The sequence below is a fragment of the Eschscholzia californica genome, unplaced genomic scaffold (assembly GCF_041429995.1).
Source record: "Eschscholzia californica isolate CP2 unplaced genomic scaffold, dmEscCali1.0.p SCAF_2, whole genome shotgun sequence".
In the NCBI taxonomy this organism is placed as follows: domain Eukaryota; kingdom Viridiplantae; phylum Streptophyta; class Magnoliopsida; order Ranunculales; family Papaveraceae; genus Eschscholzia; species Eschscholzia californica.
Window position 1 is genome coordinate 47597571 of NW_028238309.1, and position 104610 is coordinate 47702180.

At 35.5% G+C, this 104610-nt stretch overlaps 11 protein-coding genes, 1 non-coding gene and 1 pseudogene across 18 annotated transcripts; 7 read left to right on the plus strand and 6 right to left on the minus strand.

Moving 5' to 3' along the window:
• The first annotated feature begins 4441 nt into the window (after positions 1-4441).
• Positions 4442-6924, plus strand: LOC147558515 (putative purple acid phosphatase 20). The gene is made up of 4 exons (XM_086657528.1): positions 4442-4576; positions 4816-5113; positions 5970-6544; positions 6646-6924. The coding sequence occupies exons 1-4, from the start codon at positions 4442-4444 to the stop codon at positions 6922-6924; spliced, it is 1287 nt and encodes a 428-aa protein (XP_086513654.1).
• A 704-nt stretch (positions 6925-7628) lies between these two features.
• On the plus strand, positions 7629-10068 carry LOC147558516 (uncharacterized). The gene is made up of 2 exons (XM_086660216.1): positions 7629-8049; positions 9692-10068. Exons 1-2 carry the CDS (start codon positions 7840-7842, stop codon positions 9866-9868), a joined length of 387 nt encoding a protein of 128 aa, XP_086516342.1. The 5' UTR covers positions 7629-7839; the 3' UTR covers positions 9869-10068.
• Positions 10069-17307: 7239 nt separating this feature from the next.
• LOC147558517 (uncharacterized) lies at positions 17308-20992 on the plus strand. Its single transcript, XM_086660217.1, has 2 exons — positions 17308-18412; positions 20555-20992. The coding sequence occupies exon 1, from the start codon at positions 17583-17585 to the stop codon at positions 18333-18335; it is 753 nt and encodes a 250-aa protein (XP_086516343.1). The 5' UTR covers positions 17308-17582; the 3' UTR covers positions 18336-18412; positions 20555-20992.
• A 2415-nt stretch (positions 20993-23407) lies between these two features.
• On the minus strand, positions 23408-23929 carry LOC147558518 (uncharacterized). Its single transcript, XM_086659027.1, has one exon. It carries the CDS (start codon positions 23927-23929, stop codon positions 23408-23410), a length of 522 nt encoding a protein of 173 aa, XP_086515153.1.
• A 1000-nt stretch (positions 23930-24929) lies between these two features.
• LOC147558519 (CEN-like protein 2) lies at positions 24930-27405 on the minus strand. Its single transcript, XM_086657529.1, has 4 exons — positions 27123-27405; positions 26908-26969; positions 26742-26782; positions 24930-25384 (listed from the first exon to the last, which is right to left on the minus strand). The coding sequence occupies exons 1-4, from the start codon at positions 27390-27392 to the stop codon at positions 25134-25136; spliced, it is 624 nt and encodes a 207-aa protein (XP_086513655.1). The 5' UTR covers positions 27393-27405; the 3' UTR covers positions 24930-25133.
• A 6966-nt stretch (positions 27406-34371) lies between these two features.
• Positions 34372-40518, plus strand: LOC147558520 (uncharacterized). Of its 2 annotated transcripts, none has more exons than XM_086660211.1 (6): positions 34372-36767; positions 38047-38178; positions 38635-38888; positions 38977-39188; positions 39722-39986; positions 40070-40518. In XM_086660211.1, exons 2-6 carry the CDS (start codon positions 38085-38087, stop codon positions 40364-40366), a joined length of 1122 nt encoding a protein of 373 aa, XP_086516337.1. In that variant the 5' UTR covers positions 34372-36767; positions 38047-38084; the 3' UTR covers positions 40367-40518. The 2 variants fall into 2 exon arrangements, with proteins under 2 accessions (XP_086516337.1, XP_086516336.1); XM_086660210.1 differs by having other exon boundaries at positions 34541-36767; positions 37999-38178.
• LOC147558521 (pentatricopeptide repeat-containing protein At5g66520 pseudogene) lies at positions 34666-36860 on the plus strand (annotated as a pseudogene). Its single transcript, XR_015234404.1, has one exon. The product of XR_015234404.1 is annotated as a pentatricopeptide repeat-containing protein At5g66520 pseudogene (transcript).
• Positions 40519-41726: 1208 nt separating the features above from the next.
• On the minus strand, positions 41727-42613 carry LOC147558522 (RmlC-like cupins superfamily protein). The gene is made up of 2 exons (XM_086660213.1): positions 41912-42613; positions 41727-41839 (listed from the first exon to the last, which is right to left on the minus strand). The coding sequence occupies exon 1, from the start codon at positions 42588-42590 to the stop codon at positions 41931-41933; it is 660 nt and encodes a 219-aa protein (XP_086516339.1). The 5' UTR covers positions 42591-42613; the 3' UTR covers positions 41727-41839; positions 41912-41930.
• Positions 42614-49551: 6938 nt separating this feature from the next.
• Positions 49552-54063, plus strand: LOC147558523 (uncharacterized). Its single transcript, XM_086660214.1, has 5 exons — positions 49552-49779; positions 51080-52541; positions 53053-53124; positions 53239-53268; positions 53660-54063. The coding sequence occupies exons 2-5, from the start codon at positions 51147-51149 to the stop codon at positions 53753-53755; spliced, it is 1593 nt and encodes a 530-aa protein (XP_086516340.1). The 5' UTR covers positions 49552-49779; positions 51080-51146; the 3' UTR covers positions 53756-54063.
• Positions 52603-52676, minus strand: TRNAE-UUC (transfer RNA glutamic acid (anticodon UUC)). Its single transcript has one exon. It is a non-coding gene; the product is annotated as a tRNA-Glu (tRNA).
• Positions 54064-54472: 409 nt separating the features above from the next.
• On the minus strand, positions 54473-60037 carry ACR12 (ACT domain-containing protein). Its single transcript, XM_086660215.1, has 10 exons — positions 59668-60037; positions 59309-59354; positions 58485-58607; positions 57827-57921; positions 57112-57190; positions 56946-57005; positions 56613-56668; positions 55635-55740; positions 55448-55516; positions 54473-54690 (listed from the first exon to the last, which is right to left on the minus strand). Exons 1-10 carry the CDS (start codon positions 59835-59837, stop codon positions 54628-54630), a joined length of 867 nt encoding a protein of 288 aa, XP_086516341.1. The 5' UTR covers positions 59838-60037; the 3' UTR covers positions 54473-54627.
• Positions 60038-80397: 20360 nt separating this feature from the next.
• Positions 80398-90515, plus strand: LOC147558526 (uncharacterized). 3 transcript variants are annotated; one of them, XM_086660227.1, is made up of 17 exons: positions 80470-80703; positions 81305-81761; positions 82885-83104; positions 83439-83716; positions 84404-84583; positions 84735-85505; positions 85629-85717; positions 86104-86166; positions 86286-86374; positions 86475-86534; positions 87001-87564; positions 87797-87868; positions 88086-88156; positions 88241-88298; positions 88902-89013; positions 89104-89160; positions 89420-90515. In XM_086660227.1, the coding sequence occupies exons 2-17, from the start codon at positions 81346-81348 to the stop codon at positions 90115-90117; spliced, it is 3798 nt and encodes a 1265-aa protein (XP_086516353.1). In that variant the 5' UTR covers positions 80470-80703; positions 81305-81345; the 3' UTR covers positions 90118-90515. The 3 variants fall into 3 exon arrangements, with proteins under 3 accessions (XP_086516352.1, XP_086516353.1, XP_086516354.1); XM_086660226.1 differs by having other exon boundaries at positions 80398-80703; positions 88902-89160; XM_086660228.1 differs by lacking the exons at positions 80470-80703; positions 81305-81761 and having other exon boundaries at positions 83007-83104; positions 83443-83716; positions 88902-89160.
• Positions 90516-93068: 2553 nt separating this feature from the next.
• On the minus strand, positions 93069-98331 carry LOC147558527 (transcription factor TGA9-like). Of its 3 annotated transcripts, none has more exons than XM_086660230.1 (11): positions 98149-98331; positions 97876-97964; positions 97289-97440; positions 95808-95855; positions 95648-95707; positions 95453-95530; positions 95298-95346; positions 94764-95035; positions 94302-94541; positions 93421-93563; positions 93069-93340 (listed from the first exon to the last, which is right to left on the minus strand). In XM_086660230.1, the coding sequence occupies exons 3-11, from the start codon at positions 97340-97342 to the stop codon at positions 93253-93255; spliced, it is 1032 nt and encodes a 343-aa protein (XP_086516356.1). In that variant the 5' UTR covers positions 97343-97440; positions 97876-97964; positions 98149-98331; the 3' UTR covers positions 93069-93252. The 3 variants fall into 3 exon arrangements, with proteins under 3 accessions (XP_086516356.1, XP_086516358.1, XP_086516357.1); XM_086660232.1 differs by having other exon boundaries at positions 97289-97394; positions 98149-98314; XM_086660231.1 differs by lacking the exon at positions 97876-97964 and having other exon boundaries at positions 98149-98314.
• Positions 98332-104610: the final 6279 nt, after the last annotated feature.

Here is a 104610-nt window from a genome sequence, read left to right on the forward strand (position 1 = left end):
CTTGCCAATTTTATTTTATTGTTGGTTGTCAATTTTGAAAGCAATTTTTTCTGAACTTAGTAATGAATCTAGGAGGAAAATGAGGATGAGTTTTAGCACAAATTTTAGTTAGTTTTATTATGGAAGTAATCTATCTATTATATTATTTATATTATGTCTATATATAATTTATATATGATATATTATATATATACTCCATATATTATGTATAATCTCTATTATATAATTTATAATATATACATAATTTACATATGATATATTATAGTATATATTATTTTATATTAACCGATTAAATCCGACTGGTCCCGTTGTAGTCCCGACTAGTAGCTAGGCCCGGGTCGACCGACTAGTCCCGATTTCCGATTTTTCAAGCTTAGGTATGATAGAAAACAAAGTAAAAGCAAGGAAGACTGAAGATTCAGATATCCCTACTTTACATCTATATCTACTCTATAAATATTCAAACACTAAAGATTCTTCTAGCTTTTGCATTTACTTTGACTTCGATTTTTTTGTTTTCTATAGCAAATGCTCTTTTTTTGTTGAAACTTTTCTATAGCAAATGCTCGTTCTTGTCTCTTGGGTGAATCAACTTCTAGGAAACCACCAAAAACCAACTAGTAAGTCTATATGTAGGTGCTAAGTTAATTCAGATAGCTATATTTCTTTGACTCACATTCTAAATTACTATGTAACAGGATCATTAGTTCGTGATGGTCACCTTTCGAACAATAAACTAGTTTGAGGTCGAAAATCCCATAGTATTTCATTTTGACATTTTATCAAACATTTATTGGGTGATAATTTTCCAGGCATTGCTCAGTCAAACAATAACTAAAATCATAGTATCAAACAAACTATGGAAGACATAAATCCAAACACCTCTTTCTCTGTGAAAAACATCCATTTCTACTAAACGGAAGAATAAAATTGCCACTCTAGCTTTGATTGAATCAAAATACAATATATCTTTTGTTGTAATAACAACCTAGAAGCCAAATCTTTCTGGAAGTATGATCCATAAATACTTCATCTTCTAGCAAGGGAACCCCTGAATAAAGTTTTCTTTGTTATCTTAGAAATTAAGTTATGATTTTGAAAACCCTAACTAGTTTTAGTGGATTGTTTCTCCTTAGTATGGTTAGAAAGAGAAAAAAGAAGATAAGGAAGAAACTTAATCAAAGTAATACCTATAATAGCAACCCATTTTTCTGATTTCTCCTACTCGATTTCTCCTAGCCAATTTCTTCAAGCCGATGTCACTGGAATCACTGAATCAATGCTCTGGAAAATAGTTGTAGTACTAGAAGAAGAGAAAGAAAAATATGAAGAAGAAGCTTCAAGATTAATCTAACCTGTGGTTGATGAAGATTTGAAGATGCAAACAAAACCCTCGAAGAAGTCGACCAAAACTCGCACGACTGGTTTGATTTGGTAGACACGCGAAATTCGCTAGGTTTCTTTGGAGATTTGGGAAGTAGAATGTTTGCTCTGAGAGATTGGGAAGCAAGATTTCCTAGGGAAGATGAAATGAAGAGGTAATTTTGCGTGAGAGAAATGGAATGGGGAGGATTCTAAAAACCGTCGTCGTCAGAGGACATAACTAGGGTTAACGAATGGACATTTTGCCCCAAAATAAGGACGTCAAAATTGCGGGAAATATTTTGCCCGAAATATTTGTGCAAAAATTGGGCGCCATTTTCTAAGACATCGTCCCTAAGATGTACTTGTTTGTCCCTATTATAAATTTTGTCAGGGACAAATGTAAAAAAACTGTCCCTGTTTTCATTGCATTAGGGACAGACATAAAAATGTGTGTCCCTATTGGCCACTTTTTTTGTAGTGTAACTTCTTAATTTGTATAATATCTTTTCTGGTTGTAGATGGTACAACAGCAACACAGGCCACTGCCAGAAAATCTTGATTACCAAGCAATGACCACTTTATCATTGGAAGCACGTGAAAAACTTTCGAAGGTGCGTGATTCCTAACTCTGGTTATCATTAATAGGTTAATCTGATAATGGGTATGAAAGATTCACTAAGTTATATTAGGAACCAAGGAACGTAAGGAGTAAAGATTCTAATAATGGGTATTTCTTTTGCTGCAAGAAGATCAAAATCGAAATCAGTTCCACGATTTTTCTTAAAGCATGTGAAGTTATTAACGGGTTTGCAGTCTAGGAAACTCTTTATATAGGGATTTCGATGATTTCTTATAAGAGGATACATGTTTGTTCTGTAATTTCATGAAAAAGTGATATATATATATATATATATATATATATATTGATAAGTTTTGTCAGGTTGATTTACACCAATCATTAGACACTTAATAACTTCATTTTGTATGTATGTGAATGCAGTTACCATGATATCTTGTATCGTTTGGGGTGTTAAAGGGAATATCAATTAGACTTTTGAATCTTACCTCGGTTTTAACTCGGTTGGTTTATTGTTTACATTAATATTGACTTCGTTATTTTACGGTGTACTCTTATGGAACCAATAATACTGTTTACATTGTCGGCTTTTGACTTTGTTAATGAAATATTCATTACTTTTAAATTGCTATTCTCGTGAATGTTTAGTTACAACGTTTTATTTTTATAGTGTCAGCAGGTTTCATGTTATTTTTTTAGCAGGTTTTATTTATTTCGTCAGCAAGTTTTATTTATTTTGTCAGAAAGTTTTATTTATTTTGTCAGAAGATTCGTATTGTGTAATTGATAATGCCAATAGCCGAAAAAAGGAAAAACAACTTTTTTTTTATATCCGACTATTTCCGACGGATTTAGTGAAAGAAGCCGTCGGAAAAAAGTGGCATTTCGGTTATTTTGAAAAGGCTTTTTGAGACGGCATTTTCACGTGTACTGTCAGAAGTGTTTCAACGAGAGAGCCGTTGAGAAAAGTATTTGCATCGCCACTGTTTACGACCACTTCACGACGGCTTCACCTCGACGTAAAAAACTTTTTCCGACGGATTATCTCGTATTTTCGACGGATTACGGCTGTCACAAAAGCTCCTGTGTTTTGTAGTGCCTATTTATGTTTATGAAAAAAATTTAATTTGAAATAAATTTCTATTTAGATTTACGAACAAAATTTTATTTTAGATAAATTTTTATTAAGACATTTATTTATTATCTTTAAATTATTCCAACCCTTTGATGTATCGTGTTATTATTTCATATCTACAAATTTGAAAAAATAATGTTGATTTTAATATATAACAAAGTTGATGTGTATGTTTTATGCAAAAAAAAAAAAGTTGATATGTATTTTATGTAGTTTAAGTAAGGGTAAAAGTGAACTTTTACAAATATTTACATTCCTATTCCTATACGAACCAAGCACCTAATTAGGAATATGTGAGGAATCAAATTCCCATTCCTGGTCAAACCAAACATCAAACTACAGTAATCTGATTCCCAGGGATCACGTTACGGGAATGTGATTCCTGGGAATCACATTCCATTCCCGCGCGCCAAACATGGCCTTAGTTCCTTAATTATTGTTCTTATTTCGAGCCTTTTAGTAGGAACCTAACTTGACCATCAAACTCCTTTGGTCGACACCACCAACGTGTCTAGAGACATCAGATCCTTACTTTTCTTTCTACTTTTTGTAAGTCTTGTCGTCACGTAGCCAGTTCTCGCCAATTGAGAACCACTTGTCGAAATTCTAACCTCTGACCCTTGACTTTTTTCTAACGGTTTACAACACCCCAACTCGCCTTAGTAGTTAATAATATTGTCTATGTTTTTGGCACTTAGTGCCCAAGCTCAAAGGACACATGATTTTTTTCCCTTGGTGAAGGCCCCGCAAGTCCCTAAAAAAGGCTTCTGTTCTTGCTAAATTTGAGACCGATAGCTCATGTTCTGGCCACCCTTCCAAGTAATGTAGGACTATTACATCGTTATGTAGATGACTTTGTAAAGACTATTTAACTTTAGATCGTATACGAGGATGATGTTTTTGGTAGAAAATATCTTAATCCATTGTTCACTAATATGAGAATCTAAGTGTGCACAGAAGGAAACTATTTAACGACTTAAAATATCACACACAATCTGGTTCATTAATCGCAAAGTAAAATGTCTAAGCTTGCTAAAATCACAACTCGAAATGATAATTGGATTTCTCCATCGTTTACAAATGGCAACAAAAGAATTAGGTATATACCCTAAAGATATCATTGTGAAGCTAAAATCTCCCCAATAAATGAACTTTTTAGGAAATCTACTCACACCAATACCCAAAAATCGAAAATAAGATTGGAATATATTCATTATCAAGATTTGAAATTCCATACTTCGAATCGTCTTGGTCTTTGTCCTAAAATCTTATCTGGTTTTCTTACTTTAAAACCTCTCTGCTAACTTAATCCAAATCCAACTTCTTGTGTTCTAAAAACCTCATTCATGGCTATATGTGAAGTTATGTTGATAACTAGGCTGGTTTGTCTCTTAGCTTTCACTGGTTTTCTTGGACTTGTTGTCTCTTATGATCGTCCACCACCTAGAGCCCTCTCTATTTCTTTACCTAATGATCTTCCTCCAAGTTCACCTCAACAGGTACATTGAGATATCTAGAGAGAATAGAAGGGGTTTTTTTTTTTGTAATAAGATGACTCTGTCTGAATTGATTTGAGTCACATTTCAGAATGTTTGTTTTTATCTGACTCATTTAAATATCTAATTTTGGTTGCTCTTAAGTTTATTTGATTGAGATGATTCAAATGCAAACAAGTCAAATTCAAATACTGAGTACAAAACCAAACTGCGTCTAATCTAATTCATTTATTTGATTACAGGTTCATGTATCCTTAGTAGGGCAAGATAAAATGAGAATTACGTGGATCACTAAGGATCATGACACACCATCAATCGTGGAATATGGAACTGTGAAGGGAGTTTATAATTTATCAGCTACGGGGACGGCTTCATTCTACGAATACACGAAGTTCTACAAATCTGGAGAAATACATGAAGTTGTCATTGGACCATTAAATCCAAACACTACATATCACTATCGTTGTGGGTCTGATTCAACTCGTGAATTCAACTTCAAAACTCCACCAACTCAGTTTCCCCTTAAGTTTGTTGTGATTGGTAAGAAATTTATCTTTCTTTTTAATTTCTTTTTATTTGAAATTTTCAACGGGTCAGCGGGCGGACCTTTTACAATGAATTCCGAAATAAAACCATAAAATCAAATAGCATCTAAAGCATTAAGACCACAAAAAGTTCGAAGCAAAATGCATCTAACAAGTACTATTTTTTGCTTCAAGTACTATTTTTGCTTATCAATTCCCTTTGTTGTAAATGACCAATGAACGAAGTTTTATTATTATTAAAACAAAATATACGAGTGTCACAATCACTTAAAATTTTACTCCAAGTCCTATCCAAAATACTTAATAGTAAAATTTATTACTTTATTTTAACTTTGAAGTTATTAAGATTTTCACAAAAGAAGTTGATTTTATGTTGTCGGAATGATGTCATATGATCTCATATCCATATTTACAGGAGATATGTTCATAAATTGAAGGATACTAAAATGTGTAAGAATAAATAATTTTATCGATGTAGGGGAATTAAATCACAATCTCTCTGATTAGGTTTGATACTTCCTTATTTAACGAGGAGATATGAAATGGATCATGGAAGGGAGGTAGTCTAAGGTTGTTCTTATGGACATGGAAGATTTTAAACGCCGATAATTATTTTAAAAGAAAGCAATAAAATTTCACATATACTTTTTAGCCCATTATATTATTTTTGACCGTGCTATTTTTCCCGGCCAAACAAAATTGAACGAAACTTCAGCAATCAATTTTAAGTGTTGCTTAGTCTGGTCATGTCATGAGGCCATTTCTTGTCAGGCCGAATAACATTTTCCTTTTACTTGTATTACTCATTAAATCTAGTTATGAGATTGTAAGAAGAAATTTATGAAATGTAGGTGATCTTGGGCAGACGGATTGGACAAAGTCAACCCTTGACCACATAGCTGCAGAAGATTACGATGTATTACTTTTACCAGGCGACTTATCTTATGCTGATATTTACCAACCATTGTGGGACAGTTTCGGACGACTCGTAGAACCAATTGCGAGTCAACGCCCATGGATGGTAACTCAAGGAAATCACGAGATCGAAAGTATCCCCGTGATCCATGGGGAATCATTTACAGCTTATAATAATAGATGGCATATGCCTTTCGAAGAAAGTGGTTCTAGTTCGAACTTGTACTACTCTTTTGAAGTTGTTGGAACTCATGTTATAATGTTAGGTTCTTATACAGATTTTGATTCTGGTTCAGATCAATATAAATGGTTACAAAATGATTTGAGTAAAGTTGATAGAAACAAAACTCCATGGTTAATTGTTCTTGTACATGCACCTTGGTATAATACTAATAAAGCTCATAGAGATGAATATGGATCATATGGTATGAAGTTAGCCATGGAAGATTTGTTATATGAAGCTCGTGTCGACATTGTTTTCAGTGGACATGTTCATGCATACGAACGCTTCGTAAGCTTTTCTTCTCCGCTCTTAATTTTTCAAAATTCTTTTTTTTTTTTTTTGTGTTAGTTCCAATGATTCTAATATTTGTAATTGTTTCGCAATTTCAGACTCGAGTTTTCAACGGCACGGAGAACGACTGTGGTCCAGTGTATATTACGATTGGAGATGGGGGAAATAGAGAAGGCTTAGCAAAGGAGTACGATGATCCCCAACCCGAAATTTCGTTGTTTAGAGAGCCGAGTTTCGGGCATGGCCGACTTGAAGTTTCAAATGCAACCCATGCTTTTTGGACCTGGCATAGAAATGATGACATTGAATCTGTTTCTTCTGACTATATTTGGTTAAAAAGTTTGTCAACTACTCCTGCTTGTAAGAAGAATGTGTAGACTTTCTTGAAATTTGTCTTCATTTTCACATAATTCAATGATTAATAAGAAATATGTAGGAATAATCTTTGAGTAATCGAGAAGAGATATTCAATACTTCTTTATAATAAATTTTGGTGTTGAAACCCAATTGTAGTTCTAACTTAAACAGAAGTGGTATAAGTACAATTCCAATAGCCAGATTTTAGCTACTTTTTCCAGCATTCAATCATTTTTGTGATTGAAGTGAACCTGTAAAACTGGGTCAAAATGATAGTCCCCAATCACAAAAGAAAACGTTGCAAAAACTTCCACACAAGCGTACCGAAAGCTCGCAGTAAGGTTGCTGACAATCCCGAAGTTTCGTCGCCGAAAAGGCGAAAACCCACAATGCTTCATCAAAAGCCCCACTGTAATGTCGCCGAAACCCCTACTCTTTATTGACATGAAACCCGAAATAACATATTTTCAGTACTTGGGGTCTTGGGGACGATTTATCGTTTAAAAACGTTTTCTCCTAAAAGGTCAGTTTTTTTTGTTCTTCTTGGAATTTAACTTCGATGTACGATAGTCATTACAATAGCGTTATACATCAAAGATGTGATAAGCTCGATAACTGTCAGATTGACAAGAACAGGCCTAAAGCCCATCTACATTATAATCTCAAATGCAATAATCTAGAGATTCCACCTACTCTAGGAATCGAGGGAGTCCGGGACCTCCAGGGAACTTTCCAGTATATGTCAGACACTTTAACTGCTCGGGCAAACAAGTGTTGACTCCTAAAAGGTCAGTTGATACTTGATATTGTCATCCGTCCCTGACTGACTGATACAACCCAAACTCGGACTCGGAGGAACAAAACAGGAGATCTGAAAAGTGTTGCTTAATCAACTGTTTAGGGTTTGATTTACAAGATTAGTAGTAGTACCAAAGATGCAGCAGACTTTGAGAACTGGAATTCAAACACTCCGATCTTCGGTTCTTTCCAATGGCTTTGGAAGATCTTCAGGGGTAATCGAAAGAGCTAGGGTTTTCTCTTCCCAATCATCTTCTGTTGCTGCTATTAGTTCTTTGGGGAAGGAAGAAGTTACGTCTCGAGTTGTTGATCTTCTCAAATCTATCCCCTTTGTTGATCCTGCCAAGGTATTAACATAATTTGTTATAACTTTTCCCCATTTCTCTTCTTATGAAAGTTTTGATTTTTTTTCATGTTCTTCTAATTGATAGGTAATTAATGAGATCTATTGTGTTTGATTTCATCTCTTTCATGTTTCAATTTCAATCAATTTAGTCCAAAAGTGATCGAAATGAGAAAGAGGAAAAGGAAGCTGCATTAGGGTTTCACAATTGAATTAGGTTTGGGAATTTGAATTTCCTTAGAACTGTCATTGTTCCCAAATTGCAAGGCAAATGATTTGACACCGATAGTTGAATTTGAAGAAATCCACTTCCAGAAAACTAATATGATATTTTTGTAGGCATTTTAGTAGATAAATGTTATAACCATATTATGATTAGAGATTGTTTGAGTCATTGAAAACTGAGAAGTGTATTTTGACTATTCTGTAAACTAGGTCTAGGTTAGTCTTCAACTACTCCAGTGGAGAACGATTTGATGATGGGGGGAAGAAGGGGATAAAGGCGAGACATGAGCAAAAGTGAAGCCCTAGGTTGTTATGGTGAAGATTTATCACTATAAAAATAGGAAGAAATAGGGATAGTTAGAAAGATTACTTTCCTAAATGTTATGCTTCACTCTTGACTAAGAGCATAGGAGTAATGCTCGTATGCAGGAGGCATCCTTAATCCGTTGTGTGCGTCAAAGTTTCATCAACAAGAGGTTAGTAAAGGCCTTCTAAAGAATTAGTGTACGCCTTCTTACGTGTCTGTATGCCTCTAGACGGAGTTTCACTTTTTCTGAGTAAACCGCCTTGAGGTCGAAAAACGTTTTTTGAACACTGGTGACAACCTATCTAAAAGAATGTAACTTGTAATTGATGACACATGAACACCACGTCTTTGCTTCTTATCTATCCCCTCCATTTTGGAAACGGCACCTTTTACATATACTTTTACCTCCATACAAGTTTTTTGTCTTCAAATAATTTGAAAAAGCTTTCGTTATGTAAATTTGTGGCGTTGTGGTAGTCTATGTGATGATGGTGTATTGGTTACTGTGTTGTTGTTGGAGGTGTTGTGTTGATGAAGATAGTGATGTTGTGTTGTTGATAAAGAATAGTGACATAGTGCTGATGGAGATAAGATAATGTGATGGACGATCATTGGAGTACAGGAGTAGTAGTCGTGGTAATGTTTACCAAACTGGTGCCTAAATCGTGACAGCTAGCTTTTTTGTTTGCCGAAGCTGTCAGTTCCTAATTAATTACTTCATTTTTTTTTATGTTTGTGCTTCTCAGTAACGCTCTTCTAGTACACTGAGAATTTAGCATCGACAAAAATAATAATAAACAATTTAGAACGAAACCTGTATATTAAGGCTAATTGGAAAGAAGAACACTTTATTTCGGTTTATCTTCATATCACTAAGAAAGGGTTGGTGTTAATATTCCATTTCAGCACAAATCACCACCGGAAGGTATTAGAAAGTTTTTCCTCTGGTCTTCTTTATCCTTGTTCTTGAAGCATGGAACATTTTCTTGCTGTAAATTCTAAGTTTCAGTTACGTAGGTTTTAAATTCTAATTTAGCTTCATGGTACGTACATGCTTGATTGTATTCAATTTAGAGTTGAAGATTTATATAAAAAATATTTGGCTATTTGCCAGGTGAACCCCACAGCAAATTTCAAGAGTGATTTACAGATGGATATGTTAGAAAATGTGGAGGTAATTTCTGCCGTTGAAGAAGAGTTTGCTATCAACATCTCTGATGACGAAGCCAACAAATTTTCAACGACTGCTCATCTCATTGACTATATCGCAACCCATCCACAAGCCAAATAAAAGAAAGAGAAGGGGAAGAAAATTTAAATCTTTTGCGGGGTGAACAAGTCTGATGAACAAAATTGTTGTGTTTTTTTCTGCCAAAACTGTAGTTTAATAAGGTCGATTGAATTGAATTTAATGCATTTCTCTACTTGCTTTTGAGCATCTTAAGCTTGAAATAATTGTCCTCTGGAGCTTATATCGAAGTATTATTTCCATGTTTCTAGCGTTCTGGATCGCCGTTATTCTATTTTTGCTCCTACTTAATTTGAAGTGGAAGGCAACTCTTTTCAGGTCGAGGTCACTTGATTGTTATACGCAGGATATTATTTTTTTGAATCTGGGAGATTTTATAGACCTAATGGCAAAGTTAACGTCGTTAGGTCAAAGTTATTCAACCCAACTATTTGACCGATCAACACAGAGACCCTCTTCTATATTCCTCATAACTCAACCTCTATTTGCCTTCATCTTCTTTCTATCTCTCTCTAAAATCCATCACCACCACGTCAAGCAATTTTCTTCTCATTCTCTCTCGTTCTCTCTTCCTCTCTCTCAGTCTCTACCTCGGTTTCTCTCTCTGTCTTTTTGTTGGTGAAAACCTAACACCCTAGGCTTAGTTTTTTTCAGTTTCTTGAAACAATATTGCTTGAATACTTAAATCTATTGGGCAGCAACACAAGGAAGAAGATTTGCAGACCTTATTTTATCTGGAAGTGGGTTAAAATCGAGAGAGTAAGAAACCCTCCAATTTTTTCAGATAAACCCTAAAATCTTACCCTTTTGTGATTTTATTTCGTTATTTTGTACTTTCTGTTGTGTTTTGTACTGATATGCATGATTTTTAATCAATTTATTGTTTGAATTTAAATTAGATGTTGAGTTTTTATTGTTTGAAGAACACCTTGCGGTCGCACCAGGCTGCAAGGGCTCTGCTACCAAGCTACGGTGGGTTCGAACAGTTGTGTGTACAATTTACGGTTCAACCCCACCGTAGCTTGGTATCAGAAGCTTTGACCCTCTACGGCGTCTTGGAGCCGTAAAGTGCACATTTTACGGCTCGTAGCCGCTGTTATACTCCATAGTAACTTCTTAATTTCATTTTTTTCAAATTGTTTGTCTTTATTTACATGTCCCATGGTTTGGAGTGCCCTTAGTCATGTCTGGACGTGTCCCACCAACTAGAAGTGAGAGAAAGAGGAGGGAGGAAGCTAGGAAGAAGCAAAGGTTCGACTACTTGACCGCTGAAGCGGTTGGGTCGTCTAATGCAGCATCTGAGAAGGCGACAATAGGTCCAAACGATCCTTTTTCAGAAGGGCCAACTGCCCGAATGTTTAATGTAATGATATGTTTTTACTTTAATTAAACGTAACTTTTATATGTTTATGTGATAGGATGGCTCCTTCCTGAAACTACATAATCATGCATCTAGGACCTTCAAAATGAAACTATACGAAAAAGGAAGAAGGACCATATTTGGGGCATATATAGAACTCGAGTGTCGAGCTGTTCGTGAGAAGGTGCAAGCATCCGAACTTTTGCAAATTGCTAACTACTCGTATCATAAACTTGATCGGATTCTTATCACGACGTTCACCGAGAAGTGGCACGAGAGTATTAAGTACTAACACCTTTCACATGCCCTTTGGCGAGATGACTATCACACTAGAGGATGTTCATCGTATTACCGGACTTCAGATTGAAGGTGACTCGGTTCATCTTGACGATGAACATTTCAATGAGTGTTTCAAACACTTGTTTAGTTCGAAAATACTCACTAACATCAATGCTGACAAAACCTTCATATGGTCTCCTTTCTTCGTGATTTTCTTATTTCTTATCTATAACTTCAAAGTTGGGTTCATCTTCTCCATATTCACGATCTCCAATTTTAAGACATCCAAATTTCGACGATACTTCGTTTCCTTCGGCTGCATCATGGCACCTTTATGTTTATTAGGACCTCCAAAATTCCAAGTGTCTATAGTCATTTGGGATGGAAATTGAGAAGTAGACACAACAGCGAAGTCCTATAGGAATATAAAAAAAACAGATTTTTAGTGTAAACGGTGGCTCAGAACCGAAATCTATGCATAATACGGCCCGAGGCCACCGTTACTTCGGCATACATAACGATATTGCCCCACCATAAATCTCTCCAGGAACATGGGGAAGCAGAGATGTTTTGAATTTCGGCAACCTAGTACCGAATTGGTAGACTAAGTTTCGGTTGGACCAGACAGAAAATACCTCCGTGTTGAACACAAAAAGATTCATAGAACCAACAAAGAGATCATAAAACATGTAAAAATGTGTTAGAAATGTTCATATACCTCTTGGGAGACTGAATCTCGTCCAGAAATTGATGTTTTTAGATCCTTCGCTATTTCTTCAAAAAATTTGGAAGTTGCTTCATCCATGATGGTTTGCATTATTGAAGATACTTCGTGGCTTCAGAGATGAGTGCACCAACAATGTGAGATGCGGCACAATTTCGATGAACTTGCCCCATTACCAATGGTCGTCGGTCGCCATAATAGAGGTGATTTAGTATTGATTTTGACCGATGTTATTCTAATTATCATTTCAGAAGTCACCACATAGTAAATCTCGTAAGCAATCGAAAGTTGTGATTCTAAACATTAATTCGTTTGAAAAACTTGAGACCAAAGTGCAATGTTTCCTGGTATAGCAGGTCAGAAGTCCCTTTTTCCAAAAGATGTTTTAAAATTTGACATAAAATTATCACTCCACTGCGGTGTTTGGACAACATCAATAAAACAAGGATCGTTTAATTTCGTTTTGGCCCCCCGGTTAGTGACCAACTAGCCGATTTGGTTCCCCATTGCTATCATGAGTTCGATTTGTCTAAATACTATAATAAGTAGTTTCTAATAATTTCTAAATATGTTACAAATACTTTAATAAGTAGTCTGTAATAATTTAAACGTATTCCAACAACCCTTAGTTGGAGTGGTAAGAGATATAATCTTTCACCTTAGAGGTCAAGGGTTCGATGCACACGCTGAATAATTCAAAAAATAATAATTTAAACATAAATAAAAGTTCCAAAAAACTTTTTTTTTCTTCAGTAAAACATAAGAGATAATCTAAAACATAAGAAGAAACATACTTTGAATAAATAAAATATAATAATTTAAAGCAAATAAAGAAATGAAATAAGGTAGTTAATGTCACTAGACTTACAAAAACTATTACTTTTAACTTATAAAAATTTCTTGTTTTATTTTATTAAAGTATATATACGACCCGTTATCACTGAAACAAATTAAAATTATTACAGTTTCTAAGATATAACAAAAGCAAATTATAAATAATTTGCAATAATTTAACAATAAATTAAAATTCTAAAAAGTTGTCATTTTTTATAAAAAAAAAACGAAAAAGATAATCTCTTAAAACTATAGAAAATTAATATTGGTAGGAAATACTTTATTAAATATTCGAATAAGTAAATTAATAAGAACTTTGTAATAATTTAAATATAAATAAAGAGATAGAAATATTCATTTTATTAAGTAAAACATAACTAATGTTAATCTCATAAAGCTACAGTAATCTCAACAACAAAAAAAAAAAGCTACAGTAAATACATATTTATGTATAAATAAATTTCTCGTATCATATATTTTCTTTAATAGTATATAATAACTATAACACAATCTAAATATTTATTTTTACAAATACGAAAGAAATTTTGTTTATGTTTTTTCCAAATTTGTTGCCACAACATTCTCTTAATTCAGGGCAGCTTCATCACACTTTTGATACAACTATAGACTTAAAGCTTTAGTATAAAAAAATGAATGAAATAGAATATTTTTTTGAATCCAACAGAATAAACAATTCACTAGTTCAGAAGTACCAAAAAATGAGAAGCGAGTTTTTTTTTAGTGAAGGAAAGCTTACCTGTAGCATGAAACAACTTAAAGTCCGGAGTTAAAACCCATGGACCAAGTGATGGGTACAAAATAGACATGGGAAGAAGGAAAACATATATTGTGGAGGATGGATATGAAATTTACCTAAATTTAACATTAAGTACATCCTTCACTCAGGGCGCACGAGAAGAATAAAAAATATGTTTGAATATATAAACTAAATCTTTAAAATCTAAAAATAAAAAGTGTTTAAAAAAATTTTAACTTGACTTCATAATAGTGATAATGTAAAAATAAATTAAAATATTAAAAAGTTTTCGTTTCTTATAAGTAAAATTGAAAAAGATAATCTCCTAACACTATAGAAGATGAAAATCTGTAATAAATAATTTAATAAATAGTTTATAAAATATAAATAAAAAAGACTTAAAAGTTTTTGTTTTTAATAAGTACAACATCAAAATAAATCTCCTAAAGCAGCCCAACTTGCATTGCATCGAGTGTCTCTCTACAACATAGAAATATAAGGTTTGACAAAATTTGGGGACTAAATCCAACTCCGGGACACCATTGGGAGCCAGATCGGATTCTTAGCCACAACCGTGGGCTAAATCGACCAGTTAGTCACAAATTAGGTCTCTAAAACGAAATTAACTCGAAACATTTTAAAAGAACTAATTCGTTAAACCTAAAGGTTATGTAAAAAAAGACCATTCAAACTAAAGGATTGCGCTTACAATAAGCCATTATCGTGGAATTTTTAAACTTTTAGTTTTCTTTGAAAGCTCGTCGGCTTTGCCATTAGTAGCTGAAGGAGATGTCCTTCGACCAAGATTGCAATGCGAACAATTTATCGGCTAGGACAATTGATGAAGAAGATCATCAAGTCCGATTGATTTAGGGGTCGTAGAGTTTATGCTAGGAACCAACTACGATCATCGAATTACGAAGTAATTCGCGGCTAACTTCGATCGGATCCTAAATCGGGTTACACATAAGAATGGGTATTTAATCGGATGATATGACTAGTGGGAGTGTGATATAACCATGGGAGTCCCATAAACATATCCCACAGGCCTAAAGAGAAATTAGGCAAAGATAGCACAAAAAGCCCAAAAACGGAGTTTTGGTCCTAAACCGATTCGGACACTTTTAGGGCTGAGGTGATGGTGAGTTGGAGAGAGAGAGAGGAGTGAATTGGAGAGAGAGAGGTGAGTTGGAAAGAGAGCTGAGGTGGAGAGAGATAAGTGGTGGAGAGGGAAAGTGAGGTGGAATTAATGTTTTATTTTTAATTTTGTTTTGAAAAAATGTTTAAAGGAATGGCCTTCAAAAAAAGGGGTCATATTTGAATTTACAGAAAATAGAGGGTCATAAAGGAAGCTGGTCACAAAGTAGGGGGCCAAATAGGAATTAACTTATTAATTTTATGGTCAAAATACAAGTTTTAGACTTTTCCTTGTCTGCTGCATTGTAAAAGGTTTTCTAATAGAGTATCTCTAAATGAACATGTAAAAGAGACAAATAGATATCCTCTTTTCACACTAAAACATAGGATTTTATAGTTTTTCTTGAGTCTTGCATTGGAAATTCTCTTTGAAAACCATCTCCAATGCAAAACTCAAATTGAATCTAGAAAACGATGTGGCAAAGATTTACTTTAGAGATCCTTAAGAGGATACTTAAGTGCCAGATAAGTAAATCAATTAATTTTACGGTCAAAATATAAGTTTAAGAGTTTTTCTTCCGTGTTCATTGTAAGTGTTGCATTGTAGAAGGTTTTCTAATAGAGTATATAATTTAGAGATTCCCTTTTTATACTTGGCACATAGGATTTTTAGTGTTTTTCTTGAGTCTTGCATTGGAGAGATGCTCTTAAGAGCATCTCCAATGCAAAACTAAAAAAAAAAATCTCAATTGATCCTATTTGTCAAATTCTAATTGAGATTCAAACTCTTAGGTGGCAAAAATTGAGATCCTTAATTCTTGTTTGTCTCCAATGCAATACTCTAACTTGTATTTTAACTTATGTGGTATAGTTATTTTTTGTAAAGAAATAATTAGTTGTTTTTAAAATATATGAAGACTTGATTTCTATTAGTTGAACCCCAAATGTTGTTGAGTTGGAAAATTAGAGATATCTCAAAAGGACACTATGAAATAGAGTGTTCTTATGAGATATCTCTATTCCACCCTCCAAACGTCATCTTTGAGACCTTAAAGCATCTCCAATGAGACACTCAAACTCTTAAATTTAGGGTGCCACTTAGGATCTTAGAGATTTTGTCAAAAAATCTTCTCCAATGGGACACTCTAATTGACACTCCATGATGATGTGCATGCATTTAATATATAGACTCCCAAGAGAGACACTCTAAAATTAGAGTGTCTTCTTGAGACTCTCTAAGTGTCACTAAAATCTTAACCAATAGAAAACTTTGTTCTTTTACTACAATTTTCCTATTGAATTCAAAAGCGACATGTGTACTGATTAGAGATGTTTTAGAGATCTCAATTGGAGACACAAAAATTTTAGAGTGTCACTATCTTGACACTTAGGAAAGAGACCCTTATTCACATTTGACAACTAGGATTTTAGAGTTTTTCTTAGAGTGTTCCATTGGTAGCTCTCTCTTAGTTGGGTTTTGCATTGGAGATGATTTTTAGAAGAAAAAAACTCCAAAAATCCTATATGAAACTCTGAGTTTTTAAGATTGAGTTTTGTATTGGAGCAGCTCTAAGAGGACATTCTAAATTTAGAGTTGTCTTCTTGAGAATCTCTAAGTGCCACATAATCAAATCAATTAGTGTTATAGTAGAAATAGAATCTTTAGAGTCTCTCTTGAGTATTGCATTGTATAATGCTTTTAAATAGAGTGTCTAAATTGACTAATAGGAAAGAGCCTATTTAGAGATCCACTTTTCACACTTGATTCTTAAGATATTTATCAAAGTTTTTATTGAGTGTTGCATTGGAGATAGGCTTGTAAACAATAGCTTATCGGATCGGATATAGGCATGTCCGTATCCGATAATTATCCGACGGATATTATAAATACCCGAAACCGAATCCGATAATATTAATGGATATCAGATAAATATCCGATGTCTAAAACTTTAACAAAACTTTAAATTTTTAACCATTAGATCTAAATAATAAATCTCAACCATACATTTTATATATATATTATTATGAATAAATTTATTTTTTATTTTATTTTTTATATTACTTATCGGATATGGATATTTATCGGATCAAATATTAGTGTATCTGTATCCAATATCCGATACGCAGATATCCGATAAGAAATATCCGAATTCGTATCCGATATCCGAAATTTCGGATATTTTTTTAAGATTCGAATACGGATGCGGATCGGATATCGAATATTCGGATATCCATTGACAGACTTAATTGGAGATGCTCTTACGGTGCTACTGGCGGACCTTTCTTTCCCAATCTCACTCTAAAACTTGCCTGGGCGTCAATAATACTTTCAGGAAGCGCCTTTAAAATACCCTCTCCATGTTAGTAAAGCGAAAGCACGTGACTCACATGTGCTTACCGCTTCGAAGTAAAACTTCAGTTCTCCGTCCCGTTACAGAGAAGGAATCTCTTTTCGTCTCTCTTGAATTTTATGTTCAGTAGTAGATTTCCTCTCTGAAATTAGGGTTTTTATCGATTAGGGATCTGGTATTGAAGTAGTTTTTCTTCAACTGATTGCCCTCGACACATATGATCTCAAAAACCCTAATTTTGAATTAGACCTCCGGATAGTTATCTGTTTGATTCCTTTTCTCCTTCTTCTTCTTCTTCCACTGAAATTTCCTTGATGGCGAAAGAATTCAATGTTCCACCAGTTGTTTTTCATAACACTGGTAACCCTAATGTATTTCCTCAACAACGGCGACAACCTAACGCCCCTACTTTTCAGCCATCACGTCCTCCTGCAAACCCTAATCTCCCTTTCATGTCGTTCGATGTTGGATCTGCTATTCCATCTACATCATTTTCTGCTCCTGTTTTTGGTGAAAATATAGGAGGAACAATCGGTTCTGGTTTTGATGAAGAACTTCCTCTACTTGAAGAACTAGGAATTGACATCCGTCAAATATGGAGAAGATCCATTTCGATCTTAAACCCTTTTAGGGTAAACGCAAATCTACATGAACATGCTGATTTATCAGGTCCATTTTTATTCCTAATGGCTTTTGGTCTCTTTCAATTACTCGCCGGAAAGCTTCATTTTGGGATCATATTAGGTTGGGTAACAGTTGCTTCTCTTTTCCTATACGTTGTGTTTAATATGTTAGCTGGTCGAAATGGGAATTTGGATCTATATCGTTGTTTGAGTCTAATTGGTTACTGTATTTTACCAATTGTGATCCTTTCTGCGTTTGCCCTATTTCTTCCACAAGGTTCAATGGTTATTTTTGTTATGGCTGGGGTTTTTGTGATTTGGTCAACTAGGGTTTGTACTCGTCTTCTTGTTGAGCTTGCTTCGTGTGGCGATGAACATCGAGGGTTGATTGCTTATGCTTGTTGCTTGATTTATGTGCTCTTCTCTTTGCTTGTGATATTTTGATGTCTGGGTATTGATGGCTGGTTCTTGAAGGTTGAGTTCTCTTTTGGGGAAGTTCTATTACTTTAGCTTCTAACTCTGTAAGTTTAACCCTTCCTCTCTCTAGTTTGAAATCTTATTTTCTCTTTGTAAAAAATTATGGAAATCCAACATGTTATTCATGAAGTAGTTTTGGGTGGTTTAGAAGTTCATCAATGTTTTGAATGTTTTGTTGAAACATGGAATAATTGACATACCCAAATGTGATAAATATATCTTGGTTGAAGATTATATCTTATTATTCTCTTTACTTGTTCATGTATTGTGATGATACGAAACCAGCATTTTTGTAGAGATGAGTTCCTCCTCTGGGAGTTACCCATATATTGCCGTGTAGTTTTCTCGTTTTTATCTTGCTCATTTTTGTTTCCGACTTTTCGTACGTCTAGTTCAATCTTACCAGATACGCAACTCCCCTTGCATACTGCATACCGGTTCCCCGTACCCTTTTGGGTGGGTTCGCAATCCAGTACTCAAACTTTGATGAAATGAAATCTTATCCTTAGTTAACACAATTTCTTTCTAAAAATCCCAAAAGCACAACTAATCGAGTAGTTAACTACAAAATCTTTTAGTTAACTAGTTACAATATTAAGTTTTGTGAAGATTCTAAGACTAGGTGTATTTATACTATGTGGTAATGTGTTATAGATATTATAACCTAGAAAAATAAAAACATTCTGCAACTGAAAATATCGTATCGAAGAGGTATACTTCTAAAATTTTAGATACTCATGGTAGCGTATTGCGTACTGGTCCGCGATTCAGGTAACATTGGTATAACTTGGATTGAGCATAGAATACATGACAAGCATGTCGAATTTACTTTGTGGGCTGTATTTTTCTTTTCCGCTAAGTTCATCTTATGATATTATGACTTAGTAGTTAGTAGTAGACAGCATAGAGTAAAAAGCAAAGATTTCAGGAGAAGAAGTATTAAAGTATAGATGTGGAGAAGATGAAATTTTACTGTGAACAGGAACTATATCGTTGAAAAATTTAAGAAATATGAGCAAATAGGTGTTCACATTGAAGAACAAAAATGTTAGATATTGAAGTTAGCCGCTATGTCTTATAAAACAGTCTGAAAAAGTGAGGCATATCGAGACTTAGAAGACGTAAATCAATTTTGACAAGAAAAAATTACACTAGAATACAAGATTTACATAAAAAATAAAATATCACATATTCTTTTGTGCTTTGCTACAATAGTATATAGTTTTAAGTGTCTAAGCAAACTAACACGTGAACACTCCAAAACAAAATCTAATGCTTCTACATTCTCGGTTACATTTTTTGCTTTAGTGATTTCTTAAGTTTTAGATGGAAAAAAATCACTATCACCCACTTTTCACAATTACCAATGTTTGAAAAAACGGATGAGTCGTACGCCTTGAGGCACTCGAGGCGTACGTATTTTAGGCCATGAGAAAAATGGATGTATAATACGCTAAGGGGACTTGTTATGCTGTGGTAATAGACTTTTCATTATTATCTTTGAGCTGTTTGGCAACACTTCTGACTTTATATAATGGTAGTAAAGTAGAAAAACTTGTTTTCCTATGCTTTTACATAATCGATGTCATTGTCTTTAACACTTTCTTTTTGAATTTTACACATCGAGGCGCGCCTTGAGGCACCGCCTCGCCCTGTGAGGACTGAGGACAATTCGCCTCGAAGCATAAAAACGTATTTTGAAACCTTGCCTCTTACAGGTTGAGGCAAAACGCCTCAGAACTGAAACACGTACGTATTGAGGCAAACAACTGAAATGCGTACATCTTGAGGCAAACCATTCAATTGAAATGTGTATGTATTATTTCAGCCTTCAGATGTGTAAAAAGCGACCTAATCGCCTTGCGGTACGCCATGTGGCACATGCTCTCAACCAAATTTTAAACATTGGTTAGCAGGGAATGCTTGCTTTTGCTAGGCAGTCTTATGCATCTGATATATCTTTATATATTAGTATTTGGTCCATGCTGACTTGAATTCTACTTGCACTATCTAAACGCATATAGCGTCATGTTCACACCTTTAACGCTCTCTCTTGTTGCCATGGTAGTGTTCTATCTCATGGCCCGTTTCCCACTTGGACCTCGTTAATGTAAGTTTAGGTTGTATGTTACTTATATTCACCTTTTGATCAATGGTAGTGACTGGGGTCATTTCCTCTTTGCTAGTTTCATACTTACTGGCATTTAGGGTTGGTCTTATTTGGTTCGACTTCCTATGCAAAGCTGGTTCTACACAGGATTCATAGGTTCAGACTGTCAGTACACCATCATAACAATCTACCAATTCACTGACCACCATGGTTTATAAACCAGAGCTTTTCTCCCAAATATGACAAGAAGATTCGTGGTTTACATTTTGAACTCCTCTCTACTACTACTATAATGTGTTCATATTAAGACCTGATCAGGGTAAGGTGAATGATCAGTTTTGAGTTTGGTTAGATGTAATTGGATCTTGGTATGTTCGGATTCGAATTGCTTTTACTTGTCTCCTCTAATAGGTTGGCTTGAATTTGTTTGTTTTTATCGTTTCTACTAGTAGAATTGTTATGAATAGTTGAAGAAGTTGGAAGTTCTTTTATGAATAAGGATATCATTTACAAATAGTTTGGGGCAAACCTAATGTGATGGAGTGGCACCAGGAGCCTGAGAATTTTTGGAGCTCTTGAATTTTGTAATTCCAATGTTGGTTCCCCAGATGAGGGTCTCCCAACCCAAATTTAACATGTGAAGTACGTTTACAGAATAAATGTTTGCTCGTCTTGACCGAGTTAGAAGGATAGAAGTCCATATGCAATTAAAGGCAGATCTTATAGATCACTTGTCGAAAACTAAAACTTGCAACGAATGATGTATCTATTTGGATTTTCAATTAAAAAGTTGGCTTCACCACTTAAAATATAGTATAAAATTGAAGAAAAAAAAAAAATCAAACAAAAAGATTTTTAAAAGAAATTAAAACAAATAACAAAAAGAAATTATAATTCTGTATAGCTGGCTTATAATTGTGGGTGGGAGCCCGAGGGGAGCCCAACCCCTGGCTCCCCGGTTGGGATCCCAACGCGAGGGGTTGGGCTTCCTAAATTTGAGTTTGCTCTTACACAGCAGAAGGCGTGAATGTGAACGGAGTTTCTTTAGTTAGTGAGAAGAGAAATATGGAACTCAAGATTTTTTTTTTTTGTTGTTGAAGAGAACTCAAGAATTTGATACTTCAAGTAACTTGGTAGTTGGATGAGTTTGAAAAGATGTGTACTTAGTTGGTAATTCTTGATGAGTAACATTGTCATGTTGTACTACCCATCTTCTCACTTAAACTTTTCTATGTTAGTGTTTGTGGCTTTAAATTTTTCATATTCGGATGTTTTTTTTTGTAAATCCGAGAGTTTGGTTCAATGGGTTCAATGAGATCAGAGGACTATTTAAGAAAAGAGATGCAAGTTAATATATGTTTTAAAGTCGAAAATATCATGAAAATAAGGGGTTCTTTTAATACTGGAATAGAAAGGAGGATTCAGTTCATTATTGGATTTATTTCTCTTTTAGAAGATGTCGCCGCTCGCGAACCTAGATGCTCTAGCACCTCTTAATTTTTTTTTTTCAAAGTTTCTATTTCAAACAACAAGTAAGGAGATTCAAACATCTTAAATTTCAAATTGCTTGATGATTTGATAGAAATATCATCGACAATTCAGCTCGAAAAAAAATCTGATAACATTTATTCTCTTTCATGTGTTGTCGAATTTTTTCAAAATAACTAAAACTTGTTTTTTCAAAGTTATAAGTAATTTCATAGGTAAAATAGTGGTATATCGTCATTGACATATAATCCAAATAAAATCCGCCTTGTAAATAAAATTAATTCTTTCCATTTGTAGATAGTCTAGGGGGGGGGGCCTAACAGTCCATGTGGAGACCTCAACCTGTTAAAGAACCCAAAAAAAGAGAATAAATCAAAGAGAAACAGCTAAATCGTCCTTGTAAATCCGACAGTCAATAATCATCAAAAACTGGAAATAAAGTGGTTGATTTGATTCAATTGACATGAATGAACAACCCACTGTAAATTTGTACGACCATGTCATTTCAACCTTTCCACTTCAATACAAAACGACCCAAAATTGGAAATTATCTTCAAAATCTAAATAGTTCAAAACCTCAATCACTCCATTATTGGAAAATGTATGAAGTAAAAAAAAAAAACAAGAAGAGAAATTAATGGACAAGTACTCTTTTCTTTAAGTCCAACTTTTAACAGTAAAAATCACTAGCTAGGTTTACATGGAACTGTTTTTTTTTTCCTTTTTAATTTTCAACTATTGGATAGTATGTTTACAATTTAAATAGCTCCATTGTATGAAGAGACAATCGGAAACTGGTATAGTATGACATAGTCTAATTTTCAATCTCTTCTCTACAATATTTACTTTTTTTTTTTTTTTTTTGTTGAAAACCATGTTTACCTTAATACAAAGTCTAATTTTCTTTATATAATAACTAAGTTGGTATAGTATGACAATATGTACATTGCAAACAAGCCATTAAGGCTCATAAATCCCGTATATCGTTCACTCTTTCTCCCTCTTGCAAATATGTGGCTCACCAAGTACTTTTTCCTCCCCCTCTCTTGCATGTACTTCATTTTTTTTCTTTTTGCGGCTTTGCTCCCTCTCTCTCGCAAATCTGCGCGTCTAATTTCTCTATCTGTATCAAATTTATCACTCTACATCCAAATTTTAGTTTTCTGATGAAACAAAAGTTAACTTTCTAATTTTGGACTTTGCGCACGGGAAAGCTAATAGTTGAATCTTTCCATTAAGTTTTTCGAACACCAACATTTGATTGTTTTGTAAAAAAAATTTGTTTTCTTCAATGAAAAATCAAATTTGCTCATCCATTTATTCTCATGCAAGCAAAAATAAAGCATCAAGTGTCGGGTCTTCATTTTTTTCTTTTTTTTGAAACAAGAAATAATAATATTTCATTTAAGCATTATCAGTATGGATACAAGATACAATACAATCAGGAATATTTAATCCTATTCCAAACACCATAGACATTGTTGTGTATAGCTAATGCTGCCAATTCATGTGCCGCCGTATTGCAAACCCTCAGACAGTAGCAGAACTGAACCGAATCGAAGGTGGCTTCCAGGTATTGGATATCACTGAATATTGGTCGAAGTTGCCAAGCGATTAGTGTGTCTTCTTGGATCAAGTCGTTTATGAGCGATTGCGAGTCACTTTCTATAATGATCTTCGAAAAATGCATGGTTTTTGCAAATTCCATGCCTAGTAGAATAGCATTCCCCTCTGCTTCAATAGGACTACGACTAGAAAGACAAGTTGATGCTCCTCCCTGGAAGATACTTCGACAATTTCTTGCGATAGTAGCACAACTTGCTTTGTTGTTTGAGAAAGCTCCATCGACGTTGAGTTTAATGAAAGATTCCATGGGTGGAACCCACTGCAGTTGGGGAGCATTCATGCCATGACTTGTGGAAGAGCTTTGAATCTGATCATTTGGTAGGTACGCCAAATCCATTTTGATTTTGTATATCACACGATCGACATTGAAATAAGTGGACAAAAAGTGAATTCCGTTTCTTTCTTTCCATACATTCCATAATATTAAGCAATATTTATTAAAACAAGAAAATTATCTTGCATATTAAGGTAGTTAGACAGTAATTGCTGAACCGACAGTTGATATTGGGCCTGAGTAATCTAAACATCAAATAGCTGCAATAGATGTCTAGTATGTCCACAATCTCTGAATAGGTGTTGGATCGTTTCTGATTGTAAGTTGCAGCATGGACAAAGGTTTGTTGGGATAGGATGAACCTTTTCTAGGTTAGCTCGAACTGGTAGACCATTATAGATTAATTTCCAAATAAAACATCTAACCTTTGGTGAGAGATTGTTGTTCTTATAAAACTTTAAAACAATATTTCTAAGAAATAAGGAAATAAAGTCTCAACAAATTAGACAATAAAAAAATATTATCGACTTTATAGCATTTTCATACGTTTAAGCTTGAATTTATCCACAATTTAATATCATTTTATAACTAAATATTTCAAATTTTCTTATTATAACTTCATGTAACAACAAGTTACATGGGTCCAATTAAAATTTCAATGATGACAGGGGGACTCCCGGGGCGTACTCCCTCTCACAGTGACAAGGTCATTTTGATCTTTCACAATTTTTGTCAGACTAAAAAGACCAAAATAGCCTTGCCCTGTGAGAGGGAGTACACTTGGGAGTATGTCCAGGGAGTCCTTCATTTTCCTTAAAATTTGGTCTTGAGTTCCTAAATTTTCATCCATGGTCTTTAGACGGGTCTAGAGTTAGTGTCGCTTTGTCATTGGTTGGCAGTAAAATTGCATGTTGTTTGTCTTAATTTTCTTGTTTGGTTTGTATTTTCTTTTATGCAGATGTTGGATGACCTTTTCTACCTCATCTATTCCAATACTCACAACTACATGTGTTATAACAACATGATTTTATTTTAAATTATATAATAGATTTAATAAAAATCATTTTGAAACACTAAAAATGTCATTTGTAAGCATAGGTTCATGAGCATTACATAAAAGTACAGATCATAAAGCTTATACATCAATAAGGGGCAACCCTTATTTTTTGTAGATCTTAATTCTTAACTAGGGTTTTCTTTTATTAAAAGTTAATTACAACTTCTTGTGGTTGGAACTCAAAACTTTCTCTTAACAAAAAAGAAAAAGTTAACGACGTCTTGGAGCAGTTTCCCTTTGAGCATTGAAGAAGACAGCAGCCACAGGGAGGCCTAGTTCATTTTCCTCTGCAAATTTTCGAACATTGAAATTATCTCTTGAAGAAAGTGGTTGATCAGGCTGAGTGAGTACTCCTGCTGATGAAGATGTTTGTGCTCTTTTTTTCTGTTTGAATAGCACAAATACATATCTATGTATTCCTATGAAGGGCGTTGGAACCTCATAAGTTATCATTTCCCTCCCTGCATTAATTCATTCATGAGTCATGACTATTCATTTATTAATTAATGGGTGATTTTATGTAAATTAATAAGCACATTTTAATATAACGAGTTTATTAGTAAGCCGGAGCGGGGAGCTCGTGTAGAACTAGAACCTCAGCTATGAGGTAGCATGATTTTCAAGAAATAATGTTTATAGTTAATCAGGGCCGTGCCTGAGAATTTGGGGGCCATGGCAAAAATTTAGTTTGGGCCCTTCGTATCATCAATATATAAAAAATTATACAAAAAATGATAACGAATTCAAAATAATATGACTATAAAGATAATTGATCATTTATTCATCAACTCCACAAACAAGTCACCTGCTTCAACATCAAAATGTTATTCTTTCTTCAAACTAGAGCAATGAATTATTGCTCTAGTAGCTGATATTAAGGCGTTTGCCTAGTTTCATCAAAAACAAATTATAACGACTAAATAACAACAAGAAGAGAAATAAAAATAGAAAAAAAATATATTACCTGGTGATATTGATGCAATTATTTCAACTTCAATATAATTTTATAGAATAATGCACTCATAAAGAACACACTACCAATACACTAGTAGTAATTTGGAGGAAGACTTTTTTTTGTTCAAAGGGTTTGAAAGAAGACTTGAATAGGTTAATTAAAAAATTATTCTCTTCATCAAAAAGAAATTAAAAAATTATTGAACCCACAATTTATAGAAAAAATTTAATTAAAAAAGTGATTTCCTTGTTCCACCCGGTGTATTGTTGCACCAATACACTACCATATTTTTTAGTATCAAGTAAATCACTTTCCTTGTAAAGAAAGAGAGAATAAAGGAAAAGTGAAGAAAAAGTCTAGAGAGAGAAAGATTAATAAGAATAGAAATTAGAGAGAGAAAGAGTAATGCATGCTGAGAGTGGGCCCTATTTACCTTCAATATATGTACCCTCAATTCCTTTTTTAATTTGACTTCTTCAAACTTGCTTTATTGTTTTTAATCGGAAACACTTTAGTATTTTAACAGCTAGAAAGTACTACAGTTGAAAATTTTTGGGCCCCACGTTGTGGTGGGTCCAGTGCGAGCAGGGCGCACGGGCCTGTAGTTAATGATATCAAATGACGTTGGATTTGCTTTGGATCTTAGTTGGTCTCTCCGCCCCAATAGAATAAACCTACCCAAGACTTAAATAAGAATCAATCGTCTATCGAGAGTGAAAAAATCAAAAAGAGAGAATGAAAGTTGCATGAAGCTAGAGACCGTTGATTTCGTGTAAGTCTGGAGCAGGCTATGACTTGTAGCCTCTTCTAACATTACTTAATTATATTTGCAAGATAGTAAGATAGTAAGTGATTATATATACCAAAGGTAACATCTGTTGTGCCTGGAATATCTGTAACAATCCTGTAAAATGACCATGCACATAGAATTGTAATTAGCTCATCCTCACTAATTACATATTATTAGAAGAAAAAAAACACTTTAATGAATTCTTAAAGTACTGCTTTAAATTGTTAATTCTACCATACCAATGAAGGTGCTCCCTCAAATATGGATCACTTGGACCAGGAACATCTGGATCTGTCATGACCTTAGGTTAAAAATAAAAATATGTAATTAACATCTCAATTAAACTAAGTTATAAAATAAATAAATAAGAAGTTAAAAATAGAAGAAAATTAATTTCCAACCAAATATTTGCAATCTTTTGTATATTGTTAAGAGAATAAGATATAATGAATACCAGGGTATAGAAAGACCTGAAGTCACCTCCTTGAACTTCAACTCTAGGTTTAGAAGTTAATGAAGAAGGGGAAAGCTCTTGCCCATTAAGGACTAGCTTGTTTGAGTAAGTTACAACCATCTTAACTGTTTGAGGGAAAGAATCAATAACATCTCCAACCACTTTACCAACCAATAGAGGATTGATTATTTTTGGCATGTCAATGATGAGAGAGAGAGAGAAGGAGATGAGAGAGATGTGTGTGAATGGGGATGGTTTGGAAATACTCATGGGTCATATTGCCCTATTATTTATAGAATGTAAGAATTTTTGGTGTATAACTTAAATTAATTGGGTAGAGATTCTCCAATCCAATCCTCATTTTTTTTTTTTTTTTTTTTTTGTTGAAAGTCATGTTCACTTTTTATGTATTTTTATCCAGGTTCATTGTTTTATGTATCAGAATGTCATGTTCACGTATATCATGCTCAGATCCATTTTAAATAGAAGAAAATATCTTGTTAGAATATAGCAGTTTTGCTATTATGTAAAGTTGTTAATTATTGTAATATTCATGAATAGGGAAGTTTCCCAATATTCATGAATAGGGAAGTTTCCCATTATTCCTAAATTACTTCTATATGTAAATCCCTTGTAAACCTATAAATACTTGTGTAAATCAATGAATAAAACACACGGAGAAATCTTCTCATATATCTCTCTCTCTTTCTTGTCTTCTCTCTCTGTGTTCAAGCTATTATTATTCAAGAGGTATTTCCCTCTTCACATGGTATAAGAGCCAATTCAGTTTTTTTTTAATAATCAATTTCTTCTATCATGACTACTAATGAAGTCGATTCTGGAGACTATACTCCTCATTCTCCACCTAATCCGGTGTTTGATGTTCATCACTCTGACTCACCAACTACTATTCTCATCACTCCATTATTAACCGGAGATAACTATGCCTCTTGGTCAAGAGCCATGAAGATGGCTCTTCGGGCAAAAGATAAATTCGGGTTTGTAGATGGTTCTATTCCCAAACCCACTTCTCCAAATCAATTACACTCATGGGGAAGGTGTAATGATCTTGTTAGTAGTTGGATTATCAATTCCATTGCTCCGGATGTTCGGTCTTCCGTTTTATACGATGAAAGTGCCACCGATATTTGGCGTAATCTTTATGAAAGGTTTTTTTCAAACCAATGCCCCCAAAATTTATCAATTGAAACGGGCAATTTCATCCTTCAAACAAGAAGGACATGATGTCTCCTCCTATTTTACTCAACTCAAAACTCTACAAGATGAGTTACAATCCCTCATGGTAATCGATCCATGTATTTGTGGTCAAGGGAAATTGTTACTTGATTGTACTAATCAAGAACGTGCTATGGAATTTCTTCAAGGGCTTCATGACCGTTTTTTGGCAATTCGAAGTCAAATTTTGTTAATGGATCCTTTTCCTTCAATCCTAAAGATTCATTCTCTTGTCAAACAAGAAGAAATCCAACAAAATATCATGGCCGCTACTTCTAATCCACCGGAAGCCGCCACCCTTGCAACATACAACAATGATCAACGAAATTTTCGAATGGAGAAACCAAACGCTCAACGTCCTAAACGAGCTCGTCCCTTTTGTGACTATTGTCAACAACATGGCCACGTCCGGGCTACATGTTATAGATTAAACGGTTATCCAAACCGTTCCAACTCGGGTGCTCGGCCAAATCGCCCACCACGACCGACCGGTCCACTTGCCGCCACCGTAACCGAGACGGTTGATCCTCCAACGGGAGCACCTCTAGCCACCTCATTAACTCAAGAGGAATATCAAGGTCTTCTTTCACTTCTCGATCACCAACGCCATTCTAACGGCACTTCCAATCCTACTCAAGGATCTACCGACGCAGGTATTAACTTTACAGGTATTCAATTCCTCTCTTCTCCTTGGGTTATTGATTCCGGTGCCGCCAACCATATATGTAGTTATTTATCTCGTTTCTCACATTATGTTGATGCTCCACCTCAATGTTTTGTCCGTTTACCGGACGGTAAACGTATTCAAGTACGTCACATTGGAACGATTGTTTTCAATTCAAATTTAATTCTCAAAAAACGTTTTACATGTTTCGGAATTTAAAATCAATTTAATTTTTGTCTCCCAACTCACCAATTCTCTTCGATGTTTAGTAACATTCGATTTTTCTTCATGTGTCTTTCAGGACCCAGTGACGAAAACGAGGATTGGACTTGGTGATCTCCACGAAGGACTATACTTTCTCCGCACGGATATTAGGATTTGTTCCTTTTCAATTTCTAGTAATAGTCTATATAATAAAGATGTTTCCGATATTTGGCATTGGCGCCTCGGACATCCTTCTTCTTCTATTTTTAAGTCTTTAATTTCAAGAACTCAATGTATGAAATCAGTTTCATTCAATAAAAATCCGTGCGAAATTTGTCCCTTGTCCAAATTTACACGTTTATCTTTTTCGTTAAGCAATTCTACTTCTTCTCGTCCCTTTGAATTAATTCATGCGGATTTATGGGGACCTTTCTCCGTCCCCTCAAACTCTGGTTGTCGTTATTTCTTAACTTTAGTGGACGATTTTACTCGTTGCACTTGGATTTTTTTAATGTCAAATAAATCCGACACTACTCAATTTCTCAAGAATTTTTCTAATTATATATCAACTCAATTTGATTCTTCCATCTCCAATTTACAATCCGGACAAGGAACGTTTCCTATTCCGAAAATTCAATCAATCCGATCTGATAATGGTATGGAATTTATGAATCATGAACTTCAATCATGGTTCCGTAAGAAGGGCATTATTCATCAAACTAGTTGCCCTCATACTCCTCAACAGAATGGCATCGTCGAAAGAAAACATTGACACATTCTGGAAGTAGCACGCTCCTTACGTCTTCAAGCCCATCTCCCAATTTCCTTTTGGGGTGAATGTGTTCTAACGGCAGTATATCTCATCAACAAATTGCCAACACCAACATTACAAGGCATTTCTCCTCATGAAAAACTCTTGGGTTCTCCTCCCAAATTTGACCATCTTCGGGTCTTTGGATGTCTGTGCTTTACTAGACGTCCTTTGGTAAAAACAAAGTTAGATTCCCGAGCATCTCCGGGTATTTTCGTTGGCTATCCCCACAATCAAAAAGGATATCGCGTTTTCGACTTGAATTCTCGTAAAATAATCACCTCTCGTGATGTCCTTTTTTACGAAGACAAATTTTCGGTGTTGTCTAAACATCCGATCTCTTCTCCTCCTCCTTACCGACCGATGGTCTCCATCCACGATGATGGTTCCTTTAATTTTCCGAGGACATCACCATCGGCTCCTCGTCAAGCATCTCATCAAGCGTCTGATGTGCCAATAGGCACTCCCTCACGGCTTTTCGGCTCTGTCCCTTCTGCTTCGAGTCAGCCCGACAGCGACTCCTCTTCGGGCACTCTTGGGCTCCTCACGGACCAAAGCCAGAGCCCGGCTCCCTCCTCCATCGATCACGCACCCACATCTCTAGGGACGCCTCCTCCCGATGGTCCAATTCATCCTTCACGGCCATCCCGCAACCGTCGACCACCCACTCATCTCAATGACTACATCTGTCACTCTTACCCGGATTCTGATGTGGTCTACCCTCTTACTCAATATCTAAATTTTGAACAATTCTCGGGTTCTCATCAAGTCTTTCTTAATTCGGTAATCACAACCGTTGAACCCACTTCTTTTTCTCAAGCCGTCAAATCACCTCATTGGCGTGAGGCAATGTCTAAAGAAATTGCCGCTTTAGAATCAAATAACACATGGACCATTACAGACCTCCCTTCTGGAAAAAGGGCCATCGGATGTAAATGGGTCTACAAAATCAAATTCAAAGCCGATGGTTCCATTGAACGCTACAAATCCCGTCTTGTAGCAAAAGGATACACACAAATTGAGGGTCTCGATTTTCATGACACCTTTGCCCCCGTCGCAAAGTTAGTTACTGTACGCGTTCTTCTATCAATCGCGTCTATTAAAGGTTGGTCTCTCCACCAACTAGATGTAAATAATGCCTTTCTCCAAGGCGACCTCGATGAAGAGGTCTTCATGAAATTACCTCCCGGTTTCTCCAAACAGGGGGAGTCCAAAGTCTGTCGCCTTCAGAAATCTCTCTATGGCCTTAAACAGGCATCTCGTCAATGGTTCTCAAAATTTTCATCCGTCCTTATCAAGAAGGGTTTCACTCAATCCCTCTCTGACTATTCATTATTTTCTCTCTGCACATCTTACGTACATCTATACGTTCTAGTTTACGTAGATGATATTGTCATCACTGGAAATGATGAATCCGCCATTTCCAAACTTAAATCCTTTCTCCACGCCACTTTCTCTCTCAAGGATTTGGGTCCTCTTAAATATTTTTCAGGGATCGAGGTCTCCCGATCCTCCAAAGGCATATTCCTTTGTCACCGCAAATATGCCCTTGACATCATTAAAGACTCTGGTCTTTCGGCATGTCGTCCTTCTCCTTTCCCAATGGAACAGAAACTTCGCCTCAGTCCTTCTGATGGTGATCCTCTTCCGGATCCCACCGTTTATAGACGGCTGATTGGTCGTCTTTTCTATCTCACCGTAACACGTCCTGATATCTGTTATGCGGTCAATAATCTTAGTCAATTTCTACAAAAACCCAGCACTACTCACCTTGATGCTGCTCATCGGGTCCTTCGTTATGTCAAAGGATCCATTGGCCATGGCCTTCTTCTCTCTTCTTCCAGTTCTCTGCACATCACTGGATACTGTGACTCTGACTGGGCTGGATGCCCCTTCACTCGTCGTTCTACCACGGGTTACTTCACTATGTTGGGTTCTAGCCCTCTCTCTTGGAAATCCAAGAAACAACCAACGATTGCTAAATCTTCTGCTGAAGCAGAGTATCGTGCGCTAGCACATCTCACTAGTGAGCTTCAATGGCTGAAGTACCTTCTCAAAGATCTTGGCATCACACATTCTTCACCCATGACGGTTCACTGTGATAACAAAGCTGCTCTCCATATCGCCGATAACCCAGTCTTCCATGAACGAACAAAGCATATTGAGATTGATTGTCACTTCGTTCGGGAAAAGATCAAAGCAAATGTCATCGCTCCTCGTTTCACACCAACTTCTGAACAACTAGCGGATATCTTTACCAAACCACTAGGAGCTGATGCATTCAAGACGATTATTGGCAAGTTGGGCCTCACGTCCCTTTCGGCTCCAACTTGAGGGGGAGTGTTAGAATATAGCAGTTTTGCTATTATGTAAAGTTGTTAATTATTGTAATATTCATGAATAGGGAAGTTTCCCAAGTTTCCCAATATTCATGAATAGGGAAGTTTCCCATTATTCCTAAATTACTTCTATATGTAAATCCCTTGTAAACCTATAAATACTTGTGTAAATCAATGAATAAAACACACAGAGAAATCTTCTCACATATCTCTCTCTCTTTCTTGTCTTCTCTCTCTGTGTTCAAGCTATTATTATTCAAGAGGTATTTCCCTCTTCACATATCTGATTCAATATTTGAATTGTTTTTTCTGTTGTTCGTTTGTTGTGCACTCATTTCTACTTTATTCTTGTGGTTGCATTATAGCGATGATAGGTGATGTTTCTATCATTGCTAAATAAAATTTTGCAATAAACAAAAATATATGGACTTCGAGAAGACATAGGTAATAAAATAAAATCCAATATGGTCTTATGCAAGAAGTAGTTCTATTCCACCCAGCTTAAGGGGTCCCATGTTCTCGTCCGCCTCCACTTCACCACTTGTGGAGAAAATGTAGCCTAATATCCACACGAGCTCATGCGTGGGGCATGATTGTCTAGATACGATACATATACTCCATTACTATCTCTTATTTAACTTCTTAAAAGAAGAACCGCAATCTCTTAATCTAACAATCATAGTATAACAAAACTCCTAACATGTGTCTATGACAAAGAACTAACAAACTATAATAACAGTAAAGAAAGTAAACAATCACATAAAATAAAAGAAATTTACAAGGCTCAGTAGGTGAGACCTACTCCGTAACAAATAAAGATGTATATTAAAACACTAGTATTACGAAAAATTTCAATTTTTAACCTCATGCGAGGAGGTCCAACACCAGTGCTTGAGGTTGAGTCCCAACCGACCTCTTCAGCCGACCCGTGTTTATGGTCGGCTGAAGTCACCAACATGACCGTTGGGCACATCTCAACAGTCATGTTGGGATCACATCCCTCCGTCTCAAATTAAGAGACCCAGACCTAAAATCCTTCAAAATTTTCACGTATTTTTTCTTCCACTTATACCCTCATTTAATGTTCAGATTTGTGTGATTCTTTTTTTAGACTAAATCTAAAATGAATTTCTTTACCGAAAATAGGTGGAGGAAAATTGGATTTCAATTTAATGGTCAAATTATTTTGGGTAACAATATAAATTTTTCCTAATATGAGATGGTATTTTTCTTTTAAATTGGATGTTATTTTTTCTTCTAAGTTAGATTGTTACCAATAATCAAGCAAATACAAATAGACTTCTATAGAATTCCTCCATTGACACAAATATTTTCAGAAAAAATTGTTGAAAATTGAAATTTTTTTGGAGGTAAATTTAAGTTTTTTGGAGGTAAAATTTGGTTGAAACTTAAATTTTGTTTTTTTAGAGTAAAATTAGATTTAATCAATCAAAAAATATGCCGCCAAAATTTGATTTAGACAAAGAATACAAAAATTTGAGCTCTATATATGTCATAACTTTCATCTTCATACACAGTGTACCCTTTAGCTAGAGTAATTTTTTGTTTACCAAACTAGAAATTCAAGTTAGAAAACAATGGAAATCTTCCTTCTCAACTTGAATGTGACCGTGTTTTACTAGATAATGTCTTAGAATTTCTGCAGAATCAAGTTTGAAACAATGGTCTGAAAAGTTCTTACTTCTACGTATTTGTTAGTCAATTTTTAAACAATTGATGTCATTGTCTTTTAATTTGATTTGTTTGTTTCTTTTTAATTCGTGTATGAATTAATCGAATAAAATTAAAGGACAAAATATTCGTAGTAAAAAAAAAATTAAGTAAGTATTCTTAGTTAAGTAATTTTGATTTAGTTACCTTTCTGGTTGTTGGTCAATATATATTTGAGCACAAACTTGTAATATAGAGATAAAGGGTAATGTTGAAAATTTAATGAATTTTATATGATAAAAAGGGAAATGAGTCTCTTATTTTGAGACAAACCAAAAGGGAAACTGGGTATCTTAATTTGAGACGGAGGGAGTATTATTTTTAAATATGTATTATCTTAAATTATTAAAAAAAAAATTAGTTACTTATTTTTTCGACTTAAGACGGGCTGGTGTGAGAGTTGCTCTAGGTAAACTGGTCTCCGGCAAAATTCATATTCAATCCACTTTAACACTAGCAAGTATTTGTGGGTACAAAAAAATCTGCAGAGTTTGATTTTTGTTAAAGCAATTTTGGCGGGTAAAATTCTACAAGTTCATAACCAAGAATCCATGACAGATGAAACCCATTTCAGTTTCTCCTCTTTCACCCTCAATTACTCCAACCCTTTCAATGCTGGAAAACTGCAAAACTATGCCGGAATTGCGTCAGATTCATGCTTCTATCATCAAATCCGGTCTAGTCTCTCATACATATCTTATGAGTAAACTTCTCCTAGTCTCTTCAAGTTCCAGTGTTTCTAGCAGTCTTGAATACGCTGCTTCAATCTTTTCTCATATCCAAGAACCCAATTTCTTCATCTTCTTCACTATTATTAAAGCCTTTTCAGATAGTCTAACCCCATTAAACTCTGTAGTTTTTTACTCTCAAATGTTATTAACTTTGGAGAAATTCAATGGGTTTGAATTCTCCTTACCATCTGTGCTTAAAGCCTGTGGAAAGTCTTCGGCTTTCCAAGAAGGTTTGCAAGTTCATGCCCAGATTTTGAAATATGGGTTTCAATTTGACCCATTTGTTTCGAATTCCTTGTTGAGAATGTATTTGGAGCTTGAAGAAATCCAATTTGCAAGAAGGGTGTTCGATAAAATGCCTCAAAGAGATGTTTTTTCATGGAATTCAATGATTGCTGGTTGTTGTAAAGTTGGGGAGATTGATTTAGCCAGCGAGTTGTTTAATGAAATGCCCCAGAAAGACGTAGTCTCATGGAATTCAATGATTGATGGGTTTGTTAAAAATGGGAAATGTGAGCTTGCTCGAGAGTTTTTCGAGAAGATGAATCATAGAGACGTGGTTTCATGGACATCTATGATTTCAGGTTACGTACTTAATCGTCGTCCAAAGGAAGCGTTAATTCTTTTCCGGAAAATGTTGGGTTCTGGAATTCAACCTGATTCGGCTGCCATAGTTAGTGTTCTTTCAGCCATTGCCGACTTGGGTTTTATCGAAGAAGGCAAATGGATTCATTCTTATATTTCTCGAAGTAAGATTAGCTTAAAATCTGGGGTTATTGGATCAGCTCTTATAGATATGTATTCAAAATGTGGGTATATTGATAACGCTTATGATGTTTTTAAATCGATATCTCATAGAGGAATAACGGGAGATTGGAATTCTATGATATCTGGTTTAGCAATTCATGGCCTTGGTCGAGAAGCTTTAGAGATCTTCCATGACATGATAACAATGGAAGTTGAACCTAATGATATAACTTTCTTAGGTGTCCTAACCGCTTGCAGTCACGGCGGGTTGGTTCAAGAAGGTGAGTTATGTTTCAAAAACATGTTTGAAAACTACAAACTTGTTCCAAAAATACAACATTATGGGTGTATGATTGATCTATACGGAAGAGCTGGTCATATAGATCACGCGCTAAAGATTTTACACGAAATGCCTGTCGAACCAGATATGTTAGCTTGGAAATCTATTCTTAGTTCTTGTTTGAAGTATGGGCAGATCGAAAACGGAAAGTATGCTGCCTCCAAAGCAATAGAGTTAGCTCCAAAGGACTCAAGTTCTTATATTCTTCTATCGAATATTTATGCCAAGGCTGGTATGTGGAATGATGTTGCTAAAATTAGATCGATGATGAAGGACAACGGCATCAAGAAAGTTCCAGGTTGTAGTTTGATACATTTAAATGGTAATATCCATGAATTTCTCGTCGGGAAGGAGATTGATCCAATGGTTCTTGAAAAGCTAGAAGAGATGGCACTTGAGTTGAAATTGGAAGGTTATGAACCTGATTTGAACCAAGTACTTCTTGATGTTGAAGAGGAAGGAAAAGAGAGATCATTGAGATTTCACAGTGAGAAAATAGCTCTTTCATTTGGTCTTATAAATGTCAAGAAGGGAGCTCCAATTCATATAGTGAAGAACTTAAGAGTTTGTTCTGATTGTCATTCCTTCATTAAACTGGTCTCTAAACTTTACTATCATGATATTGTTTTGAGAGATCAAAATCGGTTTCATCATTTTAAAGATGGTTCTTGTTCTTGTAACGAGTACTGGTGATATTAGCTTATGTTTTAGTAGACAAGTCATGCTCATTTGTGCTCTGTATATGGTGGGAAACACACAAAGTTATGTTATCAAATATGGTGGGTTCTACATCTCCAGTCCAAGTCAGACATTTTGAGGAGTCAGAAATCTCAAACGCTAAGGTGGTGTTTGTTTTCTTTTATTGTCTGAATCTGTGTCACCGAGTCCAACTTATTCTGGCCAAGAGCATAATAATCATTTCAGGTTACTTGTGACAACGATTCCTGATTTAGAATTATTCTAAAACTGATCTAGATTGACTCAAATAAATGACAACCACTCAAATTCATCGGAGTCGTATAACAAGAAATAGGTAAATGAATTCACCTTAGTATACTCACACCTAAGTTATTTATATTTTTCTAAATCTTCAAACATTCCCCTCATGTGTGTCTAATTCTATCTGCCTTACTTTTTGTTTTGTTGAACCTATCTGCCTTACTTAAAATATATATAAATAAATTCTATCTGCCCTACAAATATTCATTCTTGTATCAACCTCACCAACAAGAGAATCTTGATTTTTTATTTTTGGTACTTGGTGAAAGTAATGTAGCATGGGGCGTGCATGTTCTTGGGTCTTTTTCCAAACTTTCTTTAAAAGAGGGATGATGGAATTGTGACTTTACAGACTGCCCATGTGCTGATAGTATTATTTGCTAAAAGGGAGCACTTACTTTACTCATTTACTTGGATAGAGTTTATGAGTCATTGTGATACTTAGGGTTTTTTTTTTGTTGAGGGTGTGATACTTAACTTGGACCTCATATAGTTATATAGCTACCATATTGCAGTATATGCATCTAATATAAAATGAAATGAAAAACTGACAATCTGAAAGATTTGCTATATATATTCAGTTTCAGCTGCTGGTATAGATGCTTTTTTATTTAGATTATTCTTTGTAATTCAGTCAACTTTGAATTTACAAATTTCACAAGAGATTATGAATGTCTTAATCAAGATGCTTCTTTATCAAAACTTGGTACTGACCTAGCATCTCTAGGTTACCGAATTTGTATTTTTTAACTCATAATTCCACTCTCGCAAATAGACATATGGATATTATCTCATTTGATGAGCTCAAACTTAGACATCACCATTTGTTGTCGAGTTAATTATCTTATACTAGTATAAATACTATGTTTCGACATTTAACTGTAACACGTGAGATCTACGACTATTAGTTCAAGACCAGAGCTCAATCCTTTGGGGGTATGTATGTGTCATTTTACTTCAATCGACTCCCTAACAGCCAAAAATAGTGGAACAAGTAGCTGTTCCAGCTCAGCCCCATGCATTGAAGAAAACTACATCTCTCTCTGGACTCTAAAATAGTTTCTGATTTGGGAGGTTTATCAACAACCAATTTGTTGAAAGGTGGGGTCTTTTTCACTGTAGTTGTATACTAAGGAAGGTGGAGAGTTTGGGTTTCAGAAATGGTGGGAGTTAACAGGAAAATTTCAGCTGCATCAGCTCGAGCTCACACAAGAAAATCAAAGCAGAATGGTGCCCTTGCACTACTTCCATTAGGTGATTTTTCTTCTTCTTCTTCTTCTCTCTCTAGATTTCTTTTCTCTTCAATGGGTAATTTTTCTTTGGCTTTGGGTAGATCAAAAGATCACATTGTCTAATGATCTGGTTCACAACTCCAATCTTTTGATTTCTAATTTGCCTTCTCATATTTTCTGTTGATTTTAGTTGAATCATATTTTAGTGTTCTCTACAATAAATGACTGATTTTGGAAGAAATGGGTGTTGTCCTAGGTGTTTTTTTCTTCTTATTCTTGGGAATTGTATTTGAATCGTTTGACTCAGATAGACCTAAAATCAACTCAAATCAGTCATTCAGACGAGTTAGAGACAGTGTTTTTACAGAGTTAGTTGTAACTTACAAACGGAAAAGAATTACTAGTATATCTTAACATGTATTTGTTGTAACTTTATAAGTCAAATTGATGAATTTCAATTGGAATTCGACACTATTAGGAATGTTCAAGACAATATCAATAGTATCGTTGATGGGATTTACGGCGTGGGCTTACCAAGCTATTCAACCTCCACCACCCAAGATTTGTGGAACTCCAAATGGCCCACCTATTACAGCAACTAGAGTAAAGCTCAGTGATGGAAGATACTTAGCCTACAAAGAACATGGTGTCCCAAAAGATCAAGCCAAATATAAGATTGTTTATGTTCATGGCTTTGATACTTGTAGACATCACGCATTACCCTTATCTCAGGTACTACATTTTACGATTTCTTATCTTTTTTGCTTTTCTCGAAGGTGTTACATCTTTATCTTGTTGGTCTAATAGGTGGGTTTCGCAGGAACTAGTTGAAGATTTAGGGATCTACCTAGTGAGTTTTGACAGGGCTGGGTATGGAGAGAGTGATCCAAATTCGAAACGAACTGAAAAGAGTACTGCATTGGATATAGCAGAGCTTGCTGATCATTTGGGTCTAGGATCGAAATTCTATGTAATTGGATTTTCGATGGGAGGTCAAGCCGTTTGGGGCTGCCTCAAGTACATCCCTCACCGGTAAGGTGTCGCCAAGTTTTCTTCTTACGTTGATTCTTCCTTTCTATTAGGCTTTGGTATTCACAAGTTGTGTTAACAATCATCTATGTAACTCTTGTGTGCTACCTGTGAGAATAGTCCCACGTGGACAACAACCACATGAAGTTGCTTGACTAACAATATAATGTCAAGGACCTCCTGCTCATTGCCCATTGTTTTTGGGTCGGATGTCAGGAAACTTAGTATGGTATCAGAGCTAGGCCCACACGTGATACACCGAAACACTCGCATGTAGTCCACGTCACCCAACAGAAAGACACATCCTAGGTTATAAAAATGCCATGTGGAGGGTGTGCTTGAGAATACAAGTGTCTAGACTAGGAAATAATGTATTGGTTACGGACTTATAATTTCGGTCGATGGACATGAGAATTTAGTCCCATTTTTGGAAGAACGGTTCTCCTTTTGTTTAGTTGAATCTGCATTCTTTTTCTGTTTAATGATTTTGCTTATAGTTTGAATCTTCTCAAATTGGAACTTTGAAATACTGGCAGGTTAGCAGGAGCATCACTAGTCGCTCCAGTTGTTAATTACTGGTGGTCTGAATTTCCAGCCAATTTATCTAAAGAAGCTTACGAAAAGCAACTCCCACAGGATCAATGGACTCTTCGAGTGGCTCATTACGCACCATTTCTCACTTACTGGTGGAACACTCAGAAATGGTTTCCTGCTTCAAGTGTTGCAGCTCATCTCCCTGCTATTTTTTCTCGTCAGGACAGAGAACTCTTTCCCAAGCTTGCTATTAACAAGGACCATATGGTATTTACTTCTAACTTTTTATTTTCCTTCCTACAAGTTAAGTGAAAGACCATATAGTGAGTAACTCTTTATCGGCTACTCAGGCACACGTGAGGCAACAAGGTGAATCTGAGTCTATCCATCGTGATTTGAATGTGGGTTTTGGAAGTTGGGAGTTTGATCCCATGGATCTCGAGAATCCATTTCCGACGAATGAAGGGGAAGTCCATCTATGGCATGGAGATGAAGATTTGCTTGTGCCAGTTACCCTGCAACGCTATATTGCGGAAAAGCTAACGTGGATTCACTACCATGAGCTAACAGGTGCAGGCCATATATTCCCATATGCTGAAGGTATGAGTGATAAAATCGTAAAGGCACTTTTGCTTGGAGAGAAGTAAGAAAGCTCATAGTTTGGAATTGATATTTGTTTCATTGTGTTTACTGCATTTCTCTTCTTCTAGTGCCAACCTTTTGTTTCGGCAATATGTTAGATTCTGCAGTTAAAAATGGATAGGCTTATGAAATTCACAACTCAATTCGTTCTTTCGCATTTAAGATTTAATTGAGCTGCTGAAGCTTTCACCTCCATTGAATACATTTAGAACTCCGATAGTCAATTCATGAATTAGTAACCTTAGGGGTTCTTTTTTTCCTTTTCTTTTGTACCTCTTTGAATTGGCTATGAAGGCTTTCAGCATTCCGAGCTGCTACACTAGAAATGGATTTTCGCGTCCCAGAGGTGGTGTTTCTTTTCTCGTTGTCTGAATTTGGCTCGTTTGAAATGGTCACTCAGACGAGTCAGAGACATCATTATTCAGATAAAACTACCATTCTGAAATCTAACTCAAGTCAATTCAGACTTCGAGTTCGGTCTTAGGAAAAACAAACTCTACTAAGCTTTGTTTCCATCACTGAAAATCACTGGACCTCTTCCAGGTCTTGTGCAGCTAACATAACTAACATCACCTGCAAATTTCTGTGGTCGAATGTTATCCTTCTGAGGAGGTGGTCAGTGGTGGCAAAGCTTCAATATCTTTTATTGTGTCAACTCTTGTATCTTTTAGTACCGACTTGTCTCCGAGCAAAGTGGCTGAGTTAATAACACGAAAATATCAGGTTAGGAGCATAAAAAGGTAATTGCAACTTTAGATATTCTTATGAGATCTTCTTCATGCGGTTAAGCAAAGTGAAAAAGCAACCTAGTAAGTAAAAAGGGTAGCAACTTTTCTGTTTTGGGCCAAAAAGAACCAATAAGAACTGCATTTGGACCAACGTCGAAAGTGTAAGCAACCTCTCTGGGAGCAAGAATAAGTAACCTTCTCCAAGATTCCCACTCTGCAAGATATCTCAAGGCAGTGTTTGTTCATGTTTCTCATTGTCTGACTCAAATGGGCCCAAACTCAACCATCCAGACGAGCCAGACCCATGAGTTAGTAAATACGAAACATTCTGAAATCTGACATGATTCTTTTCAAATCTCGAGTCAGATTTCATATCTGACTTAGAAAAAACTATCACTACCTAAGACAAAATCGATCTCAAATAGGTAAAATGTATTCAAGGAAGCAATTCCTTTTATCTGAATAAACCCACACATTACGGAGAGAAGATTTGTCTATATAAGTATACCGACCCCATCTGACTTGAGTCCACGAAGCAACCAAGTGAGGCGGGGCCTATAGAGCTAGAGTACTAAAAATAGCTTAAGCTCTGTGTTGTAAATTGTGAGATCACGAAAGAAGCGTCAAAAAAGACCCATACGAATGTAAAATCTATAAAATATCGTGAATCATGAAGTTTACATTGGTTGAATGGTAATGCGTATGTTAGTGTTTCGAATAAAAGCAAGTGACAAAAACATAACAATTTGTCTATATAAGTGCAAAAAACAGTCATCCATTCGACTACATGATGTCATGAATCATTGTATTCCAAAAATTAACATATCTCTCTTTCTCTTGCTTATATCTCCTTGGGCATAAACCTCCTCTTCAAACTTTCAATCTCTCTAATACTCAACCCAAAAGCCTTCTCCAATAATTCTTCCTTAATCCCAGACCCAAAAATAGCTGTTGAAATTCTCTGTAATCCTGGATTTTGACTGTTAAAACTCCCAAATATCGTAGCGGGCGAATCACCAACATTCATTTGAAAGTGTATTAGTCCTTTAGGAAATACCATTACTTCTCCTTTCTCAATTACTTTGGCATAAATCCGGTTCGATGTATCAACAAAACCCGAATAAACCTTTCCTTCAAGTACAAGAGCAATCTCAGTTGCTCTAGGGTGGAAATGTGGAGCATTAATCCCACCCACATCAAGATCTGCCCGGACAAATGACATTCCTAGTGTATTAAGACCCGGAAATGTTGTCGGGTTAACGGGTGTTGATGCAAACCCAGTTTTCTTGAAATTACCCGAGGACTTTATGCCCGAAAATACAAAGTCATTGACTGTTGTTTGTGAAGAATTCTTGCATAGTTGATTAGTGAAGTGGGTGGAATGGATTAATTCGGGTGTGGAAACGGGTATGCAGAAGTCTTGAATCGGGTCTGGATCAGAAGCCAGGATTAATAAGTGGATATCTAGGAAGAAAATTAGTGACAAGATGATAGGTTTCATTTTGGGAGAGGCACCCTTTTGGAGTCGCGGAGTTTCTCTATTTATAGGGTGTCGATAAATTCGCAATTACTAAAATATCCTTTGTTTCTCTTGAATTATGTACATACTAAATAGCAATTGTCATAGTTGAGTAATTCTCATGAAATGGCGAGAAACAATACTCATAACAATCGAACAAACGAGATGCACTTGCTACTTGCATGTTCCAGTGCTAAGAGACTACTCGGTGAAGTGGTTGGAAGTGCGACTTCTCATTCATCGGGAGTTTGAGAATGAGATCTTCGAGAGAGCTGCTACTAACACAAGTAATAAAACTAAATTTTAGAGGGGTAAAATAGTAATGTAACATAGTTCCTTGGGTGTGAAAGACAAATCTTTTATTAGGTTCCTTGAGGAAATACCAAAATGATAAAAGTAGGAAACTTGGGTGATGGTGGTGTCATGTTGAGTAGTAGTTTGTCTGCCAGACTTCGGTTTTAAGTTTTGTCTTCAATTATTGCTTCGTTTATACAACTGTTCATTAAGAGAGGCAAGAAAGTCCATCTGATATACACCTAAATCAAACTATCCAATCTCATTAAAAAAAAAAAACAAACTATCCACATCAGCTTGGGATGTGTTTGTTTTGTTCTGTTCAGCAAAAGATTCCTCTATTCTTATAGTTCAAACCTTTGCATCATTAATGTTTGTCTTTTAATGTGAGATTTATACATTGATACTAGATGTCTAGATATGAGTAGGGGTGGGAAAACGGTCGGAAAACTCGAGATCCGGCCCAATCCGCTCTGCCCGGACCGTTTACACTAAAAAACCGACGGCTACCCGAGCCGGGCATACCCGGCCCGATGGCTCGGGCTATAGGGGCGGGACTCGGACAAACCCTCATATCTGAGTCCCGGCCCAAAACACCCGCTCGATATCCATTCATGAGGATCCACCCGTTAGCTGCCCGCTATCCGAAGGTTACTACCCGAGCACCCCTTTCATCCACATATCTCCAACACAAGTTTATATGATCCAAAGGTGTGGGACTAGAGAGCTTAAGCTACTTAAAATTTTGGCTTTTGTCAAGCTTTGTTTTGTGAAGCAAAGGAAGAGGTAGATATAACATCCCCTCTTGCTTCTTTACCTTCGTCCCAACAATGTGGGACTAATAGATGAAGCTTACTTAAAGTTTTTGGCCTTAACAAAGCATGTCTTCAAAAGCAAAGGAAAAGGTAATACATAACCTCTACCCTTGCTTCTTTTATCTCTAACTCAAAGGTGTGGGACTAAAAATTGAAGCTTGCTTAAAGTTTGTTGTGTAATGAGTTGGGGTCCCTCTTTTCAATAAAAGGACTCATCGTTCGAATAGGATTTCCCTTATTCTTTTTTTGGGGTGAAATAGAAGTTTCTATTTCAAGCCAAAAAAAGGAATCCTAATTCTATTGGAATACCTCCTTGTTTATTATTATAAATAGGGAATGAATGGGAAAATATTATTCATACTTTCAGTCAGAGAGTCTCATACTTTCAGGTTAGAGAGTATCATACTTTCAAGTCAGAAAGTATCCTCCCAAGTTACCAGAGAATCCTTCCAGATCAGATCCTCTTAGATTAGAGAGAGATAGAGATCAGAGAGATGAGAACAGAAAGAGGTCAAAGAAAGAGAGATTTCTGAAGTGGTTCTTTCAAGAGAGATTGAAAGAGAAGAACATTGGTTCGAAGAAAAGAAGATTATTAATCTTGTGAAACAATTTAGTTTGTGTTAAACTTCTTCAGGCTTTGTGGTAATCTAGGATTTGTTCAAATCCTAAGGAGTAAGAAACATTTATAGTCCCTTTATTGTTTGGTTTATCCACCATAGGTTTGGTGAAGAATTGGTTAATCCTCTATTTGTTTAGGGAAGAGTTGTTATCCAAGAGTGTTTCCACACTTCTTGAAGAATTGGTTAATCCTCTAATTGTTTAGGGAAGAATTGTTATCTAAGAGTGTTTCCACACATCTTGAAGAGTTGGTTAATCCTCTATTTGTTTATGGAAGAATTGTTATCCAAGAGTGTTTCTACACATCTTGAAGAATTGGTTTATCCACCATAGGTTTGGTGAAGAATTGTGTAACCCATTATTTAAGGTCGCGGCTTTGGGCATAAAGAATAATCTCCGGGGAATAAATTCTCTAGGGAATCCATTTTTTTGTACATTTTCCGGGGCATATTTTATTTTGGTCCAAAAACAAACTTGATCAAATATTACCCCCTAATCTTAATCTTCTCTATCCCTTTTACCAACACAAACTTCCCACCATCACCCATTCCCGCCACCACCCTTCCGACCACCATTACAACTTCCTTTCTCTCTCTCTCTCTCCCTAATAACCATGGAAGAGGTTTTCTGGAAACGTTTTTGTTGAGATCGTTGTCTGCTCTTAAGGCGTCCTTCTTTCTATCGTTGCCCCTCTCCTTTCATCTCACAAATCCTTTCACCTCTCAAGTTCTTTTATGATTTGTTATTGAAGTCAATGAGATAAATCTTCTTTCCTTCTTCAAGAACCTATCGTTCTTCCAGGGCTTTTTTGTGTAAAAGAGCAATTTTGGTCGTTGTCTTTAATAAGCAATATCGTGCAAGATCTAGCAGATTGCTTTTAATCTCAGAACTTTTACCCTCCAACTTTGTGACTATGTACTATCTACACAAAATGTAGGGCAAGATCTAGCTGATGTTTCTCAACACAAAGAAGATTCTCTTCCAATTGAGGAGTCAAAACATCCTGCAAATCCCACAAGTCTTTGGTATTAGATAATAGCAAACCCATTTTTTGTACATTATCAATTTGACATTTGTAAGATTATTATAGAAGTTGAAACAACTTCATTTAGGTTTCAATTTGGAAAGGTGAATATCAGAAATTTTTAAAAACAGTGGCCCCAGTGACAAGCGAAGAGATGGATTTCATTCAACTCTACCTCTAAGCTTTTCTTTAGTCTCAAAACACAGTGGGGAAGTTTGCAAAAGTCAGTTCAGCACCTTGAGCCTTGCTTTGCCTCGAGGGAAGAGGAAAGGTGGATCTGAGTCAAGTTTAAACCCTGAGTCTTGCTCTGGTTAGAAAGACGAATTACAAAGGTCTGTTGGAGTCGGCTCGATAATGCGCCCAAAAAGGTGCACACCCGAGTGGAGGTATCAAGTAGTACCCGACAAAACCGGGGTCGATCCACGGAGGCAGGAAGGTCGTTCGGATACCAAGAGGTCTAGTCCACCGGTCTAGGTGTCACTAGCTAGCTTAGACTATAATGAAAAAAAAAAGATAAAAAAGGGGGTTTTATAATCAAATATGAACCGAAAAGAAACAAAAAACAAAGATAACTAAACTTCAACCTATTTACTAGTTACGAGGCTAGGGTTTACTTCGAAATGTGAGAGAGGTCAAGGGTTTCGGGAATCCATCTTGAAACACGTAGGCATATGCTCACTTGGGTTTTATTCTAGATTTTTTGCCTACTCGACTCAAAGTTCGACGCTTTAAGTACTAGATATATTTAATGGTCATAACTAGTCAAAGGGTCATCATATGCTAGTGATGTAGAGTATTAACTCGAAAAGATCGATTAATAAGTAACTATGACATATGCTTGACATAAGACATGAAACAAACTTAAACGATAAACCAAAACATGAGTGTTGCATCGAAATTAAGAACCAAACCAACCAGACATATGCTTTTATGTAATCAAGAATTCATTACAAAGCCCTAGACAAGAGACTTAGCTACTCATGGATTCATGCTTACATAAACATTCAATTGGAAGTGATATCAAGTCTAAAATCATGGTCATGGCATAGTAATTGATTTAATTCACTTGTATCAACTAGTAAGAATAAGAAAACACGTAGCAATTAAGAACTAGAGAGATTATTAGACAATATTCAACAACTTATAAGAGGATTCAATCATAGATATATCAAAAATGTGCATGAAAACATGAATTCCTCTTATTTGATACGTTATCTCGCTAGAAATTAACAATTATTTTAGCTAAAATGACCCTAGTATTAATCAACATAACTTAAATAACCGTAGAATGCTTAAAGAAGGATGGAAAAGCAAGAAAAACATAAATGACTCGGGCAAAAGTGAGAAAAATCAATTTGGCCCGGCCAAAACACTTCTGCCACGGGCCAGCACGTCGCTTCCCATGTTGAGGTGCGCTCTTTCCCGAGTTGAGCGTGTTCCCGACCCGTGCTCCCAATGCCCACAAGGTGTTTGAGGAATTGCGTCAGTGAGTTCCCAGCCTCAAGCGTGCTCCATCCCAGCCTCAAGCGTGCTCCATCCCAGCCTCAAGCGTGCTCCTAGCCACACTTCCCACGCACACAGTGTTTAATGAAATGCTCGAGGGAACTCCGTGATATATGTGCTCCGTCCCGTGCCAAGCTCGGCCTCCACTAGGTTTGGCCTATGCCTGGCCGTGCTCAAGAAGCTTCTTGCTAAACTTCCAATGCACCAAACTTTTTCGACGAAATGCCCGAGCGACCCCAAGCTGCTGCTCCTTCTTCCAAACTCGTTAACCCTTGCTTTCCCTTATTTGGTCGGACCAATGGAGTTCTTGGTCGGGCTAAAGGCTCCTAGGTTCGGCCAAGTCCTTCCATCTCTTTCCCTTTTTTCCTTTAAGTTCAAAACTCTAGTTTCTCATCTCTCTCTCTTTTTCAAGCTAGAAGATGAAGTCTAGAGACCAAGTTAGGGTATTTTATTTCTATTTTTACCTAAAGACCATTTTGCCTTTCCTTAGTAGTTAGCTACTCATTTTGATTTCTTTAAGCTATTTTGACCTTTTCTTTAACTCCATTTAGCTCTAGCTTGACCCATTGACTCTCTAACTTGACCACAAGGTTGCAAAATGACTATTTTGCCCTTATCTCTTAACTTGCTCATTTCTTATCATTTTCATCTCTAGTCTTCACTAAATTGATCATCGTGCTCTCAAGACTTCATAGACTTTCTTAAACTATATTTTAACCCTCTTAGGTGCAAAATGGCCAAAATGCCCTTAGTGAGCCTTTCATCCATCTTTACCTGTTTTTCTCGTTCAACTCCATAGGATGTACCCAATCAAGAAAATTCGATCAACTTATTAAAATAACACCCCAAAATAGACTAATTCGTCCAAGTTAAAGGACTCAGATGTGACATTTTCATGTCACATCACTCGACACCTCGAGTTCAGCTCTGCCTGAAGAGAACAGTAATGACATGGAATACCAGAGTGTCAAAGATCCACTTGTCACACACGAATCGTTACGTCAGAGGATTTGTGAGTTTTAGAAGATATCGACTCAAACTATTATTATCTACTAACGACCACAACACGTGGCTCTCATCAAGCTGGTGTCCTCACACCGCATCATCTCAGACGATTCTTTCGCTCTCACTGAATCACTTCATAAATCTACAACACTTAACTAACTTAAGCGTCAGAATATCCTTTTCGCAGGTCCCCGCATTTCAAATCATGATTTATTCAGGAAGGGCATTCAAATAGAGTTACAAGATCAATTTTCTAGGAGACACATGGAAAACCACTTTCCGTCATCATCAATTAATGTCTTTAGGATACTTTCATGGAAATTATGAACATACTTCATCATTGTGGTATATTCAAGTCATTTGATAATATATAACGTATAATGTGAAGGAGATGTCTTTCAAACAAAGTGGCAATGCGAGCAATTTGTCGGATAGGACAAATGGTGAAGAAGATCATCACGTCCGGACGATTTAGGGAGCGTAGTGTTTAGCTAGAAACCAGCTACGATCGTTGAATCAATCGAAGAGTGTCGATTTGATAGGAAGATATGACTAGAGGGATGAGACACAAAGGTATAGATTAAATCCATAAATATGTCCAAAAGACCATAGGGAAAGATAGCAAAAGCCCGAGACAAAAGGGTAATGGGTCGGGGTTAAGACCCAACCAAGGAAGGGTTGGCCAAGGCATGGTCGACCATGCTATAAGGGTCGGTCAGGTCCAACCCAGACAGATCTACAGTCAAGCAATTAGGGGTTCCCAAATGATTAACTCATCAGGGAATCCCAATCTGAATAGGATTCAGTTATTTGTTTATGTGGCCTTTAAGGAATCCTTGTCCGAATGGGATTCTGACTCCTAGCAATCTATTTAAGGGTCTCTTTAGAACATAAAAAAGTTGTTTAAAATTGTTAAAGAGATCTATTTCTCTACAAACAACATGTAGAGAGAGAGATAATAGTTTCCAGCTATCTGTTTAGTCTAAAGAAGAAGGTATTCTTCGTCTAACTGCCGAAGATAGTTCTAGTTGGAAAGGCGGGAGATCAAGTTGATTGCTCGGGTGTCTCGAGTAGAGGAGCTAAAATTGGAGTTCTCGATCTTTGAGCCAAAGCATTCAATTCAGTCTGTGTGAATTAATGATTCAGGTAATCTCTAAACCGCTTATTTCATCTTTAGCTTATGCATGAAATCTTGTGAATACTAGTGTTAGACATTAGATGTCTGGGATTTCACTTAGAACTCTAGGAGACGCCATAATCCAACAGAAATGTTTGTTGCACTCATGTAACATGTGCCTTAAGAAAGAAAATCAATGTCATAAGTTATTAGATTACTGAACTATTAGATCGCTCAACCGATGACTTTTGGTAAACTTTTGTTTTGATGTCTTCATGTAAGGGCACCCCCATTTATCCTAAGAGAAAGATGTTAAGAAGCCAAAATAAAAATTACTAAGTAGTTATTTTTTGAGGTCAAACATTATCTTACCAAGCCAATTTCTTTTTATGAAGACCCAAACAAACTTAGACAAGGTAACGTTATTAAGAAAAGGTTTCTTTTGTCCGAAAAAGTTGATATAATCGGTCCACTAAAATACATATTAACATGTTTTAACTACAAAAATGACCTTTTTACGTTAAAAATGTTATATTTTTATCAAGGCTCAAAAGAATCAAGTTACATGTGGAATCAATTTTCATTTACCCAATTGAGTTGTACTTCGATTTTATCGAATTCATCGGAGATTCCAATTATATAAGCGATTAGGGTTTCATCTTTTGCGCATTTCACTTCTCGCCTCTCTCAGGTTCACCTCTTTCACTAATACAAAAGAATCATGAAACCAATTGGTATCTTTCTAACAGAAGAACGATCGCCATCTATTGAAGATTCTTTCTCAGTCTCTCTTAGGTATGCTCTTATCTGTATCTGCAAATTTAGAATGCTTCGATTTCTTCTTAGATTTAATTGGTTTTGGTAATCTTGTTCGATCCTATCTCATGATCGTTGTCCTTGCAATTTCATTATGTTTTTTTTCAAACAAATCGATTTTCTTGATTTTCACTTAATTTTTATACTTAATTGAGTTGATCTAATCATCTATAAGGAGATACTCCTCTCCGATTCGTCCAATTTCCCCAGAAATGATGCGAGATAGATATAATCATGGAAATATCTATTGTAAGTGGTAAGAAAACATCGCATGCCTTATAAAACTAGACATGCATGGGCAGCTTACTAAATTTTAGACGTGCAAAAATAATTTTAGAAGTCGTGGTCATGTGATGTTTTATCAGTAACATAATTATTTGTTCTCGTCTATCTGTAACTTCTAAATTAGCAACCTCTGGTAAGTCGATGTATGGATCTAAGTATGGGACTGAAAAATCAGATAGAATTAGGTACTTTTAGGGTATAACTAGGGCAAGAACAGGGTGAATAGCACCTAGACCCCTGAGTGTTGCCAAAAGAATTGGTGAAATCAGATATTGTGGTCGCATGGTCAAATCAGGTCAACCTGATAGGTTATGTCAAATCGAGTCAACTTGGCAAGACATTGGAAATCTTCTAAAATCAAGTCAACCTGGTTGGTTGGTCATGTTATCAATAAATATGGTCTGTCCAAATTTCTTTTAACCCCAAACGTGATTTGAGAATTGTGACATTGTAACAAATATGTGAAAGACACAACCTAATTTCTTTTTTTCTTTTCTACTTTAAATCTTTATAAAAAAATCTTTCGATAATGACGACCCATTATAATATTATTTTTGATGATATATTTTGTTAAATGGGTTATTTATGATAGAATGTCATGCTCTTGCACAACAATTTTAGTTGATGTATAGAAAGGAAAAAGTTTTGACTTACTCTAGGCCGAATTGGCCAAGCGGACCTAGTATAAAGAGAAAGAAAATATTTGGCACGACGTGATTGACAACACTAACCTCAGAATGGGGTTTGCCAGGGTTTTTTTTCGCGTATGATTTTTGTTGTTAGTTGACCTCACAAGTATCTTGTCAGTTGAAGTTGTGTGATTGTCAAAAACAAAAATAATATTCAGTCGTTTACCTCGAATTTTGACTCATTTTCCCAGACAGACTATCATTCTTGTATCAAAAACGATAATCTGCCTAATATCTATATCATTGTCTTCGTTAAGGTTACGTCTTAGATATACTGAAATGTTATTTCTTTTTCATTTTTGCAGAGCTTGAGTTATAGGGGTGATCAGCATCTCCATTTTCTTTTTCTCTCCAAATCAGTCCTTGAAAGCAATGGATGAACAACCAAATGGATCAGAAAACAACAACCCTGGTGAAATTAAAGTATCGTCCGAGCAACAACTAACTCATTCATTATCTTTAGAAAGAAAACTATCTTCCCTTTTCTCCTTTAACTTGGATGAGAATCAGTTTACTCAATTTGATGACAATGAAAGGAGCTTGGGTTCCATGAATATGGACGAAATCCTTGCCAGCATTTCGAGTTATGAAGAAAACAAGAATGTCGATTCAAACAATAACAATGAGACAAACTTACCCTCATTGATGAATCAACATGACCCAACAACTGGAACTAGTATCGAAACGGGTCAAAGCTTACCCCGTCAAAAGTCGGTTACTCTTCCTACTTCCCGTCTCCCTAAAACTCTTGACGAGATTTGGTCCGAAATTCATAAAGAAGAAGGACAACAAGAACCACAACGAGTTACAGCTGCCAATGGTGGAAATCGTGAAACTAGTAGTCATAATGAGCCTAATTTAGGTGAAATGACACTAGAGGATTTCTTGATAAAAGTAGGGGCAGTTGGGGCACCAACTGGGACTGCTTCACAACATCTACAACAATCTGAGCATCCACCACAACCACCACCTGTGGCGGCCGTGCTGACACCTGGGACACCGAATTATGCTACTTCACAACATATGCAACAATCTAAGCACCTATCACAACCACCACCTATGGCGGCTGCGCTGAAATCTGGGACACCGAATTATGCTACTTCACAACATATGCAACAATCTAAGCACCTATCACGACCACCACCTATGGCGGCTGCGCTGAAATCTGGGACACCGAATTATGCTACTTCACAACATATGCAACAATCTGAACATGTATCACAACCACCACCTGTGGCGGCTGCAGTAACGCCTGGGACACCGAATTATGCTACTTCACAACATATGCAACAATCTGAACATCTATCACAACCACCACCTGTGGGAGCTGCGTTGACGCCTGGGACACCAAATTATGGAATACCTCCCGTCATACGTCCTGAATTTCATCATCTTAAGAGTATTGGAAGCAGTATACAAGATGGTATGCATTTATTTAGAGCTTACAACCGTGCATGCGGGGTTGCTGGTGAGCCATCAAATATTAACGGAAATGGGAACATAAATGAAGGTTCGGCATATGGTGTTGGGGTGACCTTCGGAGGAACAATAGGTAACTCTAGCCGTGGTTGTACAGGGTATGCAGCCGGAGTGATCCTTCCTGTGCCATCACATTTGAATGCAGAGCTAGCAGACGAGTCTCCTCAGCAAGTGAGACGAAGGAAGAGGATAATAAACCAAGAACCGGCTGAGGTAAGTGCAGAAAGAAGGCAGAGGAGGATGATAAAGAACAGGCAATCGGCAGCAAAGTCTCGAGCCAGGAAGCAGGTAAAAACTCATATACTTTAAAGAATTTTAAAGAGAGAATGAAAAAAGAAAAGCAAAAGGTTTCCATTGCCGGGATTTGAACCCGGGTCGCCTGGGTGAAAGCCAGGTATCCTAACCGGGCTGGACTACAATGGATTATGAGAATGATTTCAGTAAACGATTTATGGAGGTGAAAAATGTCTTCCAAATTTCACCATTAGATGTCTTAACAGTTGAATCAATACCAGATGTGTGGACCATCAAACATGTGCATCTTTACATACAATCGTGGAAAACTCCGATCGTCGATTCATTAAACGTTTGGAGTCCCGAATAGTTTACTAATTCCCAAAACCCGAAGTTTTAGATTACAGATATTTGACGGTTGTGAGCCATGTCATTCGACGTACAAAGTGTCGGAATATGTTATGTTATATTATATTTAAGTATATGTATAGCGAACAGAAAACAGTCTATTACAAAATAGTACTTCACATATTTCACTGATAAAATATGCACAACCCTAAAACAGGCACAGACTGTGGAGCTTGATGGTGAAGTGAATCTGCTCAAAGCGAAAAATGTCCATTTGAAGCAAGATATGGTGAGTGGTCTTAACAATAACAATATCTGACTAACCTTCTTTATATGAATCTTTCATATTAGTCTTTTTTATGTGTCCTCTTACTAATAATTAAATCTTGATTATTTCGAGCAGGCCGAAGGGATGAGAAAAAGGCTGAAAGAGGTACTACTTGGAACTATACCATCTTTACATTTTACGTAATTTTTTCTATATGCTAAGTTAATTCTCCATAGGTTCGCTTATAGCTTATTCTTGTGTATGTGTGTACTCGGTATACGCTTATTCTTGTAGTGAGAGTAAGCGTAAAATTTTGCGGTCATTACCCAACAGACAAAGTACATTATATAGTCGATTTATTCTAGGGATTTGGGGTTTGCCTCGTGACCTTGGCACTGTACATTCCAAAAATGGGTACTATCGGATCAAGTAAATACTAGACGTCTGATAACATTCTAGTCTTCCTACCCCTTTCAATGCCTACCTCTAATTCTATGGATAACTCATTACTCTATTGTTATGAATCTTGTTAGAGAACTTTTGTCTATTTTTGCAGCTAGTAGAGGAAATGAAAAAGAAGCCACAAACTCGAGCGGAGAAAACTGCGGAGAAGTTGAGGTCACTTCGGAGGGTTTCGAGCTGCTTGTTCTGAATGTGCGAACTCGCACTATGGCATGAGACAGGATTGCTGATGAACTAAAATCGTTTTCGGAGAACTCTCTTTTTATTACAGTAATCAGAATCTTTGACCTTTTAGATGATTATTTTGGTATTGGTAGGTATTATGGTTGGGTTTTTCTTTATGTTGGTTTGCTTTGACAGTTTGACTGCCTTTCTCCTTTAGTGTTTATCCTCTTACTCTATAGATGTTAGACAAGCTCTATGGTTTTTATAAGTATTTTAAGGATTGTTATAATATGGGTTGGCTGTAAATGTTAGACAATGGTTTATTGGTTCTTGCATAATGACTGCCATCCCCCGCCCGCTAGTCCTGCTAGCACGGCGAGAAGTTAGAGGGTTTTTGTTTGAATGAGTGATCTCCTCAAACAAAAACCGCTTTGATAGTAGTGATATTTTGGTTTTAGGATAGCCGGAAAATGACTGGGTAGGTTATGCCAAGAATGACTAGTTGTTTGAGGCATGGCTTGACCCTTTAAGAGTCGACCCTGCTAAGCCGCTTGTTGTGGTGACCAGCCACAGCACCTTGGCATGGGATCTCGACAAGGAGCAAAATGAACCATGTAGGAACAACCGCTTGTACCCCTTTCCTTCTTGCAATCTAAAGCATTTACACCACAAGATTATGATTGAAAATTTAGATGATGAAGATTGAATCCAAGACAGAGATATAGGGTTGGAAAGATAGATGGATTCTGAAACTAAATGCAATAACTTAAGAAGAAATAGTTATTCTGATTATTTTGGTCTACATTTAGATAAACTTTTTTACAGTCTCATAGAGCAAATGGGGAAGATCTGCCTTAAAACAATAGGCAGCCTCCATGAATTGCACATTTGGAGTATTTAGTAACTGTCTTCATCGGTTTCTGGCCTTCGAAGGTAGTACCGCAGACAGTTTATCAGAACCTGCAAAGATATAGAACAGTAATTCAGTGTTTTAATTAGGTATAAATTGACCAGCAAATAATGAATTTAGGACGACTGGCTTTTAGGGACAGTATATTCAACCCTAATAAGTCTTGTCTATCCAAAGTAACAAGACAGTACTTCTATCAGCAGGCAAAATCTGAGGCTCTGATGAACCTATGTGGCTTCTTTTGGTTCAGAGTCTCAAGACTCCAACTCAACCCGAACTAGAAAAAGATCGTCGGAAAGAAAATAAAACTTAAGAAATCAAGGTAAGTGACACACCCCACAATTGACACAAACGGATTGCTATCAGTGTCGGAGTAATAATGACAAGTTCCCATTTTTAAGCAAGGGAGCATTGTAGGACTTTGGATAAGGTCCAAGACAAAGTCAAGAACAGAACTTGTTCAGACTCTCAATACATAACACCCTTCTTGATCTTAAGACACAAGGTGGACTCGGAAAGATATAGAAGAGAAATGAAATTTTTGTGGAGGACTTGGGACACCTGTCACAACATTTAAGATAACTAAGGTAATTTCTGTTTCTTCTTTTGCCAATGTTTTGAGTTTTGAAATCTGACTCCTCTTAGCTTAATTCATCCAAATGTGACTCCACGGAGTTTAATTCATCTAGATTTCGACCTGAGTTTGATTAACCCAAATCTTACTCGTCCGAGGTAAGAACAAATACTACCTAAGATTGCAGGAGAGATCATTAACTTTCTCAAATTGTTGCTGAGGTGAGAGCTTACCTGCGACATGGAACTGTTCAATGCAGCTTCTCTGTAGCTAACATGAAATCTATCCTTTGCAATGAGCCCCTATTCAAGAAAGATTAAGAATTTACAAAATTTTCTTGTAATGGATGTAAGTAACATTACACGGGTTTTCAGAAGAAAAATATGTATGATAGAAAATATAGGAGCGCTGCAAACATACTTCTGTATCAATCTCTGCTGATTCGACGTTGATATTGATGTCAGCCATGATCTTGATTATTTCCATTATCAGTCCAGGCCGATCAGCTGTCTCTATATGAAGCAAGCTGTAAATGACGACAAGATGAAGAGGACTTTGTTAGCTTATGAACCTTGGTGGATGTGATTATGTACCACAATTAGAATCATTCTTTAGGCAAAGACCGAAATAACATAGTTTAATGTGTCCTTCTGAATAACGATTCTATATAATACATAGTTCATTCTGAACTGAAATGGGAGCGGTTATCAAGCTTAGATAGTGTTTGTTTATTTTAGTTATTTACATTCTAAAACCTGATTCTGTCATTCTGAGATTCTGATTTAATTATTTTATACAATTTATTTGTTAAAATTGAGCTTTTGCATTTATCTATTAATAGAATTAAATATTAAGGCAAGTCTCCGTTTCCAGTCTACAAGTTTTCAGCAACAGAATATGCCTGGATTTGAAAAAAAAAACTTGATTTAAGATCTGATTATATTAAAGAGATCATGATATGCACGAACTCGACTATACTATGCAAAATGCTCATAAATATTAATCATTTTTAGATTCATACTTATAAAGAATCAGTGCCTTTATTTTGTTTTGAACTAATTGATATCCTAACTCAAAACGTAACAGATAACACTGAAGCTATGGCTAAGTTATAGTTTTCCTTCACTGTTTAACAACAGCGCTTGGGACATTGAACTTGAGATTTAGAACTTTTTTTCCTATTGATATTGTTTAGAGTATTCCATCGGATCTTTAAAGAGATCAATCGGGCTGGCCGATGGGCGAGGAGTTATCAACCTCAAATCTCCTCATTTGTTCAGAAACTGGCTTCAACTAGAAATTAACATTACCCAAGTTTGTTATTATTGTAGAACTGAACTTTCATGTTAAGATATTAACGGTACAAAATTGCCACAATTATCATGTAAAATTGCTGACCTTCTCTTCGGTCCATCATCCTCGACATGTATATGTGTTGCAATATCAACATCAAGCTGTCAATATCAAAACCAACACATTGAGCAATTTATATTAAGCTATCCGTGATACGTACTTTACTAAAGCAGCAACTACTACCAAAAAATTGATTAATTCATGTCAAATATCAAACAAGATTACGACATCTTGTCATGTTGTTCAAAAGCCCCAAAGTGTGAATAGGGCAACTTACAAATCATCCAATCAGCAACTTATTGTACACGACATACATGAAATCTGTTGAAAAACAAGATATAGTAGAAGAAATGTTGAAACGGAGAATAAAACAATAACCTTCTTCTCAGGAGCTTTGATTCCAAAAGCCTCACCCATCGCAAGCTGCTCACTGGACTCCTAGAGTGAGGAAAAAGGTAGCGAATTAACTCGATGAGATATATGGACAGGTAATATGGACACGTCAACATCAACAAAGAGTGCATGTCAGTTTAGAAATAGATACCGGATGATACTTCAGAAGGTTGTTGATGATGGTAAGCCTAATTCTCTCTAACATAGATGGATCCTCAACTTTCCGTCCCCTAACATGTTAAAGAAAAAAAAATCAAACTCTACAGTGTAAATGAAACAGAAACAGAGATAGAAACAGCTACAATATGAAAAGGTATGTAGAAGAGCTTCTTAAATATGATCCTCTGAAAAAAGATAAGACCCTATGCAGCACAAAACACAAATAAGGTGCATATTTTAAAAACGTAAGAAATATGTTTAAGCAGCGAATTTCACCCATAACCGAGCTGATAGACTGCCAAGTCGAACCATGAAATATTTATGGAATCTTAATGGTAAATCAACTATTCATATACCGGAAGAATCCTGATCAAACTACAAGATGAATGTGGTTAAATGGCAATACTGCTACGAAAAGTTGGCTAGTCAAGGAGTAGCAGAAGCCTAAAATAAATATGATCAAGCATTGGCTCTCTTCGTTCTTCAACTGTTCTATGAGGAAGTGAGTTCCTCAGCTATCTCTAACTACACCTTGTCTAAATATATGTCAACGAATCTGCTGGTCAACAGATCTATATATATTGTGGCTATAAATAAAAGACAGAGTGAATATGTATCCAAGCTAAACTCTACAAAAGTTTAATAAGCTGTATGAAATAGCTCTTGTTTTGTAAAATTTAACAAGAAAGAAAAGGACAGAGTCTCACGTTCGTGTAATGAAAAATTTTGTTTGTATTTCTGATTCTTTAGTTGTAACAGTTCCCTTAACCACATCCAGACCTAAATCTTTGAGAGCTTTCATCTGCAACATAACATAACCAAAGGCATAAAACCCATGTTTCTTTATAGAGAGAAGTACCCAAATAATCACTACAGAGATCAGCTGCATTGAAGCCTTAAAATGTGCCCGTCCAAATCCATCAATATACAGCATATTGTATAGACATATCTAACACCTTTTGCCGTGTTGCCCTTTATAGCATATAAGAGGAACAAAATTGCAAACGCACAGAGAGGACAATACATCGACCACAACCATAACAACAAAATATCTCAAAATTCAGAAGTTCACACAGTTGTGCGTATTATAACATTAAAGAGTCACGATTGATTAAAAAGGTAATTAAAACATAACACCTGAGAAATGAAAACCTGGAAGAAATGAAATAATAAACGCAAGTAGCGTATTATTTGACAAAGTCCTTCCTATATCCTCCTATCCAATTTTTTGCAAATATTGAGTTCGTTCAAACTACCGAATAAAGCAGTCACCTGAATATCACTCACTAAAGCCATGTTTACACTTTGAATAGCCAAACACTTTTTCATACAAGTGGAGAGATAACTGAGCTACTAATGCCTTACCGTGTCAATAAGAGCTCCAAGGCGATCTCCAAAGCTAAGTTGTACAATTGTTGCATCAGAATCTGAATCTTGATCTATCAAAACTATGGGCATGGGAACCCCTTCCGGGTCCTGGCCAGACTTCTGTCAATAATAGCATGTCAGTTATGTCACCAAATAAAAATGATGATGTTTTATACATTGTGCATAATACTGCACTAAATTATGAAGCACACGCAAAATCGTTAAGAAATAAGCCCCCATATCTAAGATTTGACTAGTAGATTCAGGGTTAGATACTTCTATACATTGCTTAAACTGCTTACATTCCAGATTTCCAGTGCCTAAGCAACTTACCCAATTAAATGGCCTTTGATAAAAACATCAAAATTTTAAAAGGAAAAACATGGCACGAACTAATCAAAGTAAAAAATGGTTTGCATCATTTTATCCATATGGGAATCTGTGAGAACAGTCCTACGTGGACAAACGATACTTTTACAAGCAATAATGTAAATAGGTCCTCTCTGCCCATTGTCAATTGGTTTTGAGTTGGATTGCTACAAACGTAACATGGTATCAGAACAAGGCCTACACATAATGGACCCACGGTCGTACATGCTCCACGTCACCGAACAAAAAAGACTCAAAAGAACGCCAAACGTGTGAAGGGTATGAGAATAGTCCCATGTGGACAAAAGATGCTCTCACAAGCACAACAAAGAATCATTGCTATCTAGGTATTCCCCACTCATGATTATTAGTTTTGAGTTTGATTATTACAAACCTAACATAATCAACAACAATTATGATCAAGATCATGCGACAAAAGCTGAATCACTCACCGAAACATACGATTCCACTGAATCAATTGAAGCTCGTAAAATGCACCTAAAACATCAAATTTTATAACATAAGGAGAAAGTAAGCAAATTTTCACTTAATTTGGGTACAATTATAGAACCATAATACACTAAAAAACAGAAATTAACAACTTATTAAACTCTAATTACAAGAACATGCAAAATCAAAAGGATCTAAGTAATAGCTTTCTGATTTTGTGAATCTAAAAACTAGCAATTGCACCTTTTCAAAGCATTAAAAACATAAAGTCAAAGGAAATACATGAACCAAACAATTTCAATTATGAGAATAATATGGTAATTTAGAGAAATGGGTAGAAGAATTAAAGAAATGAACTTACTTTTTAGTGAAGGAGAAAATGATACCAGATTGATTAAATCCACTACGAGGAGATAGAGAGGAAGTAGTAGTAGTAGTAGAGAGAGAAGTACGAGAAATTAAACCATAATCAGAAACCCTAGATCGTGGAAGAGGAAAGGAAGATAAGAATGTGTTGCTGGCGATGGCCATTGATTTATCTACTAAGATCAATCTCTTCTTCTTCTTCTTCTTCTTCTTCTTCTGGTGTGATGATGAATGATGAATTTCTTACAAGTGATATTGTTGTATACTATTTGTAGTACGTTCGCGGGCCCACTAGATGCTCGGAGGGGTGGTGGATTGTGACATCCACCCCTACTATAATACCAATATTTGGACTAAGGTCCTATTTTTTTTTTTTACTTTTGATATACATTCTTACATGGAAGGAAACCGTCAACTCGAGTTAAGTTGGGCGTGTATGAAACACACGCACCAACCAGAACAATTTTTCACCTTTGATAGTTGTTGAATTTTTTCTCCACCATCTGAGAAAGTATTTAACCGCTGATTATGAATAAGTGTTTGCCATTCCATCCACCTGTCTTCAGCAACCTCCCTTTTTTTTCTTTTCCTCTCTCATTATTTTTCTTCCTTTCTCTCTTCTTCTCTCCCTCTAGAAAAGTTCACTCATTTCTGTCTCTCTAGATGTCAGTCACCCACTAATTTAGTTTGATGGGCGTATGGAGAAGAAGAAGATGATTTCTTCATCATTTATCAAACAGTTGGTGACACTAGTGGTTTTTCTGGATTAGTTAATGGAACTACTGTTACTCTCTCTATAAACATTGTTGCAGTTGAATTTGATACTTTGATGGATGTTGAAATGTAATGATATTAATGGAAATCACTTGGGGTTGGTTGTAAACAGCTTGATTTCGAACCCTCCCTATTTGCTGGAATTTTGATATGGGTGTTCTTCAAAAGGTCCAAATATACTAAAAAATTATCTGATTCATCAAATATAATCAAAATCCCACAAGAATTCAACTATAAAAATCTGAAATTGGCAACTAGAAGCTTCAATCCTATTAGAGTTATTGGTCATAAAGCATTTGGTATGTTTATAAAGGGGTTATGCAAGATACTATTAGAGGATAAATTCTCCCTCTCTCTCTCTCTCTCTATAATCTTCCCAAATCAGCTAAGGTAAGAGAATTTTATATCGCTTTATGTCTCTAACTTTCTTGCTTTGTTTTGTTCTTGATGGGTTATCCTGGTTTCTTTCTCTCAAACTTTCTCTATCTAAAATTCTTTCATTTTGTACAAAATGAATAAGTATTTTGTAGAGTATTTCAAAAGAGTTCAGGTGGGGAAAACCTATTATTTCAGGAATGATTAGATTGAGTTCTTATGGAGATGAAGGTTCATCTCCTTCTTTGCTCCATTAATGGATTCTTCACCCTAGATCAAATGTGAAAATTAGAGTTTTAATTAGAGAGAAATCAGAGGATTGGGTTTAATATTGAAGGGGGTGATGGGAAGATTAGTGAGAAGAGAATGAACAAGAATGACCGAGGAAAGAAGGAAAAGTAGGTTTGGGTTAAAGGAGGGGCAAAATTGTCTCGGTTGGTGTGTGTGTTTCGCACACGCTCAACTTAACTTCAAGTTGATGGTTACCATTCATGTATGGGTGTAACTAAAAAATTCTAAAGAAACAGGAGTCTAGCCCAAATATTGGTATAATAATATGGGTGAATGTCAAATCTCCCTTTGTTTTTAGGTCATTTTGGGTCACATAACTTATAAAATGCCGCCCTAAATCAGTTTTCAAACGACTTAGACATTACGAATCAAACAAAATATAGTAGTTGATTCGCAATTTAAATGCGTGGCACTATAAACCCACCTGAATGTAATTATGTCCTTTATTTAGGCACCACACAGCATGGTGATTTGATTATTATCGTTTGGGTCCATGAGTTTTAGGTCCAAAATAAAATCCTAAAAGGGAATAGGGTCCTATCTTCTCAGAAAAAAAGATTTTAGTCTTTCTTCCTTTTGGACCCTATTTCCCTCATATAGTTGAAACATGTTCCATCCAAATCCTTCTTCCATTCCCACCCAAATTTCGTAAGAGCCAGACAACAAAATCGAGCAACCCAACAAAACAAATCTTTTATAAACAAAAAATCAGAAAATATTTTCGTCACTTTCTCTCTCTCTCTTCATCTTTTTCTTAGGGTTCATCTTCAAACTTATGTTTGAGCGTCTGTACCATTTCACAAATTGTTTATTAGAAAACACATTTTGTATCATCCATTTCATTTATTTTCTGTTAATAAACATGTTGTTTCATATTATTTTTTCTATTATGATTTTTCATATTGTGATTTACAAAACGAGATTTCCAGTCATAATAATGTGCAATTTGAAATTTATCTTTTTTGTTTGAAGCAAAATGTGTTTTTCATCTTCTTAAGTATGTTTTTCTGTAAACAACGAAAAACTGTTATGTTATATTTTCAACCAAACAACAGATAAACTTCAACCTGAAAAATATAAATATTGTTGGACGGTAAAATAAGTATTTTCATCTGCCAAACATATATTGATTACTGAAAGTTATATAAACCATACACAATAATGAAAATAAGTTGAAACGTAATGTGTTTTACTATTTCAATACTAATGAAAAAATTCTTTTGCATTTCAATGGTGCCCAACCATGGATTTTAATTTCAACGGTGCCCATCCATGCACTCGCCAATTGCAATCTTCTATAGGGCAAATTGCAGTGACACGCTTTAAATCGTTCTTCACAAACTTGAAATTGTGACCTGTGTTTATACTTTATTGACGAAGGACGAACACAAATGCATTCGCACCCCTAAAGAATACCTGACCAACGTGAGTGGAAATTTTATCGCAACTCTCAAGTTTGAGAGTTGCCTTCTCCACTGAGTTTGATAATTGTGTTGGATAATCCATACGCATTATTGTAACTGCCAATATAAAAATGAATTATTATGACAATATAAAACATTATGATGAATACAAATTGAGTTATATATCATAAAATATGGGAAATGTTGAATGAATTGTCCAATGTTTATGGTACATAAATTATTTTTTACTAAACACAATGAATGTGTTAATTGCATGTATTATAATGTTTATGGGTACGAAAAATATAACATTGTTGATACAAAATGGGTTGTATATCAAACATACATTAAGTGTTAGTCAGAATTGATTGAGAATAAATAAATCATTTTTTTATGCAACAAAATGCGTTGTGTATCATACATTTGTTAAAAAGTGTAATATGTTTGTAGATCTGACATCAATAGTTATCAAAAATCTAAACAGAGACGGATTACGATGATGGAGAACAAAATGTGTTATGTTACATACAAAATGTAGTTTGTTCAATACAAAATGTGTTTTATTCCGTACAAAGTGTGTTTTGTTCCATACAAAATACGTTGTATATCATAAATATGTGACGCTTCAATATCTGTTAGTATCTCTGACATAAAAATCTTAACAAAGACGGAAAGAAGGAATAAGATGATGGAGAGATTGAGAAAAAGAACTGGACATGAAGATGATTATGAACACGAAGATTAATAAAAAATTTTAATGAAAAACATTATGTTTTATGTAGAAACAAACAAAACTCCTACGCAATAATGGATTTTGGATTTAAAAGATGATAATGATGATGATGGTGAATAAGAGGAAAAAAGCATAACAAGATTCTGTAAAGTTACCTGAAAACTAAAGAAGATGACGAACCGTGATGGTATACCCTTGAAAAATATAGAGAGGGAAAGTATGGAGTTCAACTAAAGATCTTTTAATGAAAACTGTGATGATGTCAAAAAGATGAAGATGATGAATGAAGAAGATGAAGGAAGATGATGAATGAAGAAGATGAAGATGTTGAACGAGATTTTCTTTCCTCTTAGTTTAGGATTTCTGCTTTGAGAAAAAAGTTTTAAGAGGGAAGATGGGCTCCTAATTGATTTGAAGAGAAGAGAAAAAAAAATGAGAAGGTTTTCTTTGGGATTGGTTTTGAAAAAGGAGTTGGACCTCTACGTATAGGTGGTTATAAAAGGTATTAGGAAAATTTATATATCATAGGGATTTATGTTTTGTATGGAGATGAGAACATTTGGATTAGATTTCCATTATAAATATTATTTTGGCTTAAAAACCTATATTAATATTGTAGTTGACTAAATGTGGGTTTAGGTGTTGTTTTTTTTACTATAAGCCCAAATATTAATTTATATATTACGTGGTAACACGACTCATTTATTCACAAAGTCAGAATACTCAATATTTTTTGGGTTATTTCCCAAATAGTCCTCAACTTTGTGATCAGCTTCCTGCCTAGCCCCTTACGTTATCAAAAATACCTAGATGACCCCCTTTTTCAGTTATTGATATAACTCCGTTAACTAGTTACCACCCCTCTCTCCTCCATCTCATCACCTCTCTCTCCCACCTTATCGTCTTCACCGACGAAGGTCGTCGACCGACCAATTTTCTGATCGACGACCTTCAAACATTAAAAAAGCAATTTTTTTCTATCCTCTTTCTCTAAATCCTCCGGCGATTCGCGGGAGGTCTGGTTCGAACAGACCATTGAAGGTCTGTTTGACAGACCTAGATCTGGTGAACCAGACCTCCGGTGAAGGGGAGCCCCTTCGCGGGAGGATTTAGAGAGAGAGGGGAGAGGGAAAAAAAATAGAGAGAGGAAAAATATTGTTACTTTTTTAGAGAGAGAGGGGAGAGAGGAAAAAAATGTTTTTTTTAATGTTTGAATGTCGCCAGCCGACGACCTTCGCTGGTGAAGACGATGAGGTGGTGAGTAGATGAGGTGGCAGAGAGAGGTTGATGAGATGGAGGAGAGAGAGGTGATGACTAGTTAACGGAGTTATAAAGGTAACTGCAAAAGGGAGCTATCTAGATATTTTTGATAAAGTAGGGGGCTAGACAGGAAGCTGGTCACAAAGTTGGGGGTTATTTGGAAAATACCCCATAGTTTTTTTCGCAAACAATGTTGTTGAAATGCTAGCCTCTCTCTAGTGACCTCAATGTTGATGGTCATTTAGGGTTAAAGTTAGTCGTGATCCAAACGTCAAAAGCACAACAATATGATTGAGTCCCTTCATTTGGTATAATATTTCTATGACTTTCGGTCGAAATAATTCAAAAAATAACATAATTGTATTTGCCAAAGCAAATGAATGTCCTTGCCGAATATATTGTGTAAGTTTCTATCTTATCAATCTTTGTCCTCATACCATGTATTTCGGAATTAAAAAAAACAATAAAGTTTAGTTGTTTAAATCAATGGCGTTTTTCATACTAGCTAGGAATTTAAATTAGTCGTGTTTTATTTTAATTTCTCTACTGTATCTTAGAATTTTAGAAAAGAAATCTCTTCTTCAAATAATAGTCTCAGTAGAATTTTTCTTTTAGTTAAGATTTTGATTGGAAAGATGTTAGGTCGACTCTTCGTATGGCTAAAAAGCCAAAACATTTGGTCTGTAGAGTAGTGACGCATTACCAAACACACGTCATCTATAATGATTGAATAATGTACATCTTTTAAATCATAAATAAGTAAATAAATAAATAATGAAACCTACATCATTCTTATTAATTATATAAGATAATGTGTTTATCCAAAAACTTCGCAGGCCAACACAAAACTTAAAATAAGAGTTGTCATCCTGAGTGCATGGAGTTAAATATCGAGTGATTTATTTAAGCAACATAGGATATTTATTTATTTTAATCAACCGTAAAAATAATAGAACTTTTCTTCTTACTCATTTTTTTTTATCCCCTTTATTACTATCTTTTTTTGTTCAAATGCCTTTACTTCTTGATCATTTTTCTATCCACTACATTCCATTTTTAATGAAATTTATGGTGAAACAAAAAGTTTCATGATTTGCTTCATTATGATGTTCAATTTAGCTTTTGATAGTAAATTAGGCTAGTGGCACAATTTTCTACCAAAATTTATGTAAGGGTATCTATGGTACCTTTTCATTTTCGAGAGGGATTAGAACTTATTTATAATATTAAAAGATCGTCTCTTTTGGAAAGTTGTAAGATTTGGTCAAATTTATCGACAAAAACTTATGTTTTTTTGTAAGAATAAACATTACATAATGTCATTCTAAGCTCTTTTCTATAAATACTTCATCTGCTATATACGATTATTCGCAAAACAATACTACTTACACAAAATTTCATCTTTTTTTGTATATTTAATTTCTTTTAATACTCCCTTGTTTCATAGTAAGAGTCCCACTTTGGAACTACAATTTTTTTCATATATTTTGTTCTTCCATTTGTACCCTTATTTATTGTAGAAAAAAAATCTTAAATGTAAGAGAGTCTCATTTTCCCATATCACTAAACATCAAATATCTTTATTGCAAATACTAATTCCAATAATTATAATTGACTCAAGGTAAGAGCGTTGTGGGAAAGTAGATGAGTTTTATATGATAAAAGAAGAAGTAGGACTCTTAATATGAGACATCCCTAAAAGGAAAGTGAGACTCTTGATATGAGACAGAGGGAGTATTAAATAGGGAGAGTAACCAGATTCAAACTCGACCTCTCTCTTCTTTTTATCTAAATAGCAGCATTGACTCCTTCCATCAAAGGTTCATAAGCTCGTGGATCGTGTACTACAATTTATTCTCGTAACATCTAATATAAATCTAAAAGTATTGTAATAATGAGGTTGACAAATTCATTACATTGAATAACTTTTTTGAGAAAGTATCATTAAACGTGTCTAATATAGCAGGTATGTAAGACAATTCAAAATACATGTAGATGGCTATCTAGTAAATCATAACAACATCTAAATTTAGTTTCAAATGGTGTTCCTAAAAACATTGGCCAAACGAATTATTAGCGGACGAAACTTTGTTCCCTTAAGTCAATTGTTATTGACTCGAGCATTCTATAAGCACCTAACCAACTAACATATGAATGATCAAATCACTAAGAAAAAACAAATGTACGGATGAATAGAGAAAATATGTCTCATTGGACAAGGTCGCACTTTGATACCACATAAAAGGGTGAACATATCACTAATAAAAATTTTGAAGCATTTAATGCTTGGATAGTTGAACCAAGACTCCAACAACGATATAAGTTTGTTGAACACTTTCAAACTATGACGGTGAAGTTGTTTAATGATAGAAAATAAAAGCTCGAGAGTGGGAGGTCACATCATTAATTCTTAAAGTGAAGGTGATGTTGGATGATCGTGCAAGAAAGTATCAGTTACATAATTGAGAGTCATGACAACAAAATAGAAAGTAAGAGATATAGAGGAGATGGACAGGAAAAATTAATATGCTAGAAAAGACCTGCTCATGTTGTGTTTGATAGATTACAAACATTCTTTGCCTCCACGTTATGACAGTTCTAATATCATTGAGAGTGCCTAACTTGAATATGTATGCAGGTTAGATGTTAGTCTTCTCTTTTTTTTTTTTTGTTGAAAAAGATGTTAGTCTTCTCATGATTTACTTTGTACTAACTAATAATTCATTTATTTTTTACCCATTGATCCATGCGACATATTAAGTGTTTATATGGGGTCATATAATGGTCACATCATGACCAAGAAGGGGAAAAGGTATATCTTCAATCCTTATTGTATAATTATTTTTGTATTTCTGTATGCTAAGTCAAGTTATTATTGTGGTTCTCTCAACAAAAAAAAAAGTTATTATTGTGGTCTTTCCATGACCTTTATACGTACTAAAGCTACCTACACTAGTAAGACTTGTGGGACCAGAGACTCCTAGAAGGAGAAAGATAAATAAAATGGCGTACATTAATGTAAAAAAAATGTTACCAGTATGATCATAATATATTAACTTACAAAGGTGCACCATCTGGACTGAGGCTATAAGTGAACTTCTTTTTTGTGTATTATTGATATGTAACTAAGTGTATGTGTATATGAATAATTTATATATTTCACATACGGGAGATCATCCCTACGAAGGACGAGTCACTAGAAAAGGAAAATGTGCTAATAGATTAGGAAGAGGTGGACTCATTTAGAAGTCACAAGTATTTTTTTTTTTTTTGTTGAAGGGGAGTCACAAGTATCTAATATGTTGATTCTGAGTAGTTTTACCCAAAGTAGAAGCAAATTGTGCAAAGGCTTCTAATTCCATGGAAGCGATAATGTCGGCTTGAATAACGAAAACATTGGTGAGAATTCAATGACCCGAAAACCTAAGGGTCCTTCCGCAAGATTCGTCTAAGAGGGTGAGTCGAGGGTGACACATGTCATAAAAAGTGTTCGAAAAATTAGTAATTAAGGTGGATGCAACCTAACTTGTTGGGAAAGATCATTATTATCAATGATTGAGGTAGATTATTAATGGGTTTTTCTACCATGTGCCCTAAGCGCACATGGTAAGCATTTACTTTTTTTCATTGGTAATGTAATATAATTAGTGGAAATCATAACTCTTTTCACCATATAATTTACACCATGTTTGCCCTTTTTTTCTTTTATGAGATATGTTTGCCCTTATTTAATATTAGAAGTTAAACCCATTTTGACCAATAGTAATTAGTTTTTTTCACCAAATCAATGCACACGCACGTTTGGAATGCACACGCACGTTTGGAATATGTGACATTAAAGTAGGGTCTATACGTACAAATAATGTTTGACCAACCAACATTATCCATTTGTTTCTTCTGTTTTTTTTTGAGTTAATTCCTATATGGCCCCCTACTTTGTGACCAGCTTCCTTTATGACCCCCTTTTTTTTGTAAATTCAAATATGGCCCCCTATTTTCAAGTAAATGTCATTACTACCCTTCTTAATTTTAAATTTAAAACATTTAAAAAAGATTATTTCCACCTCACCCCGCTCTCTCTCTACAACTCACCCCTCTCTCTCTCTCTCCAATTCACCTCTCTCTCTTTCCAACTCACCTCTCTCTCTCTCCAACTCACCTTCATTTTCTGGCCGGCGACCTTAATCGGAGAAGATGAAGGTGAGTTGGAGAGAGAGAGAGAGAGGTGAGTTGGAAAGAGAGAGAGGTGAATTGGAGAGACTAGAGAGAGAGGGGGTGAGTTGTAGAGAGAGATGAGGTGGAGAGAGAGAGAGGGGTGAGGTGGAAATAATCTTTTTTGAATGTTTTAAATTTAAAATTAAGAAGGGTAGTAATGATATTTACTTGAAAATAGGGGGCCATATTTGAATTTATGAAAAAAAGGGGGACATAAAGGAAGCTGGTCACAAAGTAGGGGACCATATAGGAATTAACTCTTTTTTTTTTATTTCTTCTAATACTTGAAATTGTAAAAGACATTTTTTTTTATGTTTCTTCTAGTAGTTGAAATTGCAAAACAAATTCTTATATTTTTAAACAATAATAATAATATCATACATCAACCAATGAAACAAAAATAAAATTAGATATTAACGAAGTTACGAGTCTGCTTATCTAATATAAGAACAAACACTAAGTAGTCTATGAGTAAATTATAATTACTTAAAACTTCAAACAAAATATAGGATTTAAATCAATGTCTTCCAAAACTACTTTTTTCTTCTTTCTAAATTGATTACTTGATGACTCGCCATTTTCTTTTCCCGGACATGTTCTAATATTGTGACCAATACGCTTACAAAGTCCACATGTCTTTCGTTGCTTTCCTAATTCCTTTCCTCCTTTAAAATGTTTTTGCTTGGGCCGCCCAAATAATATAGTTTTTCCATAGTTGTTAGCTCATACAAAGATACCAAAAGGCATATCATAGGAATATACTTTGTATGTAGCGTCAAATACCACTGCATCTCTATATCTTTTATACCATTCGAAACAAGTTGATGGACACCAAAAAATATTTTTCAACCTACTTTCTTCATCAACAGTATATGCATATTGAAACTTGGATTTCTTTGTTTTGAAACTTTACCATAATCTAATAATTCCATCGCATCATTTTTTGAATGAACTCTTTTATCTTTATCCAGAAAATTATGTATATCTCGACCAAGAAAAGGAAGATCGCCATGCTTCACATTTTTCTCAAGTTCCATAACACGCATAATTTGTCTAATTGAAAGCTCACCTTCTTTCAACAAAAGGATGCGATTTTTATCAGCTTCAGTAATATGTTTATTAGTTGGCAGAAATCTTACTTCGAAAGGAGATAAGAGATCATGGTTATGCTCATCAACAAATTTTGTCACATGCCACTCCTTTGGAAAAATGTCAAACGATTTACGTAAAGTAATTCGCATATAAGCTTTACATCCACATCTTGAAGAAGATTTATTGCGTGGAGTAATAGATGGTTCAACAATTTTTATGGTGTAATCCCCTCCCTATGGCAAAACAAATCTCTTATTGTCGCTTCTCCATTTTTAGTAATACATCGACCTTTACGGATTGAGAAACCGACATGATTTGCGTACCTTTGGTAGAATGTGTAAGCCTCATCTTCGCTTGAAAAGCATTAACCAATGAATGGCAAAAAAAATGTCTTGTGATAGGAAACTACGATCGTCTGATTTTTTTTTTTTTTTGTAATTCATCTTCCAAGTCAATAGAATTTGGATACTTGTTTAAATCAAACACTTCGTCATTTGGCAATTTGTTTAAATCAAAATAATTCTTTGAAATGGTGTTGTTGTAGTCACCTTCATGAAATTGTCGTCCATCTCACTTCAAACATGTAAAACATAGTAATGCTTACAATTAAAAAAAACAACAATTAACACTATAATTACATTTATCAATAAAATTTATAAGACCGCCTAGAAAATAAAGAATATACATACCTCAATACATTAGAAATTTAACAAGATCGAGCTTTTTGGTAGTAGTATTTGATTGTTGCAAAGTAGAAAAATGATGAAATGATTAGAACTAAAAAAATGAAGTTGAAGAGGTTGAATTTGTTGGTTAATTTATAGAAAATGTGAGAAATTTTTGCCAGCAAAAATAGAGCAATAGTTGTAGAGAGAGGAAAAAAGGTGGGAAATTTTGTTTTTTTACACTAAATCTAAATGTTGTATTGGAGCATTTTGGGTCTTTTACAATTTCATGATAACGAGTTTTTTGAGGAGAGAGAGTCTCCAAGGTGATGTCAGCATCCATGGAGCTCTCCCCCTTTCCTTTCTACTCTAACCCTACAAATTTTCACCCATAACCAACTCAAATCCCCTTTGCTCAACAATCCTTAGATAGTTGAGAACCCAAAATAATTCATTCTGGTACATCAAGCAACCCTAATCACTTCCTTTAGTCACGAACCCTAGATCCCCAATTTCATAAAACTCTAAAGATAACAGTCCCAAATCATCTCTAAATATACACATTAATCTTCTCCCATCGGCAATCAAAACTTAATAGGCATACCCTCATAGGACTTATTGTTGGTCTAGTTTTTAGGGAGAGAAAGTAGCACGTTTTCTCCCTTTTCCTTTTACCCCAAACCAAAACAAAACCCTAGATTCACCCTACTTCCGAATCCAGTAACTGGAGCTCCACGATGACACCCTAAACTCCATCATCAGATGGCCACCTTGCTAAGATCAAATCACCGGCATCATAAGTCTCTAGCAAATCGCGGCGAGTTCAACCCATCACGATCGACTAAGGAAAAACGTGGTGAATCATCATCTTTGCTCAGATAAGTTCTCTGCTAGCCTACTTTCAAATCTAGATGTAGCATGTTAATGTGTTTCCTTGATTTAGCTTATTTTTTATCAGGTGTTTTACATTATCCATCTCTATAATATTTAGCTCATGCATAAAATTTCTCTGCCTTGTTTGATTAGATTTCATAATCTCTTCCTGATTAACCTAGCAAGTTCACTAGTAGGGTATTAGAATAGTCTTATCCTTCTTATCATCGTTTTATTAGATTTCATTTTTTGGGTTGTTTGTTTATAGTTGTTATTAGGCTCTTCAGAGATTATTGTGGTGTTTATAATTGTTATTAGGCTTTTATGTGGGCGGTCGTCCTTTCATAGGGAGGCCTTTATCTTTAGTATCCTTTCTCGACTTGGTCCCCTAGCCCAGTAGGTGGTCTGCCCTTATTTTTTAGACCTTTGTCCAAGTGCTAGGGCCACTGCCCCATGGAGCTGTCGGTACTAGCATGGAATGTCCGTGGCTGTGGCAATTTTGCTAATCGTAAGCACCTTAGCAGGCTCATTAAAGAACATAACCCTGATATTATATTCCTCTCTGAAACCAAATGCATCAATACGAATCTCGACAAACTTCTTAACTTGAATAACATTTACGAGAAACATGTGATTGACCCGATTAATAAAGCTGGGGGGCTAGCTCTATTCTGGTCTCCTCAATTTGACATAGAAGTCATTTATGCGGACCACAATATGATTCATGTGAAAGGCACCCAAGCGGACAATGATAAAATGTTCAACTTCACGGGTTTTTATGGGTGCCCTTACAATAAAAACAAAATGAAGCCCTGGGAGACGTGGCTCAACATGTTTTTGATAATAATATCCCTTGGCTTGTTATTGGTGACATGAACTGCATCCTTGACCAATCCGAGAAGCTAGGAGGTAAAATAGCTTCTCAGATGACTATCTCTCAGTGTAAACAGATTGTTAATGATCTGGGCGTACATGACATTGGTTTTGTGGGATACCCGTATACTTGGTCTAACAAACAATTTAAAGGTAACCTCATTCAAGAGAGGTTAGACCGAGCTTTAGTTAATTACAAGTGGCTGACCATTCATCCCCAGTCTAAACTCACCCATCTACCGACTCTAGGTTCTGATCATAACCCTATCCTTTTCACTACCAAACCCACCTCTTCTTTGGGGCGTAAACCTTTCAAATTCATTCGCACCTGGATGTCCCACCCTAATTGTGCTCAGTTCATCAAAGCTAACTGGACCTCCATCCCTCATCCCATCCAAACCAAACTCAATTCCCTTGCCATCAAACTCTCTAAGTGGAATAAAGAAGTCTTCGGCCATATTGATAATAGTATCAAGAACCTCACTCACAATCTTCAATTCATTAAGGATGCTGGCAAGTTTCAGGAAACCTTCACTCAGATTGAAACCCTTCTTCTCCAACAAGAGAGCCTGTGGAAAGAAAAATCGAGAATTGCTAATATCAATTTAGGAGACAGAAATACTCAATATTTCCATGCTAAAGCCTCCACGAGAAACCGCAAAAATCAAATCCATTCCATCAAAATGGACGATAACTCGTGGACCAATGATGAGGCGGAGATCTCCACTGTCTTTTCTAATCATCTTCAGAAAATATCCTCGTCGGCCGGATCCACTTTGTCGGATAAACTCATTGAGTGTTTTGCTCCTCAGATTTCTCAATCCCAAAATGAGGTGTTGATCGCCATCCCTGAGGTGGAGGAAATCAGGAAGGTCACGTTCTCTCTCAAACCAAGGGCAACCCCTGACCCAGATGGTTATCCTCCTCTTTTCTACCAAGCTAATTGGGATACAGTCAAGGACGACATTATTCACATGGTCTCCCTCTTCTTCAGAGAAGCTACTCTGGCGATGATGTCTAACCATACGCACATCTGTCTGCTCCCCAAAACCAAAACTCCCCAATCCCCTGCAGATTATAGGCCCATTAGTCTTCTCAATACCACTTATAAAATCATCACCAAAATCCTTGCCAACAGGCTCGAGCCTATCTTAACTGATATTATTTCCCCTGTCCAGACCGCGTATGTTCCAGGAAGACAAATCACGGACAACATCATCATTAGCCAAGAGCTTATTCATTCCTATAAGAAAATCAAATGAGCGAAAAGCTATTTTGGTCTCAAACTCGATATGTCTAAAGCGTTTGATCGTATCGAATGGAACTATCTGGAGGAGGTTATGCATCTGATGGGTTTTACCCCTAATTGGATTAAGCTCATTAGCACCTGCCTCAACACCAGTTCCATGGTTGTTCTCATAAATGGGTGTCCTGGCTTAACCTTCAATGTGTCTCGAGGGATTAGACAGGGCGACCCTCTCTCGCCTTTCCTGTTCGCGATAGCCATGGAAGGCCTTAGTCGGCTTCTAGAGAAAAAAAATAGCAATCAATCCTTCATTGGCTTCCCTATTCCTAATTCGGAGCTCACTATCAATCACCTTCTTTTTGCTGATGACTATATTATTTTCGGGCAGAATTCTCTGGACAACATCTATAATCTTAAGCTTATTCTGAAAGAGTTCAGCGATGCTTCGGGGCAGATGATCAACTATTCCAAATCTAATATCTCCTTCTCTAAAAACTCGCACCCGAAATTTAAACGTATGATCATCCGGGAGCTTAAAGTCCACCAATCTTCTACGGGTGATAAATATCTTGGCATTAATCTTTTCATTGATAGGAACAAAATAGTCTGCCTTCCAACCTCTTCTTACCCAGATTAAAAACAAGCTCGCCAAATGGCAATCTCATCTCCTCTCCCAAGCTGGTCGCTTGGTAGTTATTTCTACTATCGCAGCGGCCGTTCTCCGATACCAAATGCAGTGCTTTGCCATCCCGAAAGGCATATGCAACAGCATTGAGTCCATCCAAAGGACTTTCTGGTGGGGAAAATCCAAAACGTTCCATACTATCAACTGGTCGACCATTTGCAAGCCACGTAAACTTGGAGGACTGGGTTTTCGTCTCCCCTTCTCGACAATCAGACTTTCCTCTGCAAGATTAACTGGCATCTTATCAACCATCCTAACGCGGTTTGGGTCCAAGTGCTTAAAGGAAAGTACTTTCCCAAGTCTCACAAACCCTCTCCTCCTAAAGCTAATCACTCCTGGCCCTGGAAATCCATCACCAAACAGCTCAAGCAGATGGAGGGTCTGATATTCTGGGATATCAACAAAGGAGAGAAAATTAATATCTGGAATGATTTCTGGATTCCTAATCATCCTCCTCCTATTATCAACCATAAGGGGTCGAACCTTGAATGGGTGACTCAACTAATAACTAATAATACATGGAATATTAATGCCTTACAAAATTGTTTTAACAGTGATATCTGCAGTTCCATCCTGAGCATAAACATTCAGAGTGACCAAGAGGATAAACCGATGTGGACGCTCACTAAATCAGGTAATTTTACTATTAAATCTATGTACAATTTTCTGAGAACAGAAGTGCTAACCTGATGCAGGAACAAAACGATTGGTGTTTTATATGGAATATGAATATTATCCCTCGTGTTAAACTATTTCTTTGGAAATGCTGCACCAACAGTTTACCAGTAAAGGCAAAAATAAGTAAATTCGTTGGAAACTCATACTCTTGCATAAACTGTACTGATAACAAAACATTGGACCACGTGATGCTACATTGTACTTTTGCGAAAGCAATATGGTTCCACTTTTAGATAAGAATAGATCAAATAATCACAACAAATCAATGGATACAACAATGGAAAATTTAGATGAGGATCTTACTAATCTGTACGTCAAAATTCTTTGGTTTATATGGAAAGCAAGATGTGAAAACTGTTTCACCACAAACAAACAAAATCCGAGACAAATGATAGACAGAATAACTAATACATCTGTTACGCCTCTTAAGATTGAATCTATTACAACTACCAATGCAGGGTAAAAACCAAGCAACAAATATGGAGACCTCCATCGACACCATTCATTAAGCTTAACGTCGACGCCTCTTTTTCCACTATCTCGGAACCAGTCGGAATAGGATGTATCATTCGGGATGAAGAATCTAATTTCATTATAGCAGCAGCTGACACAGTTAGATGCCAGAACGCGGAAGAATGCGAAAGCATAGCCATAGTATTAAATGGGCCTTGCATTTGAATATTACCCACACTCATATTGAGAGTGATAACCAAACACTAATACTCTACATCAACGGTCAAAGTGTAGGACTTCACTGGCAATCCAAAAAGATTATGCAACAAGTGGCGGAGCTCCGAGACAAATTCGCTAGCATTATATTCACCTTTGCTCCTAGAGACTGCAATGCTCAAGCCGACGCTCTGGCAAAATGGGGTAGAAGACATGGATACAAAAACGTTTGGAATGTTGTACCTTCCTTTATTTCTGATTTGCACTACAAACCTTGTACTTGTCTGTTTTTGTTAATGCTATTTCCTTTCATCAAAAAAAAAAAGAATAAACTTAATAAAAAATACCAAAAGAAACAAATAGCTAGTTTTGGTTGGTCAAACATTATTTGTTTGTATAGGGAAGACCCTACTTTAATGTCACATGTATTCGAAACGTGCATGTGCATTTATTTGGTGTAAAAAACTAACTACTATTAGTCAAAAGGGTTTAACTACTAATATTAAATAAGGGCAAACATGGTATGAACTATATGTGTGAAAAGAGTTGTAAAAAAGTATGGTTTTTAGAATAGATATGTTGGGTTCCCTCCTTATATAAAAATGATTCTTAGTTGGAATAGGATTTCCCTTATTCCTTTTTTTGGGGTGAAATTGAAGTTTCTATTTCAAGCCTAAAAAGGAATCCTAATTCTATTAGAATACCTCCTTATTAATCATTATAAATAGGGAATGAAAGGGAAGAAATTATTCATTTTTTCAAGTCAGAAAGTATCCTCCCAGTTGGGAGAGTTACCAGAGAATCATTTCAGATCATATCCTCTCAGATTAGAGAGAGATATAGAGCAGAGAGATGAGAACATAAAGAGGTCAGAGAAAGTGAGATTTCTGAAGTGGTTCTTTCAAAAGAGATTGAAAGAGAAGAACATTGGTTTGAAGAAAAGAAGATTATTAATCTTGTGAAGCAATTTAGTTTGTGGTTATCTTCTTCGGGCTTTGTGGTAATCTAGGATTTGTTCAAATCCTAAGGAGTAAGAAATCTTTATAGTCCCTTTCTTGTTTGGTTTATCCATCATAGGTTTGGTGAAGAATTGGTTAATCCTCTATTTGTTTAGGGAAGAGTTGTTATCCAAGAGTGTTTCCACACATCTTGAAGAGTTGGTTAATCTTCTATTTGTTTAGGGAAAAGTAACTTTGTTATCCAAGAGTGTTCCACATATATTGAAGAATTGGTTAATCCTCTATTTGTTTAGGGAAGAGTTGTTATCCAAGAGTGTTTCCACACATCTTGAAGAGTTGGTTAATTCTTTATTTGTTTAGGGAAGAATTCTTATCCAAGAGTGTTTCTGCACATCTTGAAGAATTGGTTTATCCACCATAGGTTTGGTGAAAAATTGTGTAACCCGTTATTTAATCATAGTGGAAGAATTCTGGACTAGGTTCCGTGGTTTTTTACCTTCTATCTTGGAGGGTTTTTTGCCACGTTAAATAATCTTGGTGTCTCTTCTTTTACTTTCACATCTTTTATCTTCATATTCCTGAACAAGTTAATTAGGTTATTTTTCCTAACAAGTACTGGTATCAGAGCAAGGCTAGATTTATCGTTCAGAAATATGGAAAGGAAACAGTGGTGCACTTTACACATCGTTTAGGCGAATTTGTGTGAACGGGAGTTGAATCCAGTTTGAATGTGAGATATCAGTAGATCCAATACATTATTAAAGAAAAAGTGTTCAATATCAAGAAAATCCATATAGAAGACAATACTTCAGATATGATGACAAAATCATTGCCTAAGGGCAAACATGAGCCATATAGTAGTATTGTTGGCTTTGGGATGGTGGGTCATTTTCATAAGTCGGGAGGGGAAGTTTGTTGGGATCCCTCCTTGTATAAAAATGATTCCTAGTTGGAATATGAATTCCCTTATTCCCTTTTTAGGTGAAATGAAAGTTTCTATTTCAAGCCTAAAAAAGAAATCCTATTTCTATTAGAATACCAACTTATTTATCATTATAAATAGTGAATGAAAGGGAAGAAATTATTCATACTTTCAAGTCAGAAAGTATCCTCCCAATTGAGAGAGTTACCAGGGAATCCTTTCAGATCATATCCTCTCAGATTAGAGAAAGATATAGAGCAGAGAGATGAGAACATAAAGAGGTCAAAGAAAGTGAGATTTCTGAAGTGGTTCTTGCAAAAGAGATTGAAAGAGAAGAACATTGGTTTGAAGAAAAGAAGATTATTAATCTTGTGAAGCAATTTAGTCTGTGGTTATCTTCTTCAGGCTTTGTGGTAATCTAGGATTTGTTCAAATCCTAAGGAGTAAGAAATCTTTCAAGTCCCTTTCTTGTTTGGTGTATTCACCATAGGTTTGGTGAAGAATTGGTTAATCCTCTATTTGTTTAGGGAAGAGTTGTTATCTAAGAGTTATCCAAGAGTGTTTCTACACATCTTGAAGAGTTGGTTAATCTTCTATTTGTTTAGGGAAGAGTTGTTATCGAAGAATGTTTCCACACATCTTGAAGAATTGGTTAATCCTCTATTTGTTTAGAGCAGAGTTGTTATCCAAGAGTGTTTCCACACATCTTGAAGAGTTGGTTAATCCTCTATTTGTTTAGGGAATAATTCTTATCCAAGAGTGTTTCTACACATTTTGAAGAATTGGTTTAGCCACCATAGGTTTGGTGAAGAATTGCGTAACCCATTATTTAATCATAGTGGAAGAACTATGAGCTAGGTCCCGTGGTTTTTTACCTTCTATCTTGGAGGGGATTTTTGCCACGTTAAATAATTTTGGTGTCTATACTTTTACTTTCACATATTTTATCTTCATATTCCTGAACAAGTTAATTAGGTAATTTTTCCTAACAAGATATTACAATACGAATGAGAAAAGTAAATGCTTACAATGTGCCCTAGAAAAACCCATTATTAATTCTTACTCATTTTTTTTTATAATTTGGATGACATTAAGATACTTCACTGGTTCACAGAATGTTGTTTTCCTGGATTACTTTGATTTAAATGTTCATGGTTGTAATTTTTGGAGAAAACTAAGTTCCTAGATGGATGAATGTGAACAAGACTTGTGAACGTCTAACTGTTCTATGTCAAATGGTATGAATGAATTGATGAACGCCAAATATAGATGAATCTTGCAGTTTCTTAATGTTTCATACATGTTGTATTAAAATGGTTTTTAAAAGTTTTATGAAAAGAATTCAATTTGTATTGGTTTAAAAATGGAATTTTTATAGAGAAGAAATAGTCCGATACCATTTGACATAGAATAATGTGAGTCGTCGATGTTAGATAATAACGGTAACGCATATTGACACTACCATCCTTTAGTCTCTGTTACTTTTGGATGGAAAATTAAGTTAAAAACTCGTCTTTGTTATCTTTTATGAAAAATTGTCAAAACTAGTCACTTTTCTAAACTCAAAAGATTCTAAATTTGAGTTCCCTATTCGTTCCTGCAACATTGGTTTTTTTTTCACACAATATCTAAGGAATATTTCCTCTCATCAAAAAAAAAATCTAAGGAATATTTGTTTGCATGTTCCTTTATGAGTTGGATGATGATCAATCAAACCTTTTAATTTGTTGATCAATAGGAAAAAAAACTATGTCCAAATTTTCTAGGTCAAACTCCACTAAAATCAACAACTTCTAAAGCCTAATCCAACTTAAGAGTGACTTCAATCCCCATTTGTTGATCATCTTTATCCTCCATTGACCACTAGACATTAGACCAAATCGTTTATCTTAGTAAACCACAGACCACAGTCAACTTTAGTATTAGTAGCAATAATTGGTATTTTTTTTCACTTTCTTGTCCTACCAAGTTTCAAAAATTTCGACTAAGACTCCCAAACCCAAACCCGGCCTGAGTAGAAGATAAAGGCCATAGAAAATTAACGAAAAGACCCTCACAACCATTGATATTAAAAAATGGCTCACAACAAATGTTTTTTTTTGAGAAATTGACTACGATCTACGTTAGTCGTTACAAGACATTGATACATCATGAAGTGATAATCACGATAACCGCCTAAGTGAAATTTATTATGTCTAAAATCCAACAACATGAAAGAGGCCTAAAACCCGACATACTTATTACATTATTTATATCTTTAATAACTTAAGTTCAATAAATATGAATTCCACCTCCCGTGGGAATCAAATCTAGGACCTCCAGATTTTTGGAGTTTATATCAACACTTTGAACCGCAACCAAGAGAGGATCAACTACAAAAGAATACATTTCATTTACGGATAGTATCAAATAAGAATACGACTCGCATATGGTTGCAGACAAAGGTAGAACTTAAGAAAAACCCCCTTTTATCTCTTATATCTTCTTCTCTTGATCTTATACAGGTACACTCATGGATACCACCATCAAATGGCCGACTCAAAATAAATGTGGATGGCTCGTTTAGACAAGGTGGTGCATCTACAGCGACGATTTTACATAACTCGATCAGAGAAATCATGGGTTCCAAAGTAGAGATTCTCTCTCCCATCTCGGCTCTATTCAGTGAAACTAAGGCTTTTATGTCAGGGTTGAGAATGGCTGAAGAGAAGGATTTATATCATTTCGACTTGGAAGGGGATTCGAAGGTGTTGTTCACCCTCTTATCCGACGGTTCAAGTGTCCCCCCTGTGGAGAACTCAGACGGAAATCGTTTCATGCGTAATGTGACCAGAGAGAGACGTGGCGTTGTCTCATTGTGGACGTGATGCAAATTCAACCCCTCATGATATTGCAGCTTCGGTTTTAGTCCCTTATAGTTTACAGACTGAGGGTTCGACATCACGGAATTAACTTTTACTTTGTATTTTATGCTTATTTCACTTTTAGTCCTCATTTGGTTGTATTGGACTAGTGTTTGATTTTTGAATCACCTTTCAAAAAAAAGGAAAGAAAATAAGAATACGAAATTAAAGTCAAATCCCAATATTTCAAAAGTGTTGTCTATTACCCCCTTGTTCCTTCAATGGCATTTTCGGCCGACTCCAAATTAGAGTGCGACGACGACTAATAAGAGAGAAGGAAAGAAAAAAAAAAACTAGAGAGAGAAAGAGAAAGGAAAACCTTAAAAAAGTAAAAATCCAGCAACCCTTTTCTTCGATTTATCAGGCAAAATTAATTTCTTCGTTCGATCTAATCTCATTTGATAAGTGAATGCCGGTATGTCTCGATCTACTCCACCTCTTTGCTATCTCTGTTAAATTTTAATCTTCTATCTAAGTGTTTCTGTGTGGAATTTCACGGGAAGATGTTTCATCATGAAACCCTAGATTTTCGGTTGAACTAGTTATTCAATTTATCCGAATTAATGTTTGGGAAATTTCTATTGAAGTATTGAAAGTTGTTGAATTCTTGTTTCTGTTAGGTTTTTTGAATTTTTCTTTTTTTTTTTTTTTTGCTCAATTTTGTTTTAGTTCGGTCTTTATTTCTTCTTCTGAAGTTTGTTGTTTGAGATTTGAGCTAAGTTATTTCTGTTGGATTTTTTGATAGCTTGAGAATTTATCATATTGAGTTTAAATAGATAAAATCAATTTTCTTATATGCTTTTGGTAAAGAGAACCACAGTATTTATCTTGTTCCTTGTCCCCCAATATTAGGTCACTTGCTGTCTGGATTATAAATCTCCTCTGAGGATACCCATTTTTTTTTAGTAACTTGGAGCAGTGAGTTAGTTTGAGTATTGGCTAAAACAAATAGAATTGACTATTTCTTGTACAAAATTATTCATTCAGTACAGTTGTGACTGATTTTCATTCAATAGGGATCAAAATTGTACATATGAGTTGGTACAGTTATTAAGGTATGGCTGGAAGTACAAGATTTGAAATGGGTCCGAGCAACTCGGAGGGGTCGGGATTTCCTGCTACACATCCGAATGGACAACGTGGGAACTACCCAAATGCCACTTTGGATAGGTCGGGGAGCTTTAGAGAAGGACAGGAGAGTAAGTTGCTAGGTGCAGGACTTGGTTCGTCTAGAGGGAGCACTCCCTCGTCAGGAGAAGCACCACATTTGTCTCAATTTTTGTCACTTGACCTGATTACGATGACTGATCAGAAATTCACTCGTTCCGGAGAGCTAAGAAGGGTTTTGGGTGTTTCTCTTGGGAGCACTTCAGAGGACCATTTTGGTGCTGCTCATTCTAAAGCTCCTCCAATAGCATCGGAGGAGCTAAAACGCTTCAAAGGAAGCGTCCTAGACACCTCAATCAAGGCCAGGTAAAATTTTCCTATTATATTTTGATTATTCGGGTACATTAAATGAATAGCTTATAGATTTGGTTTGATGCTTAGTGTAACTCTAAAGTCCTATTTATGCTGGACTGGAATTCTGGATGTTACTTTACATAGTCTGCTCTTTGTCTTGGGGTTAACTCGAGGGCATTACTTCTTGTGTAGTTGTGTTTAATACTTGAGCTTATCACTAGACAGAATTACCTAGTAATATAGGATCTCAGGTCTTATCACAAAATGAACATGTATGTAAAGTGAACTCTGTAAGATATTGTTGTTCACTGCTCTTCTCCACTAAATAGTTACATGCATGGTTGTTAAAGTCATACGATTTCCTATAATCAATCGTGCAGATTTCAATTCTGATCGTAGGCTAATTTTCCTTTGCCTCTAAATCGTGAGATTCATACCCTGGAATCTTAGTATAAATCGTGAATTGTGAGCACAATTCAATTTTGTTTAGAATCTTAAGGGCTTTTTCTTGTTTTTCTTTCCTCCTTTTCCTCTTCTTTTCTTTCTTGTTCATCTAAAGACTCTATACAAACTGACTTTCTCTCTCTAAACTCACTACTTATATCTTTTTGTTCCCCTTCCTTTTATGGATTTCTATCTCTAAATGACCTTCTCTCTTTAACACTCTCTTTCTAGCTCTTCTATGTGAGCTTTTGAAAAGAAAACATCTACTCTTTGATCAAATTGGTACTAATGTACTGCTGTAATTGATTTAATATTAATCTTATATTGATTTAGTATTATAACGTGTTTTTTCTTCTACTAGACTCTTTATTGTTTTTTATTAGCAAGTACTTTGAAGTTTGAAGTATAATAGTGAACAGACATATTACATGGTACACATATAGTAAATAAACTAATATATATATATATATATATATATATATATATATATATATATATATATATATATATATAATATATAAATATATACATTATATGATAAATGTATAGACTGAAATAAATTTTACAATTCTCGATTTGAATGTACGGTTTGATCTACAAAATCCGAATACAATTCGCATTTCGAGTCGGCAACCTTGGTTACATGGCTTTAATAGTTGTGTCCACTAAAAGTTTAACGTCTTTTGATCAGGGATAGAGTGAAAAGAATTACGGATTCTATAGTGAAATTAGATAAGTTTCGCCTTATTTCAAGGAAGAGAAGGACTGAAACAAGTGAAAGATCAGTTGGGGGAGGCATGTTGAAGATGGGGAGTCAGATCCATCAGAACCGTCCAGATGTTGTCACTCAAAAAGCGGAAGAAAGGACTAGAAGTATTCTTAACAAGCGTGTGCGCACATCAGTAGCAGAGGTACGGGTTTGTATATGAAAATCTGCTGGTGCATGGTTTTATATTGCATATTTTATTCATTTATATATGTCTCTGAGAACGTCCTTTCACTTCTTTCAGAATGAAATTCCATGAGATGAGATTGTTACTTTTGTTTCATTGTCCTGTGCTACAACTTACACTTTTGTTAATAAGATCCTATGGGAGCTCCTTTCCTTATGCATTTTTAATTGTGGTTGACCTTTCTTTGCCTTCCCGACTATAATCCTTTTATTGCGAGAAGATACTCTGACTAGCTTACACGAGTCTTTTTTTTTTTATGGAATATAAATCCTTATTGTCTACTTCATTCCAGCCAGAGGGTCGGGCCACTGCACAGTTGAGGCAATCTGCAGCTGTGGACAAGGAAAGAGAAATGTTCAGAGCTGTTAATGGGGGCCCTACTCAGGGTGAAGAAAACATCCGTGCGCTGTCTGCTGGGGTGGAAGGGTGGGATAAAAAAATGAAAAGAAAACGTTCTGTAGGTGCATTGGCTGCTAGAGTGATGGATGGTGATCGAGATCTAAAGCGGGCGCGGTTTCAAAAACCTTCAAATGCTCCTAGGTCTCGGTCATCCGACTCTCATAGTTTCGGGTAACTACTTTTGGGTTCTTAAGATTAATTCTCTTCGACGAAAAATATCTGTGCAGTCAATTTTATGTTAATATTCTTTGCTGTCAGGTCTTTTTTCTAGTACAATTTTTTGCTTAGGGTATTGAAGAAAATGTTCTATTAGTTCTGAAGAAAATCTGTTATCAGATCAATATCCTGATGGAAGGAATTATGGAATCAGGAAGTGGGCCGAAGATCCAATTTCATGTTGGACTTGGTAAAAAAGACATGGCAATTTTTTTCAGCCAAAACCTGTTCAACCCCGTGAAACCTATGTACAAATTTCATATGATCTCTGTGAACTTGTGCAAACATTATTACATGTGAACCTTACCACATGTTTCCACTTCAAACACTGGCAAGTTAGGTTCAAAAGTCGGATACGATAATTTTGTTAGATCCGTAAACTTTTCTCACGGTTCAGGGGAATGTTTGTTTTCCAAGATTTATTAAAAATTCCGGAACTTCTTGTCTTGTCATGTACGAGCATTCGCTATCTCTACTTATGTTACATCAAAAAGAGGATTCTTTGGTTTCACATTTATAACTGGTTGTTACTTGTTTTTCTGGTATTTACATTTTTACTGAATAATTGATGTCTGTTACAAAAAAATCTCACTTTATATATAATGAGGTGTAATTTGTATTCTTTCATTTCACATCTTTCAGCTCCGGCTCTTCCAATGGAATTGTTGCAGCAAACAAGTTGGATTGTACCACCTTACCTACTACTGCCAATCCCCATCCTCTCTCCAAGAGTGAGTTGGAAAATTTCCCTCTTCCAAATGAAAGGAGGGAGCGTACAACTGGAGCTGGAGTCGACAAGGAGAGAGCTGCCAAAGGAAACAAGTATGTATACTGAATAAATTTGGTCTTGGCCTGATTAATTCTAATTGAACTTCTTATGTTAGGACTTAGGAGTCATTTTTTCGTGTTGGCATGCCATTTCTATCTTTTCAATTGCTCGTTTATGATGATGGTTGATGTTCACACTATCCAGGTTTAGTGTTCGAGAGGAGAGCCAAGTAAGCAGCTCTTCTCCAGTCACCAAAGGAAAACCATCCAGGGTACCACATACTGGTTCTGCCGGGATACGTGCTTCACCCAATTTTCTTCGTGGACCTGGAGCCATCGATGGGTGGGAACAGCCTCAGGCTTTAAGCAAAGCTCAGACTTTAACTGGGCCAAATAATCGCAAACGCCCTCTGCCTACAGGATCATCATCACCCACTGATCAGTGGGGTGGTCAGGGTCAGAGGCCACAAAAGAACTCCCGCACAAGGAGAGCAAATCTGGCTTCTCCTGTCACAGATAGCGAGGAAGCTGAGATGTCATCTGAAGGATTTCCAGTTGTGGATGTTGGTGTTAGAGTAACTTCTAACGAGGTTAATGGATCATTAGTCCCTAGAAGAGTACCTAATAACACCCAACAACTGAAAATGAAACTTGAAAATGTCCCTTCTCCAGCCAGATTGTCTGTGAGTGAGGAATCAGGAGCTGGTGAAAATAAATTGAAGGAGAAACAAATTGATAATGATGAGATTGAAGATAAAGGTGTTAATGTATTACCAAAAGTTGGATCTCTTCTACCTCCTGTAAAGAAGAATAAGATACCCAGTGAAGAAGTTGGAGATGGTGTGCGTAGACAAGGAAGAAGTGGAAGGCCATCATTGTCAAGAGCTGGGATTCCTCCAGTGAGAGAAAGGTTGGGAAATTCATTGATGACAAAGCCACACCAAAGCACCAGACATTGCTCTGATAAGACTGAAAGGTGCCCCCACCATTGCCCTCCTCCTCCGCCTAACCATTTGCTTTTCCCCTTCTACAAATTAGCAAATTTACCTCTTTTCTTTACCAGCAAAATTATGAATTCATTAACTTCTTTCCCTTTCAGCAAACTTGGCCGACCACCAAAAAAGCTATCTGACCGCAAGGCTTTTACTCGTTTGCTTGTGCCAAATGGTGTTACCTCTTATTTCACAGGTACTGCACGGACACTTCCTTCGTTAAGGCAGAGTATATACACACATTATATATATATGTATAATGTTAAATTGTTTTGTGTCACATCATAAATAAACATCTCCAGTACTTTCAAGAACTCATCGTATCCTATAACTGACATGTCTGGAAACTGTTGGATACTTTTGAGGAAGATAATGTTGCACACAAGTTTCTAAGAGTTCTAATTAATCATATATTCATATGGTATCTTCTTATTTTGTACTGCTTCATTTCTCCTTTCAATGCATTTTCTTGACGAGACTTATGAGAAAATGGAGAAACAATGTTATTTAATTCTTTCGTAAGTGAGATTTACATTTGCGGTCTATTTTATATTTTAATTGTTATTTTCCTTAATCTTTTAGGTGCATCAGATGATGATCGTGGGGAACTGTTGGCAGCAGCTGCTACTGTTTTTACATCCAGAAGTATGCTTCTTAATTATAAATTTGTTACTTGCGTGCATAATAGTGGTAATCCTCTTTTTTTTGTCACTATTTATGTATATATGTATATCATTTGGATTTTGCTTTCACTTGCTCCACAGATATTGCCTGTAGTGGTCCATTCTGGAAGAAAATGGAATCAATTTTCGCTTCTGTCAGTTCAGATAACGCAGCCTACTTAAAACAACAGGTAATAATCATATTCCTTTATTTCTTATTCACTTAATACTGCTGATACTTCTAATATATTTTCTATACAGAGGAACTCAATTTTTCTCGAATTGTGGCAGGTACTTCTTCTTGAAGAGATCGAGGACAGTCTCTGCGCGGATACGAATTATAACATTCTGGTATGTCCTTCTGCTATACTGCATTACTCTAATCATTTTGCAGTTCTATTTATACACGTTTAGTGATGAATAGTCGCGAGAGCTTAAAACACACACACACACAGAGATTCTTCACTAGTCAACTGATTTGAATTGAGAACTTATTATTTCCCGTACTAGGTGAGTCACCTGGTGCGCTTGATATTGCTTATGAATGTTAATGCACTTAAACTAACAAGCTAAGATTTTTTGAGATACCACTTCAAACATTCAAGAAAACTGCTGGTGATGCATGCACAAAGTGCAGGAAACTTATCTTACTCGGACATTTATGCTAAAAATCAAGAAATCTCTTTAACTATAAGTACTTATTCAATGATGAACTAGATAAGTACAAAAGAATCACTTCAATATGGTATTATATGTTTTCAAAAAAAAATATGGTATTATATGATCTACAATTTTCTTTTGTTTTTTTTTCTTAAAGGCACGAGACGAGCTTGTTCATGATGGATTTCAAGGTGTTGATACTTCACATGAGAAATTGCCAACAAAAAGGAAGTCTGAGATGGTTAATCCACTCTACCAAACACTTCTCTCGGCTTTGATTGTAGAAGATGAAATGGAAGAGTTTGAACTCGACAGTGAAAGGAAATACTCTCCATTTTTGTATGCAAGTGATGGTTCTCCTTGTGGCACAAGTTGGGACAGAGTTGAGTATGAGATCGAGTCAGAAATGGAATTAAGGCCTCAGAACCCTTGTTTATTGGACAACTTTTCTTCTGATGTAAGTACTGCCTGTAATGGGTTTAGGAGTCCTAGCTCCCGTATTGCTTCCTACAATGATGAAATGTCGCAAGGAAGTGATGGTTTGGTACATTTAGACTCCGAGGCTATCTCGAGAAATGGTCAAAGCAATATGGATGCTTCCCAACCCATTCACACGAATGGTAACAGAATTTCTTCTCCCGAGTGTCAGTATGAGAAAATGTCTCTGGACAGCAAAGTCTTATTGGAGCTGCAGAGTATTGGCTTATATCCGGATACAATGGTGAGTTCTACTGGGTGGAGCATATTGTTTAATTTAATCTTTTCTTACAGACTTAATAATCCATGCAAGTTAAGCTTGATAGTGATTGTCTGAACATGAGTCGACAAAAAAAGTATTTATCTGAAGTCTGAATACAAAGATACATGAAATAGTAATCTCCTAAATATTTGATTATGTGCAATGGTCATTGTTCCTTTCTAATGTCTTAACACAGTTGGTTATCTTGTCACAGCCTGACTTAGATGAGGGAGAAGGATACGTTGGCAAGGATATTGTTGAACTTAGGACGAGCCTTTACCAACAGGTATTGCCCAGATACTTACAAACACTTTTGTATATTTCAGTACAAATAAAGGGGCGTTGTTTCTAGCTATTTTGGAAAAAAATGATTACTTTCTAATTTGTTGTATTTCAGGAAAATTTTACCACTTCAGAATTATGTTTCCATTGAATTCTTGTTCTACATACTAGCAGATTCTTGTTCGAGAAACAATTTTTTCTAACTTCTAGTAATTTGGTAGGTGGGGAAGAAGAAATGGCAGTTGCACCAGCTAGATAAAGCTATTCAGAAGGAGAAGGAGGTTGAAGGACGGTAGGAGATGCTATACTTTATGTGCTTCTCATACTATTTTTCACCTTATCACTTGGTATGATACTTGACGTGTCAACTGTGCAGGGATCTTGAGCGGGAAGCAATGAACAAACTCGTGGAGATGGCTTATAAAAAGCAAATGGTAGTTATTAACTTTGTTGATTATTAATTTTTCAGTCTTTTTCTAAAAATTGGAGAATCTAGTAACTCTTTGCCTTCTGGTAACAGTGCATATTATTGCTCTGCATCGTAAGTTGGATTCTTATGTCGTAATCTATTTTGTATTCTTTTTAAGTCTTTCCTTTTCGAAACTATTTTCCTCCACTCTTGCATATGTGAAACTTTTAATAGCCATTGTAACAACATATAGAAGTTAATGGTGAAAGTACTCTTTCGCAGTCTAGAATATGTAATATTGTTTATAGACTTCATATAACATATAACATATCACATATCAAATGGACATGCTAATTGAATTAGGGGAAGACAAAGCGACAGTTACTTGGACTAGGTGAATGGACCAATCGAAGGGGGATTGTGAATTGTGTAGGAAGTATTTGAGAATAATCCAAAGTTAAATGTGTAATACTAATGACTGATAGTAACTTTTAGTTAATCTGGAATACACAGATACACACAGAGTCGCATATCTAACTGTGAAGTCTGTGGTTTGGTTTCTATTTTGCACAATGTACATATGTCATACTTATCGAATATGAGTTACATCTGTGACCAATTTTGGCAGGCTTCTCGGGGAAGCAGCGCTTCGAAGAATGGAGTTCATAAAGTCTCTAAACAAGCTGCTTTGGCATTTATTAAACGAACTATTGGAAGGTGTCGGAAATTAGAGGATACAGGTAGAAGTTGCTTCAGTGATCCTGCATTGCAGAATGTTATTATCTCTGGATTGTCAGACAGGAATTACGCAAGATCTGTCGATAATGTAGGTGATGTGCCTACATATGCTCAAGCACCTGCCAGTCAACAAGGGTCCACGATATCGGGTATGCTCATGATGTTGATTTTGTAAAGCCTTCGTTGTAGTTATTGTGTGCTAAAATGTGCTTTTCGGAGCCAGTTTTTGTCGGTGTTTATATGTTGTCAAATACTAAACTGGAGATCGTAAAACTGCATTTAATGTCATTATCTGCTTCCATGTGGTTCAAAGTCCTGTTACTAACTTTGTTGGTTCTTGCAACTGCTTTTACGGGAGCTCATTTTACTTTGTTATCAATTGAAATAGATTCCTGTGAACTCCTGTAGGTGTCATTCCTATTCCGATAGGGCGAAAGGATTCTGGTGGTGATAAACTAGATGCATTTGCATATCCAACTCAGTCTTCTGATCGAGCTTTTCCGAAACATGAACCAGTATCAAACAGAGGGAGGAAGAGGGAAGTACTGCTTGATGAGGTTACTGGAAGTGCTGCTTCAAGATGTACCTCATTGGTTGGTAACAATCTCTTGGGTGGAGCGAAGGGAAGGAGAAGTGACAGAGATAGGGATCAAAACAAAAACACGGTAGCAAGAAATTCGGTTCCCAGGTCTGGCCGTCCAGGTGAGCGCAAAACAAAAGCAAAACCCAAACAGAAGACGGCTCAGTTGTCAACTTCAGGAAATGGTCTTCTTGGCCGGGCTACAGAAACAATGTACCCTTCAATGCTTGCTACCAATGAAGCAGTGACTACTGGTAGCAGTAAAATGAGCAGAGAACACGGTCTGCTATCCCATGGTAACGTTCCCCAGGATTCATCTAAAGAAACTGAGGAACCCCTTGATTTTTCAAACTTGCCGCTGCATGAGATTGCCTCCATAGATGATCTAGGTGTGTCAAACAATCTTGATGCACCCCAGGATCTAAGTTCTTGGTTGAATTTTGATGAAGACGGTTTGCAAGACCATGATTCAATGGGCCTTGAAATACCTATGGATGACCTTTCAGATTTGAATATGATGATCTGAAAACATCGTGTTCTATACTTCTATATCATTCTGCATCAAGGTTTCAGACAGGATTGCTTGCGCTGTCGTGAAGATACAAGGAGCAACCTAAGTTATCCGTCTCATCCTGGTTGGCAGTTGTAGTTATAGTGGTTCATTTTTTCTATACACTGAAAGAAAATTGTAGAAGAATTATGATTGTTTGTTATCCCTAGAATTTTTTTTCCGTTTTAACGAACAACTATTTGAGATCATTTTCTTTCATAATAGCTGACATCTAGCTAGGTCGGCTGTAGCTCATTGTAATTGTAAAAGCTTCTTGAGATCTGAATATCAGTGCAAACTGTACGTTCATTGTACTTTGGAAAGAATCAAAGTTATGTCTTATATAATGCCTGAAGCAAGTTGCTCTTCCATCAGTAATTGTTATAACTATTCCGGAGTTCTAGGTTTTCTCTTTAATTCATTTCATGCAGCTAAATACCGATGTCAGCGCTCCAAATCTACACCAACCTGAGTATCTTTTGCTAATATTTGAATCTGCTTTACTAATATAAAAATTTCTGTGCTCTATTCTAGCTCTCCAGGCACTGTTGTTGGGGTTTGATTGTTGTCAAGTGATGCATTTCCATTTATGTGATAGACTTCTTTGAGCATCTTTTGGAGAAGGGGTTATTCAGAAATTTGGCTACTGGCTTTTGTTGTTTTCTGATAGTTGCTGGTGGAAATTTTGCTTGTCTGTGAGGATTATTTGTGATTTTGAGTTAGGGATTTTGCCACTGACTATATTTTGCTAGGACAAACTTGAGTTTATATGGGCCGAAGGATCTGTCTGATTATAATCTTGTACGCTCGCAGGACTATAGTTTAGTTTACATGGAGATCTTCCTGGAGAGGATCTGTGGTGTTTCATAAATTCTGAATATTGGAAGCTCAGTCAGGTTGGTTCCGTTCTCTGTTTACTTGTTTTTTCTTTTATAACTTGCTTTATGCTGTCTATTAGATCGTATCCTCTGTAAAAGATTTAAGATTCAAGTAAGTTTGTGGTCCAAAAACTTATGTTAGGTGCAAGAATATCCGTCACTTGACTACTTGAGCTAGTCAAAGAAAAACATCTCAAATTCTCAAATCAAATAACCGTTATTTTTCTCACCAACTCATTCACTCTAACACTCTTATTAGATTCTTAACTTGAGCACTCAAACTCTCTGATCACATTCTTAGTTAGAGTAGAATTCATTTTTCTCATTAGTATATAGGATAGTTTAGTTAGTTGCTAAACAAGGGGTTAGCCTACAAATGAATGTCAAGGGGTTGAAAATTGCCTCCTGCAATAATTGATTGTAATGGAGAACTACCAAGACTTTCACGGCTACTCATGGGAATCTTACTCGAGAGTTCCAACATGAGATGCAACATTTTGTCAACTACATTACACCGTATCTGCTGTCTAGTGGCCGTACAGAGAGAACTAAGAAAAAATTAATCTTCATTCCATGTGCTATTGGTAAACCCCGAATCTTGATTTTGTTTGAGTTTCTTGAATTGAAAGCAGATTTACTTGTTCTGTTAGTTTCTTTATGGTTCTGTTTGTTGATAGACTGCATTAATGAGTTCTATTTGTAACTGTATATAATTAAATTAAAACGAAACTCAACTCCTGTGGATCACTGTTTGACAGTCGATGTGTGAAGATTTATGCATTATTACCCGTTTCTTACTTTTCTTATTGTACTGATGCTTTGGGGATGAGTGTCAAAGTAGGATGTTTAGAAACCACCCACCTGACACTTTTTCCTTCAAAGGAAGGGAAAAAACGAACTATAACCATCTTTTCCACGTTCTTGTTGTGACTCGTGGAAATAGAGAACAAATCATCTTAACATTTTGCATATGATGTGCTTTTATCACAAGCAGAACGTTCACAAGCTGTTTTCTTATTCGACTTCTGTTATGAATCATGGAAATAGAGAAACAAATCATCTTAACACTTTGCATATAATTAGGATTTGCTTTTATTGTGCTCCAGCATTAAAGTGCATCAGTTCGCTCAAACCTTGATGAAATCCAAGTCTTTTGTCTTGAAACCCATCCATTTGAGATCGATGAATCTGTAAATGGAGTCTGAGAAGGTTTTATTTGTCTATTCTTGTGAGTTGTGACATTCATTCTGTCCCTATGCTTGGAATGTGGGGTTGGATTGTTAGAAGTATAATTTTAAATACCGAAGAACTGATCTTCACTAAACTAGTAAATGTTCGGTAACTCTTCATAAGCTTCACAAATCCTGTTTTCACTTTGACATGTCTACGTACTTCCTTAAAGAAACCTTACTATCATCCGTGACTTAAATACTCATTTATGGATTGAAAGAAAAAAAATGCAATGTCACAATATGCAGGCTTATGTATCTTCAAAAATGTGCAGGTTATGTAGATGGAATGAAGTTTTATTCTGCTGTCTTAGAAGTTTTACTACCGAGGCAGTCTAAGTAGCTCAGAAGCGAAGCAGTACGCATTTCTCTCTCTTACTCTTCTTTTCTTGTATGAAGTTTTTCGATGATTTTTCTGCATAGAAATGCATGTTGTTCTTCATGTCACCTTGTCGGTTGGGATTTCTTTTGATAAGAGAAATATGGTTGAAAATCAGCTATTATGATTTTGACTTGGTAACTGATACCTCTTTCTCGTGGAGATCAAATTTCAAGACCTCAAATTATCGATATGAAGTTGACGGAAACAACCGATACTTGACATGGGCCTGAATATTGACCGAAAAGCTCTTGTGGCGAGTTACTAGTTACTACTGCATTACGATGTTCATAAAGAAAATGAAATGAAATGCATTGTCTGTTAATAGTCACATAGTGTTCGGGCCCGTGTAAGACATAAGGTTCGGACGCGATGAGAGAGTTGTCTATGTTAAGGGAATAGTTTTTGTAGTACGCCTAAGTAACGTTAACGTACCACTTCTTTGTTTTGCTCTCTTTGTTTCATCTCTTTTCTTCTTTACACTAAATAGTTGTTTTCACAAGGCAAATAAAATTGATACACATTTACATGATCACATATTATTATGCCATTCTCTCTCTCCCTCTCTAGATCTCTTCTTGCTGTCACTCTCTCTCTCTCTCTCTCTCTCTAGATCTTTTCTCCATCAGAATGTGGCAAAATGGTGATGTGGTGTCTGAACCATTTGTAGGTCCATAGGTGTGTGGCATGAACTATCCCCACTTACCAAGCTCCTGTACAAGCCATATGCAATTGGGATATTAGAAAAAACAACCTTTATTGCGAAATATCGTAGTCGATAATATGATCTTACTCTCGTGGGCGGGACGCCCAAAGGGAGCTGAGGGCTCGCAATCTGTTGTAGTATTCCGCAATGCCTAAAAAACATCGAGCTGCTTGACGAACGGTCAGTATTCGCCGTAGTTGGTGAAGGGTTTGTTGTCTCAAATTATCAGCCTAAATTCGTATTGTCAATTAATAAAACGTAAATTTAGGTAAAGGGTAAAATTTCTTACGCTTAAATAAAATAAGTTGTTTCTATAAATTTTACTTTAGTTGAGTAATAACATGTATGATTTCTATTGCAGAGAGACCCTAGTGTCTAAATCTTAATATTTCTAAGAAAGATATAAATATTTAGTTTGGTTGGTTAATTTTTCTAAATGGTTGGCCTAACCCTAACAAGACCAAGAAGAGGTTGGGTCTTTTAATTTAAAAGATTATGATAATATATTGTTGTAGCTGGGGGTCACTTTTTGACCATCTACTCTTTCAAATGTTTGAAATCAAAATTATACATTATTCCGACCTTTCTTGTATACATTCAGAAAGTGACTCATGGACCATGATTATCAAGTGTGTATCGGATGCATAAATTACGAATCTATATATGTACTACGGAAAATGATCTAGCAAAGAAAATCCTGAACAGATTTGGGAGAGAATCCCAAATCAACAATTAGGGTCGATTTGTCAACTTCCTATTGATTTGTGTACTAAATCAAGAGGAAACTCAATCTATTGATTTTGGATTCTCTCAAATCTGTCTAGAATTTTCTTTGTTTTATCAGTACTGATGTAAAATACATAGTAAATTTCTAAAAAACATAAGATGCAATAACATAACATAACATAACGTTTCTGTGATAGGATGGTGTCTGATTTATATTCAGATTGAGAGGGAGAGTCTGTTACCTGGCGGACGAACCCTTCAAGATTCGAAAGCTTGTCCAAAGCAATAGCCATTTGACCCATGTAATTTCCGACATTAGTCTTATCGGTAAGACAACCTCCGGAGATAGTATCTGCCAGAGATTGGTGGAGCTGCTCCAAACCTTGAGAAAGAGCTTCCTCTGCCTGTTGTGAAGACTGTTGAAGGCCACATATTCCCATCAGCTGCTGCTCAGTTAATGGATCCAACTGAGGTAGTAATATCTGATCAAACAAAGCTCAAAAATTAAATTTGAGTTGGTGGATCAAAACAAACTTCAAGTCATATTTTAGATCTTACTTAAAGAAAAAACAAACACTACCTAAGGTGGATCGACATGGAAGTTTTTGTTGTTAAATTCAATAATGCCCTAACTAAAGAGTAGGTTTTAGGGAGTTTCATCTAGCTTTACTCGAAAAGGAAAACAGTTGATTATAGATACAGACCTTGAGTAGTTCGGATGGTCTGAAACCACCCATCCAAAGAAAACAACGCTCGGCTGGAGTAGTCCACATGCCATTTATAAGGTGGATAACGTCGGTTTTGGCTGCTTCTATTTTGAGATGGAAAATTTCATCATAATGTGCAAGATATCCATCTAATATTATTCGGAGATCACTATCTTGTAGGTGAGATTGCAGTCCCGCTCGGAGCTCTGACAAGTGCCTCTGGTCATCATCTAACCATCTCGTGTATTCCATGTCGAATATTGCAGCACCTACAAATGCATCCACATTTAAAAATATCGAAATCAAATATACATGCACGCGCACGCAGACACACACACGTAAATATAGTTTAACTGTGAAGGTGGTGTGGGATCTTCCTGACCGCTTAGTTTCATCAATTATTTTTTTAATTGTACCAGCAGTGAATTGAGCAAGACTCTAAATCAAACTCTAAGCGATTGTAGCAACTCCCCGGGGAACGGGAATGACAGTAATTGAACATGCAAAAGCATTGTAGCTATACAAACTCACCAGAGCTTAAATTCCCATTTGCACCAAGTCCTGCTGATAAGAACATACCCTGCAAATTACCTCCCAAAAAATATAATTATTTTAACAAAAATTTACATTAAAATTTTATTCATCATTTTTTTTTCATTTTCTTGTTCAAAGTTGAGAAATAGAACCTGTGTTCTTGCTCTTTGAAGATCTTGTTCTAAATGTGTTAGCTTTATCCTACTAGTTTCTAGTTGTTGCACATAAGCCTGCAAAATAGAGTCATAGAGAGAAAGGTTATAGCTTTTTAGACAAATGGGGGTATATGAGAATCAGCTACCATGGTTCAAGATTTTATGGTATGTAAAAGGGTTTAAGAGATATACCTTTTTTCTCAATCGACTCTTTTTTGCTGCTTCTCTATTCTGAGCTAACCTTCTAAGTGTCTATTAAACAAAAAAGGAATAGTTTTTCTTTTCATTATTATGTGAACAAAAACTTGTTAGAGAAAGAAAAGAAGTATATATCATTAATATGTATGTTGACCTTTGCATCAAGTGGTTTCTCTGAGGATGATGAACTACCTCCCTTTCTCTGTAAACATTTTACACAAAATGTCTTGGCTTAGAAATAGATAAAATAATTTATTTTTAATAAACAGTAAGATTCGAATTCTACTCTGCTCAACCGATAGACTTCTAACTCAAAACTAATCTAATTTTATTACAGATAAATATGTATATATATGTACATAGTTGATTGTGAGATTTCTCTTTGTTTATATCAAATTATTCTTTTTTTTATAAGAATAAACTTTTCGTACCATACAATATACTCCTAATAGCTAGCAAATGAAGATTGTAAAGAGGGCTTTTAAAAATCTATTCACTTTTTTCTTTTTGGGTTCTTTATAGCTTTTTAGGTCTTGGATTGGGTTTATAATTCATTGATACTTAAAATAATGAAATAATATTAACTACCCATAAAATAAAAAGCAGAAATATTATGATATGATTAATAAAACTTAGAAGAAAATAATTGGTCTATAATATAAATAATGAATTTTTTTCTACCTTTAGGGAGTTGGGCGTTAACAGACATTAAAGAAATGATTCTGTTTGGATAAGCTTGAATAGTTGTTAAACCCTAATCCATCAACTTTTAATTCTTTCTTAATAAGTTTTACCTCATATCATAACCTAACTTTTTTTTTTTTTTGTTGAAGGGATATACATAACCTAACTTGATGAGGAGAAAAGTGAAATAGATTTTTACAATTCTACCATACTTAGCTAAGGAATCTTTAAAACATGGAACTAGGATATTGGTTAATAAGAGATTTACATTTAGATTAGATCATGAAAATGAGTTTTTAACAAAATCACTTTTGTCTTGATTTTTGGGATTTGGTTCTAATAAGTAAATGTCTATGTTTTTAACTAAAAAAAAAGTTAATTGTTTATGTGGACCTTTTTCTCAAAATTCTAGGATTTTGGTACAGGAGAAAGAAAAACAATAATAATGATTTTACTTTGTTTATAAAATTTACTTTGTTGGTTTTGGTTTGAGTTCTTCCTATTATATTAGAAGCATAAAAAAATTCTAGGTGTACACATCAATCATTCGATTAGTACAAAATCTTCCGGATATTGAAGTGGCGCGTGAAAATAACTACTTATCATAACACATAAGTGATTTTTTATTATTAATTAATGCTTCATACTTACGTAATTTGAAATGATCGATCAAAGAAACAGAACATATGGGTAGAACCTTTCGCTCAATATTAGAATCAGAACCTTTCTTTCAGGGACACATAAATTTCTATATGCATAGACCATGTCAAATGGTGTTAAAGAAAAAGTTATAATGGTGAAAACCCCAAAACTTTTAATGGGGTTCTCTGAAAACTTGTTGGGATTTGAGTTTTTTTTTTTTTAACTTTTCCTCAGTTATTGGGACTAGGGTTGAAGGACAGTGAAGTAGAAAGAAAAAAAACAGTAGTACTAGTAGTAATTATAACAAACCTTTTCTGATATTCTTAGTTGTTCATTTGTTTGTCTTGATACATCACTTGCCATCTTCACTAATTGTTGTTGATGATCTGATGGGGTTTTACACTCACTCCAGATTCTTATCAAAACTCAAAATCAGTACTATCTCCTCTTCTTGAACTTCCCTAAAAAGGCAAAGAGAGAAATAACAAAAAATTCAATTTTGGGTATCCAAGAAAATGGAACCCAAAAATCAAAACAAACTTCTAAAAATCTTTCTTTTGTTGGTTGCTTCTTTTCCGAGTAAATTATTTTTGTCGGTGTTTCTGAATACAATAAATTCGATCGTATTTTACAGTTTTTTATTCTGTAGTACCTCGACTTGACATGAGATAGAAAAGCTAAGCTACTCTTGTGGCTTGTTTAGAGGTTAGAGAATGAAAAATGGTGGTCTGTCTGCCCTACTGTCGGTTCAATTTTTTATTGCCAGTCATATATACATGAATAGTTAAGTTTCAAAGAAAAAACTCTATATGTTTATTTCTCTAAATCGTGAACGTTCACGCCCGACCGACGTTACAAAATCGAGTGAAAAGAAGGAAATGGAAATATATGCATACATTTGTTGGGTTCATCATTTCTAAGTTGAAGTTCTTGAAGAAAAATAGCTTCTTCCAGCTCCCCAAATCAAAAGTAGATCCTTATTGATCTTTTATATATATACAAAACAAAGCATTTAAAATTAGAAAACAAAGTATAATAACAAGAGGAAGATTAGTAGATTACTAGAAGAGAAGAAAACCCATGAAAGAAAATTATTTTCCAAGTAGGAATTCTTATTAGAGAGTAAAAGAGAACATCAAAAAATGGAAGCAAGAAAGTAGTTTAGTTACCTGAGTGTTTATTTTTCTTGGAGATATCTGAGATAGAGAGAAGCAAGAGGTTATAGCTTTCTTTCTACAAAAGGATTGAACCCTTCAAAACTCTCTCTCTTACTTCTTTCTCTCTCTCTCTCTATATATGAAGAGTTGATAGTTTAGTTGCTTTCTTCCTTGGTACAGAAGATCTTGTCCTTCAAGTATTGTTACAAAGATGTTGGCTAAATTGGGCTAGTGGGGCCTTTAAACAATCAAAAGAAAAAAAAATGAAGATAGAGAAAGAGAGAGAGAGAGAGTGGGAGGAAAAGGTGGGTCTTGTGGGAGGAAACAACCAGAAACACTGACTCCTACTCCACTCTCAACCAATTTTTCTCTTCTATCATTGGATGTTGTTTGAACACTATATTAGATATTATTAACTACTCCAATAATACCACAATTTTTTGCCCCATAACTATCTTATTTAACTATTTATTTATTTGTGGAATCAATCCAATATGTACTCTTGATTCAATTACAAAATGAGAAGTGTTACTTGTACAATTTAAATTGTATAAGAGATTCACAAGAGATTACATTAAAAAAAACTAAATCTGACATGTTCATTAGGTCAGTACATTATAAAAAAAAAACCAGTTTTAAAGCGCTTTAGACGTATTGCAACAGTTTTAGTTGTAGGACTAAATATTTTTGTCACAGTCCCACATACATTGTTTAGATTGTTTTGTGCCTGTACTAGTAGGTGCTAGCTCGAGCTTAGTATGTAAGTATTAATTGAGACATTGTAGTTTTTTTATGAAATGGGACATTATAGTTACACTTGTAAAACCTTTACTATGTTCATTTTACAAATCTAACGTAAGAAAATATCTGTATAAAAAATAAAAAATAAAATAAGGCCGCGGCTTTGGGGAATAAAGAAAATTTTCGGGGGAATAAATTCTCGAGGGAATCCAGATTTTTTTGAAAGTTCTCCGGGGAATAAATTTTTATGGGGAATACAGAATACATTTCTTTGAAAGTTCTCCTCCATCTCATCTGTTCTCTCTGCCACTTCATCTTCTCGCCACCTCATCATCTTCTCCAGCGAATGTCGCCGGTCGACGACCTTCAAACATTAAAAAAAATTAAATTTTTTTTCTCTCTCCTCTCTCTCTCTCAAATATTTTTTTGTTCTTCTCTCTCTCTAGAACAGATCTAGAGAGAGGAGAACAAACCCTAAAACTGATGAGTCATTGGGTGCTAAAAACCACCGAAAGTGAGAAGAGATCTCACTATTGGATATACTGCAAATTATGACCCAGAATCAATTAGAGAGTGGATGAATGTTTACGGGGACAACGAATCTTCATCTGGTGGCACTTCTGAAGAGATAGGGGAGAGTCCAAAAGAACAGAGTTTTCTTTGTGAACAATTTCATTAAGTCCCTTAAATCATTTTGTTTAGTCCTTCATTTTGGTGATAGTAACTTTTACTAATTCATTGTTTAAGTGGTTAGTGACCTGTAGTGATGGAACAATGATCATTGTCCAGTAAATACCCTTTTCAATTAGTGATATTCTCTTTTTGAAGCATCATAAGTCGATCAATTAGTTTGAAATCTACAGGACTTACTCACCTCGTGTTTCTTTTATCAAATTCCAACCCATTGTTACATATGTGAGGATAAATTCTGTACTTAGTCTCTTTCTAGGTCAATCTTTGTTCTTCTAAATAAATGACCACAAGAAGAAAGTGATATTGAAATAACCCTAGGTTATTCAGAAACTAAAAATTCAACATATCCATGAAAGGAATCTTCATAATTGTTGCAGAAGTTAAACATTGAGTTATAACTATAAAATTCTCATCATGTTAACTTGGTCCCATTTGGTCACTGATTTGTATGTTATAGTATTGAAAGAGTTTTTGAGGAAGGGGACTTCCGGACACAGACACCCTAATAGAATAAGTTTGAGGACAACACTGACCTAGGTCTGTTCGTGAAACCTCTCTCTCTCGATCTGTTCTAGAGAGAGAGAAGAAAGGGGAAAAAAATGAGAGAGAGAGAGAGAGAGGAGAGAGAAAATAATTTATTTTTTTAATGTTTGAAGGTTGCCGGCCGGAAAATTGACCGACCGGCGACCTTCGCCGGAGAAGATGATGAGATGGCGTGAAGATGAGGTGGTAGAGAGAGGTGATGAGATGGAGGAGTCTTTTTTATAGCATCTTCTAAAATTAGAAGCCCCTTAGCAATAAAAAAGAAACATAAAAGTCAATCTTATTTGACTAGTTTTAAGAAAAGTCTTTATTCCCCGGAGAATTTTCTTTATTCCCCAAAGCCGCGGCTATAAAATAAAACAAGAAAATAACTAAATTATCACCATAACACCATTTGGAATTACATACATAGACTATTATATAGTTGAAAGACAATGGTTTATTTCATAAAGAAGGGAAACAAAGGAAGAAACTTTATTTTGCTTTGTCTTGCCTCTTTTCATACTTAAACAAGAGAAGATTACAAATCTTGATAAAAAAATAATAAACAATTGTATATAGACTTTAGTTTACTTTGACAACTCAAGGTCCTCTTGATATAAATATATATACATGAGCTTTTGTCTTATACTTTCTCTCTCTAACCAAAGATACAATAACAAATCAATAATCATCTTCAAGCAAACCAACTTGTATTACAAATCTTGCTCTTTGGGATGGATTTATTTGATATTATCTATTTGTTAATGGGTCAACATCTATTCCCTGTCAATACCTAAAATCTTGCAACACCCAATATTCCTTCCCCTAAATAGAACCTATTTTGGAAGGAAATGGAGTGGGATAGATAATACCATGATTTAATGATTATTTTTGTTGTTGTTGAGAGATGATTTAATGATTTAGAACTCAAATATCATTATTTGATATTGACATAATATATTGTAGGATTCACAGAATATGATAAAATAGTTCTATGATGTATAACTGCATCATAGAAATCTAGTCATTTGTTTGGTTTCTATCATCACCATTTGAGATCAAATTCTTAAAATGGTATTTCAATTTTTAATGCTAAAGGTCCATTTAAATACATCTCTGATTTTCTTTAGGGTTTCCCATTCCAAAATCACTATAGTGGATATGAAAATCAAATTTGTTCTTTTCCTTTTTATCTTTTACTTTTATAGGGTTTGTGTATTACTTACGGGGGAGGGAACAGGCTAATGATGGAGACCATCAAGATAGGCCTCACGGCCGAACTAGTTAGAGGACCTCATGGGCGAGCCCATTAGGGTTAGAGTTTAGGAATTTCCATGTTTTAGTATTTCCTACTAAGTCTAGGTTTAGAAGTTTCTATATTTGAGTATCTTTGATATTTAGGAATCCTAATTTGAGTCTATCTAGAAGTTTCTAAGTTCCTATAAAAGGAAGTCAGGTCTGTCCTTGTTATTTAGATCAGAGAATATTATCAACCAAGTTTATTATTAATCAAGTTATTAATCAAGTTTATTTTTTATCGTTATTTTATCAGTTTTATTTCGTTAGTTTAGTTTATTAAGAATGGTGGATTTCATTACTTTTACGCTTCCGCAACAATCTACATCAGCTGGTATTCAGAGCTTTAAGAATCTGGGAACAGATAATTTTTTTTTAAATACTTCTCATCTTGAATGTTGGAATAATCTTCCGGGTTTAGGTTGGGATCCTTTAAGAGATGCACAACAACTCTATGTTGATCGAAAAGATCAAAACAAAATTAATGTCGATTCCAAAATTCCTATGTTTGATTATCAATATCATATAGATTTTTGGATTCAACAGATGGAAGATTGGTTTATAAACCAAGAAGTCCATGACGAAGATAAGGTTTTTGTCATCGAACAACACTTGTCTAAAAGAGTCTATGAAAAATTCAACAAGATGCAATGGAGACTCATTGATCAAGTAGAAAAATTCGTCGACGATTGGACTACATTGAAAAAGCATCTTTAGGTATGTTTTTCTTCCTTTAGATGAATATTTTTCATATGTGGAGACAAAGATTGAATCCAGTAGACAGTTCTCGAATGTTACTTCGGTCACCGTGTTCGATGGTATTGAGGAAGTTCTTGACAAAAAAAATAAAATTTTCTCAATGACGGAGGAACAAGAAGAACAAAGTGAATTATCCTCTTTTAGCTTGAAAAGGTCAGTTCATTCTAGTTTAGATTTGATTAAGCCATATTCGAGTTTGGTTTATAAGCAACACGAAGATGAACGTGGGAAGATCGTTCAAGTGAAGAAATTCAAGGTTGATTTTTCCATAAAATATTATGTGGTGTTTGTGGTCTTCTTCATCAAATTAAAAGATGATGGGAGATGTTGCAATTTGTTGGAAGTTTCTTTCTTACATTTATTTTTGCAAGATTTTTTGCACTATGAGATTGAAGCTACTGATTTCGTCCAAGTGAGTGTCCTTCGACCCCAATGCACCGTTCGCTCGAAGTGGGAATTAAGGATTGCATTGTTGAGTCTCACTTGAGGGCAAGTTCGTTCTCGGTCGGGGAGTATGATGGAGACCATCAAGATAGGCCTCACGGCCGAACTAGTTAGAGGGCCTCATGGGCGAGCCCATTAGGGTTAGAGTTTAGGAATTTCCATGTTTTAGTATTTCCTACTAAGTCTAGGTTTAGAAGTTTCTATGTTTGAGTATCTTTGATATTTAGGAATCCTAATTTGAGTCTATCTAGAAGTTTCTAAGGGGGGGTAGTGGAGCGGGACTTTCACAGACTTTCATAGACAAAATGTCCCGTAGACATTTCAAGACATTTCAAATGACTTATTATAGACAACATGTGTTCATAGACATTTTCAAGACATTGAGAGTTTGTAGACAAAATGTCTTTATAGACATTTCAAGACATTTGATCCATAGACAAAATGTCCTGGGGACATTATAAGATTTTGAGTCCATTGACAAAATGTGTAATGCATATTATATTTGTGCTAATAAAAAATATATTTTTCGACTTTTGTAGACATCTGTGAATATTTGTGGACATTGATGGACATTTGGTAGACATTTATTATTTTAATATTATTATTATTGTTTAATCACATGAAATAATATATTTATACTAACATTTCAAAAATATATTTTTCGACTTTCGTAGACATCTGTGAATATTTGTGGACATTGATGGACATTTGGTAGATATTTATTATTTTAATATTATTATTATTTTTTAATTACATGAAATAATATATTTATACTAACATTTCAAAAATATATTTTTCGACTTTCGTAGACATCTGTAAATATTGTGGACATTGATGGACATTTGGTAGACATTTATTATTTTAATATTATTATTATTGTTTAATCACATGAAATAATATATTTATACTAACATTTCAGAAATATATTTTTCGACTTTCGTAGACATCTGTGAATATTTGTGGACATTGATGGATATTTGGTAGACATTTATTATTTTAATATTATTATTGTTGTTTGATCACATGATGGACTTCAAATGTCTCTTGTTTTTTGAAAGACATTTTGGCTTCCAAATTTGTCCCAAATCCTTCACAAATCCATCAAACTATGAAATCCACCAAAGTCTGAGACATATTTTGTCTACAATCGAATGCCTCAGACTTTCGTGGACTCTCAAATGTCTGGATTTGAATGCCTCAGACTTTCGTGGACTCTCAAATGTCTGGATTTGAATGGCTCAGACTTTCGTAGACTCTCAAATGTCTGGATTTGAATGCCTCAGACTTTCGCGGACTCTCAAATGTCCACGAAAGTCTTGCTCCAATACCCCCCCCCCCCCCCCCCTAAGTTCCTATAAAAGGAAGTCAGGTCTGTCCTTGTTATTTAGATCAGAGAATATTATCAACCAAGTTTATTATTAATCAAGTTTATTTTTTATCGTTATTTTATCAGTTTTATTTCGTTAGTTTAGTTTATTAAGAATGGTGGATTCCATTACTTTTACGCTTCCGCAACAATCTACATCAGCTAACCAAAGGAAAATCTTTTAGCTATTAGTATACAAGATAGAATTTGTTTTTTATATTGACTACGATGGTCATTACAAAGGCATTGACGCATCGATACGATGTGACGAACACGATAACTGTCGAATTACTAGTGGCCTAAAATCAAACGAAATTAAATGGTGTAGAGCCCGACGAATGAAATGGCCCAAAGTCCACATGAACTATTTTATTTATACCCAAGTCCAATATTTCTGGATTTACACTTCCATGAGATCGAACCTAGAACCTCCGCATTGCGAAGTATATGCACTTACTAATTGGGCTACCAGTTGTTGGCTCAAGATTGAATCGGTTAAATGGTAGAATTATTGTGATTTCCAAGTTTATATATATTTGAGTACTGGACATTGATATCATATGGATACATATTGAGGGGAGGAGATAACCAATTCATCTTGAAATTCTAATACTACCAAAATTTTATTTCAAAGTTAAGAACATTTTATT

Coding starts and splice junctions, on each gene's coding strand:
- LOC147558522 (XM_086660213.1), bottom strand. CDS start 42,590: ATGAAACCTATCATCTTGTCACTAATTTTCTTCCTAGATATCCACTTA.
- LOC147558517 (XM_086660217.1), top strand. CDS start 17,583: ATGGCGAAAGAATTCAATGTTCCACCAGTTGTTTTTCATAACACTGGT.
- LOC147558523 (XM_086660214.1), top strand. CDS start 51,147: ATGGATGAACAACCAAATGGATCAGAAAACAACAACCCTGGTGAAATT. Junction 53,125..53,238: donor TCCATTTGAAGCAAGATATG/GTGAGTGGTCTT, acceptor TATTTCGAGCAG/GCCGAAGGGATGAGAAAAAG. Junction 53,269..53,659: donor TGAGAAAAAGGCTGAAAGAG/GTACTACTTGGA, acceptor CTATTTTTGCAG/CTAGTAGAGGAAATGAAAAA.
- LOC147558518 (XM_086659027.1), bottom strand. CDS start 23,929: ATGGATTTGGCGTACCTACCAAATGATCAGATTCAAAGCTCTTCCACA.
- LOC147558515 (XM_086657528.1), top strand. CDS start 4,442: ATGTTGATAACTAGGCTGGTTTGTCTCTTAGCTTTCACTGGTTTTCTT. Junction 4,577..4,815: donor CTCCAAGTTCACCTCAACAG/GTACATTGAGAT, acceptor ATTTGATTACAG/GTTCATGTATCCTTAGTAGG. Junction 5,114..5,969: donor CCTTAAGTTTGTTGTGATTG/GTAAGAAATTTA, acceptor TATGAAATGTAG/GTGATCTTGGGCAGACGGAT.
- LOC147558527 (XM_086660230.1), bottom strand. CDS start 97,342: ATGGCAAGTGATGTATCAAGACAAACAAATGAACAACTAAGAATATCA. Junction 95,708..95,807: donor AGAAACCACTTGATGCAAAG/GTCAACATACAT, acceptor TTTGTTTAATAG/ACACTTAGAAGGTTAGCTCA. Junction 95,347..95,452: donor TTCAAAGAGCAAGAACACAG/GTTCTATTTCTC, acceptor GGTAATTTGCAG/GGTATGTTCTTATCAGCAGG.
- LOC147558516 (XM_086660216.1), top strand. CDS start 7,840: ATGCAGCAGACTTTGAGAACTGGAATTCAAACACTCCGATCTTCGGTT. Junction 8,050..9,691: donor CCTTTGTTGATCCTGCCAAG/GTATTAACATAA, acceptor GCTATTTGCCAG/GTGAACCCCACAGCAAATTT.
- LOC147558519 (XM_086657529.1), bottom strand. CDS start 27,392: ATGAGTATTTCCAAACCATCCCCATTCACACACATCTCTCTCATCTCC. Junction 26,783..26,907: donor TTGAGGGAGCACCTTCATTG/GTATGGTAGAAT, acceptor GTCATTTTACAG/GATTGTTACAGATATTCCAG. Junction 25,385..26,741: donor CACAACAGATGTTACCTTTG/GTATATATAATC, acceptor GAATTAATGCAG/GGAGGGAAATGATAACTTAT.
- ACR12 (XM_086660215.1), bottom strand. CDS start 59,837: ATGGCCATCGCCAGCAACACATTCTTATCTTCCTTTCCTCTTCCACGA. Junction 59,355..59,667: donor ATTTTCTCCTTCACTAAAAA/GTAAGTTCATTT, acceptor TTGATGTTTTAG/GTGCATTTTACGAGCTTCAA. Junction 57,922..58,484: donor TTGGAGCTCTTATTGACACG/GTAAGGCATTAG, acceptor GTTATGTTGCAG/ATGAAAGCTCTCAAAGATTT.
- LOC147558526 (XM_086660226.1), top strand. CDS start 81,346: ATGGCTGGAAGTACAAGATTTGAAATGGGTCCGAGCAACTCGGAGGGG. Junction 86,167..86,285: donor TACTGTTTTTACATCCAGAA/GTATGCTTCTTA, acceptor CTTGCTCCACAG/ATATTGCCTGTAGTGGTCCA. Junction 88,157..88,240: donor GAGAAGGAGGTTGAAGGACG/GTAGGAGATGCT, acceptor TCAACTGTGCAG/GGATCTTGAGCGGGAAGCAA.
- LOC147558520 (XM_086660211.1), top strand. CDS start 38,085: ATGGTGGGAGTTAACAGGAAAATTTCAGCTGCATCAGCTCGAGCTCAC. Junction 38,179..38,634: donor CCTTGCACTACTTCCATTAG/GTGATTTTTCTT, acceptor CGACACTATTAG/GAATGTTCAAGACAATATCA. Junction 39,987..40,069: donor CTATTAACAAGGACCATATG/GTATTTACTTCT, acceptor TCGGCTACTCAG/GCACACGTGAGGCAACAAGG.